A 144179-nucleotide genomic window follows, 5' to 3' on the forward strand; every position below is an offset into this window, starting at 1 on the left:
ATTTCTGTATTGCAGAGAATTAAATTTGGCAGAAATAGTCCCTGATTTAAACCCTGTTTTTCTCTGCCTCATCACTTTACACTCCACGTAGTAAAAGAATTGGCTTCACATTGTTCCCATACCACCAGTCCATCTGACTTATAATAGATCCAATCTGCGTTACATGGACAATCTGAGCCTTCCGCTCTGCTTCTCCATCACTGACAGCTGGAACTGGACTCGGGGTAAGTGCCAGTGCAATTTGTATCATGATCCATTTGGAGCATGTATTCTGTAAATTCACCACTGGTGCATCACTGCACAGTTACAAGACACAGGCCTGGTGTACATACACAAGTTACAGAGGTCTAATTAAAAACAAATTTAGTTAAACCAGTGCAAACTCTGTGTGGACACTCATATCAGTTTAAAGCCAGTTTATCTCAGTTGATCTGGCTTTGGTAAATTTGTGGACACCAGCTAAAACAATATAAGATAGCTTTAAGCAGAATTAAAAGTGGCCACACAGGGGTTTGCATCTTTTAACTAAACTGGTTTGAAAACACATCTTTAGTTAAACCAGTGCAGCTTTGTCTGCAGAGGGCCTGTAAAGATGGTTTGCTTCACTACTCATGCTGTCTATGCAGATTGGAGGCAGATTCTGCTGTGGTCATTATTTCTTTGATTCTGACTTTCGTGTTACTAGATTCAGTCTCTTCCTTCTCTATTGAGGAACCCAGTTTGGAGTCCCAGGGCCAGAGCTGGCACAGACACATCCGCAGAAGTTTGTGTGAGTTTCTGCCTTTTAGTGCTTCAGTAAAGTTGTAGGGGATCTAGATTCTAGAGTGGGATAGAGTGGGAAATGGGGCACATTCTCCTTCCGTTGTTTTTGTGACACTGCCTTCAGGCTGTGTGACCCCCTGCCTGCACTGCCTCCTGTTGCTCTTTTATTCAAGGGGAAAGTTGTAGTTTAGAGGCTGATTATTAGTTTTCTTTTCTCATCTCCCCAAGTCCCCCCTTAAATGAATCATCACCAGTTTTAGAAGAGGTTTTTGGTTTCTAAAGGGAGCATAACCTCTTCTCAGTCCCTGTCAGAGCCCTCTTCTCTTCACCGTCAGCCATTTTTTCCCCAACAAAACAAAGGGGAAGGGAAAAACATTTTTTTCCAGTGACACAACAAAGCACACAAAATTAAAATTAGGCAGTTTAGTGGATTTTCTGCAGCTAACCTTTGACATGTTTTTGCAAATTTCCCCAAAGTTTCCTATGAGATGTCCCCATTGAAACTTCAGCTCAGGAAAACTTGTCTCATGTGATGGTTATTTGCCCTTTTGCTTAACTTCTGTGTAATGCCTCTCAAGTTGCTTTAAGTGGCAAACACGCCTCTCTGATAATGGTGAAAGCTAGAGAAGTTACAGCAGGAGAAAATAATTCCTTTTTTACCTTTGGAATGGGGCGGCGGAACAGTGAGAATTCAAAATTTTCCAATTTGTACATAAACTTGAAAACATTTTGGGCCTGATTTTTGTTTACAGTGCTTCCTCCTTAGCACTGTAAAGGTGTATCAAAATGGGTGTAAATGTCATTTATTTACTAATGATTGACTAGAAGCCGAAAACAGTTGCCCAAATTCTGCTCTCTTCCATCCATGCAGCTCTTGTGCAAGTTGGTTGCCTTGCTTTGAGGAGGGAGTTCTGAGAAGTAATGATTTTTCTCCCCACAAATATACTCTCATTCCAGTAAATCTGCATCAGATTAATCATCTGGAATGTATTCTGAGGATTCATCGTGTTGCACTGGACTGAGTCTGCAGCTGGTACCAATCATAACCAATGCTTGGAGCTAAATCTGAAGACCACTCAGAAACTTCAGCGAGTGCAGCTGTCTGCCTCCTTAGTAGCACTTCTCACAGGGAGCATATTACACCTGTACTCCAGAGACTCCACTTGCTTCCAATTCACTTCCAGGTGTAATTCAAGATGGCATTTTTGATACATAAAGCCCTCATGGCTTAGGGCCTGTATTTCTTAGAGACTGCCTCTCTGTTTTAACATCATGTTTTAACCTGGCAGTTGAGATCAGCTAGGTTGCATGAGCTGTCAGTCTCTAGAATATCAGGTGTTCTCAGCGGATATACATACAGCGTGAGTAGCAGGAACAGAAGGGGTTCTAAGATGGGCAAGGAAAATAATTGGAGGTGGTGAAAAACTTCCAGAGAAACAGAGAATGAAATGATTGGAACTGGTTAATTTAGAGACAGGACAAATAAGAGAAGGTATAACACAGGTATACAAAATGATGGCACGGGGGAAGTAAATAAAGGTGTTCTTCTACATTCTTTATCATAACACAGGAACCAAGGGGATACTCAGTGACATTAAAAAGCAGCACATTTAAAACAATTAAAAAGAAATCATTTTTACATAATGCATAATTATCCTGAAGAATTCATTGCCACACGATATCACGGAGGGTCTCTAGATTTTTAAAAGGATTAAACTTAAATGTGTATAATAACATACATAATGATAGGAGATGTGAACATTTCTTTAGAACAGGACTAGACTCATGTTTGAAGGCACAAAGAGGCTTCTAACTTGATTAGGAAGAAACTTCCCCCATTGGCATGTTTTTCCATAACTGTTTGCTACAGGGTTTCTTGCACTTCCTCTGCAGCACGTGCTACTGGCCCCTGTCAGAGAAAGGATTCTGGACTAGACAGATCACTAGGTCTCATTCAATATGGTGATCCCTTTCTGCCTACGGTTCCTTAATTTTGGAACATGATGCCCACTTTGTTCCAGTAGCGTCTGAGTTGGTTGACCTAGCACAGTTTGTTTTTTTTATCCAGGCTATTTTCCATAATTAGTTAAGATGAGCTATTATCAGCAGGAGAAAAAAACTGAGCCCCTGCTATACCTGTGTTATATCTATCCTTGCAACAAAGCCCGTTGCCAACTCTGTCCACATATTTATTCAAGTGACACCATCATAGGACCTAATCACATTAGCCACGCCATCAGGGGCTCGTTCACCTGCACATCTACCAATGTGATATATGCCATCATGTGCCAGCAATGCCCCTCTGCCATGTGCATTGGCCAAACCAGACAGTCTGTACGCAAAAGGATAAATGGACACAAATCTGACATCAGGAATCATAACATTCAAAAACCGGTAGGAGAACACTTCAACCTCTCTGGCCACTCAGTAAAAGATTTAAGGGTGGCAATTTTGCAACAGAAAAGCTTCAAAAACAGACTCCAAGGAGAAACTGCTGAGCTTGAATTAATATGCAAACTAGATACCATTAACTTGGGTTTGAATAGAGACTGGGAGTGGCGGGGTCATTACACATATTGAATCTATTTCCCTATGTTAAGTATCCTCACACCTTCTTGTCAACTGTCTAAATGGGCCATCTTGATTATCGCTATAAAAGTTTTTTTCTGCTGCTGATAATAGCTCATCTTAACTAATTAGCCTCTCACAGTTTGTATGGCAACTTCTACCTTCTCTATATGTATATATATTTCTTCTTACTCTATGTTCCATTCTATGCATCCAATGAAGTGGGCTGTAGCTCACGAAAGCTTATGCTCTAATAAATTTGTTAGTCTCTAAGGTGCCACAAGTACTCCTGTTCTTTTTACCATGAGAGAGTTCTGTGCCTGCTGCTCCTTATTCTTCACCTCTCTCTGCTGCCCTTTTTCTCCTCCTAGCCTCTCACTGCCTTTCCCAGCCTGTCCCAGCGCACAGAGCTGTTTGTTATTTGTTTTATAATGCTACATACAAAATACAGTTTTAATTATAAACATAGAGAGAAGTGGGGAGGGAACTAATGAATACAGAGGAGGGAACCCCAAATGAGTAAACTCCACAGGCAGCACTGGATGTGTTTAATCTTTCCTGGCATTTCTACATATTCTGCTAGCAATTTGCTCAACAGAGTAGGAGGTTATTCTTTAACTCAATGAGGGAACATGCCTAGAGCAGAGCACAGAAGCCAGAATTTAGCCCATTTTGCTAAATGACTGGAGGCACAGAAAAATTTCCATATGAAGAGAGAATGAAAAGATTGGGACTGTTTCATTTAGAGAGAAGAGTAAGAGGCAACATGATGGTTGTTTTTCATCAACAAAATTGCTTCTCTTTTTTGTTGAAAGTACCAAAAAGTTGGAGACAAACCCAACAAATATTTTGCATTCTTGCAAAACCACAAAAGTGATTGTTTGCATAAGTTGCTGGTTTTCCCAGCAGCAATTTATATACTTTCTTACTGAGTCTCTTAGGATCCATATTGGTATAATTACATCTAGGGTGGATTTGGGAGGGCTACGAAAAAATATATAGCATAAATATGAAACATTTTGTAAGACAATGTTGCCAACATAGGAAATGTTGTAAACAGATTGTGGAGGGACTAGGAAAGAACATCATTTAATAAAGGAATTGGCTTAATATATATGGCATATAGAGCAGGGGTGGTGGCCATACTGGCTCACAAGCCTCATACAGCTCTTTTACAGTTAAAGTATGGCTTGCAGAGTCCCCCCGCCCCCGGACCCTCCATTCTTCACCTGCCAGACTTGGGGAGTGAGCTTGGGACCTCTGCCTTGCAGCGGTGTGGTGGGGTAGGGGCTTCTGCCCAGCAGGGTCTCAGGGCTTCAGCCCTATCTCTCGAACTACTGAAGATTGTCATATGTGGCTCGGAGGGTCAGTAAGTTTACTCTGGTATAGAGTGTGGTGAGTGGCTCCACTTAAATGTTTATTGACTGAGGCTAGCCCTTAGGGTTGTTAGAAACTGCCTGCTTTAAGCCATTGTCATTGACATGAACTGTAGTCAAGGGGTTTGCTTGCATGTATTTGCAGGTGTCCTGAGATTCAGACTGGTTGCAGGAACCTAAAGTATCCTCAAGAACTTAAGCCAAAAACAAAAAAACCCAACCAAAAAAACCCAACTCTTGTTTTGTATGATAGGTCAAAGAATTCAGCCTGTGCAACCTCTGAGGCCAGTTGCCATCAGTCAATATTCCACTTACATTTTCAGTCTTCCAATGACCTTCAACACACACACACACACACACTCTCATGCTTGCACTTTCACAGATGCTAGTGACCATCCCTTGCACCATTTCTTCACCTGGGTCTGATCACTGCCCTTTCTTATCCTACAAAAGTCTTCTGAGGCTTTATCTAAACTATGAGAGGTGTTGTTTGGGTTTTCTCAGATGAGTTACTCAACCAAGCTAGCGTAACTTGACTGAAAACTACTTAATACCAGTGTAGGCACAGTTTAATATCTTTAGTTTGATTCTAGCAGCTGGAGTTAGAGAGAAGGCAATGTTGCCAATTCATGATTTTATTGGGAGTGTCATGATATTTGCAAAAGAAAAGGAGTACTTGTGGCACCTTAGAGACTAACAAATTTATTATGCTCAAATAAATTTGTTAGTCTCTAAGGTGCCACAAGAACTCCTTTTCTTTTGCGAATACAGACTAACACGGCTGCTACTCTGAAACCTGTCATGCTATTTGGTGGTTTTCATGAAGTCCCAGGACTTGGAGTTACAAGGAGCTCAGTTTTTGTTTTGTTTTTTAAAAAGTACATTTATAGCTGTTGTGGTAGTGGGAAAAAAAAGCTTGAAAACGTGACTGAAGTGCACTCCAAAGGTTCAAAACCAGAAGGCAAATAATGAGAACTCTAAATTCCCCAAGTTTTTTATGAAATACGATTTTTAAGACAATCCCTTGAGTTTGTGGGACCTAACTTACGATTTTTGAATGCTTGCTGCTGGTAAAACTGCCTAGGGCACTTCTTTGGCTATAAATTCAACATGCTAAAATCAGAATTCAATCTGGGCTCAGGGGTGTTTGGGGGAGATGAGTCAAGTTCAACTAGCTCAATTGGAAACTGCACCTTTTCCCCAAGTGTAGACAAGATGTGAGTGGAAAAGGATGACACGCTCCAGCCACAGGATAGAAAGCTGCCTGTTCGACAGCTGCCAGCTCCACTATCACCGAGGCACCTGAGAGATGCCCCAAGCCCCTCAGCAGCTGTTGCTAGGGAAACATTTTAGGGAATCTTCCCCATGAATTCATAGTAATCTCCATTTCTCACATGTCAAGGCTAACGACGCACCTTTTGATTTCAAAAGGGATTTACTACCACAGAATTGTTCAAAGCTAGATTGTATTTGTCGGCATTTGAAGACTTTCAGTGCATTGGTTACCACTGCTCCCCTCGAGTGCAGAGAAAATGTAGATATATGAATATTTGGCAGAATTTACTCTGAAATATTTCAGCTTTTTCCTCGAAGTTTCTGTACAGGAATGAATATGGGGCTTGCTTTATGCCTGGATTAAGGCAGCAGACAATCCCTGGGGACAGAAAGTCTGTTCTAAGGTAGGCTGTGGCAGCACAAAATACCCACAATTCCCATCCCATCAATTCAGCACACACTCTAGACAGCCACAGCCCAAGTGCTCCTCTGAAGGTTGGTCACTACTTAAATGTGATCTTTGCTGACTGCACTGTTGAGGCAGAAACACGGTACATAAGCCACCTGCATTCAAGGCTTGAACATCTCCAACACACACAGCTCTGTGCCAGCTGGGGTGAATCTAACTTATAGGCATTTCCCTCATAGGCGCCGACTTCTACTGATGCCGGTGGGTGCTCGACCCCACTCTGCCCTTGGCCCTGCCCTGACTCCACCCCTGCCCTGCCCCTTCCCGCCCCCATTCCAACCCCTTCCCCAAAGTCCCCTCCCAACTCCACCCCCTCCCTGCCCCTATTCTGCCCCAGCCCCGCCTCTTCCCCGCCTCCTCCCCGAGCACGCCACGTTCCCGCTCCTCCCCCTCCCTCCCAGAGTTTGCTACAACTGTTTGGCGGCGGCAAGCGCTGGGACGTAGGCAGAGGGACGCAGTGCGCTCGGGGAGGAGGCGGAGGAGAAGGTGAGGTGGGGCAGAGTGGGGCAGGGAGCTTGGCTGCCAGTGGGTGCAGATCACCCACTAATTTTTCCCCATGGGTGCTCCAGCCCCCGAGCACCCACAGGTTGGCGCCTATGATTTCCCTAATTATTCTCTAACCAAGTCTAATAAAGTAGGATTGCCATAAATTTGAGTCATGCATTTGGAATCTAACCTGAAATCAGACCTGCGGCCTGATTCTCTGCTACTTTTCATCTCATGAAGTCATTTACCATTTACATATATGCCAATGGGTGCAGTTTTGGAGATACCAATGTCATGGAATAGGACACAAACATTTTTCTTAAAGTATTTGATGGAACATCAACAACCCAAAATGACTTCAATTCAGGGGTGATGTCTATTGCCCTGAAAAGCTACAGATATTTAGGATAGGATTCTATCTCAGGAAATACAGACCTCACTGAAGATGGACATAATTCTAAACTAAAAGCCTGTAGGCCAGAACTGAATTTAATAACAGATACAATCAAATTTAGAGCTTAAAAATTGAAAAGAGCTTTCAAGATTATTTTTTGGACCTAACAGCAAAGTCTCTCTATATTCTTTTGTAAAAGAATTCATTGAAACTTTCCTGGATTCGCATAACAAGTCAGTGGTGTCTTCTGGAAGACCTTTGTCACTGGGATTTCCTGAGATAGAAATGAGATCAGTGCAGATGATGTCACTGAAGAGAGATGAAACTCTGAATTTTGTATATAGTATTACATTGTTATGAGACACTTTCTACAAAACAAAGGGAGAAGCTATTTAGGAATCTATTTGGGATAGGTATGGAAGAATACTTAATAGGTCCTTTTTCAAATGATCCTGATCATTTTGGACACTAACTGAAACAGGGGAAATGGAGAAAACATTCATCCACTGCACTTTCTCCATCTAGGGAAAATGCAGCTCTCTCCTATGTTTTCTATCACGCTGTCTCGAGACAGACAATTTTTCATGCCTGCTGTGTCTGGTATGAACAAATCCACAAGTGGGGAGTTCCACTTTTTAGTCACTGTGTTCAGCCACATGCCCAGAATATATTTATCCTCCCATAGGATACAAGTTCTGGAGAGGGACTACCTAATTTTTCCTTTCCTGGAATGTGAAATGTTGCCAGGAACCACTGGTTCTGATATGAGAACACTAGCATTTGTGGGGCCAGATTTGAAAGGTAATTCCTTACATTTTCTTTTGGTATAAATCAGCTTCTAATACTATGTTGTCTGACAGAACTTGTTCATATTGACTCTATAGTGCCCAAGGTGCTGAGATACTATAGAGGGTTTTTTGGTCAACTATCAGTTCTAGCCTGTTTATTATTTTCCAACTAGTAGCTATCCAAAACTAAGCTCAAAAACACTTAGCTCTCAAAGGAAGTTGCCTGGCATTGAGTGGAAACACTTGTCTGCAAAATGTGGATGGAAGAAAATAAGTAAGTGGTTGTACTACCACAATTTTTACCAGCTGGTGAAATTGCCATAACGCTCAAATTCTAGAAGAGCCACTAACCTCAGTTTTACATCCCCGTTCTAGTTCATAGGTCTTTCTTTGTATCAGTAACAGATACTGAAGGGTGCTGTTGCTGCTAGATAATGTGGCAAAAAACAAATGCTAAGGAAGTTATCATATTGTTAGTTGCCTCAATTTTTGTTATAATTCTTCCTTTAATTAAAATTTTTCCCCCTCTTTGTGGCAATAATCTTGACAATCTGACTTCAAGGGCCTGATTTTGTTTTAAATCAAGAACATCAATATGCCCACCTTTTCCACTTGTAACTGACGCTATGGAATTACCACAACCATACGTGCACATTTTAAACATCCAAATTGCGACCTGTGGTTATTAGCTTGTGCGGTTACCTGATTTGTTTATGCACCTATAATAATTGTACCATCAGCACAGCCATACAGCTGCATGCACACATTGGTGTGTGCAATGGGGCATTTAATTTTTAAAAACGTTAGGACTTCTGCTTTCAGTATAAAATGTAGATACAATCTCTGTGCAGTGAGGATGGATTTTTTTCCCACTTAGTGTATCTGAAACCCTAAGGATGTTGACAGGTGGATTGTCTAATTCAAATGAAGTTTTATTGCTTCCTGAGAAGAAGCAGCAATTAGAATATCATCTAAGTAGATTAACACTCTGATCCCTAGGCTTCTTGGAATGCCTACTATTAGGTGTACAAGCACAGTAAATGTTTGTGATGCCAAAAACAGGCCCAATATTATTAACTTTCCATAGATATTAACTCCTCATCCAACTGAACCAAGGGAGTTTCCTCTAATTTTGCCATGTGATATTCTGAAGGAAGCATTACTTTGATCACTGTGTCACTATACCTCTCCTCTGTGAATTCCTACACTTTTTGAGAAGCTAATTGCAAGACATTTGGCTATAGAAACATGTTTAAAGATTCTAGATTTAATGCAGGTTAAAAACCATCTGAACATCTTAAGACTACAAAGAAACAATGTATCTGTAATGTCCCTCACAACAGAGAAGGAGATAGGACTTGATGCAGTAATAAATAGAAATGGGATTCTTTATTAAAGCCACTGGACACAGACAAGACTGTAGTTCTCTTTTCGTCTCCAGCTCCCAGACTAACTGAACACAGCCTATACTTCCTAGTGTTCCTGCACAAATTCTCCCTAATCTTCAGGCACTGGTGCGCCTCGTTCCCTCCTGTTCTCCGCCTGTGGCATGTAATAGCCCTGTTGCCTTCTTGTGGGTTGTAATATACTTTGCTCTAATTTCAGTTGTTGGGGTTAGTGTGTGGATGCTGGGTGGTGTTTGTAGCCTGTGATATACAGGAGGTCAGACTAGATAATCTGATGATCCCTTCTGGCCTTAAACTCTATGATTCTATGTCCTGGTCTATACTATCAGTTATGGAAGCGACTGCCGATAACATAAGCCAGTGGTTCTCAAATTTATTTTTTCACAGACCACTTGAAAATTGCAGAGGATCTTGGCCGACCAATTAATGATCTTTCCAAATGTTGTTTGTACCGTTAGCTAACTATTGTAAAGCGCTTTGGATAAAAGCACTATATAAAAAAAACCCTTAATAATAATTAACATTTTTTGTTCTACAAATAAAAGCACACAACTCATGTTTTAATATCAGTAGTCTTACATTTCTAATGCAATGGATGTGCCCTCTCTCCCCCGCCACAGCAGCCCCCGAGCTGGGGCTGGGAAGGAGGGGGGTCTCTCCCCCACCACAGCGCTGAGGCTGGGAAGGATGGCAATCTCTCCCCAGCAGCCACAGCCCCGGAGCTGGGGAAAGTCGCCTATTTCTCTGGCCACTGCAGGCTTGCACATCCCAAATTCCCCCATCCCCTCTTCTCATCCCACTGCCCCCTCCCACCTACTCCCTATTCCCCCCAAGGCCACCACCTCACCTTGCATATGCGTCTTCTCCAGGGTCCAGGCACCTAATTAGTGAAGCCACGCCTGCCCAGCTCCACTAATTAGGTGGGTGGCCCTTCATTTTCTCGTGTGCGGCCACCCAGACGTGCACCTTAGAGGGAACTATCCGCAGACCACCTGACTGGAGCTCTTGGACCACTGGTGATCCACAGACCACAGTTTGGAAACCTCTGACATAGGCCATAGAACTCCCCCAAAATAATTCCTGGTTGAACTAGAGTATATCCTTTAGAAAAAAATATCCATCACAACACTCAGTAAATTGCTCCAATTATTAATTACCTTTTCTGTTTAAAATGTATGCCTTATTTCCAGACTGAATTTGTCTAGTTTCAGCTTCCAGCTATTGGAACTTTTATTCCTTTGTCTGCTAGATGAAAGATCCTGTTAGCAAATATTTGTTCCTCATGTTGGTACTCAGACTGATCAAGTCATCCCTTAGCCTTTTCCGTGTTAAGCTAAATATATTGAGTTCTTTGAGCCTACCACTGTCAGGCAAGTTTTCCAATCCTTTTATCTTGTGGCTCTTTCCTGAGCCCCCTCCAATTTATCAACATCCTTCTTAAATTATGGACACCAGAACTGAACAGAGTATTCCAATAGCGGTGACACCAGTGCCAAATACAGACATAATATAATCTCTCTGCTCTACTCAGGATTCCCCTGTTTTAAGCATTCATTCTCCCAAATCTAAGATGATTCTCCCTTTCTTTCTGCATCTGGTGCACCAATCACTTTTTCAATACGTGCAAATCCAACTATACTGGAGAAGTGGTATGGAGGCTGTGTAGGTTTCTGGTATATATATATATAAAAGTATAAGAAGTGAGAAGTTGGTATTGCTGTCTTATTAATGCAGGGCTAATTTGAAGAAAGCCTATAATCATATAGAGGTCCCATATATAGTGAGTGGTATTGCATATGTAGTATGGCACAGTGCAATTAACATATATGTGCTTTATATTTCCTATGTTAAATATATACAGTGTGCAAGTAACATGTGTCCTGATTTTGAATGCAGGGTATTTGTAGAGTGGGGGCACATTTGCAGTACCTTAACTCTGTGTGTTTCTATAACTTCCAAATTCTATTTTTTAAGTTTTAACTTAAAAATGTCTGCTTTCCAATATTATAATGGGGTTTGGGTCCTTAAGGTTTTATTCTGCTAAATTATTGTTATATATTTACAACTTAATTACGATTTTATCAGGAACTGTGTATGTACATTATTCTAGTAATAACAATGATTCCTGGGGCATTGTGAATTTAACAAAACCTCTTGTAAATTAATGAATTGTAATATGTGGTCAAATTTATTTATGTCTACATGCAAGTTGAATAGTCAGCCACGAAGCAATCTTATTTGTGCATTCGAATGTGGGTTTTGCATGCTCAGAGAACATGCAAAACAGGAGGTGCAAATTTAAAGACCTGGTTGAAGTCACTTTGAAATTGTAATCCCTAATCACAATGGATTTGCAGGCCCTGTACATAAATTTCTAACAGCCAAGGTTTGGGTTATTGAGGGCTTTTTTTTAATGCTTCAAGAAAACATCATCATCATCTTGTTACCGCCCTGACAAGCCTAGGAAAACTATCATCTTCAATCTCAAACAACCAAAGTGAAATGTTCAAAATTGCTCTCTTAATTGTGGGAGCCTTAAATTTTCAATGTCCAACTTTCAGCAGTGAGACTTGAAACAATGGGAGCTTTACAGTTGATTTTAGGTTAGCCAGGATTTCATCCCCACTATCTGAAGCTGAGCACCCAAAAACTGATGTCCCACAATTAGAGAACACAGAAATACTAGCCAGCGGTTTCTGATTTGCACATTCCTCCCTCCTCCCATATTATTGTAGCACAGATCTGGAAATGTAGAAATGTTACATGCAAGATGCAGTCTTACTGTTGCATCTTTATTCAACATCAGCTTCCAGATGGGAACTATTTTTCATGGTTCATAAAGCCAAATCCAGCTGCTACATTTGGACCTACGTAAGGAATCCACATTTTATTGCCTTAGCAGTGCTTATAAAGCAATTGCTGTTGATTCTTTCACACTGGTGCACTTCACATTTCTCCATACATTTTAGGGATGTGAATTTTAAAAGCTGTATTTTTATAGGTGCTCACTTAGCTGTGCTCTGTAAGAGGATACTGCTTTTACAACATTTTCTAGATATCTGTCATAATTGAAAGAAAAGTGATCTTGGAAAAATGGTATTCAATATAGCAACCATATATTCAGTTACTTGCTAAGAGTGTTCAGGCAATTTCCTATGTAATCACAATAGATATTAAATACTTATGGAATCTCAGCTTCATTAACAGACAGGAAGTGCACAGGCAGTTTCCTTCCCTCTCCCCCTCCACTAATCTGACACTTTGATAGTCATGTGTTAGGAATAACCATGGCGTTTCTCCCAATGCATATTATTCCCACAGCAAAGAAAAATTAACCCTTGACAAGCCTTAAAAAAGACTGTAGTCCATGTGTTTGAACAGAAAATTTATTAGGAGTAAGTTTATATTACTGGAGTGACTAGACAACTCTAGCTGCAATTATATTCAGATATGATTCATTTGCATTTTAGGTGTATTGTCAAAGCAACTACTGGAGAGTCTATCAATTCCAGCGGAGAATTATCCATCCTGGCAAAATTACCCATCTTTGTGCTTTTGTCTTCAGCCATAGATTTCAAGTGTTCTGTAGTCACTCACTCACATATCTTAAGGATTTTATCTAAACTCAAACAAGCATGTGTCAGTCTATTTGCTGAAAGAAAACCACACAGAAAAAAGCAGAGGAGGTGCACAGAGAGTTAATGCAAGGGTATGAAGGGGAAGCAAGTTTGCTGTGAATTGGAAAGCACAAACTATAGTAATCCCCACCCTGCTGAGTGGCTTCCCCAGAGGTCTGATACAGTGCCAAAGCCTCTTACGCACACTGAGACAAAGCTTATTTCAAGCAGAATTCAGCTCCTGAAGCCACCATACTGCTGCCTGACAACCTCCAATTGCACTTCCTCTGTATTTGTGTTTCCTGCTGTTTATATTTACTTGCTCCCAAAAGCCACAACGGCTACACAGACAAATAGTTGCTATTGCGGTGTTTGGTGTCAAGGCAGGTAAAGTGCTTTGATTCCCTTTTCATTTTATGCATATTGTGCAAATAGGCTTTTAATACCTTTGAGAGATTAATTTGGTAATTATAAACCAGTTTAGAAACACATGCTAAACAATTGGTCACATAATCAGCATCCTTGTTTCAGAGCATTACTGGATCTGAGGGAAATGGTTTTCAAAAGTGTAATGACACGCAAGCAGTCCATTAATTACTTCAGTATTATTTCAGTAATTCAATAAAATATAAGCTTGAACCATTAATTCTTTTCATCTGTCAGACCTCTGTTCTCTTTGGATACATGCTCCTGTCTCTCTGGGTTTCATATTGTGGGCATATGAGTGATTTAGGTATCCAGATTTAGAGATCCTCTTTAATTGAACTCAATATACATATTTACAGGCCAGCTTTAAGAAGCTAAATGAAAAGCCATCATTGCTCCTATTTTACACGAGTGAAATCAGTGCGGTGCTAGTGTGAACCTGGTGCAAAGCATTGAGGAGTGAGGCCTCAAAACTTTTCTTCAGAGAAATCCTCAGTTTGGCCAGAAAAAGCCTATTATAACACATGGAGTTTATTGCAGATAGATTGAAAAAAAATATTTAAAGCTTAAATGAGATAAGATTGATAATTTTTTTAAAGCATCAGGTGATTTAGGAGCTTAAATCCCATTGAAAGTCAATCGGACTTAGGCTCCTAAGTACAGCTGGTCAAAAATTTTCAGACAATGTTTTTCCACTGGAAAATTCCATGCAATCGAAATTGAATCTTTCTGCGGAAACGTATCCGCAAACAACTGGGAAAAAATAGTTTCAATTTTCCATTTCAAAATGTTATCAAAATGGAACATTTTATTGCCACAGGTTTCAGAGTAGCAGCCGTGTTTTATTGCCACAGTTTTATTGCCACAGTTTCTGAATTTGTTGTGTTTTCATTCTGATTTGGAACAAAAACAGATTTTGAAAATGTCAGCATTTCCCACAGAATGGAAATTCTGAGTTTTGACCAACTCTAATTCTAAGTTTCTTGGATACTTTTGAAATTTTTACCCTCCACCCTGTCTCTGATGTAGTTTGACAAAACTGTTGGTGAAAAGCACACCGTCTCACAGAAAAAACCCTTTGGCTGTATTAGAGGGGCAAGAATTACCAAACATCCCCTCAGGTGTTTTGTGTTTGGGAACTACAGAGTGGGCAGGCTTCATATCCCCCCAAACCCTGGTCCTGTGGAAGGTTGACCCCTTCCTCTGCGGCAGCACAAATGCCAAATGCTCCCATCTGCTGCAAGAGAGCAAAGAAGTGCACAGGAGATAGCAGGCAGAGGAGCATGGGCGAATGCTATGCTCCCTTCTCTGTGAGCCAGCCAAAACTCCTCTGAATGACTGCCATGCAATTGAGGTTCTGAATGCTTTGGTGGTCATGGATGGTGGGCTACATTTGTAGAAGCCTGGAAGCAGGTAGTATGATTTTCTTAGCAGCCAATGGATTTACAAGCCAAAAGTCCACATGGATAATAATGCTACTCTCGATGTATTTATGCATTCTCTGTGGCTTCCCAAAGCTCTCAGACAGTGGGATAGTGGATAGCCACTGTGGAGAGGCTAATGATAGCACAGTGCCAATAAGGATAGGAGCCAGGATGCACTGGTATGGATACAGCTCATCTCAATGACTCCCTAGGACCTAGATGTATGGGATTTGATTTTCCTTTGAATCCAGAGGCTCTGTGCAGTCTCAGTGACAGTGTTTATTAGTTTATGTATTTACACAGCACCATAGGGATATATGATGCTTTGGAGACAAATGACAAATAGCATCGCTGTCCCAAGGGATTTTATAATTCCTATCCTGCAAAGGGATCAATCGAGATGGACCCTTTTGATGGTGTATGAGCAGGGGTGGCCAAACTTACTGACCTTCCGAGCCGCATACAACAATCTTCAGAAGTTTGAGATCCAGGGCGTGTCTGCCAGGGCTCAGGGCTTCAGCCCTGTGGTGGGGCTCAGGGCTTCTGCCCTGTAGAAGGTGCCTGCTCGGGCTCGGGGGCTTCAGCCCTGCAGGGAGGGAGGTCTCGGGACTCCAGAGGATGTGGTGCACCAGAGCTCTGAGGTGGCACTGAGCATTCTCTCTTGGATGCTTGGCTGCTGCTGGTTCTTGCTCATGTGTTCAGGGTCTAACTGATTGACATATGTGGATCAGGAAGAAAATTTCCCCCTGGGTCAGATTGCCAGTGACCTTGTGGGAAGCGTGGGACGTGGAGTTGCCTTCTTCTGCAGCATGTGGGTGCAGGTCACTTGCTTGGATTATCTGAATATAGCTCACTTCATCGTGTCCCTACCACTGTGGGGGGCCTCGGAAACTGGTGCACCTCGGTCCCTCCTATTTTCTCCCTGTGGCACATAACAGTCCAGTCTCCTGTGGGTTATAATTTCGGGTGCTGGATTTTGTGTGCAGGTGCGGGGGGGGTGGTGGTGGTGGCTTGTGAGGAGGTCAGATGAGACTATCCGGTTGCCCCTTCTGGCCTTAAACATTATGACAAACTATGTGCAACCTGATCTGGGAAAGATGGTATCAACCAGAAAAGAAGGGTGACAGAAGGTCATGGATCACACAACATCGGATACTGAATGTGCACATATTTTTGGCTCTCATTTCTATATTGTTACTTTACTTAGAAATAGATACTATTGATTCTTTTCTTTTAAAAATGTAATTCTCTTCACAGACTGGTGCTGAGCATTCAGTGTTTGAATTCTGCCTGAAAGAAACAGGTTTAGGAGAAGGATGTGGAGGAGATGAGAGAGCTTGCAAGACACATTTGTTCAGGGAGCTTATTGCTGCCATAGGGGCAGCATGGGAGAAAGCACAGACTCTCTTGTGGAAGAAACTGTGCAGGGAGAAAGCATGACAGCTAATGGAGTTCATAATACATGGGCTGTGAAGAGAAGTAACAGAGGCAAGAGATATGGGAGCATATGACACCCTTTGCCCTACTGTTCAGCCTGTTCAAACTCCTCCCCATGTTGGGAGATCCTGTCAGGGATTTTCTGGCATAAGGCTGCAGAGTTTTCTGACCATTTTCCGACCCCTCTTTTAGAGTAACTGGTGGGAAAGTGGAATGTAGGCCAAAGGCATTAATTAGCATCAACTAAGATTTTTTGGAGGGATACATTTTGCATTTCATTTGAACTTCATAGCATAATTAATGAAAATATAAATGTATTCATAACCTTGTAGTCAAACAAAGCTCTGACTTTCTTTTTGAAATCACCTATCCGTCTGTGTGGTTGCTAATTAGAGAAGCAGATTTCATAAAGAAAAGAATTAAGAAAAAAAATTCAGAAAGCAAAAACTTAACGTAGCCATGGGTCCTACATTTAAGGAACAGATAGATCCACAGAGATATAAACTGAAATGTATTTATTTGGAAATAAATTGCAGTACAGTAATTAATGTGACATGTACAATATTTTGTGCAATTACCATTACAAATTTTGATTATTGGCATTTAAAATGATGGCAATCTGACAGGCCTTATTAACATCTATTTTGCAGGCAAGTTCATTATTTCTTGAGCTTACATAGTTATTGGTTTAAGAAACTGTCAAAAGTTTGCTGGAAAAGAAAACTGCCAGGGAATTTCTGAAAGTTACTAGAGATGGGCTTCCAAGCCATCAGATAGGAGTCAAAAGGTCAAATTTCCAAGCTCACCAGTTCACGCTGTTCGGACCTAGGATCCCAGTTTGACCATTATAATGGCAGAAGCCAGCCATAAGTTTCAGCTGCAGATCTTGCATTTCTAGATGTTGGTTTAAGCAAACAATTAACATCTTATCATCCATCATGTCCACTATGTCACCTTTCTATCCCTCTTGCGTCACTTCATTGCGTCTCCATTGCAATGGTGATCAACATCAAACTTCTAATCCTTGCCTTCAGACCTTATATCATGCAATCTCTTACCTACATCTCAGGCCTGGTCTTCTTTGGGGTGTTCCCCCCTGCCCTCCTCCTCCTCCTTCTGCCTTTGCAGCCATCCTCGATGCCCCCAGTAATCTCCTTCTCTGTCACAGACATCTTCATACCTTTTGCCATGCCAACCCATATTCTCATAATGCCCTTCCTGGGAAATTGTTTTCTGGTAACATAATAAATAATCATAGTAATTAATATATTTTATGCTGCTCCTAGCCTCTGCTCCCTTTGTACCCTTGTCCACTATTCTTTCTCAGTTCAATACTGATAGGTAGCATGGAAACGGAGAAATCTGGAAGCAGTTGAAAATGGAAGAAAATCCTGCTTTGTGACAATGATCTTTATGCTCTGCCTCAATTCTCCTTTAATCTTGCTCAATCCGTGGTCTGCTGCTCCCTTTCCATGGCACTGTTACATTACTTTTTGAAAAGTTACATCAAATCTGAATTTGGTTCTTTAGTAGATTAATCCCAATAGAATGATAGCTCATAATCAAGAGCAATTAATGACTGCCAGCTCTACTGCCAAATGAGGCCCAGGGCCATTCATTCCAAAATGAACACAGGCAGGCACGCATGCATACACGCACACACAAAACGTAAATGACATTTATGGCTCCATTTTATTAGTTCCCTTCACAAATATAGAAAATTACCAAAAACGTACATTTTTGTTAACATTTTGAATGGAAGTATCACACTATTGAACAAAGGGGATGATAAAGGACAGCTGACTTGTGACTAATATGAGTTCCCTTTTGCTCACTGATTCTTGAAGAGATAACATAGAACCCATTATGAAATGATTATATTTTCCCCACTGCAACCCTTCTGCCCTGTCCCACTGTGCTATCCACACAAGATAACACAGCCCTGCAACCCTTCTGCATCTGCCTTGAGTATCTATCAATCAGGGCACAGTGGGTGGGAGCTGGGGAAAGGAAGAGAAACGGAAAGGAGTGAAGATAGGAAATAAAGACAGGTTTTCTCCTCAGCCTACACTCATTCCAATACTGACTCTCTCATTTCCTCCTTCTTCCACTTCAGTCTTTATTTTCCCTGTGCTCCAGATTCCTGTTATTTTATGTCCAATGTGATAATTGGAGGTGGACAACATGGCACATTTTGTGTAATTCTCCACCAAAGACCCTTGTATAGCAACAGAACATTGGAATGTTGGATTTGCTCCAGCAAATATTCCTAGAAGATCCTGATTCATTTCCTAGACATTCTTCTCTAATCATGCATACTTCATGGAGGATAGGTCCATTAATGGCTATTAGCCAAGGTGGTCAGGGATGCAAATCCATGCTCTGGGTGTCCCTAAACCTCTGACTGCCAGAAACTGGGACTGGATGACAGATGGATCATTTGAAAGTTGCTCAGTTCTGTTCATTCCTTTTGAAGCTTCTGGCACTAGCTACTGTTGTGGAAGACAGGATACTTGGCTAGATGGACCATTGGTCTGACGCAGTATGGCCATTCATATGTTATGTTCTTCTGGTGTAGCCATCAACTCTCTTAGCTTTCTCAAGCTGCACACACTTAACTTCCTAAATCTAAGAGCATTTGAGTTCTCACACATACTTTATGCTCCTCTCCATTTCTTAATCTTGTGGGAAAGTCCTTTTTTTTTGCAAGGAACTCAAAGTGCATGCTTCATATGTTCTGTTCCCCTCACTCAGGATCAGATTTCTCTTCCTGCCCAATAAAATTAATTCATTCATTACCTTAAAGTAAAGGAAACACTGAAAAATGTTTCCAGTGTGCCTTGTGTAGCAATAATGTGACAGTTTGCTTGACACCCCGCCCCCAAAATAAATGTTATGTCTTTCTATACGTGAAAGGTGCCATGATCTTATGGGGTGAGGATGTTGCTGGAAGCCAGGGGCACTTGATTATCTGATAGCTTTACATGCATAACACTCATTTGCTTGAAAAGGAGTTACACGTGCTCTTGCGTTACTGGGCCCTAGGACTTCTCATCACACCTCTGCTGCTGGCTCTGCTGCTGGCTGACTCTCCCCTATTAGCACCACAGTGCCTTAAGGGTTTGAAACACTGCTGCTTACTGGAGTGACACTGCAATGCTGGAGGCCAATGCTGTGGAACACTGTTGTATTTTTATGAGGGTGTTTATGCCTCACTGTCTGTAAAATGAGAATAATACATAACTAACAGCCACGTAAGTGTTAACTATTTACATTTTATTTTGCCTTCTGAAAACACACAGTGCTTTGAATGTGAAATGTTAATAAAACAAATGTTTCTCCTACCAGAGCTAAAATGGGATTTTTATGCTAAAAAAAGGTGCCCTTTGTTTTTATTTTAAAAAAATTGAAGTTTTCCAATGAACTCTAGAGATCAAGAATGTTAAGTTGAACCATGTAGGAGGTGTTCATGATGAGTGTGGATAGATGGAGGCATACATCTTTACAATAGATATCTTGAATGAAAACATTTTTCCACTCAAGGAAAAGATTATTGTCATAGAGTCTGTTGTATTAATAGCATAAACAAATGTCCACAATAGTCTTTTATTTTCTGCCTTAAAATAACTAAAGAAGGAGCCTTATGAAGCTTCTAGGGAGACAGACAAGTAGTGCAGAATAGCGTCTCTTTCCCGTCTCTGACTTATGTCACAATTCCTGTGGCCAAAATATGTTTGTTGCTAAGCAACTCTAGGTATATATCACACTCATCTGCTTCCATTTGGATTTAACATATGCATTTTCACTTTCATCTCTTACATTTGTTTGCCTTGGGTGCCAGAATGAATGGAAGCTGATATGCAAAAGAATTGAAAAGCACACAGAATGATTTACCAATGTGGATCATTGTTGTGCTGCGTAGTTCAATGGGAAACCTACTGCGTGCCATTCACCAGTGGTTGGGCCAATTTTTCCATTCAGGAACGATGCTGGTCACTGTATAGCTGCTATTGGTTCAGAAAGTGCAGCAATCTTTGGATGTCATTAAGTAATGTAGCATGTGGATGGTCTGATCAGTAATTATTGCACATGGAAGTCTTTATATGACGATAAGAGGTCTTTTATTGTGCTTGGATTTAGCATTTTGTGCATAAATTCACACTTGCCTACACCTCTCCCACTTGCTGGTGGGAAATTTTAAAAAGTCACCTTTTTCTTTTTGAATTGTGTGCAGATGATCCAAACCAGTGGCTCGCATCGCTTTGATTTTTCTATGACTTAGATCTAGAAAGAAATTAAAAGACAGGGTAAGAAAAAGGAGGTAGGATAAAAGAGTTCATTTATATTTTTAACACTCTGTAACAGAAGAAAACAAATATTTCAGTTTTAACAGCCACACCCGTCTGTTACTCAGTAATGGAATTATAAGAGAAAGCTATTCGTCATGTCTTTATGTTTATTCAGATTCTGTGCTCACTAATTAAATTACATGATCTGAGATGGAGTTTACCAAACCAGACTCCTTGCTGCAATGAAAAAGAACAGGATATCACTAGCTTCCTTTTGGTTTTAGTATTGTCTCTATTAATTACCATTTAAGAACAAGAAACACTGGAGGAATTCTCTCAGTATAGATGATTTGGGTTTTACTGTGCTGTACAGCTTAGTTTAATTTTGCACTGAAAACTTATTCTTCATAAATATAGGCCTAGGTTATTATCATGTATGATAAAACTCTTAAGCGAGGTTTGTTATTGTGTTTTCCCATTTTGCCTTCAGAAGCAGGATTGGAACCCTCACACATGATACCCAAACACATAGAAAAGAGACACTGCAGGTATTAAATCAGATTCAACTGTTAGTTACTTTGAGAGAAGCTGAAGTTTTTGAAATAAATATAAGCAAAAAAAATCATAAAACCTAAGAGAAAGCAACAGCACAATTTGCTCTCCTATTCTCACACAAATTAAAATGCAAAACAAAGGGGCCAAATTCTGTTCTTAGTTACAGCGTGTAAATCTATTGAAATCAACAGTAACTCTGAATGGATGTTGGTACAAAGAATTAGGGATGATTGGAATGGAGAGAAAACTAACTCTCTGTGGCATTGTCCCCCACAGAAGTCAAGATAATGATATCACTCAGCAATATTCTACTTGCTGTTCTGTTGTGCTGTATAAACCTTCTGCACCCCATGAGTCATGTTAGGGACAGGGGAGGAGCTAGCTAGAGCATCCCTCATGTACAAGCCAGGCAGTCATGATATCTAGGAAGGGCTTCGGGGACAAGGAGGCACTCTGTAGGTTTAAAGCCTTCATAGGTTGACTGAAATCCATGTGGATCTTGGGCGATTTGCAAATCTCAGGATGTGAAACCTCTGCCCATGTTCTGGGCAGAGGGAGTCATCAGGGCAGGCCTATCTGAACCCTATGAGGCAGTGAAGTGGTGAAAACTCTGAGCCTGAACTTGAGGCTCTGATTCTCATTTACACTAGGGCCCCTTTACACCACTCTGGTGCAAGGACTTATTTAAACCCATATTAAGATCTCGTTATACTGTCATGGTAGTGGAAATGGACCTTTGTGAAATGAAAATTAGGCCCCTGGATTTTTCCTTCACAGGAGCTGAGCTGGCCCCTAGCTTATAAAAAAAGAAAAAGCTTCATTTATAAAATTGTAATTTATTAAAAACAAGCCCACGCTATTTTAGAAGACTATATCAGGAGCTAGCTCCTGGTTGAAAAACACCATGTATTTGACTAATGTGCCTTTAGTAATCACTTCCACCAAAACCCTTTCAGTGCTGTTAATGTGGGGTAGACAGTAGGTCTAATGTAAGGGATAGATCCACAGTATTCACAATACACAGAGATTTGCCCTGATTTGTCATTTGTGCATGCAGGTCAGATTGTAGCCTAAAGCTACCAGAGATTTGCACTAAAACGCCTTCAAAATTTGGAGCACACTATACAGTTGAGGAGCTAACAGCAGCTTCTCTGTTTAACTTTTGACCTGTGAATATACTGCTAACGTCTAAGAAATTGCAATTATTTCTGATTCACTTTCCTGCTGCATTTGAGATTTCACATTTCAAAAAGAGGTGTGGCTTGTCCAAAATTAGGAGAGGATTTACCATAACACGTAAATTATTTTAATGCCATCTTCGGAAAGAGGCAGACTCAGAGTCGATGTATTAGCCTACAAGTTACTCTGGAGCTTAGCTAGAATTGATGCTCTTGAACCTCCTTAGAAGTGCCGTCAATAAGAAAGCTGAATACCTACTTTTTATGTAAATTCAATTTTTGTTTCAGTTGAACAATGTCTGAAGGTGGGACATTCAGCTGGTGCTCACAATGACAAACTTTCTAAGCCTATCATGCTTGGCCCAACACTGGAGTAATTACGTAATAAGGATTCTAAAGACGCAGTGAAAAATTAGTGAACGTAACGTTTCTCTTCCCTGAATTCTCCCATCTAGCAATACACCATCATTTTAATATTTAAGGGCATTAATACACAGCACTATTTTTTTCAGGGAAGCCATCATGAAATGTTCAGTTTAAAGGGCAAAGTCTGCCCTTTGGAGAATATTATAAAAAGCTGAAACTAACACACATGCATGCATTCAAGGGATTCAGACAAGTTCTGCCTTTGCAACTCCAGCTGAGGGGGGATGAACCTTTGTGGCCCTTCCAGGAAGCCTGTGAGTTTTGTTGCCAAGTTCAAACAACTCTAAAATACATAAGGAAATGAGATCCCATGGTATTTATATAAATTCCCATGTCAAACATAAATGTATAACTTTGGCCACAGTAATGAGATAACCACTTTTGCATTTGGGAAAGACTCATGAAAGTTGTTTGCCGAACAGTAGACAATCTGGCAAAAAGGTACATGAAATGTACACACTGAGATTTGTGCTTTTTTGTTATGTTATGTTATGTTATATCTTATCTTACATTTATTAAAAAAATATGGCAGTGTACATTTTGTAAGAGAATATTAATCAAATCTTCATTGTATATAGTGCAGTACTCAAAAGCAGATACCCAGAATAGAATTTGTACCACTTTTGGTTTAGCTTTAAAAAAATTCTCACCCAGCCTTTAGGAAAATATTCATGAGGCAAAATTGGCAATAGAAAAATAATTATTTGAAAAACATTATATGAGGTGAGTTGTTGCTTCCCTACTGGATGCCAGTTTAAATTGAGCTAATTTGTTTTACCAGTAGCTTAAGAAAACCCCAGCACAGCAGCATGACAATTATATCCAGGTGCAAGGACTTAATTCAACAAATTCTAGGTGGATCCTTCTAGTCTGCTCTGTGGGCCCCATCCTCAAACTGTAGCTAAGAACAGATGCCCTTGAAAAGACTCTGTAAACATGATCCATTCAGTCCTTGAATAATGAAGTTGAAATGTTTCCAGGGGGGAAAAAGTGATATTCTTACGTCCAGCATATCAATTCAAGCATGAATAAGAAACAAGAGCACTGGAAGTAAAAAGTAATCTAAAATCTAAGTAAAAGCACTTCACTATTCCTTTGTGTTATTTCCTATTCAAAGCATATATGTAAAAACTGTAGGTCAATGCTGCAAAATATTTGGATATGTTAAAATAAATCTCTAGGATTTTTTTTAATAACAGTGTAAAAATCAAATCAAACCAATGAACAATGTATTCTTCATTCTCGGGACATTTCAATAAGGATGGAGAGCAAATTGTTGCTATATTTTATCACTCTATATAATACAACTTAACAAAATACGGTAATATTTTTGAAGGCAGGAATTCAGAACTAACAGGCTTGATCTAAATATTGATTTAACATGAAAAGTTTAGACTTATTAGTTTTAAAAGAACCAAAAAACAAACAAAAAAAATACAACTTACAAGTTACAAGTACAGCAATTTTCAAGCTGTGTTTCTCAGACATGCAGAAGTGCTACAGGCATACTAAGGATGCAGTTCTACAGTCCTTACTATGGCAAAACTTTCACTGGGAAGTCTTGCCTGAGTAAAGACTGAAGAATCTGGCCAGATTCTTCAAGAACACATTATTTGCATTCAGTTATCACAGATGAATTAGAACTAATTTTTTTTAAATCTATATCTAAATGTTGGGATAAGAGGTGTATAATTTGAAAATTGCTGAAATACTAACAGATGTGCATATATTTTACTGATTTGGGCATAATTTATAGTTAATTAGATTAGCGAGGCCAATAGCTAATTTATATATGAGTTCATATGTGTGTTTGTGACTACAGAGGCAGATATACATACATATTATCTGCATAGACAGATAACTCAAAGATTTGTTTTTGTTATATTTTATACTAGGGACTTTTGGATAATTTTATTGCATTGCATTATTGCCAATGTAATTCTATATTAGAATGACTAAACAAAACACCACTGTAGATGATTTTTTTTTCTAGTTTTACAATCAAGAGTTTGCTAAATAGATCCCAAACAGCAACATTTTGTGTTATGATGAATTTCATCTTTAACTAACACTAATTAGAGGTGTACCAGATGACTCGGATTAAACTAGCGGGTAGTGCTTATTCAGATTTAATGTGAGCAATCTGGACATTTTGAAAAACAGCCAAGCTGGGCTCAAATAAAAACCTGCCAAAAATCCAAACTCTGAGTTCACCCAGGCATGTAAGGCTGGTTCCCATGAACATTAAAAATAAAATTAAAACCAGTTGGAAGTCTTGGTTTTCTTTAAACAGAATATCATCCCCACCCTCAAGAAATATTTTTGCCTAACACACGTTGCCTTTTTAAACCGCCTCTCTGCACTAGAACAAAGTAAGGAAGATGAACTAGAATGAGGTTTTATTTCTGTTCAGCGTATTGACTCCTATGTTCACTGGATACTGGTTTCTTGATTGGGGGGGGACGGGAGGGGAAGGGAGAAGGGAAAAGGGCAGGCAGCTGCCAATGGAAACATTTTCTAAATGGATATACATTTCATTACTCTTATCCAGGAATCAATAACAGGGTTTTTTCACTAGCTCTTAATTTAAAATATACTTTACAGAGGCATAGCTTATTCATCTGAATCTTTGAATTTCTGGTTTACGGTGAGTTTTAGGAGTTAAACACAGAGGGCCAAATTCACTGCTGCTTTAGAAAGTATAATTCCATTAGCGTAAATGGATTTATGGAAGCTTCCACCAGGTTTGAATTTTACTTTTCTAGTCTCAGATTTTTCTCTCAGTTTCATACCTATTGCTGAATTGAATTCATTGGATTCCTGGAGAGTTATACCAGTTTAAATAAGATCAGTGTTTGGCTCAGTGAGTGAGATGTTAGTTGTGTAACACATGCTACGGGATGAAAGCTAGGAATGGATCAATCAGTTCAGATAAACTGAGAACCAATCTAGGCCTTAGCTCAAAACTCAAATAAAATACAAGCCATAATTTTGAATTTGAAAATATTTGGTAGTCATTTCACACCTTTCATTTTTCACATTCCTCTGAAATTCTTGGGTTTGTTGGGGAGAAGTACCACCAAAGAATCATGGAAAGAGCTATAATCAAGCTATTACCAGCACTACTGAAGCCAGAAATCTGGAGAAATCCTTCTAGAGTACATATTTTCCCAAGACTGCCAGCTTGATTTCTCTCTTCATTGCAGAAGCATATGAATTTTGTGGATGCCTATCCAAATCACCAACCCTTTTAAGGTTTGCCAGTCGGGAGTGAAAATCTACCTCTGGGGTGTAATTTCTTAACAGGCAAATCTCCCATTGAAGTCGTGAGAGTTTGGCTTCCCTAAAGAGTATGAGATTGGGCCTGCAGTTATACCACTGATATCCATGTTATTACATTCGTTGGGGCTCCATGAGTATAAATAAGGCCAGAATTCAGTCCTTAGGGGCTGAGCCAAGTCCATATTGAAAGACTCGTCAATTTAAATAGGTTTTGGATCAGACCATTAGAATGTAATTTGATAATAATTCCTAAACATTAGTGATCGGCTCAGGGACCTGCTCTGCTTCCAGTGAAATTAATGACAAAACTCCAAGAGTGAAATCCTTCCACATGACTGGGATTCTACCCCTCATATTTTCAGTGGAATCATCAAACCCACAGTGGAGTGAAATGGAAAAATAAGTAAAAGGCATATTGTCAAGTTAAAAATGATTTATTTAAAAAAAATTGTCCTACCTATATTTCAAGGTAGCACATTGGATTATTAAAAGTCAAAGCATTTTAAAAAAAAAATCTAATGTCCAACTTGGACTTCACTCAATGTGGACAACAAAATCAGGTTAATCAATTTCACTGTCTATTCAATTTCAGTTTTGTCTATCATTAGATTCTGCTTCACTGTGCTTTCTGATTCTTATGTACTAACACCAGTGTTTTTTGGTTTTAAACTGAACTGTCTTCACTTGCATAGGAAAAAAAAAAAGAAAAATCATGGAAACTTGAGGCTTATTTTTACAAAATCTAAATTTTGGGTCAAATTTTGCCTCACAGTGTCCCTTTAAAATAAGAACAGTCAGCAATAAAGAGAAACATTAAAACATTAAAAAGTACACTCTCCAATTCTAGGCACCACATTTTAGGAAAGATGTGGACAAACTGGAGAGGGTCCAGAGGAGAGCAACAAAATGATCAAAGATTTAGAAACCCTGACTTTTGAGGAAACGTTAAAAAAAACTGGGCGTGCTAAGTCATGAGAAAAGATGACGGAGGCGGGGACCTGATAACAGTCTTCAAATATGTTAAGGGCTGCTGTAAAGAGGATGGTGATCAATTGTTCTCCATGGCCACTGAAGGTAGGACAAGTAATGGGCTTAATCTACAGCAAGGGAGATTTAAGGTAGATATTAAGAAAAACTTTCTAGCTGTAAGTGTATTTAAGTACTGGAATAAGCTTCCAAGGGACAACGTGGAATCCGCATCCTTGAAAGTTTTTATAAACAAGTTGGACAAACACCTGTCAGGGATGGTCTAGGTCACTTGGTCTTGCCATAGCACAGGGAGATTGACTTGACGATTTCTCGAGGTCCCTTCCAGTCCTACATATCTGTGATACTGTGATTAAAAAAACTTCAGATCTCTTCATGAATAAACAGAATAAATTGGTTATACACTCATTCTTTGGCAGCCTCTTGAAGAAATGTTCTGGAAATAAAAGTGAAATATGACTGCACCATTAGCATATAGTTGGGGAAAGAGCTTACAGTATGTTTTTCTGATGAATTGCTAAAATGATTTTATTATTGTTTAACAATACAGTTTAATTTTAGCTTCAAACACACTTTTTAATTTCTGATTTTTTCTTATATTTCACAATAGATAATTACTAGTGTAATCATTATTGGTCATTGGCCATTAATTTGCTTCAGAGTATGTACCTCAGTGGGCAATAATTACTGCACAGCCTTCAATAAGATATCATTAACAAAATGAGAAGACCAGAGAAAATATGTTAATTACTGTAAGTGCTCTATTGGTTTCTCTCTGGAATAAACAAGTCTAACAATTAAGATCACACATACTTTTTGCCAGACTATGTTCTGTAGTGCAAAAAGAAAAAACTCCAATGAAACATAACAAGAAGATAAAGACTTCTTGTTATTAATGGACACATTTTTCTCTTTAAACTTTGTTTCTCACAAAGAGACACCCTGAATCATCTGCTTATTTTATGGATGCATTCACAGTTAAACTATGAGCCAGATCTTCTGCTGGTGTAAAATAGCCTAGTTCCATTGATGTCAATGGAGTTACACATACATACACCAGCTCACAATCTGACCCTAAAAATGTTTGCCCCAGAACTGGGTGGGAATCTAAAATAACACTTCACTATAGAGGTGTTTTATCTGAAATTTTGTATTGTTTCTAAAAGAAAATATCTTCCACTAAGGGTAGTCAGGAAGAACCATGCCAACAGAGAGAGGGGGATATACAGAGTTGCCTTGACTTGTACAAATGTGCATGGAAAACAAAAGAGGCACAAATACCACCAAAGTGGATATGTAAGATTCATTTTCACCGATGTTCACCTACATGTTTCTAAAGTATTTACCCAGCTCTATGAGATATCACTGAGTAAATGAACTATACTGTAGTGTTTCCTATGCAGTAAAAATAGGTGCCACAAGGCTATCTGACTAGAGAATGTACCACGGTACGGTACATGCTGCTTTGTAGACCACTGTGACCTCCTTAATGTCCTTAACAAATCCATAGATTGGCTACTTAACTGTAACCAAAATAATATGAAGTAATAATTTTTGATCTAAGAATCCATCTCCAGTTCTCCTTCACAACTGAACAGATTAAGTACCATCCGCGGGTGTCCTTTCTGACATCTCCACACTTGAATGGATCATATTGACTAAACATGACAGACTAGACAAATTCTTAGCTTTTGAAATAACTTCAACTCAGTTTTTGAGCTCTCTGACAGCAGTCAAAATTCTATTATGATTTATGGTTTAATTTAACATACAAACCTCATTAAAATAACCATGATAGGGTTCAGACCTAATAACACAAATGCATTCTAACCATAGTCAGGACACAATTACCTTGGTATGCTATGCCTAGTCGGGATACAAATACTATTAGGTATACTGTAACTCAGCAGTACAGTACGTGAGAGGATTCCATAACTTGAGATGTGTGAATTTCAACATTTTTATTCACAAAATCTTCACTGACTTTCTCTTTCCCCCTTTCGGAATTTTCTTCCGATGGTTAGCTAGGATGCTTTTTTTTCTGTACCACTTCTACTGAAGTATCATTCTCTCTTCGTAAAGGACCAGCTGGGGTGCAGTACATGATATCTGAGCATAGTGAACAGATTGGTATTGCTGGCAAAAATGGTGAAAATACATTTGTTACCATTACAGTTACAAAAATAAAAACAGGGTACTTTTGCTCTTTCTGACCCACCTATCATGAAAGTGTAATACTTTTTTCCAAGTGAAATAATACATATTTTTCCACTTAGAAAGTCTGCCCAAAGCTTGGATGCAAAGTATATTATAAAAAATATAGTAGCATGGGGTCTTGAACACTTCTGGAGCCCCATCTTGCCCCTTCAGAGATACCAGCTTTGTGGTGCACTACTGAGACAATTTGTAATATCTACTGGCCAATGGCCTGGTTGGAATGGAGTCTTAGTGAACTGAAGCCCTCTTTGTAAAATTAATTGGAGATGCAGGTGGTACAATACACTACTGACCTGAAGGCAGATTTCTGAAAAGGCAAGGTAGGATCCTGTAAATACATATCCACCATTGCATACATTAGGATCCTGTAAATACATATCCACCATTGCACCATTACCTTTTTTCTAACATTTGCTTAGCAATCCGTTGGGGTTTCTTCATATGCATCTGATGAAAACATGATTTCTCCCCAGTTACTGTTTGCTAACAGGACCAATTCTCTGAGCATCATATTCCTAACAAGGGATGACCAAACAGACTTAGAAGACAAACTCCTCTTTCCTTCACTCTTCACCATCTAAATCTTCGTCCATTTTTATAAATTAACTAAAAGATTCTGGAATGTCCAAATGCTCAGGGAGAGATTTTGAATTGGTGTGACCCCATTGATGACAGGCTGCCTTAAACATGATTCGGACAGGGCAAACTAGCCAAAGAGTGCCACAAAAGGAATGAGAGGGAAGAGGATATGTTATCCACTCCTGGGGAAAAATGAAGACCAGAAATAGACTTTCCAGGCTGCTCCTTCAAGAAGTGTGAAGAGGAGTCCTCTGAGCCGTCCCTGAAAGGATGAAGAAAGACAGGGATGTAGGGGAGAGCCTGCTAAGTCTTTCTAAAAATATTGCAAGGTTGGGGGAGTGTTCCACACTGCCGCGGCCCCATCTAGTGTTGATCAAAAGTCATCAGGTTATAGGAAGTTTGGCCATCTGGAGCAGAGAGGGGTTTTGAAGAGGCAATATCATGTGGAGCTCTCTAAATTTCCATAATCAAACTTAAGCATCAGACCTTTGAAAGTTTAGATTATTATTGTGGTAAAGTTTAAGGACCCCACAAAGGGCTGGATACGCCATTTTAGTAGGCCCTGTAAAAATTCTTCATCAGTGCTTTGGAAAGAGTTGGAAAATTCCTTTAAAATTTCCCCTAAATACAACATATGCTTACTCTTCCCCCACCCCAGACACTGCATCATCTTCTTACACTGTTCCCACACGTCATCCCTCTTTGAGTCTCTTCAGTGTCTTCCACATCACCTTTTATATCGTATCATCCTCACCTTCAAGGCTCTGCACTACACAAGTCCTGCCTATGTCTCAACCTTCATAACCTCATAATCTGCATCGCCACTGGCTGTGCTCTCAGACTGCCCTCCCCAGTCCATTTTTCATACTCTTGTGCTATTTTTTAATGCTGCCACTTATACTGGGAAAAATCTCTTTCAACTCTTCAGCACTAAGAAGACTTTTTTCACTGATTTCTCTCTATAAAACATATTTCAACTTTGAAGTCTATCCATGCTTATTCAACTAAACACAAAGTGTGTAATGGATAAAGAGGAGGATACCACCCATTGGTCAACCGTACTTAATACCTGTTATTATGAATGAGAAACAGGAAATGATGGTAAAAAATACCCAGCACTTTACAATTAAAACTAGGGTTGAATTTTCTGACCTTTTGGTTGACCTTCAGATAAAGACAACCACTGACTGCCTCTGGAGAGGGGGCTGTTAACATAAATGAACAAAAACAGCGAGGAGTACTTGTGGCACTTTAGAGACTAACAAATTTATTTGGGCATAAGCTTTCGTGGGCTAAAACGCACTTCATCCGATGCATGGAGTGGAAAATACAGTAGGAAGATATATATACATGGTACATGAAAAGATGGGAGTTGGCATACCAATTCTAAAGAGACAATTCAATTAAAGTGGGCTATTATCAAAGGTGTATACAAAGAAAAGTTAATATGAATACTAGTCCAAAGAAACTTATGAAATGTTGAGAGGAAAGTGAAAATATTAAGACTGTAGATCTGTAGAGGCGAGGAAATTTAATTACACATAATAAACTGTAAAATGGTGGTTGTCCCAGGAATTAACATGCTCCCAAGACATTCTATCTCCACATCCATTATGGTCCTGTTGCAGAACATCATTTGCATTAGCTATGTGACTTCATGGCTAATATAGGAATACATGTACACACCTTAAATTTTTAAGTGGCTTCAAAAACTTCTAATATTATTGGGGGTGTTGAGAGAGAAGGGGTGACAGATACAGAATGGGGTTGCTGAGATACTGTGTTGTTAAGGCAAATGTAAGATTGTAACAGCATAAAGAGAGTCACAGCTTGTAAGATTATTCATTAAATTGACTTAAATGTACCTATAAGATTGTACCTTATTCAGCTAAACAGTTATCCAGAATTAGATCAGATACAATTTTACACTCTAATTTTAGTGATTCTCTCGATTTTCTAATAGTCTGTGTTTAGGATCATTCATTGTAGTTCATATGGGGTCGAGGTAGATGATCCTTTAACTTCTGAGGACAAGCTGAACTGAAGCAGGAGGCTCTGAGGTTATCATTCAAAGGCACACACAGGGAGTTCTCAAGCAACAAGCTGCTGCCAGCCCTCTGGCTGCAGTTAACCCAAAATACAAGAGCCCAAAGCCACAGATGATAGATCAGCCTTTGGGACAAGGTGAAAATTACATTTTACAAAAATCTGCCCCTCTAGGAATTTCCACCTTCTGGCGTTTCCTTTATTTACTCTACTTATTTAGAGTCTGTCTAACCTAATTCAGAAAATAGGTTATCATCAGTGATCATGTCTTTCCTCTGTGTTTTACGTATCAGAGGGGCAAATACCATCTCTGTCTGTTTTTGTACCTCAGACAGCATGCTCAAAGTGATCAATAAATACAAATAAACAATAAAATCCAGTGATAAATTAAAGCTGAAAAATTGGGAACAGATTTTATAAAATGATGGGATTTTGGCTAGCGTGCAGCAAACAGCACACACTTGGAACAACTCCTGTGTCAATGATTAACACTTCACTTAGCATCCTGAATAGACAGGGCATATGATAAGCAATAGGTGACCTTTATGAAAGTAGCAGATATATGATCTTTACAGATCTCAGGGAAAAAAAACCAGGACTGGTCAGATTTAAACTATGGCAATAATTTGAGTCAATAAATGGTCTGTGTTAGTAGCATGACTTGTTACAAAAATCCTCTGACTGATCTGACCATAACTTTAGACAAAATAAGATTCAAACACACTCCCAGGAATCAAATCTGTATACTTTCTTATTTGACAGTGATCCCATCCACATTTAAAAGCAGCTTGGAAAGCGATGGCTGGGTGGGAGGTGAACACATTCAGGGCTGCAGTGCAATGGGGATCACAACTATCAAGGATATTAAATGAAAGCTGTAGTAAATGTAAAGTATTGCACAAAATACATTGGATGCCCTACAAAATGCATAGGTGAGGTTTATGACCTAAGTATCCTTTGCTAGAGATGTGTAAAATATGGGAGTGACTTCTATTGTCCTCGATGCTCTGGGAATATGGAGCAACGCATAATTTCTGGAATAAGGTGCTAGGCAAGATTGTTGTTGCTCTAACCATAAGCATCCCATCCTCAGAAGCAGCATGCTTCTTGAAGGGCACTCACTGAAACCTAAGACATCCCCTCTGTGAATGGAGCATGGTAAACTACTGGATAATATTGAAACATTAACAGAGTAATACAGAACCAGCAAAGGAAGAATGAGTCGCATTAATAATCCAAATGGGGATGTACAATAGCCTAACATATAGACTGCAAGTCATGGATGCTATGCTTGGTGATATTTGGAAACCATTTCTAAAGTCCATTCGCAGCAATGCTAGTACCCAGCAATAATGAAGGGTAGATTCCATCTCACCTGATCATTCAGAACAAGATTCTGCTTTATCTTATTTTATATTAACACAGGACCTTTCATCCTGACAAACCCCATATCTCACAATCTAGTCCTATATGGCGCAGCACCACTGAGACGTAGGCAGCGGTCTGGCAGAAAACAACAGCCAACTGTTCATCAGCGGTGGAGGTCTCAAGGCACCGAAGCACATCCTTATTCTTACAAAAGTTGCTAACATGTCTTTAATGTCCATGCAGCTCAAGACCCTGTTTATAACAGTTTTACCCAAAAGCCTCAACATAGGTCTAGATCATGCTTTTAAGTGGGTAGCTCTGATTTGGTAATGGTGAGAAGGCTCAGGGACCAGTTGTGCCTGTAATGGTTTGGAAATTGAATTAATATGCTGCCTTTCAGCCTCAAGGGAAGGAATTCATCTTCCAAATTCTGGAGTGTATTGGGATGGAAGGTGTGGTACAAAAAGCAGGTATTAAGTATATCATAATTTCATAGATTTTAAAGCCAAGAAGGAGACAAAGTAGAACATCTAGTCTGATGTCTTGTATAACACAGGCCTCAGAATTGTATCTATAGACCCCTGCATTGAGCCCAATAACTTGTGTTTGACTAAAGAATATCTTTCAGCTCATCAGTTTCCCTTTTATAGCAGAACAGTGGGCTTGCCTACTGCAGTCTGAAAGGACTGTCAGCACAAGACAGGACACAGTTGCAAATTATTTGCCTTATTTCATTGCAAATAATAATACAGAAAAGTAAAAGATGTTCTGTGTCTGTAAGGCCCAAACAAATACAGCAGGGTTTCCCTCCACCAAAACTCAGAGTAATGGTATAATACATGGCTTGCTTCGGTCAAGCCTAAAACAAGGATTTAAAGTGAAGCTCACTCTCTCCAAACTTGTCTGCTTTGTGGTTCTTTCAACTACAGCTTTCTAAACAGCCCCCCTCCCTGAATCACTGCCACATCTAAAACTGCCCCACAGCACCTCCCTTTATAGAATGTTGGATGAATCAATTAAAGCCCCATAGCTGGCTACCCTGGAAATCCCTGCACTCAGCGCAAGCAACTGCAGTCCTTTTCCATGCAAGAAGGATAGGATTAGTCCTGGCCCTGCCATATACTGGACATACTTTTTATACTACCCATCACATGCACCATCATCATTAAACCAAGAGCTTAACATCTGAGTAAAATATCAAGATAAAAATTGCCCTGTGCTATGTCTGAAATATTCTGCTGTGAAGATTCTATTCTATTCTATTGATTTCCACTAAGTTTCTAAGTTTGATAAATAGATAACGTTATAAAAAGAAAATGCAATTAGTGTGTAGCCTTGATAGACACAGACTCACTGGTATCCAGGAGTTAATAGCAGTTTATGTTAAAACTAGAAATGTTACCATAATTATGAAAATGAATGTATAATTTATGCACAGAAGATGGAAAATATGCAAGGTGTGTACAGTATGTGATTATATTACATTTCCTTGTTTCTATTGATAGATGATAAATCTTTAGAATACGGTGAAACTATGCATTAGTCTACATTACTTTTGGATGGCCATGATTTCTGGAAAAGTTTTTTGTTGTTTTTAATTAAACTACTTTTTTACAGCAGCAGCCTTTCCCCTGCTTTATTATGCCAAGGAAGCATATGGAAATATAAACTCGGAGATGTTACTGATTTATTTTGATGTTGGAGCATTTTGCTCTTGTGTAAACATTTCTTGTGACATGAATATGGATAGTTTCAAATCTTAGAAGAGTTCATTACTAAAGGTAGCATATGTTTTTGACTCCTGAACCATGAGGGAAATGAGAACACCCAGCTTGCCAAACAGTAAATTGTAAACAGTTGGTACACCCCTAAGCAAAAGACTGAAATAATTACTGTATCTGTGTTTTAGAGTAGCCAGCTCATTTTTATGTCTCATTTTTGTTTGTTTGTTTGTTTTTTCATTTTGCTGATTTAATGCTTTTCTGCAAGGTTTGTAGATGTAGACTAAATATATCCTTTGGGCCTGCAGCATCATGATTCTAAGTGTACAGATGTCACTATGGATTCATGGATTCGGTGGTATCCTACCATCATGCATCAAAGTCTACACTAAAAGAGGCAATCAGCTATTTCGCGTTTTCAGTCCTATTCATAAAATATATACTACTTGGTATCCTTGGGTCCCATCTTGTGAAGTGCTAAGGCCCAAATCCTCAAAGGTATTTAGGCACCTGATTCCCATTGAAATCAATGGAAGTTAGGTGCCTAAATACCTTTGAGAATCTGGGCCTAAGTGTCTCCTGGGAAGTTCTTAGTGCCCCTTCACCTTCACATCTTCAACTCCCATTGGAGCTAAGGTCATTCATTACTGGATAACATGGAACTTGCAGGAACTGGGCCATAGCTGGATTGCATTCATATATGCATATATTTGAATATGTCTATTATTATGATCTCTTCCAAGATTTTCAAAGAAGCCTGAGGGATTTGGGCACAGATCTCAGTGAATTTCCCTAATGATATTTAGGTGCCTAAATCCCTTAGATTGATTTTGAAAATCCTAGCCATATATTGCAGATGGCCCTGATGCTAGGTGTACAAACACATGGCAAGAGAGAGTTTCTGCCCCAAAAAGTTTCAAGATAGAAGAATGGTGGGAGAGAAAAAGAGGCTATCCAAACACATACAACAGGTCAATAGTAGAGTTCGGATTTGATCCCACATCTCCAGTCGATTGTCCTAGCCACTGCATCACACTGCCTCTCTGTCAAGCTATTTGATTGTTCTTTGAGCACTGAATATGTAATCAAGTCACTGTATAAATGAAACAGAACACGTTTACACATATATGTTGGCCACAGATAGGCTTGAACTTAAGAAACCATTCACTTACCTATAATTCCCCAACATGTTATAAGCATATAGCAACATGTACATTTAAAACAAAACAAACAATACCCCTCCCAAAACAAGGCACTCGTCTACATACATTCCTTCTCCTGGGGTGAGGATGCGATAACAAACAGAGCATGACAGGTGTGAATCATGTCACTTAGTGTTCTACTGGAAGGCGCTCAGACACTATGGTGATGAGCATGGTACAAGAACCTATAGAAATAGAATAGAAAAGAACAGAATAGAAAACTTCACTTTTGAGGGCTTCCTCTGAATATTCCCTGAAGTTCTAACCAGTGAGGATTCCCCCTACCTTTTGTTTCACTATGAATATCATGTCCAAAAGAATCTCATGTGGTGTCATAATGAAACCAGATGAAACTTTATAGCAAATTTTATAGCTAATATATCTGTTCGTTTTCTCTGAAATTGGGCCAGAGTTTTCTAAACACTGGGGCCAGATTCAAATGAAAAGTTGTGACCCTTGGCAAACCTGCTCTGAAGTGATATCCAATATCATGTATGCAGCATATACCTTTCACACTACACTAGAAAGAATTCCTTTTGCCCTGTAAGAATTATTTTGTATATTTGGCCAAATTCATCTTTTGTGTAATCCAGGTGATGTAAAGGATGAAGTAATCATGTTACTGTGATTTTTATAAACAAATAATGGAGACACAGTCAATGAGAAATAAATAGGGTCCAGTACTTAGAAACCAAAACAAGACAAAAACTGCTTCCCATATAGACTCCTTTAAATCTGTTAACAAAAAATGTCAGGGATCAGGAAAATGAACGCAGCTCTGAACTGCAATATTTCGTGCTCTTTCAGTGACAGAAGGAACTACAGTACTACTGAAGAACAAGAAATTGATCAAGCGTCAACATGTTCATTCTTCTGACATATAAACAGTGTAACATAGCCCCTTTGGTCCACATTTGTTCCATGCAGTTATCTACTAGATACTAGTTATCTATCTAGAATTTACTCAAGCTTTAAGTGTCATTGTGTGGACTTATTTCAAAGAGTAGGAACAGAGTGATGACACAGAAGACAACTGTCATATTTTTTTCTCTCTCCCACATACACACATAACCAGAGTACCTCCACTTACTGTACTCCATCTTATCCTTTTAATTTGTAAAATGGGGAAAATGGGAAGATCAATTTTAAGAGAATTAAAGTAGGAGCAAAGACTCATAGGGTGAAGATTAATGGATTTTAAATGCTCTTAAGCATTGCAGGTTTGAAATGCCCCCTAAAGAACCAAAGCACGTGAGAATTACAATGCAGTTATCATTGTTCCTCAAATTTTAGCCTTTCAGATAGAGTTTGAATGTCAGTTCAGTCCAGTCAAATTGTAATGAATAGGCTTGGCTCTTCTCTGAATGATTGATGATATCTCCTTATCTGACCATGGAATCTTCTCTGTCTTTCTATTTTCCTTCTAGCTGATCTCCTTGCTGGTTTAGGTAACATCACTGTCTGTACTTCCTAAGATCCTCAGGCAAAAGGCCATTGGACTTGTTTCATCCCATCTGGTGTATGGAGGGTTTAAATTGCATTGCTACCCTCCTAACCACAAATGGTCCACTGAGACGTGCTGAACCTGAGGTGGGGAGTGACCCCTATGGGAGAGCTTGCAGTGTTTGCATTGCTGCCTTCCTCAGGGTGTTCCACCACGGGAGGGCAACTTTAAATTGTAGATGGAGTTCCACAGGCGTCTTATTAGTGACTCTGCCTGAAAGATGTGAGAAATCATCTCTGGTCTGCCTATCCATAATCTTCCCTGGCCAGCATCATTTACTTTTTGGGTTAGCAGAGGTCTAGCTGTGAGTGCCTCCTACAGAGTGAGGGTTGCATGCCCCTGCTTCACTACATCCCTTTCCAGGAGGATTTACTTCCTTTTGGAACCTGCAGTCTAGGTTAAGATGGGAAAGCTAGCTAGATCTTGCTCAAAGTCTTCAGCGCTCCTTTTTCCTGGTTTGAATTTTACCTCTCTAGCTGCTCCTCTTTTCATTTCAGGGAAGTGTTCATATCTTCCACTGGTCACTGTCATTATGAAATGTCCCTAAGTTTACTTAGTTCCTTCTCTATCAATCCATCTGATATGGCCCCTATTAACATAGTATCTGACCACCTCATACTCTATAAGGTGTTTATCCTCACAATATCCCTATGAGTTAGGGAAGTATTATTATCTCCTTTTTACAGGTGGGAAACTGAGGCCCCAAAATTTTAAGTGACTTACCCAAGGTCACGTAGGCAGTCTGTGGTGGAGGAGGCAATTGGACCTAGGTTTCCCAAGTCCCAAGCTTGTGCCCTAATCAAGGGACCATTTTTCTTTCATGATCTCTATAGTTCATAGTCACTCTTTCATTGTTCTACCCTACTGGAATTCTCTGCTTCCCTCTGAACCACTTCCTTTCTTCAAATCTCATCTTAAAACCTCTCTATTCCCTTTCCGTTTTCTCATTGTTATATGACTCATCTCCTTTCCATTCTTCCCCTTCATCCCCCAACCCCAGCCCCACACATAGGAACTAGGTTTCAGGAATAATTGTATCTATGCTTCTTGTGTATTTCTGATTTCTTTAGTTTTATGCTACTCCATCTTCATAGATTGTTTTCCCTTTTTGCTTCTTTGACAGTCACTGCAGCAATATGTGTAAAACATTCTCTCTTTTCTTTATCTCTCCCTGCAAAGCATTTTGTGCTACTTTTTATGAAGGATGACTTATACAAATCAATTAGATTCTATATTGTAAGGAGAATGAAGTGACTATAGCAGGCAGCTTTGGTGACATTGGAGGCATTATAAATAACAGGTTTCAGAGTAGCAGCCGTGTTAGTCGCAAAAACAAAAGGAGGACTTGTGGCACCTTAGAGACTAACCAATTTATGCTCAAATAAATTGGTTAGACTGTAAGGTGCCACAAGTCCTCCTTTTCTTATTATAAATAACAAAAGTCACTGTTTAACTACCCTTTTTTTAGAACTGGGCAGACAAACCCTCTGTTTTATTTGATATATAGGTTATAATTTATGGCTCCTCTTACGACTTAAAGTTGATTTGATTTGATACCTGTGTAGTAAAATTTGGGCTACCTTTGGGCTACCACTCAAAATAACTATTTACATAAAGGAAATCAGAGAGACAGAGATTACCTTAACTGTTCACTGTGGTACCAATCCATCTGTACTTTCTAGAAAGCTCAGCACTTTTCCTTCTGTTCTTCTGCTCATCTCACCTTAATATCTACATTATGCCTCCTCACATCCTCTCTTTAATATATGACTTCTTACATGTAGGTGCTCAGTTTCTTCAATGTCACTAACAGGAAAGGAAAATAATACTTAAATCTGTACCAGATGTATAGATTCCCCTTAGACAGAATGCACTGTAGATGTGCAAGCCTTCACTATAACATATTTTCATCTGCTTATGTGATGTACACATGTGGCAAGATAGTAAAGAGTTTGCTTGCAATGCTTCAAGCTAGCCATATATCTTTTTTCCCCATGTGGTGTTGTCTCGTATCTTAAGCATGTCAATATAATCTTTAATACCTATTTTACCCTTTTTGTAGTGCTCCTAATATAAATCTAAATGAGTGTTTATACCTACAGGAAAAGATGTTCCTCAGTATTATGAATCAGAAAATTAGACTGGAGAACACGTTATGAAATTCCAGCACTCTTAAAGTTGCAATGCACCTATTTTGTTTCTGAGGGAAGATGGGGTTTTGGCTCCCTATACTAGAATCTGGCTTTCATAACTGGTATCTAGTAATGACCCAGTCCTCCAGACTCCTACTCATGCAAATAATTATACTGAACAACTCTAAATCATGCCGCTTGAACATATCCCGGCACTGCATTCAACATGGAATGCTAGCAGTGCACAGAGAGTACTAGGGTGCATTCTGTTGTGAAGGAGCTACAATGCCTCTGGAGCTCCTAGGTACACAGAAGTGGCAAGTTTGCTAGTGTATTCCTTTCTGGTGTGCACCTTATTCTCCATCATGCAGCCAGCCAGCTCTGCTGGCCAGTACCTTGTGGGAGTTAGAGCCATGGCTCTGTCTACTTTATACCTCCCCCATCCATTATGTACCTGCTTTAGGACAATTATTATTAACGTTACTGTCCATGGTGATAGACAGCACAAGCACCTGCTTAATGTCATGGGAGTAACTCACACTTGCCTACATGCTCTTTGATGTTACACAATGCTGATAAAATGTGGTACCATCTAAATAAAGATCTGTGTTAACTAGCATCTTCCACATACAGGGATAAAACCCTCAAACACTGTAATTGTGGTCTGAAAGCTCTGTGTTCAGAGAGTGATCCTGGGATTTTCACTCCGCGGACTGGCAGGCAGGTCTTCGCAATATTGCAGATTTTCGGGACTGGCAATGTGAGTGCTTCAGCCTGTGCTATTACTTGGCCTCCGTTAGTAGTTTCTTATGGCTGATTCTCTTCTCAGTCACTGCAGCAACTCCCAGTTTCTGCTCTTATTTGCATCACAATAAATCTGGACTAACTTCCATGAAGTTAAGATAATTCCTTTGTATTCAAACATATGTGACAGAATAAAATGTGGCCCACTGGGCCCAGTACTGCATACCTTACTCAGGTCAAATGCCCACAGAAATCGATACGAAAAAGCTGAGTAAAGACCCCAAGGTTTGGTCATAGTTTTATACTTCCATACAGACACCCACTTGTATGGGTTGAACAGAAACAAAATCAAAGTACAAATATGTCTTTCAGGTAGCAACTTGAGTAACACTATAAAGACAATAACCAAAATGTTAAAAAAACTCCTACTGTTAGACGCCTAAGTCCATATTGAGGACCCCAATAAAAGCAGCCCGACTTTCAAGGGCGCCAATCTCCTACAGCTCCCCCACTGATGGTCCATGGGATTTGTGGGTGGTCAGCACTTATAAAAATTAAGCCATTCTATTTAGGAGACTAATTATCAGTGTAGCACTAATACCAATAGTTCTCCCTCCTTTCCTTGCACTCTTCTTGTGCCACAGGGGGATGGTTTTCATTTGTGATGCTAAGGAAAAGGGAAATAAGGAGGATCCAGTGGGCTTTGATTTTCTTGTTTGAGAGAGATAATGAAAGAAAGACAGAGACATTCTCCAAGTGATAATGATGATATGATTATTATTGTAGCACCCTAAGGTGCAGTCAGGATCACAGCCCCATTGTGTCAGGTGCTCTACACACAAAGAAGAGGCAGTTCTTGCCCCAACAAGATTGTGGGTATAAAATTATTTTAAAAAATGGCTGTCATAAGGGGGAATAAGATAAAACATACATGCAAGGAAGTTCAGGTGATGATAGGCTCACACCTCTGCCAAGAGATTGCAAATTGACACCTGCACCCAGGTTGACTTCAGTGTGGCTCTGCACAAACATCAGGGTCTGCCCTGATGGCCTTGTTGCAGGATCAGGGCCTGCTGATTCCTTTTTTTAGGTGTTTTATTTATTTATTTTTATTTAGTTCTTGCTTCCTTTTTACTACTTTCACTTTGTTCCTTTATATACCTTTATATTTAACCTAGCCATTTTCTATTTTTGTTTATAACTTAACACTACCTATTTTTATTTAACCTTCGCCTTTTTATTTTAAAAAAATATGTATTTAACTCTAACCATTTTCACTTTTAAACTGTTTTAAAACTTTGCCCTCATTTTTTGTGTTAAACCCTTTTAAATTATATAGTCTTGACCTTTTTAAAAAAAATTAACCCTTGTCTTTTACTTCTTTTAAACTACAGTCTTTTTCTCAATGTTAGAATAATTTTTTATGATGAACGCTTGTTTCCTCTCCCCCTACTAAATTTTCACGGTTACAGAATGAAGTTTCTCCTTCAAAGGACAATACAATGTCTTGATTACCATAATGTTGGCTAATTTGATCTTAAATTGACCCATTTAGCACTATGAATTCCCATAAAAGGCAATGCTGGAAAAGTGGTGTGAAAACAAACCATGTAATAATGATTAGATCTGCTACTGGCTGCCATACTTTAAGTGAAATGATGGCAATCATATGTTCAAAGCATGACAACTCAAGTGTGGCTACCGTACTTACTGTTTCAGTTTCTTATGTGATAGTATTTTTAAATATAGAAAATAACCTTTTCATGGCAACTTCAAAAACCATCAGTTGAAGAAATTAAATGCTTTATAGCCGCATATTTGAAAAGATGAAGATAATTAGTAGAGGATGACCAAAGATGATTGGAAAAATTCATCTACTTCTGAACACATAGAGACAGAGTTTTTCTGAGGGCTAGTCTATACTTGGATATTTATCAAAATAGCTGTTCCAGAATAATTTTTGGTATTGTTCCAGAATGTTTATTCTGGAATAACTATTCTAGAATAATTCTCCTATGGACAGTCTATTCTATCATCCAATCAAGTAGCAGAAACAATACCATCTGACTTCTGTGACCATTAGATTGAAATTTGTTTGCCTAAACTCTGTTTTAGAGTACAGTAGTATCTCCACGTATGTAAAACACAGCCCCTGCCCCAAACAGCATATATTCTAAAACCCTACAGATTGTTGCATGGAGGGAGCTGCTACACCCACACAGAGTGCTGTTGCAATAAAGGTATGTCTACACTACAAAATTAGGTCGATTCTATAGAAGTTGATGTTTACAAATCGATTTTATACAGTCAATTGTGTATGTCCCCACTAAGCGCATTTAGTTGGTGGAGTGCGTCCTCACTACTGTGGCTAGCATCGACTTACAAAGCGGCGCACTGTGGGTAGCTATCCCACAGTTCCCTCAGTCTCTGCTGCCCATTGGAATTCTGGGTTAAGCTCCCAGTGCTCGATGGGGCAAAAACATTGTTGTGGGTGGTTTGGGGTACGTGTCGTCAGTCTCCCCTCCCTCCGTGAAAGCAATGGCAGACAATCATTTCGCGCCTTTTTTCCTGGGTTACCCAGGCAGACGCCATATCACAGCAAGCATGGAGCCCGCTCAGTTCACTGTCACAACTGCTGTTGTGGGTAAGTCTACTGTGGGGGCTGCTGTGATCCAAGTAGCCAATGCAATCATTGACATTCTGTTATCAAGGGTAGTGACTCTGGGAAATGTGCAGGCCCTTTTAGATTTTATGTGCATCATATTCCTGTCCTTTGTCACTGGTGAAGAAGTCTTGCAGCCATACATTCCTGTCCGGTTGGCGCTGTAACACCACATAGCACTTCTGTGGTTGACACATATAATAGCTCCAGGGCTCTTGCTCTTTCGCCTTGGCCTACCAGGACCGCCAAGCATTCGACACAGAAGCACCAGCAGCAGTTGGCATTGCTACACAGCAGCAGTCCTTGCCTTCGCAGCAGACGGTGAAGTAGGACTGGTACCTGTCCTTGTCGTACATGTAGAAGAGCTCAAGGAATCGATCTCGGCAAGTCTGCCAAAGGCCCCCCTCAAACTGCGGGTGGAATGTGGCTGGGTTTTTTCTCCCACATGATAAACAACTGTCTTCAAGGCTCCTGTTGCTGTTTGTGACTTCAGAAACCATTTGCTCTCTGCTCTGGTCCTCCTCCACCCGCTCCTTGCTGTTTTTGCAGAAGTTAGTTTTTAGCCGCTTGGCCAGGGGTTCTTGGAACGTCTTCCCTGCCCGGCTCCTAGCAACCTCCAGGGGATGGTGTATGGCTCATCGATAGGAGACCAGCTTATTAGACGTGGAATGTTTGAAATGCTGCCTAAAAGCCATCAGACGCACCAGCTTGTCTGCTGAAACCTCAGAGAAATTCCCTTTCCCAAACCATTGCACCCTGCACATTCTGGAGATTGCCTGATGTTTGGATGTGACTCTGTAGGAGACGATGATTGCAGGCCACCAGGAGAAGCCCTTGATCTTCCCCCATACAAGCTCCCCAATTCCAAAATCTTTCCCATCCTGGTATTCCACCACTTCCCCTTCAACTCTGCTCTCCTGCTCCCCAGTGACGAGCTCGGGGGACACGTTCTGGTCCTCCTGAGTGCTGCTGGCAGATGTGGTACTGCTGCTCTGGGAGGACTCACTGGAATCCTCCTCAGTGAGGTCGATCAGGGGTACCTGGACAGACATGGCCATCCTCCTCTTAGAGCACCAAATGGGAGCCAAAGACTCCAGATCATTCTCTTCTTTAAGTTCGTCTCATGGAGAGTCAGTCCTGCCTGGCATATCATGCGAGCTGGAGACTTCTGCCTCAGGCTGCTCTCCCAACCAGCAGCACCACGCGGTTGCACCTACCCCTGCCTACCTCTTGCTCCCATGGCTCATGAAGCCTGGACAGTAATAAGGAGCAGTTCAACTATAGGCTGAGCAAGTGCACAATGGTGGTAGAATGTGCCTTTGGACATTTAAAAGCTCGCTGGTGCTGTTGGTCAGACCTCAGTGCAACCAACATTCCCATTGTTAATGCTGCTTGCTGTGTGCTCCATAGTATCTGTGAGAGTACGGGGGAGACGTTTATGGAGGAGTGGGAGGTTGAGGCAAATAGTCTGGCGTCCGATTTTGAGCAGCCAGACACCAGGGTGATTAGAAGAGCACAGCAAGGCTCACTGTGCATCAGACAGGCTTTGAAAACCAGTTTCATGACTGGCCAGGCTTCGGTGTGACAGTTGTGTGTGTTTCTCCTTGATTCAAACACGCCCCCTTTGTTGATTTTAATTCCCTGTAAACCAACCACCCTCCCCCTTTTGAAATAAAGTAACTATTGTTTTGAAACCATGCATTCTTTCTTTATTAATTAAAAAAAATGAGATAATGGACAAGGTAGCCCGGGTGGGGTGGGGGAGGAGGGAAGGACAAGGCCACATTGCTTATTGTAGCCACACTAAAAATCAAACTGTTTGAATGACAGCCTTCTGTTGCTTGGGCCATCCTTTGGAGTGGAGTAGCTGGGTGCCCGGAGCCTCCCCAGCAGCGTTCTTGGGCGTCTGGGTGAGGAGGCAATGGAACATGGGGAGGAGGGGAGGAGGTTATACAGTGGATGCAGCGGGGGTCTGTGCTCTTGTTGGCTTTCCTGCAGCTCTAACAGATGCTTCATTATGTCTGTTTGCTCCCCCATTTGCCTCAGCATCGCATCCTGCCTCCACTATTCACGCTCACTTAATTCTTTCCTGGCCTCTGTCACTGAATGCCTCCATGCATTAAGCTGTGCCCTATCAGTGCTGGAGGACTGTACGAGCTCAGAAAACATGTCATCGCAAGTGTGTTTTTTGCACCTTCTAATCTGTGATAACCTCAGGGACAGAGATGATAGGGGGAGCGTAGAAACATTCTATGCTCTACGATTCTGGGGGGACTGCATGGTCACCTGTGCTGCTGAGTGCTGCTGAGTTTGCCATGCTGACCAAACAGGAAATGAAATTCAAAAGTTCCCAGGGCTTTTCCTGTGTACCTGGCTAGTGGATTGGAGTTCAAAGTGCTGTCCAGAGCAGTCACAATGGAGCACTCTGGGATAGCTCCGGAGGCCAATACTGTCGATTTGCGTCTGCACCACCCCAAATTCAACCCAGCAAGGTCGATTTTAGCACTACTCCCCTCATCGGGGAGGAGTACAGAAGTCGATTTTAAGAGCCCTTTCGGTCGATGGAATGGGGTTGGTTGTGTGGACACAGTCATTTTTAAATCAACCTAACATGGCTAAATTCAACCTAACCCTGTAGTGTAGACCAGGGCTAAGTGAAACTCCACGTGGGCTCAGCAGTCAGCTCGTGTGCAAGGAATTGCAGGATTGGGGCTTAAGATATCTCAGGAAATCTGCATTTACATAAATACATTTTCAAGTTTGTGCCAGCTATTTCAGTGTTGTACTATTTCTAAAGAATATATACTTATAAATACCACGGTCAAAATAGAAAGCTATTGAAGAGGGGATGTAAAACACAGATGATATACTCAGTTTTAAGTATTATTAGAACTTGGCAGGATTTTATTTCATTGAATCAATTAATTAAACATTTTTGCTCTTTTGGCTAAGGCTATGCTTAGTACTACCTTAATGTTTCATGCATCCAGTATCAGAGGACTATATCTACTTACGAAGTAGAAAGGCCCACAATGACCGAGTAGACCTTGTCCACCTCTACCACGATGCTATGAACTAAACATTGTTTTAGTAGTGAACATTCTTATTGGTTTCACACAAAAATCTCAGAATAGTGCAGGATTCAGCCATGCAGCTCTCATTAAAACCAAGAGCAGCTGTGAGGCTAAATCCTGTGTGACTCTGAAAAGCTGGAGATAAATGTTGACCAGTTGCCTTTCCTTGCAGTCTTTTTTACTAGCTGGTCTAATGTATGATAGCCTGATATGTTTAACCAGGATGTATGAGGTGTTTTATTTTGTTGTGGTGTTTTAAGCCAAAAACCTATGCTTACTTTGTTCAAAAACAGCACTATAATATCAGCCCAGATTATTGCCTAAGAATCTATACACATAAGGGACCCTCTGCAGACACACCTCACCCAGCCCATGTGGAGAGGGATGTCAGCCACAGCCCATCGCCTCAGCGCCATAACTGTCTTCAGGCCCTGTGGATAGCCCTCAACAGAGCTGAGGATCTCCACATGCAGAGAAAGTGAGCAACTGGAGGTGGGAGGTTATGTGAAAAGTCTGAGGCTATGGTAACTTTTAAGCCAGTGATTCCTATACCCCAAGCCCACTTAAGGAACATCCTTTATGGGGTAGAACTCCCTGCTTTCACTTGGTGCACTATTTTAGTGCACTATCCTATTATCACTAAAGGCTAAAATCCCTGGCTTAGTTAATAAGTGAAAATAAATTTGATTTCATTAAAGTCCCCATTATCCTCACTGAATAATCATGAGACCAAGTAGACAACTATGGAAAGAGATCCAGGACTAGAAGAGAAGGGTGTTAGAGGTGATAATTTTTGGCAATGACAATGTCCACCAAGATCCTGCAAATACATATACACATGCTTAACAGTTACATACACCTTTAATGCTACACATGTGAGTAGTCAGATTAACTTCAATAACATTGGCTAAGAGTGCTGGTGTACGGCAATATTATTAGTCCCTCAGTACTAAGCACTCACTTCTAAAGAAGCAACAAAAGAATATTGGACAAATCAGCCCCTTAATGTATATGCATAGCTCTCCATTTAAGTCATACATGCGCATCCAAGAATTTGGGATACAGCTATATTTGGAATTACATTTTTAAAATGTTGTGACTATGGCATCAAACAGTGTACTTCATTTATTTTGGATGCATTTTGTTCAGGTTATTTGTATTTTACTTGAATATAGACATTTCACACTCTGTAACCCACATCATTTTCTATGCCCTTTACTGGCCATTTTTCCCCACTGTGTGAGTCTGTAAATTGAGAGGTTATAAAACAGTTAATTCTATTTAATTTTAAGCCATCATCAAGAAGGATAAACTGTCTTTCTATGTTTTATTAGTAAAATACATTATCTCATAATGGATGCATGAGCTATGCATGATTCAGTAGTGTTCAGATAACCTGTGACATTTTCCAAATGTCCAGGAAAACATATTGATTGGCTAATCAATGGTTTACAGTATGACCATTGTTTATGTTTATTTGTGTAAATCCAATGGAATTATATTGTGGCTTATTTGAGTCAATTATTTCAAATATTTTACATAGAAAGACCTCAGCAGCAGATAAAAGGAATCATATTTTATTTCCACATAACATAGTCCAATAATCAGTTTGTATCCATGCATACTGTTTGCATCAATGATGAATATTTAAATATAATTTTCCATTTGTAGTTTCCAGTTTAATATTGTCATGTCTATCACATCTTCACTCTTCAATACTATGATTGTTTCAAGTAATGGCAAGCTCTTTAGTCATGTACATTTGTACATGTGAGACTCAACTTTATGTTTTATCATAATGCTAAAATATATATATCAAACCTTTGCATATTAGATTTATTAGCAACCCAGTCTCTTCAACCAGGGTGTGCTCAGCATTGCCTGATGTCCTATTTCATTGCCCAAGAGTTCCTCCTGGACTATCAGCTAGTTTTACTGAGTGAGGGCGTGCGCAAGACCCATGTTGTGGGAATAAAAGGGATGAAGTTGCTGAATTTAACAGGAGAATTTGACCTGCCTCCAATGTCTGAAAAAGTTTGAAGACCCCCTCCCCTATGCCAAATGTATGCAACTTCCCTTCTAGAGTTGAGAAAAGAGGTATAATAGAACTGGTAATAGCTCACCTTACCTGATCACTCTTGTTATAGTGTGTACGGTAACACCCATTGTTTCATGTTCTCTGTGTGTATAAATCTCCCCACTGTATTTTCCACTGAATGCATCCGATGAAGTGAGCTGTACCTCACGAAAGCTTATGCTCAAATAAATTTGTTAGTCTCTGAGGTGCCACAAGTACTCCTGTTCCTTTTGCGAATACAGACTAACACGCTTGCTGCTCTGCAACCTGTCAGAAAATTCAGAGTAACTATGTTTTAGAATATTTTATTTTCAACCCATGAGTAGTACTTGATATCCCAAAAGCATTCCTCAGTGAATATGAAATTATGGGAAATCACTATATTAGCTATTTTTACATGCATTTTTCTATTGTTCTTATCTTTTTTATAACTATAAAGAGACAATAGTAGTGCATGCACTGTTAATATTAGCATGTCCGATGTATCCCTTCTATTCCTTTCATCAACAAAAAATAGCATTTCACATGTACTAACTTATGTCTCAGTCCTCTGAATACTTATGCATGTGCTTAACATTAAGCATGACTGGTCCCTTGAAAGTTTGTGGACTGGGGCATTATTCAGTACAGAAATGACATACATTTAAGGGACATCACTGCTGTGGGAAAATGATTTTATAGCTATTTTTCTAGTATACATTTAATTCTTTTAATGCTAAAATGAACTGCTTTATGTCATCTGCAGTATACCTGGGAAAGCGTAGCTATGCCATAGATTTTCTTTCGATCTGGTGAATATTTTCTGTGTTTTGTGAATTTCCTGGAATACCTCAATGATTTAAATTAGGCTTTTTTTCTTCTAACATAACTAACTAGAACTATAGCATGTTAAATGCAGTAAAAATAGATCAGCCTGGTTTACAGTTAAAAATCATTTATATTTAATATTAGTATTTCTATAGTAGGTTGCTGGAGGAATAATAAAATGGTAGATTGTTACTGCTTTAGAAAGGGGGATTTTTATTTAAGCAAATCATGTCAGTGTCTGAAGCCTACTGGATTATCTTCTAACATATGGTAAGTGTTGGTTATGTGGTGTGCTGGCTTGCATTTCATTGTTGGAAAAGCATAGAAAACTGATTTTAGTATGCCTTTGCTCTTAGCAGCAGGGTATAATCATTTTTAAAAGAAATTATGGAATCAAGCATTAGCATACTGTGTAAATTTAGGATTTATGGAAGGATGTCATATATCACACACATATATTGCTTTTGGATGCATTAGGAAATCTTCGGTAACACATGTCACTGTTTTGTAGTAGTGTAAAATGGTAACTAGTCAAAAAAATGGAAATACTAGAATTATTTTCTAGATTTTTACACTGTTAAATATTTAGTAAATATATTGAAATTTTAAATTATTTATTTGGTAACCGTTGAACACTTAAGAATTCTCTTCTTCTAAAACACCAATTATTATTATCCCTGATAATATTAGCTAATCCCCAGGTATTTAACACCTTAACACTTGCCATTTTTCTAGGATTTCAGTCATGTGACGGGAGGGTAGGAAGTGCTGTGCAAGGGATAATGGAGGGTTTCTGACAGAGAGGGAAGAAGTCAATTGGAACTCTTGGGAAGAACTAGTCCTGAACTGATCCCCTTTCTTTCAGTCCCCCATCTTTCCTGAATTACTTTCCTAATGGCTTCCTTCCCATGCTTCCAGTTCCTGACAAATCTAGGCATGGTGGGAATGTGCAAAGGTGAGACAAATCAGGTGTCTTCCCTTCCCCTTGAGATTTTGCATTGGCTTCTGGTCTCCTTCAACACCTCTTACAAAATACTGACATGTTGGATCTCTTAAACCTTCAACTACTAACTACTCCTGGAAGCAACTGCCATGGCCAGAGGCAGTTTCAATTATTTGAAATTGTAATGTGCCATGTCAGAATCAGCAATCACATCAACTAGCTTGCGTAGTTTGAAATGACAAAGGTAAACACTGAAAAGTAAAACCCTTTCTGATGACTCACACCCTATATGGCTCTAGCCTACCACATTTACACTGATTGTAACTCCAATCTATAGACATCCTCTCAGCAGTGACTGGGAGCGTTACAAATTAAAACTGTTATTAGAATCTGGGCATTCAAAACCCTTGGACATTCTCTTGCTTCTTGAAACAAGGGGCACTTTTTATTTCCTGGATATGCTCTTGAAAACAATAGTTAGAAGAACAACAAAAAAAACCCAGCGTATGAAAGAGATGTTTGCAATATCTGTTCTCTTGATACCCATACAGTATCTCTTCTGTTACTTCACAGGCAGTTATTTGTATCTTTTCAATAGAAGCAAATGTCTAGGAACTTGGATCAGTTCACAGATAAGTCATCAGTTTACAAATGTGACAAATATGACAAGAAATATGCAAGAAATATGACAAAAGGCAATGCTGAGGAAATTTCCCACTGTGCTAGAGGGGGCAGAGTGTTACACATCTCCCTTTGGCTATTACCCCAGCCTCACTTCTCTTCACCTTTTATTGACCCCTTCCTTGCCTCTGTCCATGCCAGCATCATGTAACACAAACAGCCCTCCACTGGGGAATCAGAAGACAAAAATTAGTCCTCGTACTACCAAATTTGAATAGTAGTTTCCAACGATTAATCCGTGGATAGATGAAAATCCAGGTTAACAGGCTCTAACCCTAGGGATCATTGTTTAATGGGCAATTCTGTAACATATATCTGATATTTGCCCCAGACACAAATGTAGACATTTATTCTAATGATTATTTAGAATTCCCCACTGAGTTACGTCTTCTAGAACAGTGTTTTTTAAACTGGTGTCTTCAGGACAACGGTCCTGTGGAGGGACTTCTATTACAGGTGTTAGATCAAGCCTGGAACTTCTTGCTGGTTATTTCCCAGGACTCTTCTTCGAGAGGCTTTTTGACTAGCTACATTCAATTATCTCTACCTCTCTACAGCCTATGTCACTGCTTTGTGTCTTTCTTTGTCCAGTGTTTTGTGGGTGTAAATTCATCTGTGCTCAATTCTGTGGACAACTCCAACATTGGAGAAACAGTTATCTCATGGAAGGGAAGAATCAAAGTGACCCAGAGGGATCAGAGAGCTGGGAAATACTATCAATAGGAAAAGAAACAATACTAATAAATGTTGAGTTCTACAAACAAAGAGAGCAAATACCCAGGACAACAGAAACACAAAATGGGGGTGTGCAACCAACATAGTCATACCCTTTACAGAAAAGTGAGTTTGTTTTCATTTTGTCTCTTTAATATGCTCCTCATATTACATTTTCACATAACCAAGCACTATAGCAGTCATGGGAGAGGTGTGGAATCTTGACTGGGGAGTCAGGAGGGGAAACGGCCCATGAAAGGACTTTGATCTTATGTTACCATAACATAAAAAAGCTAAGGATCAGAGGGGTAGCCGTGTTAGTCTAGATCTGTAAAAGTGGCAAAGAGTCCTGTGGCACCTTATAGACTAACAGACGTATTGGAGCATATACGTCTGTTAGTCTATACGGTGCCACAGGACTCTTTGCCGCTTTTATAAAAAAGCTAAAGAACCATTGTTTTAACATGAAGTGTCAGGACCCTGGAATTTTTACTGACTACAGAATATTCTTTAGATCTGACATGGTTTGCTGTTCGGGGAAAACATCCTTTGGATTCCTGTGGCCGTCTCCTGCCTCAGGTCATGAGGGTGTGGTGTTCATAAGAAGGAGCTTTCTTTCTCCCCATTCCCCCACTTTTCTGGCTCCTCACTCACACTCACATGGTCAGTTCTGCACGACCAGGAATAGACTGACACATCTGCCACTTTTCTGATCTATTAAATCATTCTGAAAATGCATTTGTATCTAATTAGAGTTCATTTTTGGCTGTCTTCCATGCTTCCTTTGGTTTATTTCCATATAGTGAGATTTCAGGGTTGTTTGTTACTGCTTATATCTCATGTCCTGACTAGACAGCCACATTATGTTCCTCAAGTATCCCTGTTAATAACTGTGGTTTGACCCATGAACTTAATTTGCTGACAAATTTATCTTGGGATAGTGGATAGCCCTTCCCGGTGAATGGGTTATATGACTAAAAATGGAGTGTAGAATAATTGTTTCCCAGCTGCTCAAGAGGTAAGGCACTTGTTTACAAAAAGCCAGACAGCGTAAACTTGATCATGGACCTAGGCTGGCCTGATTCCATGTAAAACAGACCTCTTAATTTTAGAGAGGGCACAGAAAAGCCATGCCCCTTGGTTGGGTTTGTATTTCCAGTGTCACCAAGGTGCTTCATCAAATATTATTCATCAAGGGGGGCATTTGAACATCTGTGTAGGGACCATTTAGTTTATAGATAGGCCAGATCCACAGAGTTTGAATACAGTTCTACACTTTCACAAAGTTTGAGGGTATTCTGATCTGGGGTTTTGAGTTAAGTCCATTTCTAATTTAGTTTAGTTCATGGAGCAAGAACCATCTTCCTGTACTAGCTAACTGTCTCTTATTATTCCAGCATTTCTTTTACTATTAGTCATTTCTCAACCTCTCATTCTCCATGTGACAATGTCACTTCAGGCATATGCAGAAACCTTGAAACTGAAAATCATCTGGTTTCACAATATTAAACAATGTTAAGAAACAAATGGAAATTAAATAGGGTAACAAGATAGTCACATATATATTGTCCAATAATTTATATTGCAATTTAAATCCTTCTTCTGTTAAATTATTTAAATCATTAAATATATTATATCCATTTGGACAACATAGTTGCTTTGGAAATTATTAGTACCACTTGCGTGAAACATTCCTTTGTATAATTAGAGTTTTTAATATGATTTCTGGTATGCTGTATAAACGAATAATACCTTATCAGCTATGGCGAATTATCATTTTAACTCAGGATTATGAAAGCATGTAAAATTATGCATGTTCAACAATGAAAGTTCCAGGAATAGGCATTACATTTACAACTCATTAAGAGTTAATGACTGTTACGTCCTGAGATTTTATGGAAAACTGGGATATTATGATCCCAAGCTTCCTTTGAAAGTTCATAAATGATTTTATTTTAGAATTAACTGAACAAAATAGCTTTTGACTTTATGAAGCTACCAGCATTGTTGGCATTCCAATGTTATGAGTCCTACAGCTGGATTAGATCAATTAGCCCACAAACAGAACATTAAACAAGCTTTTGCTAATATTAGTTCACACAGTTGAATTCTGTTACAAAATAAATATTCGAAGGGCAAACAGCAACACATTTTCAATTTCCTTGTAGATATTGAGTCTGAAGCTGGAATTTGAAGCATAAAACATTTAATAGTGTAACCAGCTCATCCTGCTCATTTTCCTGAAGCTCTATTAACAGTTTATTTTTCCTTTCTCATATCCTTTCCTAGTTATGATTTGTTTAACTTCAGTTATATCATATACAACAACACTGCACAGAGCTGTGGTGGAATGGGGGAGGATGACAGATATTTTGTAACGTTAAAATAATTGTAGTTGTATTAAAATCATGACAGGTAGCTTATGTATTAGCAATTTTTAAAATGTTGCACTTTAAATGATATTAAACATGATAATGCTGCAAACCCACATTTGCACCCCAAGTTATTATTGTCTTGGTTTACAGACAAGCACATGGAGCCAGCCAACTGATGGTTGCACAAGGGAGTGAGAGAGGGCATGGATCCTCTACCCTATGCTTGTTCACCCTGTACAGGGCCCAAGCACAATGGATGAGATCTAGCTTCTCTTAAAATACATGAGAAAATTACCACTAACTTAAGAGGGAGCAAAATTGGGCCCAATGGGAGCCATTAAGCTGAAGTCCAACAACTTTTCAGGGCTAAATCTACAGACAGCATGAGAAGAGGTGAGGGGATTGCATGACCACAATTTGGCCCATACACTCCTAAGACCTTCATATTCATCCTCTGCCCAAACCAATTGACACCGATTGTTTGAACGGGGACTGCATGATTGAGGCCTTTAATATTACCTTTTACTTTACAACAGGAAACTGGAGCAATACAGAGTTTTTCAGGATGCCCTTTTCCCCCTTCAATATTAATGTCCTGACTTACATTTCAGTTACTTTTAATCAGACTTACTATGGTTGAGATGCAAAATGTTGTCTTTGTCCTTAAGACCATGACAGAGAATATTATCTGCATTCAGATGCCTACTGGTTTGTGGTATTTCAATAATAAAACAGCAGGACTGAAGGCTCATGATGAGAAATCTGACTAATTACCTGTTAGATGATAGATGGTTGTAACTCGGCAGTGCCAGTCACTGAAAACAAAACACTTCTAGATATCAATCAGCTTCCTGACAAATTCAATTTCCATCACATTCAGTGGACAATAAATGTGAATTTTACCTCTGCAGCTACATAGCTTTGACTTTTAACTTTCAAATATGCATAATGATATTTTAATAAAGTAGAGATTTTTTAAAGTAAATTACTATTTAAATACCTGACATATTCATATTTCAAGCTTAAAGCTGGTGGAAATAATTAACATTGCAAATCTGTCTTGTGTTCTACTGCAGAGGGCAAGGTATAGCAGTTTTTCTGTTTTCTCAGTATATTTTCATTTAAGGCAAATTATTCACAACAACTTTAATGGATATATTCACTCTCTCCAATTTCTTTTTTATTTTGTTGTAAATGAGTTGGGTTCACATTCTGTATCTGATTCAAAAGGCAAAATGTCCAATTAACACCATCACATACCAGCATGTGGGCAGAGTTAAAACAAAGAGGGACTGAAGCATGGAAATAGAGCATGGGCTTGAAAAAACACCTCTCCTCTTTTTTTCTTTTTCTTTTTCTTTTCTTTTTTCTTTTATTCTTTTAAGGACTGGTTGCATTGTCAGGCTTGTCCAGCTGAAAACAAAGTGCCTGATTCTCATCCCATTTGCACTGGTGTGACTCAGGAGAAGCCAATGAAATTAAACCAGTGTAAAACATAGGTAAGTGAGATCTGAACCATGCCCTACAGGTCACCATTTTGTTGCATTAGGGACAGTAAAATGAAAGTTCTGGGAGGGAAAAAACTTTGTTTAATATCCACCCAAACTTTTTTTTATAATTATATGTATTATAGTAGCACCTTGTGGCTCCAGTCATGGCCCCATTGTACTTGACACTGTACATGCACATAAAAACAAAACAGTCCCTGCCCCAAAGACCTTACACTCTTTGCATGTGGAGAGAGACACGTGGGTGGACAAAGCAGACAAATGGGTGGACAAGGTACAAGTGAAATAATTATGTTTGGTGTAATGAGTACCAGTGTCAAAACATCGACAGTGAAGTGCAAGCAAAGCTTGGTCTCAGTCTATGGTTGCAGTGTTGTATATCTGTTATTCTCTTTTACGATGTACCACATATATATTCCATGCATATAAATGTCACATATACGTATTTTTAAAAAATCTAGACTGTGGCCCTGATGTGGCAGATATTCCTAGCTGATCAAGTGTGATCCGAAGGGGAGCTGTATTAGGTGACCAACCTACTCAGCTGTGTATGAGCTGTGGGAAGCTTTGTCCTATGCAAATAAGATAATTCTCAAGTGAGTAGCATCAGGGACCTGCTTGTTTCTAAGCATATTGAGGGGAAAGATAGAAGCAGTGGTGTGAGAGTTTGGGGAGGGTTCCCAGCAGCAGGGGGACACACTTGGCATTTATTTATTTCCAAAGCAACTCTTACCCTTTTCATTTCTCCACTGCTGGAAATCAGCCTCATGCCTTACCCTGAACTCCCCACATGACTTTCATCTCTGCTTCTGGTTCTCCAGCCAACTCTTGGGCTATGAATGAGCAAGTGGTGGGTCAACCACTGGACCATCTGACTGCAGAGTCAGAGTGGGCAGTAGTGTTAAATCAGGCCATTGGCACTTGGCAGACAAGTAGGAAATTGGAAGGAATCAACCCATGGGCAGAAGTCAGGTTTGGATTCAGGAAGATGAGCCCCAGAAGTTGTGGGAAGAGAATTATTTGGTGCATTAAGAGTTAAAATAAGTAACATTCACTTAGTAAGTCCTAGCCATTTTACCTAGCCTTTACCAATTAAGACTCTAATTGGGTCATACGCATGTCAGGGTCCAAATTAGCTTGTTGAACCATAATCAGAGCATGATTAGCCAGATTTAAGAGTGGGCCACCAGCAACAATCAGCCCTAAGCCCTGATCCCACCCACATTGTATTCAGTGGCAAAACTTCCATAGACATCAGTGGTGCAGGAGCAGGGGCCCTAATGCATAGCACACCCAACAGATTAGGGCCCGTGGAGCATAACTAAACACAACTTGCTGACTTCCTATAATGTTGCATGCTACCAACATGTATGGATCGCTTTTGGCTGCCTGATGTTAAGTTTGGTGTAAATGATTTTGCAATAGGAGTTATAGACAATTTGCCCTTCAAACCACATCTTTATCTATATCTGCAGCCTAACATTTTGCAAGTAGATGTTCTTTTCCAATTTCTTTTCTGTCTTTTCTGAATTTTCAAGGACCATTTCTACTTTCCTTTGAGAAAGATCCGTTATTAGAAATACAAGAGCTTGTCTCTTTTGCGTATACTTTCTTGCTACTACACTAGAAGGCATCAATCTATGCAGGAAATGAGGGGTTTAGTACATCAATGAAATGGGAGATCCCCAAGTAAAGATTATTAAAGACTAGGTCACTACATACTACAGATATCCCTTAAAAAATAACAGTGGTTCAATTAACGAAATGTTTCCTTTTCTAGTATCATTACTAAACTTTATTAGATGCTTATTTCTAATTTTCATTCTTCTTGTTAGGCACTTTTTTATTAAAAACATTCTTGACTGAACTGTGCCATTAAAATTGCTGCATGCAAAAGGTCAGTACTTCTAGGCTTTTTTTAAGGGAGCATAACATTAAAGGATTCAAAAGAAAGTATGTCCCTTTAAAAGGCCAAAAGGTCATTTATCATTTTAAATGGAGTGACAACACACTAAGGATATATTCTTCCATTGCTTTGCAGATTGAATTTCCATTGATTTCACTAAGAGGTCTACGTGTGAAACAGCTGTAGAATCATGAATCAGACCCTACATGGCAAGCAAAGACGTTCTGTTTTTACAGAATGTGCCATACCAATGCAGCTGTTATTTAATTACAGTTTTACAAGAACAGTAAATAAAAAGCCAAATGTCCTTTATTTTCAATAAATGAAACACACTTAAGACTCTAATTGAATAAAATGTCATTTCCAATATATTTTCATGTGATATGGTTGCAAATGTCCAATTTTTAGCCTCAGTGCACAAAAATGATAAGGTCAGAACCTGAAACATGGTGAAGTTATTGGCCCTGTTCTATGCTACCTTGTAAAAACGTCTTCCACATGATATATGCTCTATCGTGCAAGAAGAATTAGTTACCAAATTATGTAAATTACTAAAAAAGTTTGTAGATGATAAAATGGTGGCAGCTTTAATGGTAGCCATTGGTTTCTTTGGCCATTGATTGTGCCATCACTGTGCACTCAAAGCTCCCATTGACTTCATGAGGAGAAGACATGAGTCCTTAAATTGTGACCAAATCAGATTTTCATGTTAAAAGAGACTATATATTCCAATTTTACTTGGAGAATCACAGTTTTTTATATGAGGTCTCAGTTTCCCAAGAATTTCTTCTGGTACTCTGGACATCTGCTTTTTCATTTCATCAGTCTAAACATTGGGCTTTTTATAATATGGGATGGTAGACAAATTTGCTTTGTGTTTAACAAGAACAAATAGCACAGTGGAACATTGGTCAGTCTCATGAAAAGTGTTGCAAGTAAAGAGAAAAAAAGTTCAATAAACATAGGCACTATCAATATTGTTCTTTTGCTTAAAATGAATATTAATGACAATTGTTCAGTGTTTCATGATATACTAATTCAGAGCATTATCTTCCACTTCGAGAAATATTCATGTGTCAAAGAGAAAATCTTCCATTTTGAGAAATATTCATGTGTCACTGTAGAGCTGGAAGCAGAAGGTAGCAGCTCTAGCACACATTACAAATAACTATTCAAATATTTTATGACCCTGCAAGTTGTTGCACATAAGTGTTTTCTTAATTTGAAAATATGGTCAACTTCTTACATGTACTCATGGCCTGGAAAAATTTATGACCCATAGTTAGGTACAAAAAGGTGTAATTCATTCCTCTTCACAGGCCCAGCACAAGGCCTATGTAATGTCTAAGCCCCCCTTAGAGCTCAAGTTAGGACTTATCATGTAATGGCTAAAGCACATTTGAAATATACAGTTAACCTCAATCAGCTCACCCAACTTGTCCCTACCTATGCTGACAGCAAAGTCGTGTTTAACACCATGTTTAAAGAAATCTCTGTAACTGTTTATTGCAATGCTTGATAGCAACAACTACTACGTTAAATATTGCTGTTTCTCTCCCCACAATTACTTTTTCCTTTTCTATTTTTTACATTCCACCAGGACCAGTAGGCTGCTTCCCTTTAAACAAGGATCAAGTCAATAAACTAGGAGAGGTCCTGCACTTCTCCCTCCAATGTTAGCAGAGACATATTAGTTCTATGATCATAGAATCATAGAATATCAGGGTTGGAAGGGACCTCAGGAGGTCATCTAGTCCAACCCCCTGCTCAAAGAAGGACCAATCCCCAACTAAATCATCCCAGCAAGGGCTTTGTAAAGCCTGACCTTAAAAAATTCTAAGGAAGGAAATTCCACCGCCTCCCTAGGTAACGCATTCCAGTGCTTCACCACCCTCCTAGTGAAAAAGTTTTTCCTAATATCCAAACTAAACCTTCCCCACTGCAACTTGAGACCATTACTCCTCGTTCTGTCATCTGCTACCACTGAGAACAGTCTAGATCCATCCTCTTTGGAACCCCCTTTCAGGTAGTTGAAAGCAGCTATCAAATCCCCCCTCATTCTTCTCTTCCGCAGACTAAACAATCCCAGTTCCCTCAGCCTCTCCTCATAAGTCATGTGTTCCAGTCCCCTAATCATTTTTTTTGCCCTCCACTGGACGTTTTCCAATTTTTCCACATCTTTCTTGTGGTGTGGGGCCCAAAACTGGACACAGTACTCCAGATGAGGCCTCACCAATGTCGAATAGAGGGGAACGATCACGTCCCTTGATCTGCTGGCAATACCCCTACTTATACAGCCCAAAATGCCATTGGCCTTCTTCGCAACAAGGGCACACTGTTGACTCATATCCAGCTTCTCGTCCACTGTAACCCCTAGGTCCTTTTCTGAAGAACTGCTGCCTAGCCATTCGGTCCCTAGTCTGTAGCGGTGCATGGGATTCTTCCTTCCTAAGTGCAGGACTCTGCACTTGTCCTTGTTGAACCTCATCAGATTTCTTTTGGCCCAATCCTCTAATTTGTCTAGGTCCCTCTGTATCCTATCCCTACCCTCCAGCATATCTACCTCTCCTCCCAGTTTAGTGTCATCTGCAAACTTGCTGAGAGTGCAATCCAGGCCATCCTCCAGATCATTAATTAAGATATTGAATAAAAACGGCCCCAGGACCGACCCCTGGTGCACTCCACTTGATACCGGCTGCCAACTAGACATGGAGCCATTGATCACTACTCGTTGAGCCCGACAATCTAGCCAGCTTTCTATCCACCTTATAGTCCATTCATCCAGCCCATACTTCTTTAACTTGCTGGCAAGAATATTGTGGGAAACTGTGTCAAAAGCTTTGCTAAAGTCAAGGAACAACACGTCCACTGCTTTCCCCTCATCCATAGAGCCAGTTGTCTCGTCATAGAAGGCAATTATATTAGTCAGGCATGACTTGCCCTTGGTGAATCCATGCTGACTGTTCCTGATCACTTTCCTCTCCTCTAAGTGCTTCAGAATTGATTCCTTGAGGACCTGCTCCATGATTTTTCCAGGGACTGAGGTGAGGCTGACTGGCCTGTAGTTCCCAGGATCCTCCTTCTTCCCTTTTTTAAAAATGGGCACTACATTAGCCTTTTTCCAGTTGTCTGGGACCTCCCCCGATCGCCATGAGTTTTCAAAGATAATGGCCAATGGCTCTGCAATCACATCCACTAACTCCTTTAGCACTCTCGGATGCAGCGCATCTGTCCCCATGGACTTGTGCTCATCCAGCTTTTCTAAATAGTCCCGAACCACTTCTTTCTCTACAGAGGGCTGGTCACCTCCTCCCCAAGCTGTCCTGCCCAGTGCAGTAGTCTGGGAGCTGACCTTTTTCGTGAAGACAGAGGCAAAAAAAGCATTGAGTACATTAGCTTTTTCCACATCCTCTGTCACTAGGTTGCCTCCCTCATTCAGTAAGGGGCCCACACTTTCCTTGACTTTCTTCTTGTTGCTAACATACCTGAAGAAACCCTTCTTGTTACTCTTAACATCTCTTGCTTGCTGCAACTCCAGGTGTGATTTGGCCTTCCTGATTTCACTCCTGCATGCCCGAGCAATATTTTTATACTCTTCCCTGGTCATTTGTCCAATCTTCCACTTCTTGTAAGCTTCTTTTTTGTGTTTAAGATCACCAAGGATTTCACTGTTAAGCCAAGCTGGTCGCCTGACATATTTACTGTTCTTTCTACGCACCTCAATAAGGATTCTTTAAAATACAGCCAGCTCTCCTGGACTCCTTTCCCCCTCATGTTATTCTCCCAGGGGATCCTACCCATCAGTTCCCTGAGGGACTCAAAGTCTGCTTTTCTGAAGCCCAGGGTCCGTATTCTGCTGCTCTCCTTTCTTCCTTGTGTCAGGATCCTGAACTCGACCATCTCATGGTCACTGCCTCCCAGGTTCCCATCCACTTTTGCTTCCCCTACTAATTCTTCCCGGTTTGTGAGCAACAGTTCAAGAAGAGCTCTGCCCCTAGTTGGTTGCTCCAGCACTTGCACCAGGAAATTGTCCCCTACACTTTCCAAAAACTTTCTGGATTGTCTGTGCACCGCTGTATTGCTCTCCCAGCAGATATCAGGGTGATTGAAGTCTCCCATGAGAACTAGGGCCTGAGATCTAGTAACTTCCATTAGTTGCCAGAAGAAAGCCTCATTCACCTCATCCCCCTGGTCTGGTGGTCTGTAGCAGACTCCCACCACGACATCATCCTTGTTGCTCACACTTCTAAACTTAATCCAGAGACTCTCAGGTTTTTCTGCAGTTTCATACCAGAGCTCTGAGCAATCATACTGCTCTCTTACATACAATGCAACTCCCCCACCTTTTCTGCCCTGCCTGTCCTTCCTGAAGAGTTTATATCCGTCCATGACAGTACTCCAGTCATGTGAGTTATCCCACCAAGTCTCTGTTATTCCAATCACATCATAATTCCTTGACTGTGCCAGGACTTCCAGTTCTCCCTGCTTGTTTCCCAGGCTTCTTGCATTTGTGTGTGATCACTTCAATCTACACCAACCTGAGAATCAAAAATTCAAAGTCCATTTCTAAACCTCATTTTCCTGTCTATTCTAAATTGTGGCCACTATGTCATTAAGAAACCTATAATTACCTTAATTATAATCCATTATCTCAAGTTGCCAGTACATCTCATATTATCAGGATTAGTCCAATAAAAAGGAAAATCTCTGGTTTACTGCATATTTAAAGGACACAACTTTGTAAAGAATTATGCACTGTGGCCTTACATTGTGAATTAAGGTAGGAGAACATTATAAAGGTTGTCTGTTCATTTTATATTATAATATATTAAATACTATTAGAATACTTTGCACCGATGAACTAAGGATTTCAATGTGCTTTCCACACATTAGTTTGTCCTCACAACATCTTTGCCAAATTGGTTATTATCCTCATCATCCCCATAAGGAAACTAAGAAACAGAAAAATTAGGGACCCAAATCTGTATGAGGTTGAGCACCCTCAATTGACAGTTGAGGATGCTCACAACATCTCAGAAGGTGCTCAGCAGCTAGCAGAATGAGGCCATATTGCCTTGCTCAAGCTCAGATAGGAAGTCTATAACAGAACAGAGCGTAGAATTTAGATCTTCTGACTCCTGCTCCTGAGAGGATAATCCAACCCCTCCATTATCTTGTATAATAATGAGCTCAGTGAATGTCCTCCAGAGCCACATATATTTTTTTTCCAGAAAGTCCTTCGGCGTATCCTCCCAGATCTGTAGATACAACAAATCCTGATCAGTTTTATTGACAGTTTTCCAGGACTGATGTAAATATGATAAACTCTAAGATCCTACTGCACCATAGAAAATATTAATAAGTACTGCATGTGTCTCATGCATTTAATATGCTCTAGACTAGCTAAATGATACATGTTTATTGTGGTGGAGTAAATTTTTTTATAAAATGTAAACTTTACAAGCCATCAGACTAGGTAGTAATAAGTGGGAGAAGAGGGAAAGACATAAAGGTGAGCATTGCACACTGGTTATATATATTTTCAGTGAACTTTTAACTAAATCCTTGGGGAGTGATGGGGAGGGGTGAGTAACCAGAAGGCTGTTTTCCTCTATATCACAAGATCAAATCCAGGCTAGAGGTGACAAAAAGTTATCATCTGATGGCTCTTTGTTGGCATGCTTGAAATGCATGGTGGCTCCTGTCCAAGTGGACAAGTAGACATCACCTGTGGAAAAGTAGACCTCACCAACTCCATCAAAACAATGAGCACTAGTTGGTAGCTTGGTTGGAAGCTTTAACAGAGAAACCAGTGACCTGAGCATGTGAATTGAACTACCATCCCTAAAAGAGGACTTCTAGTTCAGGGCTAAGACTAGCAGAGTGGAGAAGCTCTCACTGTCTGAGCTGTTATGTATATAAGGCCTGATACAAAGTCAATCCGAAGACCCAGTGTCCTCAATGGGCTTTGAATAAGACACTTACAGAGTGCACAAGAAACCTGATAAGTGTCACTGTATTCATCCACAAACTCAATAACTTTCCCCAAAAAAACAAACAAAACCTGCAGTCTCACTCTCTTCTCACAAAGGATTTAATATCAGAGTACTACAATGAAGGTCTCATGTTACTAAAATGTAATTACTTTAAAAAAATATTCTACAGCATATTTGCTAGCACGCTATGAATTATTAACACAAATAATTAAAACTAACATATGGTTGTAAAAATAAATTAAAGTACATTTTGTTATGCAGATTTTTATGGTGTTCACTTGATTACTCACTAATTTGCAAAATGTGGTAATCTGTAATAGGCATCCCAGTTATTAGTGAAATCATACTATACTGTAGTCTCCAGTGCTGACAAACTCATGTGTTCCACCAGCAATAAGTACCCCTTTAAAAAAAATCAGAAAAAATAAAGGGCCTGATTCTCATTTGCACCAAGACCCATTTACACCATTCTTGCAGTTCAAAGGGGCTCAAAGTTGGTGTAAAATGGCCTTTACACTCCTGAGATCCCATAAATGGGCCTTACTATAAATGAGAAACAGGCCCAGATCACTGAAGGATTTTTAGCAGCTATTTTATATTTTAGTATCTTGCATTAAAGTCAGTGGGAGTATTTAAAAAAAGAAAAAAACAGGCTATTTATTCAGGTACCTAGGTGAGTATCTAAGAGCCTAAACTTTGGCTCCCATTTTTGAAAATCTTGGCTACTGTGTATATGCAATCATAGTAAACTGGAACAGATGTAAGGGTTATCAATAAATAGTTGTCACGTCCTCTTGAGTTAAGATCAGGAGATTGCGAATGATTCACTTACATGAAAGACAAAGAACGCTGCTAAACAAAATATCATGTCTAAAAAATACTCATTTTAGTCATTTAATAAATATATTTACATTTTTTTAAATCCTAAAATATTTATGATAGACTATAACAGCTGCCAAGTCCAAAGTTTCTGTCAACAACTCTGCAAATTCTCTGTCCCTTGAAATAGAGTTTTGTTTTGTAGATCTTATCTTTTTAATTAATATGATACAAGCAAATACTTACAAACAACAGCTTAGACCCACACTGAGGATTGATCTCTACCCAACAAAGAATGAAAAGTTCACCTTTAAGTCACCTGTTGAGCTCAGGTACCAAAGAGGAATCACTTCTTTTTCATCAACTCTAGAATAGTCTATGTGCACTCGCGGGCTTGATCCAAACCCCATTAAAGTCTGTGGAAAGGCTTTATAGTCCCCATGTAAGCTGCAACGCCCAGGCGCTGTAGAGTATGTTATATACAATATATCACCATTCCCCTTAATTATGAGGATTTTAGTCAGATGCATGACATAAATGGGCCTATCCTGCAAGGGGAGTTTTTCCAGTGTAAAGGAAGCAGCATCTGGCCTTTTATGTAATCCTTTACGTGTGGAAATTTATTTTGGGGTGAAGAAATAATACATGTATTATGGGACATTCAAACAGTTGCTGAGTAAAATTATTGATTGTCAATGCGGTGCTGAGATACTAATTTATAGAATTAACTAATAAGACGGCGTCATGTATAATTGTATTCATTTGGTCATTGCCTTTCATAAATCTCTACAAATTTACATCACCATGTGTTGGAGCAAAACTAGCTAATATTTATAATGTTTCATTATTTTGGACTACTTGGAATAAAATCTATAGACTTATATAAAATCCAGCTCGATATGTCAGGAATACAGAGTCCACTTGCAGAATTTATAGTAGGACACAAAACGCAAGCAGGCACAATACAAAACAGTAATTGCAAGCTACAAACAGCTGTATGGCATTTATTCAAAATACTTTTACATTTAGCACACTTATCATGTGGAACTTGGAACTAGATCGGTGTTTGGGGATGGCAGATATGAAATTATGTTTCTTTACTAGAATTTCAGGAATGTATACAGGACTGAATTATGAAATCCTTGCTCTGCCCTTATACAGGTAAAAATATTATTGAAATCTAATATCAGAGTACTACAATGAAGGTCTGAGGAAGGACTTCAGAAGTTTGTCTATAGATAATATATCTAAAAGTTATATTTAGAAAAGACAGTGAACCAGTCAAACTGTCATTGAATAGCTTTCATACCAGAAATGAGTTGTTTACAACATTTTAGTACAGTTGTGTTTGCCTCTCAGTATTTTGTAGTGTACTACCAGGAACACAAAGATCATGTATACTTATGACTATTGTTATAAGTTAGAATCCAAATAGTGGGCTAACAGTGAAACACTTTCCTTATAATTGGTGTGACTTTTTTTTAATATGTGTCCAAGCTTTCTAAAGAGTCAGTGGAAGTTTTGCCAGAGTTTGGAATGAGGGATATGGCCCTCACCATGTGACTACTAAAAACACTGTACAATATTGTGTTGTTATGGTTTTAAAATTCAATGTTCTACTGGACTTCTTAAATATATAGTGGAACCTAATTGTATCGAATACGTAAAAAATGAATCTCCATTTATAGAGGAGTAGGTTAAAAGTCTTAAATACTTTCAATATACACTGCATATGAAAATTAAAATTCCAGTTATGGTGAACTTCTACATATAGTGAAGTTCTTCTGTTAAAACAAAAATGAACCAAAATGGGCACTAATGTACTGCAGATAATAAATATCATCAGTATGAGAACTATCATGGAAAAACAGAGTCTGATCCTGCTCTCACTGAAATCTTCCAATGACTCCAATGGGAACAGGATCAGCTCCATACCCAGCACACCCCAATAGAAATATTCAAATTACTATAAAAGTTTTATTGAATGTGACATCTCATAACACAAAGCACCAACTGCACAAACGGTTCCCAATATTATCAGGGAATTATTTCATTCTATTTGGAAAAGACATACATAAAGGAATGTTTTTCTCACATGTGCTAATCCTTGGCAAATATGAAAGGTGTGGAAATCTGGTCAATTTTCAACTTGTAGTCATATGGCTGACCGGGGCATCATACTGGAAATGACTGTTAGTTGGCTGCCACTTTTTATTTAGTATATATTCAAAGACACCTTTTGTGAGCCAAAGATATATATTTTTTGCAAGATGAATCAATAAACTTAAAACCATTACAAGAAATTAACCTATTTTAAGTAGCATGGAAATAATGTTATGTAAGTAGAAAAAAAACAAAAAAACAAAACAGACAAAAATGCTGTATCTGTGCAGTTAATTGTCCTGGGTCTGTAATTTACTATTCATGTAGGGCTTGATCCAGCTCCCACTGAAGTCAACAGAAGTCTCCCCACTGATTTCAATGGGAGCTGGATCAAGCTCTTATTTCAGAGTTCATGCATTTTACTAGCTTAATACAGTTACATGCTTTGCAAATCTTTTTTCCATTGCTGCTCATGGAGACATTCAACAATTTGCTGAGAAGAATAATTATGTGAGAAAGCACAAACCACATTACATAAACATTAAATATACCCTTGTGACTACCACAAATATTTGAAAAAAATATAGTCCAACTCTGGAAAGACAGATTTCTTTTTGTTTCAAAATTTAAACTAAGCATTGCAAGCAAATTAATTGGATAGGTTCTGAATTATAATACCAGTGATATTCAGCATAGTAAAAGTTTTACAAGCAGACTGTTGTGAATAAAAATAAATAACCAAGTCCAGACTGATTTTATGACTGCCAGTAAAAGCATTTTAAGTATATAACAATGCTTTACTCACACGAAAGGTGATCCCTTTTGTTTAAATTGAGACACTAGAATGATATAGGTAATAGTTTGTATTGTAACTCTCTGCGCTAAACCCAAAATGCCAGTCTAAAACCTTCAGTCTTTTGAATACTTTAGTTTTCCACAAACTGTAAGTTCAAGACAAGGATACACAATTTAGCATGATTAATTAAATAAATATTATGTAGATACAAATAGCATCTTAAATTATATGATGTACATAATATGGAGTGTTTATAAATTACTGGTATAACATTTTGTATGTGATGCCTATATCTGACTGGTACAGTAGAGTTGGTGGAAACATATTGATATGCAATCCTTATATCATGTATGATTGGCTTTAACATATTTATTAAATGATAATTCTTTTAAATAATAAATGGAACTACACCTGCTCTGTTAAGACTGTTCCAAAATGTGCAATATTTTTTTCATCTAAAAGCCCACCCTTCCTTACGCAGCTTAGTGCCTGATCCTTGTACTTAGGCCATTCAAATGTCAAACAAAACATGGTATTTTAAAGCAGAATACTTCTTGTTACACAGAAAACCTCTGTCCAGACACATGTTCTACTTCCCTGGCTTGTAAATATGAATTATGAATCAAGTGTATTTCTAATATGTGACCAGTTTGAGATTACCACTGGACAACAATCTCTGAGGGGGTTCAGTCACCAGGCTCATTCCATTTGTTTCTGTGAACAGTGAATGTTCGCAAAATCTACTCGAAATAAGATGAAGGAGGAGATATACCGAAATGTTTGTGTGTTTTTTCTCAAATCAGAAGTGAATATCCATATGCTTCTGCTGTTGTTGGAAATCTCGGCCTTACACCATCATAGTTTAAATTTTCTGACTGGATGTTAAACCTCTGAAATGTCATTCATTTGCCCTAGAAAGTGCAGATTTGAATACATGTTCACTTCTGCACAAACTTGAAGAACTTTATGAATAAAATGAACTATTCCCATAGTTTCTGAACCCTGGTCTTGCATTTAGGTAGTGACTTTTGAAGGTATAGCTCAATACTGAACTGATGAGGAAAAAAAGCTGACAGCAAGGCATGGTTTTGCATTTCTGTCAGTTTTATTTGGAATTATATCCAGCTTGGGAAAAGCAGCCAGCTACCCTTCAAATTAATGGTCAGATGATTTAGATTTATTAAATGTATAGCTGGAATCTTGTTTGTAAAATACATGTAAATAAGGAAAGGGGTGTGTGGGTTTGCCTATATTTTGCTAATGTGCACATTTTTCAAAGTTAATATTATTCATTCAGGACCAATAATTTACTAACAAAGTTATGATCTTAAAGCAAATTTGGCTACAACTCCAAATGGAATAACTATATTTAAATAAGAGGTCAAATTCTGTTCCCATTTAACTCAGTGGCCAAACTCTCATTGGCTTCAGCAGAGACAGACTAGCTATAGACGTTTTGCCTCAGTGACAAGTGCAGAATTGGGCCCATTTCTCAACCTGCTCTGGACACCTTTCCTCCATACTGCGAAGAGGGGTTGTCTGCTTATATTTATTTAGTCAGTGTACTACAGGACGGCGCACCTTAACAAATGCACCGCTCTCTATGAGCTGGGTAGCACATGTTCAACAAATGATTTATTAAAAAATGAACTGTTGTTTTCCCTTCCTTCTGACAGCAAATTTTAAAAAACCAACAAAAAACCGTCTCCAAAGTTGCCCGTGCCTTGTCATCTGAGTAAAGTCGTGCACAACTTCACAAGATAAACTTTGACAAGCTCATAAAGCCGTGTGGAGTTTCGTTCTCCTTTTAACGCAGGACTTTAACTTGGCTGTAATGTATGCTTCATCCCCCAGACAGTTGGGAGATTGAGATTACTATAGCATGTCAAAGAATTTCATTTAAACCCCTTTAAGTAATACCAATGTTGGTATGTATATAGACACGCATACATAATTCATGTATGTATGTCTATATAAAATATTTAGTAATAAATAGATTGACACCCCCACAAAAAAATTCAGGCGCAGGATACGTCTTGAATAGCGTTTGGATATTTTCCCCTGATGGTGCAGCGCCTTTCTGTTGGCTCGTTTATTAAGAGAGTTACACATTTTGCAATTAGGGAAATGTTAAAATAAGAAGAAATCACATCAAAGATACACAGTTGGATTTTGCGGAGCGAAAGTAAAAGCACATCACTCCCATTCTGCTCTTATCTTAAACCATGTTCAGATTCCATCTGTATTTTTAAAAGTGTAACCCTATTTGTTACCCCTTGTAAGTCTTTGGAGTTTTGCATTTAATGTACACAGCGCGTAACACTTCCAGCATTGCTAGAGAGTAAGAAAATAACACCACTTGTTAGCGTAACTGGGACACTAGTTTCACACACTTATTCACTGCAAGGGCTTCTAAGAACGGAATTCATTAGAATGCAATTATTGCACGTATTTATAACCAGCACGAAGTGACAACGTGAAAGCTTTTCGAGAACCGTAAAGTGCCATGAACTTGAAGGTGCTAAACAACTACAAGGATCGGCTTCTCCATTGTGATTCTCAGTCCCCTTTCCTCCTGCTGCTCTTCTCTCCTGAACTTTGTAAAACTTTCAGACCTACAGGGATAACTGTTTCTCTGTCAGTGGAATCACGAGGCTGGGTATCAGTTTACTCAGATAACGATAGGATCTAATTTATCCAATCCCCATTTACAACCCGTTTCCTACTAAGGTATGTCAGCCAAAGGGCAGCTATCCTCAGCAATTAATGTTCATTTTCTTAATTTAAAGAGAGAGGGAGTAATTCAAATCCAACCTCATCTGAGTAATGGTGAATTGTATTAGGTCAGGGCTGTGCGTCGTGCTTTTAAAAAGAATTGACAAATGAATGTATAGGTGGCATTTTTGCTGTATCTGAATGATTTTAAAAGACAGATTTTTTTAAAAAGCGCAGGTTTTTCTTTTTTTGCAAAAATGGTTTTGATTCCTCGGCTACCTGGACAGAGTGGCATCAGGGTGTGCTGTAGCTCAGGAAGGCTTATGCTCAAATAAATTGGTTAGTCCCTAAGGTGCCACAAGTCCTCCTTCTCTTTTTGCGAATACAGACTAACACGGCTGTTACTCTGAAACCTATCAGGGTGTGTGTAACACTTAGGAGCCCTCATTGAACAAATCAACCCCGAATCATTATTGGATGTTCAAAAGTCCCCGTGCGGCAGCTGCCTACTTTGTGTCGCTTGTTATGGTCTGATGTGTACTGAAAATTTAAAGATCAGACTCAAAACACAGCCTGGCTCCCCCCATAACAAAAAGTTGCTTTGCAGACGGCAGGGAATGGTATTAGTGCCATGGCTACTGCCTACGCCAGCGATGATTATTTGGTCTGTTTGCTCCCATTCAGAGTTAATACACGACAATAGTTTTACTCTGTGCTGCTTGACGTGAAACCACTGGGGCCGGGCAATTCTGCTCAAAACAAATAAAACGTCCACACACACACACACGGAACAGCGAGCCGAGCTGTGCGAGTTTGCAATGGAGAAAAGCATCACTTACCAGGGCTGGATTCTAGGGCTCGGCAAACGCTGCCAGGAGGGATGAGAAGTGAAAAACTGAAAGGAAACGCAAAAGGCCGAAAGTTGGAAGAGGGGATTTCGGGCGGGTTGGGTGGGGGTGGGGGGGAACGGTGAGTAGAGTCAGGGGGAAGCGCGAGCACAGCGCTCCTTGCTCTCCCTGGCCGCCACCAAAACAAAGATCCGGGAGCAAGGCTCTGCCAGATCTACACACACAGATCAACGGAGGGCCAAACCGCAGCGGCTCACTCACTCCAGCTAGCGGAAAGGGTTAACTCTCCCGCGGGTCAGGCTAGCCCCTGCCAAAGTTATTTTGTAAACAAATACGCCTGAAGGTAAAGGTTCGGGCGCCTTGCAAATAGCGAAGGGGCGAATGATTGAAAGTGGAATTTAGCATGCAAAATAATAGTCATTAATAAAAATATCGTTCCACTTGTCTGCATGTGGAAGCCACTTTCTCCCTGCTTCTGCCCTAAAATCGGGCGAATATTTTACTCTTCCCGACTTGGCCAGTCTGTTTCTGAAAAACGTGACTGTCTGAGACCAGGCGGAGTTTGGGATTAACAGGAAATACCCAGTCTAAATCAACTCGAGATGTGAATGAGGAAAGAGACAAAACTGCAATAGTCTTTACAAAGCACAAACATGGAGACCCAAGATTAAGAGGAGCTCAACAGTTTTCTTCAGAGTTAAATTAACCCGAAGTGTTTTCCTAGACATCTAACAATCATGTGACTCAGGTGTGTGGGCGTTCATTCGTGTATTTCCTCTTAAACGTCATTACAGCCCTTCGTGCCATTAAAAATACCAGTGGTAGCTAGGTTTTGCTGCAAGAAGCCTGATTTGAAAATTATCTTCGAGCTAAATTCTGCCCTCGGTGAGATTCCCCACCGAAATCAATGCTATTGCATGGGTGTAACCTGAGGACGGGATTTGGCCCTTAATGTGCATTAAAATTAATACAATTAATTAAGTTCTTCCGCCTTATTTAGCACCTTGTAGGTGTCTGGTTTGAATGGCTGAGTCTCAGAATATATCTTAGAATATGTGGTGGGGGAAACAGAGCGAGAGAGACAGAGTCTTCAGGCAGTGGATTGTCACTGGATAATTTCAACACAATCTTGCTCCACCCATAATAGCCATTTTGCTAACTTTGACATTGGATGCCACTAGCTGGATTTGCCTCTTCGCACTTGAAGACTGAAGACGGAGAACAGTCGTTTAATGAGAAATCTGTGTCAAGGCACAGGTGTACCTGAAGGCTCTACTGTATGATATTTGTGGGTTGTTTCCTACAGAAATCATTTCTTACAGACACAGAGCATTTCGAAAAATCTCATTAGTAATGTTAAACTAGCATATTTATGTTAACCTGGTATGTAACTTTGCTATCACACAAAAGGCTTAAAATCACTTTGTGTACATGAACAAGGAATTGTCATAAATAAAACAAAAAACCCTTCAAATGGAATAAATAGTAAAGCTATTTAGCTTACGTTTGTTCCTGTAATATATAACGTGATGTCGATATATCAGCAATACAATTTGATGGATCATACCGAGTAATGAGATTTTACAAACAGAAGAGATTCAGGAATCCAGTACAATAACCCTCCTGTCTTCCCACTAGAATATACATTTCTAGTCGATCCGCCAGTTACATTTTGCCACATAGTACCATGAAAAGCAACTTAGCCAGCACACATCTGATCTGAAAATTATTATTTATTATTAATTATTATTATCATTATTATTATCATTGAAGGATCCGGTGATTTGCTAAAGTAGCCGTTAAATCAAATATGTTGTATTAGTCCAGCATGCCTTAGGGGAAGAGGAGAGAATATCCTTGTGAGCAGACAGACAGATGCATGGAGCACAGAGGTGGAGTCTCTAAGAAAAGGAAATCAAATGCCATTAAATATGGAAGAAAGTGAATGGGATTTTCAGTTCGGTTTCTGAATAAAAAATAATACCCGGTATGCTCGATGGGAAATAAAACAGAACAATATCCAAGCCTTTTCAGTTAGAGAAAGAAGGACTTTTACATAAATAATTATAAGTAACTAATCAAATTATTGTTCAGCGCAGTTACAGCAGTGCTGCTGCAGCCAGACAGTGCTTATTAGAAACTCTGTTGCTGCACAAAATGATTGGGCTTGCTACATTGTCTGTTTATCCCTGTGTCTAATAGTCAAGGTTTATGATCCTACTATGCCTTATATTATGATCTTACTTAAACCATCGCTGCCTGAAAACAAACACGTGCATATTCCCTATCAAACTATTTTGGGAGCAAAGCCAGCGGTTTCAGATGATTTAGGCTCTGTGTGGTTACCTTCTCTAGACAGTTAGGAGGTGGTGAGAGTCATAAATATTCAACAGCACGTGGAGCCAGAGTGCCCAAGCAAGCCCTGAGAGCGCGCATGCGCAGCAGTCCACATCTCAAGCCAAGCACTGTGTGTACTTAAAAAGAGAGCAGCCTGTTTCATGTGTGGTATTAGCAACTCTTTCAGAAACATTGGCAGCCTGATGCAGCAGGCACATACACAGAGTAATCTAAATAGGAGAGTTTCTTGTTTTCTAGGAAACATCCTTAGTGAAGTAATATCCATTACCTATCTCCAAATTCCCAGAGCCTTCCTCCTGAAAGAGGCAATATCGAAAAGGAAACACATGTTCTTGCAGTTAGGAAAAAAATGTTTGTTATTTCACTCTCTGCCTTCTGAGTTTTAAATAGGACTTGGAATAGGAGAAAGATCCAAAAATTGGCTTCAAGTCTTAACATGTGATAATACGGGACTTCCAGGTTTTGCTAAAAAATTTGTATGAAAATCCCTACACACACACACACACCCCGAAATGCATATGGGTATATGTGTATTTCTGATAATGTGGTCTGTTTTGATCGCTATAAAGATAAGTGTGCGTGTGTGTGTGTGTAATGTGAGGTACCCAAATACACTCGCATATGCATATACGGAAAATTGTGTGTGTATGTATATTATACACACACACACACACAAGACGAGAGGCAGTATGGTCGTATATATCTCAAAGGTAGTTAATTTGATTTATTATTCTTAAAAATCCTGTCTCCAGTACGGGCGTCATCTGGAAACTTCATGCTATTTTATACTATCATTCTAAAGCCGAAATAAATGTTAGGAATTGATGACAGCTTCCAGCTGCATGGAAAAAATAGCCCCCTGGTTTCAAATGATCGTGTTTCTTGTTATCGAAGATGAACCAAATCTTCTTAATAGAGTTTAGCAGGGGAAAAAACAAAACAAAAACGGTTGGCTGTATTTTGTATATAGTACATACTACGGTTACAATACACTTGGGATAGAATAGAATACACACTAGTGTATCCTCTTTACTATTTCTTGTCCACAATTAGTAGCTCATTAGATAATTTCATTCTATATATGTGTACACACACACACACACACACATAATTTGCCTATAGAGAAAAAGAGCCCTACCTAAACACACGTGTGCAGGTATCCTAATATAGACACAACTAAATATTTAAAAAAAATAAAAATAAAACTACTAATGGAAGTGCTAATTGTAGTGAGCGTATATGTATATATAACTACGTGTGTGGACAGAGACAGAGAGACAGAGAACATATATAGTGTGTGTATATATACACACACCCACAGTATAGAACTACTGTAATTTTAGTCACATATACAATTTTGTATGTATATGTGTATACACAGACACATACACAAAATATAGATAAATCTAGCTATATAAAATAGTGCATCCAATGTCTGCATGGAATCAGAACTGATCAATCTTCAGTTACGTTTTCTAAATAAGACTTTTCTCTGCCTATTTAAAAATCTTTGTAAATGTCAATATTTCTAAGTATACGTTTTGTATGCAACTACATCTGGAAAGTTTTCCGGGCATTTTAATACTTGTTTCATTCATTCATCAGTATTTCACAACAATATCTTCCTGTTTTTTAATACAAATGTTACAATGTCCTCTCTAAATACCTTGTTAAAATATTTGTGATTGGTTAATTAATACAGCAGGATCGATAACGTATTCTAAAGATTAAGTATACTGCAAACGCGTCCGTGTCACGCACATGTAAACCCGTACATATACAAAAGTGTTATATCTAAACGTGTGTTTATATGTGTATACACGCATATGATATAATTATATATACATATATGTTTCTCTGATTGTTTACTCACGAGTAGCCACCAGTGAAATACACGTCGAGCCACGTAGACCAGAGGCACTTGCATTACTATCAGCAATCTGTTATACAGGGATTTTAATTTTTTCAGTGCTGCCTCTTGAAAATTTTATATTTAACCTGTATTATAGTTATTTTGCTAGTTTAATAGCAATTGGACTGATCAGACTGGCGGCCTATATTCCTTCTCATTATTTTTATAGGGACTATTCTACACAACGAATATATACGTTCATTTTAAGAAGGGTTTTTTGAACTGTTAAGAAGTATTCTTTTTAATGAACAGGTAATTTTTAGAGGCAAAAACTTACCAAGTTGTGACAATTTGCTAATCTGACCAGCAAATCAACAAACAAAAGAAGTCCAATTGCATATCCATCAGTAGTGTGCCTACTAATTTGACTTACAGTTAAAGCAAAAAACGATAAGCAGACAAGGCCAATTCAAAGCTTATATCTTTATTTCGGATATGTATTTATTTACCTCTTCTTAATGCTGGCCTCGGCTTTTTAAAAATGCAAATGATCATTCACAAGCGATTAAAGCGATTGGAAAGACGATTCTTTAAGAAAGATGGAAACTACTGATTATTGTTATGTAATTACGTATGTGTGTGCATGTTAACACAAACACATACATATCTGGTGTGTGTGTGTATATGTACATATAGATATATCACAAAAACAGAATCATGTGTGTGTACACACACACACATTCACCTTTGACAAATCTTGTTGGGTTGTGGGATATCTTCAAATGTTTCATATTGACACGATAGAACTTTTCGATAACTTGTAGCATGCTAAATGCTCTAACAGGGTAAAGCAGCGGTGATCGTCTGAGCTACAGCATACTGGCTAAATCAAAATACACAACTACACACGAAATAAGTCATTTTCAGCACAGTCTTCCGTTTCTGCTAAATAGAGTCTAACAATATATTTCGCTACTAACATTCATGTATTTCGAAACCTAATAGCCCATGAAGAAAAGTATGAAAAATACATCTCAAGAAGCAGACATTAAAGGTACGAACAAAATAATAGAGTACATTTAAGTTTGAAAGGCTATTGTATGCAACCTCTATCCTTAACATTACTCTTTTCAATGATCGTGGCAAGCTGTTAATTTCTACTCTGAAGTTGTTTTAGTTGCTAGCTAACTCAAGTTAAACATCCGATACAATAATCACTATCTTTGCAACATATCTCTGTACCATGTGATTTCAAAACGCTATTCCTTGTCTCGATAGCCAAGGAGAACGTTGCAATTATGAAGTAGATTTGAATTCAGTATTAACAATTTTATGTTTAGGAATATTCCCTAATTCAAACCATATATGGCATAGCGATCATTCATTATTTCATGTCACTGTGTTTAAAAAAGCATTACAAATATACAATAACAAAATTAAATCTCGATGTTTTGCGATCTCAGTAAGAAAGCGTAAAAGAATAATCGTTAACCATGTGTTCAGATATATGTAAGTAATACGTCTGTATTAAGTGACCACTAGGGACTAAATATGCAAGCTCAAACAAACTTGCAATATTAATCTTTTAGACTAAATATCCCTACCTGAATTATGTTTCTTCTCCAATTTGTGAGGGTAGTGATTTGCATTTCCCCATATATTTCTAAACCCACCTGTATTATTTCAAAACTCATTCCCCATTACACGGATGGAAAAATTAAACTTCAAACATTCCCAGGATATAATATTTTAGATACATTAAACATTTTTCCCGTTATTTTGTCTTATTAAATACAGGTCTTCAAGTTGCTACAGTTTCTGTTTAGGTCCAAGTGGTCTTGAACTTCTTTAAATCTCGCATACCCCTGCAAGGTGGCGCTCTTTTCATTGAAAGCTGATATTAGACTTATAATAAGAATAACATTTTGGACAAAGTAAAGTTAAACTATAACAGTTCTCACAGTTCCTTTAGAGGTAATGAGTCTGTGCAGAACTAGCCGAAGATTTCTTTCTTTCTTTTGACCGATTAAGGGTTATTTTTGTGATAAGTCACAAATAGCGATATAAAAATATTAAGGGGACATGAAAATACTTTAAAAATCTATCAGTAATATGCTATGGATAGTTTACGGATACAATAAAAGAAATGTGAATGCTTTAATATGAACACATACTTCCATCTCTCTCTCCCCCCCCCCCCCCCCCCCCCCACTTCTAGCAGTTAATATGCCTATTGACTTACTATACACATAATATTTCTTTAAAGAAGCTGTTAAAGTGTCATCTTGGTCTACTGGAAGGTCAGTTTGTGCAATTCACTCTATGACATATCACAAGCACTCGCAGCTTTAGCCAAGCTCATGATTTGTGTTGTCTGTTGATATGTTGTCTGCTTAATGGGGCGATCATGCAAGCTACAACAAGGAACAAAGCCCAACAGTTCCAACAACCGTAGCTAAGTTAGTGGAAGCAGTACAGCTTGCAAATCTATCAAACTAAACTGCAAGAAAGACAATCTGATTTAGAGAAAAGGCGTTCTGCTACAGTCATTAAGCACAAGTAATTTAGATTTTTTATATTGTCTTCTCATTTACAAATTTACTGTATCAACGCCAGCCAATGGAACGAATTTCTTAAGTAAATGAGAAATAAATAAAAGAGATAGAAAGATAATCAAATTACATAAAATAATTCTTACCCCCTAGATTTATTTTTTAGAAAGCTATTAACACTGGCAAAATTATAGTAATAATAATAACAGAGCATAAGAAGTAATTGATTTAAATTAGCATCACGTTTTAAGGAATATCAGTAAAAACGTCTTTATGAACCTAGTGTTACATTTCTAGGAGGGGAAAGGCCCTTGGAAAGCCATGAATCTACACCATGAGAATTAGTTATGGTCACAAATGCTTGAAATTAAAATAGCAACTAAAATAATCCTCTTTTAAATCTCCTAATATGTGTTATCCGAATTAATTTAATTTAGGGACATAGTACATCCAGATTCATTTGTAATGTTGTAGTATGGAAAGGAACTTCCTTGTACAATTCATCCACATTAATATGTATGTAGCATATGCAATCTATTTCTGTTATTTTTATGGTTGTTATTCTATGTCTGCAAAGGTCATTTAAATTATACTGCGGCCGAAAATTTGTTTCATAAATTTTGATATAAATACTAATTACACACTATACTAATGCCAGCAGGGATCCTTTCATTTATCACATTTATATCACCGTCGCTGCTTTACTGATGACATAATGGAAAGCAGTGAAAAAAACTGGTATAGTTTTATTCTAATATATTAAAGCTAGCTGAAGTTGCAGCAGGTTGACTGAGTGAATAAGAATTCCTACCACAATTCATGGGATTTAAGAATCTTTAATAAGGTACGAAATGTTACCAAACAGTTCTGTAAACTAAATTTTACATACCAATTCTTCTAGCCATAAATATTGAATATCTGTAACATGTATAACCGGACCTTTACATGCGGATAAATATGGAAATTAGGATTTATATACATTATGTTACTGTATTTTGCCAAAAGCAACGGACAGATATAGTTTATATCTTTTTAATATCACTTTACATAAACAAATGTAACAGTTTGACACGTAGATCCAGGCTTTCACTATACGAATTTCTTGACAGGACATTGTAACAACATTTTACTGCACTACTTAGACTGGACTTTGGGACGAAATGTTTGCACTTTATACAAAAAAGCACATTAATACCAATAATATTCTGTTAGATCGACGTTTAGACTGTAATAATACAAAGTAATTCACATTTTGGTACACATTTACTAGAACATTCTTGCCATTCAGTACAAATAGTTGAATTTCTACCTCCTCCCTCTTCCCGCCCCCACCTCCCCCACCCTCCGTCTCACCCACCCTCGCCCCCCCTCACATATATGCAAAGACCACAGTTCCACATATCCCCTTATTCAACTTGCGATATGACTATTTACAAAATCAAACAGTACATTTTAAGCTAATAATTCTGTATTTACACTTAAAAAAAAAAGCCGCTGCCCAAGGAGACATGCAGTTTGAGACCTCTAATCAGTGGTTCCAGTCCAGCCCTACACATTTGGCATTTGGCCTGGTAACCTTGTCCTCTCATGCATTCTACTAACCCCTTTGCCTACCAAGCCTTTGAACAAAACAAAACAAAACAAAACAGAAAATGATTCTTCATTTTATTCGGTCCTGGGTCTACTGGCAGCTTTTGATTTATTTATGTATTTATTTTGCTTTCGAAGTGTTCATTAATTTTGCAGTCTTTTAAATAGGGTTTTTGTTTGTTTGTTGTTTGTTTTTGTTTTAAACGTACCATTCGTTAAAATTTGATGTAAGCGTGCTGTGGCTGGACGTGTGATGGGCTGCTGAAGAGGAGGGGGATAAGGAGCTTGTGGTCTGGTTTTCTGTAGATGGAGACACGATTGTTGGGGGCGTTGAGGATTCATAGCCTGAGCTGGCGGCGGGAGAAGGCTGGGACCCCTGGGAGGATGACTCATGGACCTGCAAAATAAATACGTACATAAATAGATAACAAAGGGGATTTTTTTTAAGTGTAGTTATTAGTTCGACAATAATATCGAACTCTAGAACCCATTCGCCCCTCTGACCCTCCTCCCTCCACACAGGGAACCCCTGAGCTGAATTCACAAGTTAGCCTTGAAACCCTACAGATCGTATTTTTTAAGACGAAGTCTGAGGAGAAACATTGCATTGCTCATAACGCAGGTTGCTGGTATCATAGAAACACACAGGACTCGAGCTCTATGCCTAAACAGTCCGTGTTCAAATATCTTGCCAGGCACTAGCCTGTAAGGCAAATGCGGTCCTAGGACACAAAAGGAAGGGGACCTGCTAGATCTGGCTTTAAAAGAAACCATGAGTTTCCCCTGCTTGTGTCCCTTCTATCTGCCCATCACTGAGACCTTTATTGAAAGTCTGCACTAAAGCAATGCACCCAGAAAAGCCCTAACCGGGTTACTCCACTGTAAGACGCTTATAACGTAAATAACTGAGATCATGTACAGTCAGCAGTGAAGCGCTATCTGCCCTTGAGCAAAATAAACAGTGGTTGTTTAAACCTTTCTGTAGTAAAAACATTACTGGCCAGGTTGCCCTTGTCTTTTCCAATTTCCTGTCCACAGATCACTTTAAAATATGCTTCTTTGCAACAACACCGCCACATAGATAGTCAACACATTTCACGTTGTAAGTCTCCCATCCTGTTTAAGCAGAAGCGTTGTAAATCGGCAATAAAACGTCAGAGATACAGGCGAGGTAAGATCACGTAAAATAATGCAACATCAATTTACCTTCATGTGTTTTCTGAGGGAACTTGGGTGAGTGTAGGACTTATCGCACATTTTGCAAAGATAGGGTTTGTCAGAAGTATGCACGTGCATATGCTTTTTGCGGTCGCTGCTATTTGCAAAGCGCCTGTCACAGCCCTCGAATTCACACTTAAATGGTTTTTCACCTATTACAGAAAAAATGATCTGATTAGAGACCCTGTATTTTCTATGATTAATCAGTATTAATTATTATTATTAAATTACCAGACCGAAGGATCGCGGTAAACTGAATGACTTGTAACTTTCCAACTTTAAAAATGCTGCATCTCAGAGCCCTGTTCTCTTTCATTTTTAAACAATCGTTCACTCGCTGTACAAGGCATATTTTTAAAGAGTTTTCATTTCAAACTATTTCAATTATTTCTCGGAGAGCTTCACTTTCACTTCTCAGCTCCTGGCATATCTGGCTCGTTATAATCCTGGCAGCAACACATCAGTCGTTATAGTACTTATACACAAGCCTTGGTGCCTAGTTTCTGCTTTTACGGCTCATTCCCGTGATATTTTACCTACCCACCGCATACTCAGCCCCTGTATTTTCGTACAATCTTGGATATTATTACGACGGGTGCTTGTGATTCTTACATTGGCTACCAACATCGTCTTGAACAATTCACTAAAATCACGCTTCATATTATTTCAGAAAATGTACAACAGTAAAAGCAGGAAGAGGTGCATATATATTTATTTATATACGTATTGGGGTTAGAGGCGTTCTTACTGATCCCAGCTGGTTTCTAATACTACAATACTAGATTAACACCTTAGGTTCAGTTTACTTAATATTACTCCATGTAATTAAATATTTACAAATACATGAATTACAAAGAGGAGACGGATTGGCTGACTGTATGTTTAGCACAATTTCTCATTGTAATACAGTCAAATCTGCCGACTACCAATTAATTAAAACCTATAAATTTAACAAGTCAGGTTGCTGCTATTTTTCTTTCACTACTGTATTTCTGCAGCAAATGAGCTCTCTCTTTCTCTCTTTCATAAAGGTTAGGAGGAAATAATTTTGTTAATGAGCTGATTTTGAAATTAACCTCTCACGCTGCCTCTTTTAAAAAGTAATATCGTACATTTTACATACAATTTTTCAGAAAACAAGTCACCATATCCAATGTTTTCCTCTTCCCTCCCCCATCCACACCACCATTTATTTTACTGGAAAAGCTTGACTCTTTTATTTGCAGAAAGAAATCTAGAGAGAAGGTTACTGTACTGTACCTGTGTGAGTTCTTTTGTGTATTTTGAGATTTTCTGATCTGGCAAACACTTTCCCACAGCCTGGGAAAGGGCAGGGGAAGGGTTTTTCACCTGTGTGGACTCTGATGTGATTTACAAGTTTATATTTGGCCTTGAAAGGTTTCCCCTCTCTTGGACACTCTTCCCAGAAACATATGTGATTGGACTGCTCGGGTCCTCCAACGTGCTCCACTGTGACATGAGTCACCAGCTCGTGCATTGTGCTGAAAGTTTTGTTGCAGGACTTTTTGGGGTTTGACAATTGCTCGGGCTCAATCCACTTACAGATGAGTTCCTGCTTGATGGGCTGCCTCATGTAGCGAAAGAAGGCCCCTGCCCCATGGTGGGCTGCCATGTTCATGTTCATGTGGCCGTAGCCGTGGAGCTGAGTGGATGCATAGTGCTCGGACCGGGGGCTAGTGACCTGGCCGTACTGATCTGGCCTCCCGTACATGTCTCCGGAGAAGCCCAGGCGCATCTGCCCGTTCACCACGTTGGGAGAAGCGTGGCTCGCGGCTTGCTCGTGAAGCCCCGGGAAAAGTATGTGTCCTGCGGCATCAGTGTGTCCGTGGGGTCCGGCGAAGCTGCCCGCGGCCGAAGCGAAGAGGCTGTGCTGGGCGCTGGCCGCCGCCGCCTCGCCAAAGCCCCGGTTGCGGAAGAGAAAGTCCCGGGTGGAGTTGAAGGCTGCGCTGGAGTAGGAGCTGACATGGGTCGGGTGGTGGTGATGCCCCAGCGCCGCCGCCGCGTAGCCGGGTGCCTGCGAGGTGAAGGCGGTCTGGCCGGCCGAGGCCAGCTCGTGTGTGCTGGGGTTAATTTTAAAGGCGCCCATGCCGTCCGCGAAGGGGTTGATCCCCAGCCCCACTTCTCTGTCCGTTACATCGCCCGCGGAGTGGTGGCGAGAGGATCCGAAGGTAGTGACTCCTATAGCGGGATACTGCGGTCCAGCATCCAGAAGCATCTTCCCACTCTCAGTGCAGCAACCCGGGGAAAGGAAAGGAAAAAAAAGAAAAAGAAAAAAAGGGGAAAAAAACAAAACAAAAACACGGAGGAGCAGCCGCAGCAAAACCACCCTCTCTGGAAAGTCAGCGACAATCACCACCAACGCAACCACATCAAAACCACCCCCGTCGGCATCAGCGCCCCGAAAGGAAACAAAAAGTGGGGCGATCTCGCAGTTGCAAATAAGCAAGAAAGCTAGAATAAGACAGGCATGCACAAAAAACCCCACTGTCTCTCTGATGAGACTTTTCGGGGAGGTTTGAAGTGGGGAGGGAGGCCAGGGGGTAAAAAATAAACTGGCTGCAAGTAACAGTAATGGAGAGAGACCAACACACACGGCAAAAACAAAAACAAAAACAAAACAAAAAATCAACTCCCTTCAGTTATTTTTTAGCTATAGGAATGTTGCAAAGTGGCCGAGAGATTTTTCTCTTCTCTTCGAGCTCCCCACACTCTCGCCTTCTCCCTCTTTCTTTCTCTCTCCTTTTTTTTTTTCGCCCCCTTTTTTTTCCCGCTTTGCAAAAAAAAAAAAGGCGCAAATCATGCACAATATTGTCTTTTGCGGTTTATCTTCCTGGGGAGAAACTTTCACCTCCTCAGCCGGGCGGTGAACGCGAGACTGATAGCGGCAATCATTCCTGCAGATAAATGAATTGAAAAGACGACACCGTCCCCCCCCTTGATGAATGGGAGAAGGGGAGGAGCGACGTCAAGGCGGACGTGGGAGATCATTGGTGCCTGGCGACTCCCCCCTTCCCTTGCAACTCCCCCCTTCTTCTCCAACTAAGGGCGCGCAAAGCCTCTGCTCTCCCCTGATTGGTTCGCCCGGCTCATCAATCCCAGGTATTGTGAAGCGCTTTGACATCCCTTTTGACAAACAGGGTTTCCAGGAGTAGCAACTTTTTGTGTGTTTTTGTTTTGTTTTGTTTTTTATCAAGCCCAATATTTTTTGCACACAAATATTTCAAACGTGATCTTTGTGTATGGGTGCTAAAATAATCCTAGCCTTGATTATTGTCCTTCTTCTTGCTGCTGTTTTTTCCCTTGCTCTCCTCCATAATAACGCTAATGATGATCACAATGATTTCCTGATTTTTTTTTAACAGCACTGAACAACTTTTTAGGGTTTGAAAAGGGAAGCCCTTTTGTGACTTGTTTCTTTTGAAGTTGTGTTTTCTCCTTGTTTGTAACTGAAGCTCTCCAGAGTTTGTGCCGATTGCATTCGATTTTATTTTTAAACAACAGGCGTGATTTCTCTGGGTAAAAGCCCATCAGTTTTCTGAAACAACTCTTGTTTTCTGCACCCATCAGAACGCAGGTGGGTGAGAACTCTTAACTTTCTACTTTTTATTGTTGTCCCCCCCCCCCCTTATTTGTTATTCTTTCCTTTTTTTCCCCCCGCGGGATCTCTTTCATTCAGGTAAAACTGTAAATTTCCCAAAGCTACATTGTTTCTTCTGTGCTGCATGAAGCTCTCGGAGACTTCTTTTTTAATTTATTTAAAATCCTCGATAGATAGGAGCAATGTAAATTTTCTGACATTCAAACCTTTTCTAGTTCACAAATCAGTCACCCTTGTCATAGTTATTGAAATTCCTCAACTTGCCACACCAGGACGGTGGAAAAAGCAGGCGGTGTCTTTGTTGCTGACCAGGCTTTTGATCGCCAGAGAAAATTTACTTACCTTCAGATGAGTGAGCAGAAAAAGAAATAACACTCCCTTTGATTTAGTTAGGAAAATGCAGACATTTGGATTCAGTGCAAACATACAACACTTGGTTGTTTTCTAGATGCAACCCTCGATTAACCTGTCTTTCCCCAGCTCAAAGTCTATTGAAAAACTGCGAATAGTTCCTTTTTGTTCTTGCTACAAAGAGTCATTGACTATATATTAAAATGATTGTTGAAACGTATAAGTATGGTACTTAAAAGGAGAAAATCTTTGTGACTCAATCAATTAAGCTAAGCAACATTTGTACATTATTTTAAACGGTGCTCGGGCATAAAATATCAGATTTCATTTTACGGAGAAGATATATATATATTATATATATTTAATGTATATATATATTTAAAATGGCAGATTATTTATTTACTCAGTCGCCTGCATATTCATTAGATCTAATTATTTCTAGTAACGAAAACACAAAAAGCTAGCTGAGAGTCGGAATCCTTCAATTTACCCTTTGTTCAGTACTTCATTTGGCTTATTCGGAGCTAAATCTGAGCCCCTCAAACTCTTATTCCTGAACAAAGAAACTTCTAACTCTTCAGCTGAAATATAAAGGCGTTAGGAAGCAATCACCACCGCAGGTACTGGTGAAACGGATAAAAATAGATATCGCATGCATATTTCTCAGCGCTGCACATTTAAAGCAATAAAAACTGAGAAGTGTTTTTTTAAAAAGCAACTTTGAAACGCAGTGCTAAATACATCGCTGTACATTAGAAATATATGTAGTTTGCGGAGATTCAGTCAATGAAGATGATTTTCAGTGCACTTTTACCCGGTAATTACTTTTGGATCTAGCACGTCTGAATAATTCCTTTTATTAGCTGGAGCTGTGTTTTTGCCCTTATTTTGTGAAATAAATGTGAAGAAATTACATTTACGATGACTTATAGCAACAGGTCTAAACCAATTGTGTGTGTGTGTGTGTGTGTGTCTCTCTGTGTGTGTGTTCTTATATCTTTAGATGTATGTTATATTACCATGTATGTCTTCTGCTAAAAACACCTGCATACACTACAAGGTTCTCTGCTGGGTATAGTCCATAATGTGAAATCTACAAGGCAGTGACACTCGGAGAGCAATCAACTAGATTGTCCATTCTTTAGACTACCTCCAAATTGCAAAGAAAACCAAATAATCTCAAGTCATTATAAAATATAACAGGAAGGCTGACAAGGGGATATTTTTAGGAACCTTGTCTAAATATACAGAGTGAGAGTGAATGTTTAAAAAAAAAAGTTGTGGGTTGTAGAAGTTATCAAGTGGGATTTGCGGCGTGCTCTCTGCAGGAAACGAAAGCTGCTCCAGTTCAAAGCCACATGCACCAACGTGACATATAAGCCATTAAAATATCCTCCTGACGGCTCATTTCTGTTTCATCATACATTCCCTAACTGCTTCCAGAAAGCAAGAAAAGAAGAAATGAAGGATGACCGCTTCGCTGGAACCGCCAAAGAGGTGCTGTTTTGTTGTCTCTCTTTTCCACCCCCACCCCTTTTTGTCAGCCCAGAAATGATGTGCAGAAATGAGGGAATCTCTTCAACAGGTGGAGTGGGGTAAGTGAATTCGGGGGGAGGCACGGGCGGGCAAGGAAAGTTCTTGGCACCCACTCACCCACAAGGGAACGGGCTAGACACCCACTCACCATCAGGGGCTTGGCAACCTCTCGCTCGCATGGGAAGTGGTTTGGCACCCACTCAGAAAAGGGACTGGCGCCCATTCACCCACTGAGGAAGTGGCTTGGCATCTACTCACCCACGTGGGAAAAGGCTTGACATACCTCGGCAAGGGGAAATAGCCTGGTACCGACTGGGACTGGGAAGGGGGCTTGATACCCACTTACCACTGGGCTAAGGGCAAGAGGCTTCTTCCCCCTCACAGGGCTGGATAGGGGACTTCTCTGCACAGTACAAAGGGGCTTCTTCTCCCCATAAGCTGGGATCCAGAGGCGCCGGGAAAGGGGCTTTTTCGCAACCACTGGGCGAGGAGGAAGGGGGCTTCTCTGCTTCAGCTCGGACAGAAGAAGGTGATTCTCCGACCCCACAGAAACCCAACTTCCGAGGAGGCAGAGAGGGGAAGGATTCTACGCACCCAACGGGACAGGAGAAAGTAGCTTCCTCCGCCTGCCCTCCCCTCCCCCTCGGCGGGGATGGCGAAGGGATTTCTCCCCCCTCACTTGGACAGGAGGGAAAGGAGATTCTCTGCACCCACTGCTGAGGCGCAGGAGACCGAGCCGGGCAAGCCTAGGGGAGAGGGATAGATAGATCAGCCCAAGGGAGAAGGCTGCTTGCTAAGGACAGTGGCCGCCGGGCAGCCACAAACAGCAGAATACTCGCTGCTTGGAAGGGCTGGGACTACACATTTCCAGGCGGATGCACTCGGGGGCTGCCCGATTGTAAGCCCTGGATGGAGGGCAGCGGGGGGATTTGCTCCTTTCCCAGAGAGCAGCTGAGCTTTGCCTGGGGCTGCAGTAAAAAAGAAAATATTTGCAGGAGGGAGGTACGGCAAGAGGAAGTCAGATTCTCCTCCTGGGTTTGACCGTTGAACATTCATTGCTATGGTGCTGCTTTTCTGTCGCAGTTTCTTTCCTTTCTGAGCAGTGAAAGGGTTAACTGTCTCCTGGAAAAGGTCTAGTGGACAAGTTACTAGACTTCCGAGCTTTGACAATAGAAACCCCTAATTGAGAGCCTTCCTTGGGGAGGGCTCCCATCCCGGGTCCTCGCTGACTGACCTGTTTGTTTTGCTTGGACTGCCAAAGTGCAGCCTTCTAGTAACATTTCTCTTCCAAATCAACTCAAATCAAAAGAAACGCCTGCAGATTCCCCGTGTTACCCACCCGCGCGCAAGGCGAGTGGTTTGGTAACTGATTGATGAGAAACGTTAGGGGTTTCGTGAATTAAAGGAAACTGGCAAGTTTGCGGAGAGGTGGTTCCTGCAAACTCCCTCGCATTCAACTGTAAAACAAGTCCCCCTTGAGGTCTGACAATGCCTCCAAACCGCGATAGACGTTAGGCGTTAATTTTCTTGCCCAGTGTTGGAAATGTAGTTAATCAGTTTGCGTAAGTGGTGAAGGCTAAAGCTCTTGAAGTCGCCGACTTTGGAACTACCCTAGAGTTTGACCTCTGACCTGCGACCGACAACATGTGCCAGACTCAGAGCATCCAGCACAATGCGTGGTTTCAGTGTCTAACCTGGGGCAGGACAAATAGACAAATGTTTGCTGTTTCTTCTCTTTCCTCTCATTTTAATGATTAATCATATCTGATCGCCCTTCCCCCGGCTTTAATTCCATCTTTTGTTTTTAATTATCCACCCTGACTGTTCTTTCCACCCCTTGTTTTCCAGAATAGCTTGAATACCCATGAAATATGCTCAGGGCCAAACCCCAGAGGAGAATCTCTCCTCCTTGGGCGATTCTATTTGAACAGTTTAGGCTTGTTGCTATCCAGAATCATTCATATTAACTTATTTAAAAAGAACAAGCTTCACTGACATCTTGAAGGCAAACATTAAATCTTCATCCCATTTCCTTGAACAGGTGGGGTAAGTAAAGATTTCCATGGATGGTAAATGGGGATGGAAAGACATATTTTTGCATCTGATAGTATTTGCCGGGTGTGTATTAAGACTGTAATAATTCCAGAGCTGTGTGTGCTGTGGGCCGCTGAGCCTCCATCTAGTTTTGATAAAACTACCGGTGTAGTAGCCCGCTGAATCAGAGCCATGTTTCAAACAATACTTGCTTACAGACTAACTAGTTTTAATATGGAAGTGTCCGGTCAGCACCTTTGATCCGTATGAGAAGTCAACGTTTTCTAGCGGTCAAATAACACACATACACTACACATTTCACTACAGATATAAGCACCAATTGCTATTCAGTAAATTAACAGCCTCAGAGAAGAACATAAATATTGTTAAAATTTTGTAAGCAGAAAAGGCATAGGGTGAGCACCTAATAGAATAGGCATGATTAACAGTTAGCCTTAACTTATGTCCTCTTGATGACTGTTAACTAGGAAGAATACATTTGAATCTATAGTTATAAAAAGGTTAGTATTATTCATCATAAATAATGGGACAGTCTTGCTTTCTTTACACAGACAGAGGGACTACTCGCGTGAGAAAGGTGGGAAAAATTAGAAGCCAGTGTTTTTAACTAAGATTTATTTTCAAACAAAATGTCATATGGAGACCATTCAAATACTAAATACAACACTTCATTTTTTTGCTCAGGTTTCAACAAGTTAAACTCTTTTTTCCCCTGCCTATTTGACTTTTAAATTATCCCAACATTTCCAATCTTATGTCTTTACCAGTAAAGAACATGTTTTAAAAGTTCTCTCGGTAAAAGAGCAGCCTTTATTGATCTATTTTAATAATCTTGTGTGAAAGTTTGGAAGTTTTATGTTAAAGCTCCTGGATAGGTTTTATGGTTATCTTTATTCCCACACTAATTTTCATCCCAGTGGTAAAAAAGCTGAAGAGGAAGTAAAATTATTTTTTAAAAGATTGTGAATGTCCATTATAGCCCCATGAGCAACCGTAATTAATGAGATCCGTTATTTCTATTAGCATTGCTTTTTTTATACTTCCATCCTGGTATACTAAAGGAAAGCTCATATGATCGAAGTGATTTCAGATTCCTACTTCCTACTTCGTTGATAAATCATAAAGTACCTTTAAATTCAAACTTGCATTTAAATGTTTAAAATCCTGATTCAAATATTGCACCAAAAATCAAGTAAGCATTCCATATTATTCGTACTTCTCACTGAGAGATTAAATAGGTACAAAGTTGTCTAAAAGTTAGGGCGTGAGCAGCGACAGTAGTTTGTTTTGCACAGAGAGAAGGAGTAGAAAATTATATACAGTGAAAAGTATCAAATTTGTAATATTAATCTATATTGATACAAGTAAAAAAGGAGACAACAACTTGGGCAGGAGTCTTGCAAACACGACGAAATTTTCAGAAGTGAAAAGTACAGAATATATTCAAGTAGGTAGTAACTCGCCTTAAAAATACACTGTCAGAAGGTGAATGCCAGATCAAAGCAGAGTTGAAAAGATGTCCTTTCATAGATTTTTAAAAATCAACCATAGAAACTTCATAATGACAGGTTTCAGAGTAACAGCCGTGTTAGTCTGTATTCGCAAAAAGAAAAGGAGTACTTGTGGCACCTTAGAGACTAACTAATTTATTTGAGCATAAGCTTTCGTGAGCTACAGCTCACTTCATCGGATGCATACTGTGGAAACTGTGCAGTATCCACAGTATGCACCCGATGAAGTGAGCTGTAGCTCACGAAAGCTTATGCTCAAATAAATTAGTTAGTCTCTAAGGTGCCACAAGTACTCCTTTTCTTTTCATAGAAACTTCATTACTCTATAAAACGTGCGAGCATTTTGGGGAAGCCTCCATTTTTACCTCTGCAATATCTGAAGGGTCAAAGAAAGGTTGAGTTCCATGAGTATTAGATGCCCTTTTCTTTTTAAAAGTTTCTTTTTACATGATTCTTGAATCATATACCCAGATAGTCATTTTATAACACATATAAATGTTTTTACTTGTAACTTTTCTCCCCTCTCGCCGAACAGGAACAAAGTCAGGAAATGAGACACAAGACTTCTCTGGTAATGAGGAAAAGAAAACGACTTTACAGAAACATCCTGGAAAAGTCAAGTAAGTCAAAATATGCCTTTTTTTGCAGTTCAAAGGAGACAATTTTTTTTCAGCTTAGTGTTTAAGGTACTAGCATAAACACAAATCAGTGACACAACGCCCCACCAGCGGCTGCCTAATCCTGCTCAATGCCTATTCATTTGGAGGTTCTAGAATTAATATTTGACGACTCTCTCATTGAAACAACAACCCCTGACCCTATGTGATTGCACTGTCACATTATTCTATGACATATTCATCTTGAATTCATTTACGGACGATTTGATTGGAATGAGGTTTGACATGTATTGGATCCTATTAAAGAAGAAGACTTTGATCTTGTTGATGGGGTTTACATGATATGTATCATCTTTACTAGGGATAGCAGGCTTTCCCAATGTGGTGGCTACCAAGCTTTCAGGAGTTAGTGACTGACATCTTATCTGACAGGAATACCTTAATCTTGAGGTATTGAATGATATATTCTATTTAAACTAAGCATATGATTTGGTTTATCTTGGGTACCTCTAGTTTCTAAAATGTGGGAAACACACACACTTACGACCAAAGTGCCTTCACTTACCCCTTTGGCTTCTGGATTTTCCATACACTCTAGAACATCCTGAAGCAAATTGATCTGACTAAAAGAAAAGAAAAATGAATTAGTAACACAGGAGGAATATATTCGGATTTCATGAAATGTTCTCTTTCCCCTTTGAAAATTTCCCTTAGCAACTTCTCTCTAAACAATATCTCTTGATAGCATTTTGACAGTGTATCCAAATATTATTTTGCTGCAGTTATGTGTATCCCTTCCATCAGCTCTTAGTTTTAATGATTATTATTTCAACTCCGTCTTAAGACTCAGCATACTTATGACATTTGTAGCCTCAAATCCGATCTTAATAATCAAGGAATAAGTTAACATAATTCTTCAGTAAATTCTTCTAGTTGTTCTTGACCTTTCTATTTCCATAGTAGATATTACAATTAGGATTTTCAAATCGGGATTAATCCTTATTTTCACAGATAAAGCCTGAGCTTTAAAATCTCAAGGTAAAAAATTAATGACGTTAAATCGAAGTTTTAGCTAATAGTACCCATTTCAGAAAGGTTGCCATATAACAGACAGTAAGATATATTCCATGGAACTAACTGAAAAGTTTCAGGTACCTCAACAGTAGATTGTCTAGAGAAGTTTTGGTGACCTAACAAAAAACTAAAGGACAGAATCTGCTCAGTTACGGCCGTACAAACACCATTAAAGAGGACAGTAGAAAGCCAACGCGGTTAGTACTGGTGTATGTGAGAGCAGAATTTGGCCTCAAGGTAGAGAGTATATTACAAATGTCCACTCTCTGTATGTGGTAAAGCTGACATACACGTCAAGAAGAGTGTTTGGCATTTATCATGAATAACTCTACATTTACTAGAAAATGCCTTATTATGAATATATATTTATACTGAAATAAAACTAAAATAGAGCAGTTAGATTGTAGCAATTTAGTGGGGGGGGGGATGGTGTGTGGGGGGGGGGGAGGGGTTGTTCATTCTCTTGATTGCACGAAACATGGAAGCTAAACTAAACCCTGAGAGAGAAATTCAGTAAACCAAAGTTTGGGGGATAATTAGGCTTTCAAATCGTCACCATATCTGATTTTGCTAAAGGTGGCGAGGGACAGGCACAGATGGGAGAAACACACAAAATACTACACACATTCACTTTTTATGTGTGTGAAATTATTTTTATATTTGTACAGCTATAGAAGAAAAAAATAGTGCTTTGTTCAACTTTTGCAGCTGATTCCCAATATACTATACTCAATATGTAGTATAGATGTCTTTCCCTCAAGCTGTGCTCCAGTTTATTTATTTAGGCTCTTATCTGTGTTAACCAAGCATCATTCCTACTGCCTACTCTGTGATAGGGGAAGCTTTTGACATATGTGCTGGAACTAGGGGTGCTGCCGCACCCGGCCCTGGCTTAAAGTGGTTTCCTATATATATATATATGCATTTACCCATTCGTTCAATGGCTCTCAGCACTACCCCCACTATAAAAATTGTTCCAGCACCCCTAGCTTCTTGTGTCTCCTGACCTACTGGCCTGGTTTCACAGTTTATTCATTTAATTACTGTAATGCAAATCAAATGTTGATTCTCTGATTTTATTAGGGAAAGAATCCGTGAACACCTTATTTCAACATGTACCCTTTATATAGCATTCTACCACAACCAGGCAGTATTCACCAAGGGATACACAGTAACCGCTTAGATGTATGGGGGAACTGATTAATCAGTCGACAAGTCACTGATTCCTGGTGCTGCCACGTCTGAAGCTCCAAATTTTATCTCTTGAACACCCTTTGTGGCATTGGCCCTCGGGTGATGGGACAAGAAGAACAATGGAGTTCTTCACATGCCAGTTCCCTATAACATCAACAACCCTCCAATAACACTGCCTGATGTTTGGGTTCCGTATGCCGTCTTGCGATATCTCCGTTCCACGACATAAAACAGTATTGTGCAATTATTTAAAAAAGGAGGACTTGTGGCACCTTAGAGACTAACAAATTTATTTGAGCATAAGCTTTAAGTGAGCTACAGCTCACTTAAAGCTTATGCTCAAATAAATTTGTTAGTCTCTAAGGTGCCACAAGTCCTCCTTTTCTTTTTGAGAATACAGACTAACACGGCTGCTACTCTGAAACCTGTGCAATTATTGTTATCCTTGCAGACTCCTTGTACCGAGTCCATGAACTCCACTATTAGTAGAGAAGAGGAATTCCCCTGCAATTGCCATGTTGGTTTCAAAATCTAAATTGGTAGAGTAACCCTGCAAACCTAATGTGGCAAGGGAATATAGGAGACTTCATATATTTGAGGCATAGCCCATACAGTATGGATTATCTGGTAAAACATGGCTCATATTGCAGACGGGATTAACGACACCTAAGTAATCAGTTGAGTGAGTAGTGGTCAGACGAGGTCAAGCTGCCAAAGGCCTGCATTAACAAGCACTCAAGTTTTCAAAACATTCTGCAAGAGCTGTGTAATTTTGCCGATTTTGGCCAGGTCCTCCTCCTCTTTTCTAATCTCTCCGCCTTCCCTTAGTCATGTGCGCGGCTCCCCCCTCCCCCCCGTTCTCCTCCACACACACTAGTAGAACTCCCAAGGTACACAACAAATTATAGGAGTGAAAATACTAACTTCACCTAATATAATGAGAGAGACACCGAGTGGCACTTTTTTTCCATTCGATTCATGAAGAAGAAGAAGAAGAAGAAGAAGAAGAAGGGAAAAAAAGGACTTCAGGATTTAAGTAAGGGCCGAACAGAGCCAACAGTGTTTGACAGGAAACCATCACAATATTTTAAAATAGCCTAGGCAAACTGGTGATAACATTTTTTAATTGATAAACTGTTCCAGATGTTTTCTCCCTTGACTGAGAAGTGTCAGAATTGATGGATAACAAGTATGTAGAGATGAAGTGTTTTAAGGAGGTATGAGGAAACAGCTATATTTGGAAGTCACACTCTCAGTATATTTGTAAGTAGCAGATTAATAATTCCTAACCGTTATCTCTTCTGTGCACTCCTATTGAGATGGGCAGGAATAGGAATGTCAAATGCATTACTTAGTGCAAACAGACTTGAAAGTTAAGATGTTGTGGCACTAACTGCTGGTGTGTGGTTTAAAATGCCTGAGTAAACATGTTATGTAAGGATGGATAACTAATTGTATCATGTGTCATTTTTCATCATCTCAAGTCAAAAATATGTACACAATAATGTAAATACAACTATCTAGCTAAATATTAGCTTTGTGTTATAGAAAAAAGAGTCAAAGCCAGGCTCATTCCAAAAATATGTAACCGTAGCCAACGCTCGCTATGCAAAGCAGTAATAAAAATGTCCTATACATAATTACGTATGTCCTACACTTTAAACTTATGATTACAAGTCATTGGCGAGTTGCCTGTGTTATGAGAATAGCGCGGTTTAGGTATTAACATGCCAGCCGTTATCTTGGTTTAGTACTTAACATAAAGATGATCGTTTACAGACGTAGTTAGCAATTGTTAAACTTGTATGGAAATGCAAAATTATGCGTCTTAAATTGGAAATTGCATTGGGGGTTTCTAACTCCAGATGTAGAGTGAATATTATAAAGTGTCCATAGACAAGGTAATAGGAAGTCAATAAATAAAAATTGTAACAATGTGCAAATATATATTCATTTGTTGTTTTATTTTTAAAAAGTCTTTCTGTTATTGAGCGAATACTATTTATGACTATTGAATTCTGTGATGACCTTATAGGAAGATATTTATTGTTATGTTTTTCTTTCCCAAAACTGACGCCCTGTTTCCACTATCTTTTTCCAGGATTTTTTTTTTAACTCACAATACTCCTCTTTAAAAAATTAAGTAGAGGCTTTCTCCTGTGCTGAAGCTCTAAGCTTTACTAAATCTATAAGGCCTCAGTGCATAAAGCTAGAAACCCTAGACTATACTTTCATCACTAACAATGTAAATCCTACAGGCAATGTATTTTCTTTCTTCTAAGGAGTATAAAAATTGGAGAGTACTTTATATGTATTTAAGGACTTTTGTTAAAATCGAGGTATGGTGGTTAGATTGCACAATTCTGCAAGTGGAAAGAGAGAGAGAGAAAGAAAGAGGGAGATCATTCCCTTTTCTGGGTTAAATACTGTTTCATTCTTAATGTAATGATTTATCATATTACTGAAGCAGCCATTACCAAAAAACTGTTGACATTTAAATATGTGGTGTGGGATTCCTCCAAGAATCCTTTCTAAGATTTGGTATAAAGATATAATACTCCTAGAACTAGCCAAAATGTGTAATCTTAGGAAGTAAGACTGTAGTGTCGGTTAACTACTATTTCTCAAGTAGAAAGACCAGTTATCTGTGCTGTCAACAAGTGTCGGAAACCTAAAGAGTTGCCCAGCTCTGCTTCCCATGATGTGTTCTGTATGCAGAACTCGTCCCCTCGCATTGTCCTCCTTTCAGTTTGAGAAAAGGCCCTTGAAATGCTCGTACATGGGAAAGATTTGTGTGTGCTATAAATAAACAGGAGTCAAAATGATGGGGGGGGGGGGGAATCCTAGCGAAGCATCAGAGCTGAATCTGAGCATTAAGTTTCATCAATAAAAACTTGCTCCCACAAAGGATGCTACTCAAGGGAGACTGAAGCAGCCCCATGCTTCCCTTCTTCCTTCAGGAATGACCTTCAGGCAGGAGATGGAGACTTCAGTAGGATTTCACAAACCAAGACAAAAGTGCAGCCCCGCTCTTTATTCAAAACTCGAGACAGTGACCTGGCGTTGGGTGGCTGGGGGGGGAGAGGGAGGGTGGATGGTACAGGCTCAGGACCTGTCTCCCCCGCCCTATTTCCCCGGGCTTTTTGTGTGGCCGGAGCACGGAAGTTAGGGGAAGCCCCAGCCCATCTTTGTTGCTGCGAAGAGTTGCGAGCTGCACTTTAAGTCACCCTGAGATTTAACAAAGCACCGGGCGCGCGAGCGGCCAATCAGGCGACTTGTTCCGAAGGCAGCCGCGGCTTGCCAGCGCTACGTGCGGCTGGCGGGGCTCGGGGGAGAGCGCGGGCGGTGGGGGGAGGCAAGGTCCGGGCGAGCGGCGGAGCTAGCCAAGGAAGCAGACGGGTTTCGGAGTGCAGAGGCTTCCGGCGGCCGAGCGGCGCTGTCGGCCTCCCCGGGGCGAAGGGCAGAGCGCGGGGAGGAGGAAGCAGGGAGCGGGCACCCCGGGCGCGATCGGCAGCGCGGCTGGAGCTGCTTCCCCTTGGACTGGCTCCTCCTTCGGCTACCGCCGCTCATTGCCGCTAAGCGCCAGCGAGGAGCCCGGGCTGGGCCGGGAGGTTGCCTCGCCGGCCGGCCCTGCCCTGCGCTCTGCGTGAAACGCAACTAGAAAACAAAATGCGGGGAGCCAGCGCCGGGCATTGCTCGCTCGCGAGGCGCATGGCGGGGGGGAGGCTTTTAGCGGAGAAGGGGGCGCCCCCAGGCTGGAGCCTGCGTAGCTCCCTCCAGCCCCTCCCCCCTCCCCACACTACTCCTGATAAAGCTTTTCAGTCTGAAGCAGGACCCGTCATCGCTGACGTCAGCGAGCAGGCTGTGGCCAATCAGAGCACGCGGTGATTGTTTCGCTCTCTGGGCTGGCGGCGAGTCCATGAATTTCTATTCAGCAGCCTCCCAGCGTCCTGCTGCTGCCTCTCAAGCGTATAGGATTCCACGTAGGCATTAAGAGGGAGGAGAGGGGATGGGGCGGGGGGGGGGGGGGGCGGGAAGAGCAGGAAAACAAAAAAACAAAAACAAAAACCAGACCAGCCCCGGCCCCCTTCCTCCCCCTCAAAAAAACTTTGGAGAAAAAAAAAAAGTTTCGCCTCTCTCTGTCTCTGTCTCTCTCCTCCCCGCTGTCAGGTGACTTTTTAGAATTAGAAGCTAATGAGCGTGGATGCTTTGGGGAGCCCAGTGATGGACCCTGCTGCACTCTCCAAACGGAACACGGCGCTGAGATTAGTAGACTTGGCAGGGGCTCATCACCACCATCATCATCTCCACCCCCCTCAGAGCATGACAGGCTTCCCGGGCTTCGCCGGGCATCCCCACTCAGTGGCTCCCACGCACCCTGGGGAGTACGCCGCGGAATCCCGCCTAGGGCCGAGTCCATTCCGGCCTGAACACATGGGGCACCACCACCACCACCACCATCATCATCATCATCCTCCTCATCACCCTGCGGCCCTTAAACTCAGCCCTGCCCCTCATCCTCATCCTCACCACCAGTACCACCACCACCACCACCACCATCATATGGCAGGCCAAGCTGAGGTGGTCTCTAGTCAAACAGGAACGTTTGGCCCGGCGCAGGCAACAGCAGTCCCTTACCCAGTGTCTCGCACAGCCCAGGCTATTCCAGCAGGTAGGGACTTCTTAATACGCAGAGATCTGACAGCTCCAGTCATGCCAGGGCTAACTGAGCAACACACTGCTGCAAGTTCTCACCACGGAATGTTTGTCTCAACAACAGGTAGCTACCCCGGACACCATGGTCACCACCACTCAGAAGCTGGGAATCATTCTCTGTTCTCTGGACTCCATGAGCAGCCTCCCCATGCAACTCCAGGTGGCCATCTAAACGGACAGATAAGACTGGGGTTACCTGGAGAAATGTACGCCAGGTCTGAACATTTCACTCAAGTACCAGCCTCCAGGACCGATCCTTTTGCTGCTTCCTCGCTTCATAGCTACGGTGGCATGAATCTGAACGTGAATCTGGCTCCACACCACGGCCCTGGTGCTTTCTTTCGTTACATGAGGCAGCCCATCAAACAGGAACTCATCTGTAAATGGATTGAGTTGGACCAGACTCCCAAAAAATTATGCTCGAAAACTTTCACCACAATGCACGAGCTGGTGACTCATGTCACAGTGGAGCATGTTGGAGGACCCGAGCAGTCCAATCACATATGTTTCTGGGAAGAGTGTCCAAGAGAGGGGAAACCTTTCAAAGCCAAATATAAACTTGTAAATCACATCAGAGTCCACACAGGTGAAAAACCCTTCCCCTGTCCTTTCCCAGGCTGTGGGAAAGTGTTTGCTAGATCAGAAAATCTCAAAATACACAAAAGAACTCACACAGGTCAGTATTGAAAGCTATCATTAATTTCTTTATTTTGTTCAGCGTCCTCTTTAAGTAGTGTTTCGTTATGGAGAATGAATGCACACCAAATAATTATTTTAATTACATTCTTAGATTTGTTTGCTTTTTTCTTCATTTGCAAAAATGAATAAATCTCAGAATTTGTGTATAGAAATTCTAAAGCTTATATAGACTGATACAATGTTTGTTCATCTATATTTTTATAAATACTGAGAGATATGAATACTCCACGTCTATTCACACAGGCTGGGAATTTTTTTTCTCTGGCAGTTTAAAGTAGTTGGGGGCAATGAAATAATTGTGCAAGCTCACAAATTAAAAGTGAACAATAGAAATTACAGCTTGTCTAGTCAGTTTTGACTGATGTCGGTGAGATGCTGCTGCCTCTAACATTGTGAGAATAACACAGCTGCAACCTTTTCGTTCAACAGTTTTGTTTTGGTCAGAGGGAGTTTTTAATGTTTGATCTGAGTAACAGTGACATTTGTAATGACCATTACCATCTAACGTCTCTGTGTATTTGCAAATGTGGGGAGCTGTAAATTTTTATTCTAGGGAGGAAAAATAGCATTATTTCGGCCTGTACATTTTGAAATGTCATTCGCAGAACTATTAAGTGAAATTAGGACATGTGTCAGAAACATCTGTTAGTCCTAGTTCACAGAAAGGAAAGTAACTTGATGGAAGATTTTGCAAAGCGACGTTTGAACTCTTCCGGCCAGAAAGGCATCTATAATTAATGAAATTGCACGTAGGAAGTTTTCACACTTACAGAAGCAGCCTGTGAAGTTGTATTAATTAGTTTAGCAGCCGGTGTTTGTAGTCTCTGGCGCTGGCTTTTTTCTGAAGAAGAAGATAAGAAATAAGCCCTTTTCGGAAAATTAAATCCGTTCCAGTATAGGGTTTTCCATCTTCCACCCCCTCCTGTACAGCCTTATGCACTGCTAGGGAAACTACATAATCCTATTGTAAGATCTGTTTACAGCCAAACGATTTTTTTCGCCCTCCAGTTCATAAAACTCCCCCTCCCCCACGGTCGGTATTTGCCTTGACCCTGGTGCAGTTGCATTTTTGTGCTATAGCTCAACAAGGTACACTATGCGTGAGAAATATACTAATTTTGTATCAATGTATTCTAAATATAGCGCAGTAATTTTACAGTAGCCATCACTAGTAACATAGTATTTTTCCACCGCTCATTTTAAATATATATTCCAACGTTTTATTAGTCTAATAGTCTTTCGATAATTCATTTTTTTAAGTAAAGAAGACCCCACATAATTTAAATAATACCCTGAGCCATCTTCTTGTTAGTTCAGAACAGGTAGAACCATTAAATGGGATAGCTCATCCCTTAATGACAGTGTTTTTCTTAAGTAAACAAACTTTTACTGCTCTTTAACGGCCTCACTGTTTGAAGTCTGTGAAGCAGAAAATGGTTAAATTCTTAGGGAAATTGACCTACATCAGAGAAGCAGGTTCAGGGTATCCTAGGTTCAGGGAATCGTAGATTTGGGTTTATTAAACGTAATTTCGTACGTACATACTTTTCACTTTAACTTTCCCAATGACTAATTGCTGCATTCTGAAAAATCCTGCAGGGCCTTTACGATTCAGTCGTTTCTATCCAACACCCAGAAGTTGTCAAAAACAAAATGTTTCTGAAACTGTAATAGAACTTTGTACAAATTATTCATGAAGACAGTTCTGAATTCAACAGGAAAATAATTGCCTTCTCAAATATTAATGACTGCATTTCCCTGAGTCTGGGAAACTGGGTGGATTTCTTGCGATTTGGGGATTTTCACGATTAAATTATATTTATTATCTAATTTATAATAACAGGGAACAGGTAGAGATGGGAGGAATTCATTTTCCTGTCCTTTAAGCTGGCCAGGAACACTAGTGAAAAGTGGGAGGTTGGAAACTCTATTCCCAGCGACACACAAGCATTTTAACTTTTAATTGATAGAGCTACTAGTCACAATTTTATGCTACTCCCCTCCCCCGTGAGGATTTTGTAAATACCTTAATCCACTCTCAGAGTTGGGGGATTATATCAAAATCTCCAAGAAGCTGAATGTCACTGAACAGTTTTGCACAGCTACAAGTGTGGTTTTAAAATGGCGGTCTAGACTCTTGGCTTCTCGATAGCCTTTATAACTTTTTACATGTAGCCTTCCAAATGCAGGACGTTTAAAAATGGCCTTTTCCTGAAGTATAAATGTTTACACATAGAAAAAACCTTCTCTTTAGAAGGGAACACTTAAAAATATTTGCATTGCTGCTAGTTACTGAGGCATTCAAAGAATGCAAACCAGACAGATGAGAAAACGTTGCCCTTTTCAATCTCTGAGTTGATGATACCTGATTGTATGAAGAGGCTTTTTAATTACTATATCAGAGAGGTTAAGCGAAGTTAAACATTTTTCAACACTTGAAAAATGAGGAAGCAGCCCAATTTTACCTGGATGTAACTCACTTTGCACATTCACGATGTTTATGAGGATGGCTTTCCCTGGGGTCTCCTAACTTACTGCTTGCTTGTATTACACTAATATCCTTGATTTGTTGTCGCAGCTCAAGATGCTGAAGGTCAAACTGTTTCCTTACGTGAAACTGTAGTTGGAATATATACATATATGTAGAGCGAGAAAATATTTTGTTGCAGCGCCTGAGTTGCACCATTTCGTCAGTGATCATGTTTTTTAGAACTTGTGTATAATTATGCCAGATATTTACTAGTTTGCAATTCAAATGTTAGTGCTACCGTATGTGAGAGATCGTCCTTGATTATTGCTTTTAAAGTCACTGAAAGAAACTTACTTTAAATATGGAGCTTTCCTCCGCCCACTCTTATAAAGTGCAATTGCATTAAATATTTACAATGCTGATATTTAATGTATTAAAGGACGATTTTGTGTCAAAAATGGAATATAATAAAGGTTGCGTCATTCATAAATTAGTAATTACAACGTGCAAAAATATTGATACATGCTAAATCCTCTTGACCAAGTACGCCATGATGGTGTGCACAGTGGCTTTGTTTGAGCATCCAATCCAAATAAATTCAGAGTTATATTTTGGGGCTTCTTTTGCAAGCTAATGTAATTTACTGTTATTTTTTTAAAAAAACCCACCAATATTCCCATACCTCTGATAATAGAAAGTTCGTGCTTCTTTTGCGTACATGTTTTGCAGTTGTGTATTATCAGGTAGAATAATCTGTGGGGAAGTAATATAATTTAATGCTGAAACTGTCTTTGGCGCATTTCCTTGAAAGCACGCCTCATATATCATACACTATTCTTTGTATAGAAAACCCTAGGTTAACCTCTCGCAGTACTCAACCAGCAAGATTGTTTTTCTAAACACGTATATGTTTCTGATATTGCCATCAGATTTAATCCTGATTTAAATTTCCTCCATTATTGCATGTTTGTACGGTGAAAGAGTTTTACCCTAACAACAGCAACTGGCACTGGCCTAGTCATTTTAACATTGAAGCTACATCATATTGGCTCTCACAGTCAGCCTGCTTTTAAGACGGCTCTGTTCTTTAAACCTGGCAAGATAACATGCAGTAAAAAAAAAAATCAATCTATATTCATAAACGCTACCTATGATCGTAGTCAATATAAAAATATACTGTAGCAGCTGGGATTTAGTAAGGCCATGAGCAAAATATCCACGTGCACCTCTGGGAGTGTGAGAAATGAACTTCATGTAATTTCTGGCCACTCCCGTGCACAACACTGAATTGTGACAGACAGAGCACACATTGTTTACATGTAGCCTGCAACTGCACTTGGGCTGTACCTTCCCCGACTTCTTTGTGGTTTGCACAAATCCCACTTTAACAAACAATTTAGACTAAGGGGAAAGGAGAACTGTGAATTGGTGTTTCAGTGAAAATGGTGTGTGTGTGTGTGTGTGTGTGTGTTATGTGTGCGTGCGAAAAAGAATGGAATCTTGAAAAAATAATGTAAGGTTCAGGTTTAAAAATATTTGCACCTATGCTAAATTCTATTCGAATATATTCCTCAGATCATTTTTTAAAGCACACCTCTTTATCTGTCTGTACAATGAAATGGGAGATTAGTGTAGAGGGGCTATTTGGAAGGTTTAAATCACAGGAGCATGCTGAGGGATTTCATGTTTTAAAACCCTAAGGAACCCCCTTTCTCCTCCCCCAACACTACCACCCATTTTACTAATGTATGTACTCGTTAATTGCATTCTTTCAGGAGAAAAACCATTCAAATGTGAATTCGAAGGCTGTGACAGACGATTTGCCAACAGCAGTGACAGGAAGAAGCACTCTCACGTGCACACCAGCGACAAACCCTACAACTGCAAAGTGAGAGGCTGCGACAAGTCCTACACCCACCCCAGTTCCTTGAGGAAACACATGAAAGTGCACTGCAAATCCCCTCCTCCGAGTTCAGGCTACGAGTCCTCCACACCTTCCCTGGTGTCTCCCTCCTCGGACTCCGGCCGGGACCCTCCTGCTTCCTGTTCTCACGCAGAGCCAGTAGCATCGTCGCAAACTGCAGCTAACCTGAGCGAATGGTACGTGTGTCAGAGCTCGGGGGGCAGTGGCATCCCAACTCCTCCCAGTAACTCTCCGTCACCTAACCCAGGAGAGGCTTCTTACACGAACTGTGAGCCCAGGCCCAGTTATTAGAAATAAAACAATAAACAGATCGCTCACACGGTCTGCAGTCTGGATCTCATCGAATGGTCTCCTCTTGTTACTCTGCTACCTTTGCGATGCAGAAACACTGTACCAAGACAAGACTGCCACAGTAGAGGGAACAATCTTATGCGAGGGGATCATAGATAATGTGCGCACCACACATGGGGAATAAAAAGAGATAGAGGCGCTGTCCTGGCATATGGCCTCTGAAGAGAAGATACCTTGTAAAATAAATTAAACAGGTCTTTGTTACAAACTGTATTTATGGTACTAAGCACACGCGAAGGCAACTTCAGTTCGTCCTCATTACTTTTTGCATCCTTTTACACACTCCTCTGGTCGTCTGGTTCTAATATGTTTACAAACTCATCGATTTTCAACATCTTGTGTATTAACGAACCAAAGTGTTTTAATTCGGATTTCTAGCTGTACAGGTTTTATTGTCGATGGTATCTTGTGATAGAGGTTTACTGACAGTTTTGTTAGCCCCCTATTCTCTCTCTCTCTCTCTCTTTCTCTCTCTCTCTCTCTCTCTGTGTAAACACACACCCCACTATTATTTGTTACCGAATTGTATGAAATCGATCAATTCAATTATTTGATTAAGTAACCAATTCAGCGGACTTTTCTGTAAAGAATCTCAATACTTTTTCCTGGTGCAGGAAAATATTCCCACTCCCAGTTGTCACTAATTATAATAATAATAATAAAATGGGCCAAGGGTGGCTTAATGATTAATTGTCCATTTTAGTTTACACTAGACATGACTTTTAATACATAAACATATTTCCCTCTCTCCCCACCCCTTGAAAGTGTCATTCCTGTTGAATTGTGGGGTTTTGTGTTTTCTTGGGAGGACGAAAATCCGTGTTCTTGCGCGGGGGGTGGGGGTGAACTGTTATGCGTGACGTCATTGTGCTGAATCCAGAGGAGCTGGGACTGTCCAAAAGGACTTGTGAGTTGTCAATTTCTCTGAATGAATCATGTAAAATCAGTGCTGGTCTTGTCTAGAACGCACAACATTTGTCTTGTAATCATCATCATCATCATCATAATAAATTTTGTAAAAACAAAATAAAATGGTTTTAGAATGTTCATCGTATCTAAGAACCTAAAACTATAATCTCCCCGAACCTACATGAGTCACTCCTAGGGATAAAAACAACACTGATTTTTTTGGCACTAAGTAACTTGAAACTGCCTACAGGTACAATTTTAATTCATTCATTCATTATGTTTAAAAATACCACATAGCGTAGGCAAATAAACAATACGATTTCCCGAAAGTGGTTTCTATGACGTACTAAATGCAGACAGAGTGGCGGATCTAATCATTCTTTTTCAAATTTTGCGCAAAACCCCCTAGGAGCTGTTGAGTCAGGTAACGGGTTAGTGTTACGTGGCCCCACGGAGAAAAAAAAAATCTGGACAGTTCTGAAAGGGATCAACAACCTAATCATCATCCTTCTGGGGCGTCTTTATTTTCTTCCAAAGCCACTAACGTCTACGTATTTGAACCTACACAACTTTGTTCGGATGCTGCTTGTTAATTTAGCAAGCATTGCAAACAATGGAAACACGATAAGTGAATACCTATACACATATACCTAATGCTTTAGGTAGGCAAATTAAAAAATAAACTATTGTAGTTATCAACAATATAAACTGTAAAACGATTGTTCCCAACTGACTATTCAAACCATGAAACGTATACCGTGGAAATTAAAAGGTATGGAAGCCATCTGCGAAAGGAGAGGGTGTTTCCATCTTGTCTTGAGATCTGTTTATTTCTTTATTTCTTTATTTACATAAGTGTTTGGATGTGAAGGCTAATCACCTTTAATTTTTCATTTGCTTGTTACAGATGTCTACCCCGTTGCTCTCAAGGTAATCTAGACAGACGCAGCTGAAAGCCTGAATCTTATGCCTTAGACATCAAAGAAAGCTCGCACAAAGAAGTATTTCTTCGCAAGGGTGAATCTTCATGGTAAGTTAGGATTTCTATGGCAATAGGCAAGTCATACTTAAATAGTGAAAGGCAAAGTCTGGAGCCCGTCCAGACTTTTCATTAAGGACATAATATTTACGTCTAACAGGCCCTTTTTCTTGTGTATATAAGTATATATTTTTGTTTGACGCGAACTAAATCATTTTCATTTAATTTCCGGTAAACAAAACCCACGCGAATGGGCACTTGTTCCAGATCATAATAAAAATGGATAAGAATGTCAGGAAGAAAAGGCCCGCTTGAACCGTCGCGTCAGCTCACTTTTGTTTCTGCTTTCTGCCTTGGTCAGAGAATGCGTTTGGGATTTGATGGCGAGTTTCTAAAGGCAAGGAAATGGTTTTTAAGGGGGAAAAGAAAAGGAGAAAGGTCTAATCAAGCTCGGGTTGTTCAAAGGGTCTGATTTTGGGGTTGAAAGTGTGAGTTTTATGGTGCATCAACATGCCACGTTAGGATCGCTATGGTAATGAGGAGAGCAATAGCAAGCGGCCTTCAAAGGAGGCACACTCCATTTGAGACAGTCTATTAAGATACATTTGCACTGACCTTTGGTTTCATGCTAGCTTAATACAGTCAATCTGCTCTTCGTCAGAAATATACTTCCTCCGCCTAATACACTTTAACAGACTGTTTTTGTTTACTTTCACCCTAAGGTGGGGTTTGGTATGGCATTTTTGCACTGAAGTTATTATACCAAAAGGAGGGACTGCCAATAAAGGGCATGTACATATTCTGGGTTAGTGCTAACTCTCTTCAGAACATGAGCATTTCTAACCAGCTGACATATTTTTTTTCAGAACCCAAACGATCAAACATCCCCATTCAAAAATGTCTCTAGTGTGAAAAGAATACATTGTGTGTCCTCCTTCCCCACCCTTCTCCAGTCCCCAGACAGTGAAGTTAGGATGGGAAAGTAAAGGGACACTTGGGGTTTCTTAGTCTAATGGTGTAAGGTGTATCTAGGAAGGTAAATAAGAACATTTGGATCATCTCAATATTCCCTGAAAAATAAATAGGGAATAGGCCTGACTAGAAGCTGTTGTGGAGGAAGTCCCAGCCCAAGGGGACACGGATAGTGGCAGGTTTGGAAAGTGGTAAGTGCTTGAAGGGATGAAGAACTTGACATCCGCATGGCTGAGGCCATGGCCGATGGGTTATGGTCCCGGGAAAGTTAGAAGTCCTGTTCCAGTAATTGTCTTGTTGTTTATTTTATCCAAGTACCCTAGTGAATAGGGGAAAAATAAACACGACGAAAAAATTCAAACAGTTGAGTCGTCTTTAGTGCCAGCCCTTGTGGTTGAATAAAAAGGATGGTCCAATTTCTATTGAGCTGAGAAATCTTTGAAGTGGGAGTTATTATCTGAGAAATTCCTGCTTGTCGTCCTAACAACGCTGATGAAACGTAAAAGGTTCTTTGTCAGCGATTTGTTCTCCTTTCTGTCAAACTCACCCTGCCCGTTAGCTTTAAACCGTTTCTAAAGAGATAGAATCGAACTTTTAAAGATAACTCTAGGAGCAGGGAGGATACAGAAAATGGCAAACTATATCATCATATGTATATGCATACAGACGTATGTATGTGTATGTGTCTATGTGTATCTCTATCTGTGTATAGATATAGATATATATATATATAGGTGTATGTATGTCCTGACTGCTCTATAGTTCTCAGTTTTAAACGATGTCCATTTCTGCATTTTATCTCCTGAACTTTTCTGTCCAATAAATTATTCCTACACATTTGCTGCACGGAATGCAATTCTTGTGAAAAAGCAGAAATGCAGTGTTTCATTAACACTACTATGTAAGCAGCAAGCGTTTTCTTTCCCGTATAATGAATGCAACAGCATACACTTAAGAGTAAAGGCTTTGAACTAATTTTAACATTCGGGATACCTATTAAGCATGTATATACTGCAATGTACCGAAATTGTTACGCATTAAAACCGATGGCTTCCATATGTTTCCATGTTTTATTGTCAGTAAGTGTAAAGACAGTCAAACTGCATCTCTTTGTATCTTCATTTTATAAACATTACAGTGTGCGATTATATAATGACCTGCTCAAGGTTTATTTAGGAGTTTTAAATTTTCAGATCATTAAATACTTTTTTTTTGTAAAAAGAATCCCCTGAAGTTGTAAGTCATCAGTGTACTTTTATTTTAGCTGCTACAGAATTCTGTGAGCCCAATCCTGTAATTCTAATAATTCCCACTGATTTCAATGGGAGTTTGCCTAAGTAAAGACTGAGTAAAACTGCAGTGAAGATCCTCTCTTTTATATGTTTAAGGGAAAATATAATGATCACAAATGTATCGTAAAATGTAACTCGTCAAAACAATTAAAATGTTGGAATATTATATATCTTTCCAGACTCTTTATCATCTATGTTTGCCTTTCAGCACACGTTTAGTGCTGAAGTAATTTTGTTTTATGTGTTTGAAAATATTATTTTAAATTTGTTAAGTAATTGAATTATTTTTACAGACAATGTTTATAAAAGTATCAATTCTGTCATTTTTTTACAAAGAACATTTTAAGTACATATTTGTATCCGTTATACTGCGTCATTTATAAAAGACACTATGAATGCATCTTTTTTTCCTTTCTATTATGAATTTGGGTTAAATAGTAATTGCAGACATCCTACTAAATTAGTATATAATCGATCAGCGACGCCTAGTTTCTGTTGGTTTCTAATATAGCTTCATGCTAATTATTTTAGTTTTAATGGAAATTATATTGGTTAGTTTTTATAAAAACTCTTTGACTAGACTCCCAAGATAGTATTCTTTACACCTGAAACTTCAAGACTAGCTATAATAAATTGTACTTTAAATATTGACAGAGGGTCAGAGGGAAAATTCAAAAACTTGTGTCATTGAGTTCCTTATAATTAAACTCCTCTTCTTTTCTTTATCTCCGCTGATTATCATTACAACTGCACATAGACTCCTTCAAAATGATTTCTTAATTTTGGATTTCATTAATATGCTTGAAAATAACAAATAGTTACTAATTAGGGCCCTACCACAAAAAATGCTGTTTCTAACTATCGATGATGAATGCATTCTTTTATTCAGAGAAATCCCTGCACAACATGGAATCAATGTTACACATGCACTTTTTATAAGCTTCCTCAAGAGTATGTGGATCACTTTTTACTGAGTTGAAATTAGTTAATCATTTAAAATAATTTAAAGGTAAGTTGTTTTGATATTCATATCCCATAAACTGCATTTCGTACGTTGCAGAGTTTAGCACCTCTTGAGGATTCTCGGAGTTTTTTAAACTTGACATTTTAAATCTTATTCTTCCAGTTATGAATGATGCATCACTCCTATGCGAATACTGTAGCTGTCCTCGTGCCGCTTATTGAGTGTTGCGCATGCGCATTGGCTTATCTTTTAACCAAAACTTTAAAGTTGCCTAACACAGAGATGACATACAGTTGGCTTTTTGTGGCAGGAATGTTGTCAATAAAGAATACCTTTGAATATGAAGAAAGAAAGAAAGAAAGAAAGAAAGAAAGAAAGAAAGAAAGAAAGAAAGAAAGAAAGAAAAAGAAAGAGAAAGAAAGAAAGAAAGAAAAAGAAAATTTACTGATTTTAAAAGATGACAAAATTGGCACAAAAAGAAAAAAGAGGGCTAACAGTACATGCTAATTAAAGTATACAATTCTGTGGGCTATAATGATTGAGGGAAGACATGTAGTTATTACACTTGACTGTAGTCAACAAGGGATGGAATGTCCCCTTAGACAACATGGTGAGAGACGTGTGGGCATTATTAGTGGTCCTTTTATAGACATTGCCTTTTCTTTCTCAGTGCTGACAAACCATTTTGGAGGGATTCATCCCCTGTTGCTTCCTATCATCGATCCCCATGCAAGCTCCTGCATTGTGCAAGTGCATTAATTAAAGACCATTCATTTAACAAAAGAACGTTTGTGTGTCGAGGAAATGAAGATTAGAAATATGAATCAGTAAACTAAATAAACTAAGACCACAGTTTCCACACCTATATCACTTAGATGAAGGGACATGAAAACTAGGCTCTGCATACTGTTAAATACACTTCATTTAACCCCACGGAGCTGTCCATAAATATTGGTTTGCTGATCATTTTGCCTCTTTGGAACATCGCACTTAAATGTATTACAATTAAAAAGATGTTTTTTAAGTGTATTTATAACTGTTAGGTTTACGCATCAAATTACTTAACCCTCAGCTCACAGGTATCCAGTCAAGCATTTAAGTGAAGCCTTTATGCCTGCCTCTTACATGTCTATCGTTTCTCAATGCTGCTAGCCTATGAAGAATAGTTTAGACATGACAGATATGTCAGTACTTTCCCTACTGACACAGTACCATCTTTGGACAGCATTTTGTAAAGCGATCGCTGTTGCATGATTGCCCACTACGTTATACAGAAGTAGGTGTCTGAAACATATCAAATCTATATGCATTACACATACGTTATTCTTTGAACGTATGTCAGTGCAGCAAATGCCATGAATACCACATGGCCGGAAGACCACTTTCACTCTGATCCATTCTCGTTATATTTTGTAAGCTGAAAAAAAATCAACATGGTTCAGCAAAACGCGTGGTAGGCTGCGAAGCGGATCACGACAGAAGTCTGAAGTGTTGTGAGAACATAAAATAAAAATTATGAGAAATCGATTATTATGTTGCTGTGGGAAGGGAGTCGGGTTCCCAATATCTCCCACATGACTTGTGAAGAGGCACCAGCTTTACTGAACCTCTGGGCCATAAGTTGGTTTATTTGCACCCTACAACTTTTTTAGGATGTTGCACGCTGAATAGTATACCTGGGGTACAAATTAAAGTGCATTAAAATAAATGAACAAGAAAGAAGACTATATATTTCTAAAGTCTAAACATATTTAAAGACCCAACAAAAGCACATTGTTCTCATGATGATAATGGGGCCTGTTAACCAATTAAAGCTTTTAGTCAAAAGTCCCAGTTTCTATAGTTGAATGAAACTTTAGTAGTTTTTTCTTGTGGATGGTTTAAAAGCTTTGCGGAATTAAACTAGAAGGACAATATTCACAGTAATAACAACACGTTACCTAACGAGTGTATGCATTATGGCAACAGTTTATGGAAACAGTTTTGGTGCGTGACTGAATTGTTTCAACCTCTTAGACGCTTAAAGCTAAATCTGTGTCAGGAAGTGATCTTGCACCTCTTGTTTGTATTAGCCAGCAATATTTATCTACTGTAAATTTGGAGTAAGCTATTGGAAAAGTAAATATTAGCTTCAGACAGGTTTTACTTTAATTGGGACAATCCTCATTACTCGTATTAAAATACATTTCTAGTGTATTTCCTCTTTTTATGAAGCAACATTTTTAGTAAAAATGTACCAACTTCAGGTTATTTTAATGCAACTATTACCAATAAGATTGTGCCATTATTAAGATTATCACATTATTGTTTTGGACCATTTTATTTCTAATGTGCACTGTACATTGACTCTAAAATTTATAATTATGGAGTATGGGCTTAGCAAAGCTAAAAAAGTGTGATCAGTCTAGTAACATATAAAAACTGAATCCATCATATATGCTTCGCTAGGTAAACATTTGTTTCTAAAATAAGCCATGTAAGAATTTAGCATAATCTCTAAACAACAATTTCCGTGTATGTAGTAATTAATGGTTAACAACACATCCTGATTATATTCCAACATTCCACTGACGTTTGACTGCCTTTCTAGGTGCCAGTCCTTATAAAATGACAAACTATAAATCCGATTTTATATACCTGACAGCTCTGACAGGTTAAAAGCAATGTTTGTGAAAGTCAAAATACTTTACAACTTTTGATCAGTCATACAGTTTCAGTATTTGTTTGAACTATATGTTTCTATGTTCCCTATAAAGGCATTAGAGAAGAAATGAAAACTCTCTGTATTAAAACATCTAGCTTCTTAACGTGTTTTTTGTTAGCTTTTATCAAAAATGTTGCTTTTCGTTAATTTTTTAAAGATAGAGTGACCCACTTGAATTGTGTTATATCATGTAATTATGGGAAGGCTTGAGTACTGAAGTGTTGAATAAAATGGTTAAATCTGGAGTTTCACAAAGGAAATTTTTGTTCTCTACATCTGAGGCTATTTCAGTCTTTTTCAAATAGTTGGTAAAATTGAGGCTCACTAGCAAAAATTGCTGAAAAAACATTAGGTACGAAAAGAACCAAGAGTCAGTTGATTTTTATTGTCCAAAAAACAGGAGAACTTAAAAAAAATGTTGTAGAAATACAGAGACTCCTTTAAGTGTGAAATATCATTTCATTGTAAATAGTCAAAAAAGAGTCGGTAATCCAACTTCCGGAAACTGTTCTGAATTATTTCAGCAGACTCTTTTAAAAGGGGATTAGCAGGGCTTTAGGGGCAAAATCCTTCTGTTTTATTCAATCTCTGATTTTATGTTATAATTACTAGATGTAAAGACTCTTGAATTAGTATGCAGCAGTCGTCCAGACATTATGCAGGTGCTATTCTAATCATTCAGCTTTTTAATTAAGGAACGAGGTAAGAAAACAGAATCATAAAAACACTTTTGTGAGAGCTGAGAAAATTGTGAGCGACTGCATGAATAAAGCCTTTATACCTTATCCTGACAGGTCAGACACCAATTGCCTGACTTACGACCTTTTCTTCATGAAACAATGGTTAACAGCTTTCTCACCTTGTTCCCATTATAGCCTTTATTCTTATATAGAATTTATGGAAATGCCCATAAAATGCTTATATTAAAAGGGGGGCGGGGAAGGTATTGCAATTATTATTGATACGTACCCTATTAAACAATACTTTATCTCTGATAGTTCTGAAATGGGTGTTCAGCATATTTGTATACCAAAGGGTCACACTCATTCATGAAATTTTTGGCAGATCATAAGATTTTAATGTTTAAAATTAATACCTACAAGAAGAAAAACTTTGTGGAATAACAACCCAGCAAGGCTAACTGGCTGCTAGACTAAGAGGCAAATCCAAACCACCAATATATATAACAACACTTGATGTCACAATAAAAACTTAGACCTTTTGTGGTTTTTCGGGGTTTTCTTTTGTTTGTTTTTTTTAATTTATTTTCTTCCCTCCTCCCCCTCTCTGGCACAGAGTTTGCTGCATCACGTGTATTAACATATGAATGAAACAAACAGAGCCAATGAATTTAAGGTAATACCTATGCACTGTTCTTGCCTGATTATCTTTTTATGGAAAGTTGCATTAACTAATGACATTTACATAAATATGAATAATTGTTAAGTTGGAGTGGAAGGATTCTTTTCTTAAGAGTCTGGATTTCAATCCAAATCCTTGCTAGCACCAACCTTCCTGACAGATTACACTGTGTGCAGATAGGGAGAAGGAGAAAGGGTGTGTGTGTGCCACATTTATAGTGTTTTCTTTATTCAAATGTGAAACTTTTCTCTTATGTCCCTCTTTTATCTTCCCTCCAGACCTCCAGTTCTGAGCAGAGTTCAGTGGCTGTAAATGATAGGTTCCCAAAGAATCAATCCTCACTCCTCTAGTACTTTGCAGAGAACAATGCAAGTATTAGGATATCAGCAGCACTCGAAATGATCACGCGTTAAATTATTTTGCTTTCACGGATGAGGAGGCTTTTTTCCAATGTAAATCAAGCGCTTTAGTTATTAAGTCTGAACACTAATCTCCAACAACCTTTACATAATGTGGCAGAATGTGCCACACCACTTCGCACCTGCACTCTGAATAGAGGCGCCTTTTCAATGTAAGACACGCTTGTTGCCCTTCTGTTCCAAAGGAGTTGTCTGAATAAGTCAAGCTTTTTGAATACCCATACTCGCTTCTCTTCCTCCTTTGATCACGGAAAATGTCTTCTAATTTGTCCTTTTTCATTGTAACAACGTTTTCAAGTCTCTTTTTATTTTCCAAACCACATATTTATAAAGAACATAAATCGCCCAAGAAAACAAAAGTTCCTTCCTAGCCAACTGGCCAAGTAGCCCATGATCACTTTGTTCTTCAGAAAAAGTTCTTGCGAAGACTGTTGCTTCTTGAGTTTGTTCTAAACAAATGCTTAACTTTTTGACATAATACTCGGAGATAAACATATTTGCTTCGATTAAAAATAAGGCCATTTGTATTTGACTTTTGTAGGTGTTCCCTGCTCTCAACAGACGTCTTTGGGGAGCTGTGTTTAAATATTTGTGCATCAGCAATAAATGGGGTATAAAATGTGTCAATCTTGTACATATTAGGCATACACGGTATTTTAACCTACCTGTTATAACTGCGGGAACGTCAGGCTTTTTTGTGTTCATAAGTCACATCAGGGCAAAACCTATTTTATAGAGTGGTGTTTTTTGTTGGAATTAATTAATATCGGAGCAGTCTCTATTAATGGCCTTCGAATATAATTAACTCTATTTTGTAAAAGTTGATGGGAAGCAGAACCTCACAATTTCTAAAATTCCCGCAGATTTTCTAGAACCCCATATTTTTCCACGTAGGAGTTGGACATTGCTCTGTTATTGAACTAAGAATGGGAAGGGGGCCTGAGGGATAGGCGGGGTTAATTTCTGGACCTTAACAATATTTTTTATTGCACGTTTGTTCTTTCTTTATTGCTACAGCAAACCACAGCTTCAGCCTTGTGCAATTTAAACTTGAACACGTGCAGTGTGTTCTGTATCTGATATACCACAGTCAAACATTCCCAAGGAAAGATGATGCATTTTATCTGTCTGCCTCATAAAAAGCAATGGTTTAACAGAACTCACATTAAACTGACTTTGTATGATATACCTTAGAGGGTGAGCTAGAAGTTTTTCACTCCTAATTCTAACATGTGAGTTGCAGGGAGAGTATTAGTGCATCTATCGATTATTATTAATTAGCACATTAATCAACTTTTTAATCCTAGCCAACAGCTGCCATCGCATTTCTGATAGAACTATAATCCCAAGTAAATTTAGGCATATTTGCAGCCAGCGCATCATAATACCATTTCCCCCCTTTCTGATGGGTTTTCTCAAACACCAAGAGGTTATCTTATTACATTACCGTGGGCTCAGGGTAACAAACTAACAAAATCTTCTAATACAGTTTAAAACACTTTGATGTCTTGCCAAGAACACACTTCCTTCAAGAGACAAGTCAACATTTGTTTTTCACATTAAATGGCGTTTAGTTGCCACTGAAAAAATGATGCTAAAGGACCACTTTTTAATTCAATGTGTAACAACCGCGGGGGTCTAAGAGAAAATAACGGCGAAAGCTATAGACACAAATAACTAAATTACCAAAACGTTAGTATATCTCCTAGGTTCATTAATATGTAACAGACTCCCCAGTTAATCTCCAAAAGCCAGTGTTCCCCCTCTAAAATAGCACTCTGGGACGAATTGTACAGCAGATCAATCACTGCTAATGCAGTAAGGTTTACTGCAAGGAGGGGGGAAGCTATTTACACCTTCAAATAGAAGCTTTTGAGATTTAAGAGTAAGGGTCATACATCACCAAGAATAAATGATTATGAATTGGTAAACGCGCCCTGCAGCCATTAGCTATGCGACACGATTTATCATTTCTCTGTGTTTTTCTTTTTAAAATCATCTGGCTATTTGGAAAGAAAAGCATCACACACACACACACACACACACAGACACCCCAACCCCAAAACACCGCGGGAAAGTTTGTTTTTGCATATACTATAAGTCATCAAAACATGGCTCTTCAGATATAAACGGGGTCACTTATGAATTGCTTAACAGAAAACAATGGAGCCCTTTCATTGTCCCCATTTATTACTAATCGATTGGTTTGCCCACTAGAGTTGACACATCAGAAGCATTTTTTTAACCTTAATTAGACGTTACTAACTTGTGAATTTCAGAAACTATCAATTGTCATGACAATGAATTTTTTCTTCCTTGCCTCCCCTTTTCTTCTTTCATCACTTTCGTAGGACTTTAAAGTAAATGCAACTTTTTGCCACTTTTCAACTGTTGACAGCTGTAAACCCACAAATTCACAAATGTGCCATTGAAGGACTGCACCCAAAAAGACCTTTACGTGATAATATGAGAATATGTGTGTGTAATATGAGAGAATACACATTACATACGAATTCCATTACAGGAAAAGGTGAGGGCTCACTCCAGGCTGTGATTGAAAATAATGCACTGTTTATCAGGCTATAGAAAACGACCCAATTTTGTGATGAGATTTGTGAGGTTTGTTTGTTTATTGAAATGACTTCAAAATGTTAAGGAAACCTAAGGTAAAGTTTCTTCTAGGAGGTCCTCAAGGCGGTGGGGGTGTTGTTCATCAAATAAAGTAAATAAATAAATATTGGTCTGAATGCAACCATATATTTTTCAGAGGATGGACCAGTCAGTGATACAACTGTCCCTCTGTATAAATACTGTCAAGTCCTGGCCTTCCTACAGCAGCATCGACCCTTCCGAATTTTGGGCTACAGAAAAACAACTAACCTCAACTGGAATTTGTTTAGGGTCGGGTTGCTAAAATAACTGAAAGTACATGCCAGCTTCATCTTTTCCCCGATATGCTCCAGTTTCCCAGAGGAGCGGAGTGTATGTGCATTGGGACCATTCCAGCTTTCTTCATTTCTAATATTTATATTGCCATAAGGAAAAGTGTACAACAGTGAGGTAAAAGTGGAATCACCTGCTGACTATTCCTTTGAAATATCAATTCACGAAAAATGGACAAGAAATGTCAATAGTTTTTTTCCCCCCTCCTGGAATTCTGAAGTTGGATGGCAGTTTAGCAGTGCAAACATGCAGACATACTTCGTTGGAAGGCAGCCCTTATAAACTTTGAAATCACTTCAGTTATTAAAGTTTTTATAAGACCTCTGGGAGAAAGACGTGCTAGATATTTACAGTTAGAAGGACTCAGAGGTAAAATATAAGGTTCCTTAAACTGCTACATACTGCTATCCCATAAATCGGATTTCAATTGTGACAAGTGCCTGTTTTCTTAGGGTAAGAGATTTAATATGTCTGGTGAAAAGGGTCTGTGGCAGTAAGTCTCACAGTAGGTAATCAACTCTGCCAGGGGTCTTTCAGTGAAACTTCTAACACGCACTACTGAAATATTTGCAAGATTTTGGAATAAAACAACCTTATAGATCTGAGAAATAGTTGAGATTTCTGTCTTATTTTACAAGCTTGTTATAGCTGCATTTGTCAAAAGGGCACTCTTTATGCAAATAGAAGGGGAAAAAAAACCCACGTAAGATGTTCTGTGGAATGCTGGAATCTTTTACAAAACTTAGCTTCATAAATTATTGTTTATTGGATGTCTTTGAATATACGACATAGTTTCATGCGATATGTTTTTAAATCTTTACTGATAATGTTACAATTTCTTGTTCAAGGTTTTGGGGAAAAAAGCCAAACCTGGAGCCATAACGTTTGTTGGAAGAAAATATTAATCCTTAATCCCGATATTTCGATGTTTCTGTGTCTTCTGTTGTTTTTAATGATAACGAGTGAAAATCTATTGTTTGCTAAACTGTAAAATAACGATGATATAAGTATCACACAGATAATTTAACAGGCCAAATCAGAAAAAATATATACTACTTTCACGATTAATGAATATTACTGCATTCTGGCTGAAGGCCCAATTCTACTCCTCTTGAAATCAATGGCAAAACTCCCATTGACTTCAATGGGGCAGGATAAGCCTTTAATTGCAGAGGGGGAGGGGTAGAGTGTGGAAATATCACTAATATTTTTCATGAATTAATAGAAAGAGCGAAAGGGTGGTGGTAGGATCATCCAGTCCTTGCTCAAGCACAATTCCCATTGAAATTTCCACTTCTCATCCCTAATACACATACACAGGCCCTGTCAACACGAGGGAACATTTTTACTGGGAATAATGCCCAAGTAAGGACTACGGGGTCCACATTCTTCCTCCTCCCCCATTAATACAGTAATGTTTACAGTCTTTCTCAGAGGGACAGAGGGAGTGAACTAACTGGGTCAAGTCCTGCTTCCCTAACTCACTTCAGTGGTCCCGCTGAAGTCATGCAGGGTAAGTTGTGGCCCACAAAATGTGATTTATATTAAAAATTGATTACAAAAAGCCTCTCCTCTTAAAAAAATACCCAACCTGCCTGTAGTGTTCAGGAAAAACCGCTATTAGCTGATTTCAGTCATCTGGAAAAGACGAAATTGTTTCCTTGGATATATAATGCCGCACTTCCAGTCCGAAGTAGTGTAACATTTCCTCTTTATTACATCATTCTGCATTTCATTTCTATGCTTTTATATTTTACTGCTGCTCCTTTTCCCTGTAAAATATTCTTTTCGAAATAATTTTTTCCTGTGCGAGCCACAGAAAGTCTCTGAAGATCCATAATGCTATTATTTATCTGACTTTTTGTGCCTCCAAGTGCTGTATACATTATATAATTGCTTTAAAATGTTTTCATAAATTACTTTCAGAAATGTGTCATAGTAAATTACCTTTGTAATAAAATGTAAAAAATGCAAATGGCTGTTGTCTTTATTACGTTTTAAACCATTGGTTTATCTGCACTATTTCACTTGTCAGTTGCACAATATGTTGTATTAAGGGAAAGCACAGTTTGATAACAGATAGATGGAACCTCGTGTGTAATCTAGCAGGCACGTACAGTTTGGGTCATTTCCTCATCTCCCGCAGAAAAGACATTATCCCTCTCATATTTACATACTTTTCAATATTTGTCAAACAATCATAAATTATAAATTAATGAAATGTTCGACAGTCTTCAGAGATCAGACTAATGAAGACATTTACCTTTTTGGTGATTTGGAGTCTCATCTTTGTAAGTTTAATGACATTTAGACTCTCACGGTTTATTAGGCTTTATTAGATTTGTCCTTCACTCCTGCTGTCATTCAGATGTCTCTGCATAAACATCACCTGCTTCAGGTACAAGAACAAATCGACTTTTTTTTCCAGGACACTTTAAACAGGAACACTATCATCTCTACATTTTAAGAGTGAACGTAGTGTTCTGTTGAAAAGCTGACTGGGACATATTTTTTTATTGATTTATTTCATGATCTCTACCCTAAAAGGGCTTTAAAACATTTTACCTGGGCAGCCATTGTCATGCATGATTTACAGTTATTGCAATGTGATTTATAACTACAATCTACTCTAATAAATAGAACTATCCGACTTGTTGAGGGTTTTGGAAAATCACTCCCAGAAAACATTATTCAGCTAAGTTTTTAAATAACCTTCTGAACTACGGAAACCACAATGATTCCACTTCTAATAGACTCCGAGACGGGCAAATAAGTAGAACTCACCCAAACTTAGTTGACCTTATTTAATCTCTTGCTGCTCCTATATTAACCAAGGACCTGGTGAAAAGATTTAGAATAATTTCATTTAATGGGCTTAGCATGAGAAAATGGTGCTCTTTAAACTAGATGGATTTTGATTCTCTAAAACGTTAGCATTACTGCAGAAGCTTCTGAGCATAAGACCTTAACAAGCTTCCCTATGTAAACGTTTAATGCACTTGAATACATTCTGATGGATGACTACCTATCTTTCCAATAAAATTATGGATGACAAATTACGTTCACTGCAGAAGTTTCACTTGATCATCAAGGTCTACCTTTGGCTTCCGATGCAAACAGTAAATCATACCTAACAGAGGCAAACTTTGTGAGCCAGCACGGTGGGAGAGTCGGTTCTGGCGCCATCTTACTTTTAACAAAGACATTGAACTCGCCAACGAGTCCGGTCAGAGTTGTCGTAATCGAGTTTTGTAATTTCTATTACTCAGTTTGCAAATTTCAGGAGCATGTGTCTGGACATCATATCCACTCCAGGATTCCACCCACCAGGGAGATCAAGGGGGCCTTCTTGGACCCAGACACTTCTCCTTCGTGTGATGCCCAGATCTCAGTTCATTGACTGGGTTGAAATCCAGTGAACACCTCCCCCATTCAATTATTAATTCCGTATTGGTCTTCAAGTGACCCATATCTTCCTGCGTGGACATACGTTGTATCAAAAATAGTGAGCGGGATCAAATCCACTCCCTCAAGCAGAGTTGACAGCTCTGCAGATCGAAGATGGGGTGAGAGTTTAATGGCATCAGGGAACTCCAAACCCTCAGTCTGGGGAATGGACTGTGTGTTAGCCACTGCGCTTTATGAAACGTACATCCGGTATAAACCTCGACCCATTGAAGTACACACTAAGAATCTATAAAACTGTTTGCAGAGACTTCCAAATATTTCCAAACAACGCTTTTTAAAAACACAATGGAGAGTTATTAAAGCGCTTGTTGGTAAAGTGAGCATGTGTTCTGCAATCATCAAAAATTGATATGTACCGTCAGTAAAGTAATTATGCACCATCCTGAGGATACAAGAACAGTACATTGTTAATCCACTTGCACACCCGTTGACTTGCAGCATCAGGCTGCAAATAGCTTAATTAAGTCATACACGTGGAATATAACCATATTGTTACATTGCATTATGCACACTATATCTCAATTTATTGGGACAATTAATGCTAGTAATAGACCTCGGGCAAAAAATATTAACTGCAGAGCACTAAAGTTGCATGTTACTGACATTTGCAGTATAGGGAATAAAAACTACAAGTCACAGCTTCCACATAGCTGGAGCGGAGCTTGGATCCCCCGCCGCCCCCCAGCCCCATAAGTCTCTCGCAGGCACTATGTAATCTTTGGTGAAAAGATCATTACAATGGACACTACCTATTACAGTCCTGACTAAAGAAAAACTCCTCTAGGGAGTTTTGACTCCTTAAGGATTATAGGATCGGGCCCAATATTATGGTGAGTCCTTAGCACTAGAGATCACAAAAAAGATATCTGAGCACTTTTAAGATTGGTGACATGTGCTAAATGAGCGAGGATATTTTTAACATACTTTTAAACAAAGAAGACAAATATTGATCAAGGATTATTATTTTACATTCTATTATTTTACATAAGCGTGAATTTGATCAAATTTTGTTTGCCTTTGTTCCCATGTAAGCAGACGTCCCCAAAAAGGTGTAGATTAACAAATTTGATAGTGTAACCATACTGAAGTTGTAACTATACTGTAACTCCTGAACCTTAAGGTACCTAAAGACATCTAAGAAAACGACTTTAAATATAAATAACACATTATGTGCAACCCTAAAATAACATATACGTCTGACTTACTGTAGAAGTTGAAAAAGCCTTGTTGATATTGTCGGTTAGAAGATACTCTTTTTAAAAGTAACAGGAAAAATGAAGGAATTATATACAAAACCATGATTTTGAGAAGGACCAGTAACTTGTGCCTTTAAGATATCAATAATTCCTTCGAACCACAATGAAAATAATTCCTTATTCTGCAATCCTTTGGTTGCTACTTGGATAAGACTCCTCCTGACTATAAAGAGAACTTCGACTGAGCGAGCAATTCAGATTTCAATCCAGTATTGGCACTTTGCTTTTACACAGCACCTCTCAAGACAGGATCTCAAAGAGCTATGCACAAGTTGGTAGCATTATTAGCCCACTGTTCTAGATCATTAAACGGGGACACAGCGAAATTAGGTGACTTGACCAAGGTAATATGCGGCTGAGTGTGGGGTGGAACCTCCTCTCCTTACTTCCACTCCATTACTAGACTATTGTACTTATCGTTTGCATAAGAAAGTCGCAGTTTTACTTAATAAATGTGCATACGTATCTATGTCTGGGAGTCTGTAATAGTTGTGTGTATGTGTGTGTGTGTGTGTGTTAGGATTTTATTCACCTGGAGGGCTCTCTATATATACACATTTTCTAGAATGCCATTCAGAATTAAACAGATATTATTTTCGGGAAGACAGCTATTCATTTGGATTTATTTAACTACCTGTCCGAAGTTTTCTAAACTTCTCGCGATCTGAGCTAACTGATGTTTCCTGAGAACCTGAAAATGGACCTCTCTGTTCACTCCAATTAATTTTTGTTAAATATAATCGGCTTTTGGAAAACATAGTCCATTAGCAAAGGAAAGTGAATTCCCAGCATCGTTGCGTCTCTGGTTATACTGATTCCCCAAACATTTCCGGACTAGGCTGTCCAATAGGTAACGAAGTTTACACTGAATTTCTTACCAACAGATCATTAAATAAGGTACAGCTGCAGAATGAAGAAAAACAATGATTAGACTCAGCATCGGGCTGTAAAGGAAGAAAACGTGTTTGTAGAAGCATCCAGATATACTTAACATTAATCACAGCGAACGTGCATGCTCATTATTCCGAATGGCAGCTTGTTTCCAGGATTTCACCTGGCGGCTGGGCTAGGTGTGCTCCAAAGGGACAGGACGTTCTGATTACACCGGAGCTGAGTTTTCACATTTTGTTCCTTCCCGCCAGACACTTTTATTCACTCTGAGTTCCAAACTTTTTCTAGTAAAACACCCGCAAGAATAATCATTGCACAGTGATTCCTCTTTCAGACCATCATAATCACTTTCATCATTATTTAGAACAACTGTTAAGGAGCAAGTCCCCCCTAGTCCGGGTATTAGCCATTAGGAACGCGCAAAGTGAGTTCCTTCTTCCTCACGTATTGATTGTGTGACAGTGAGCAACTGACACCCACCCCTTCCCATTAACTTATCCCAATCTTTCAAACGCGACCGCCGATATTTCTTACTCTTTTTCGTTTCATGGTTTTCAAAGTTAAGTGAATGTAAGATTAAAACTATTACTAGAAGAGGAGAAGATCCGATTTCATGGAAATAGTCAAACTATCCAGCTTCACTTTTCTCTTTCAATAATATCTACCTGACTGATATGGATCACTTTAATGAATAACTAAGAAAACTGAAAGTCTTTATTTTTTTGAAGGAAAACATTGTGTGCATCACACACACACACACCAACAGACATCTCAGATAAAAGATAACAAACCAACAAAACATGGATTGAACGAAAATGCAAAGACGTGTTGCAAATTTTGTCGGGGTGGGGCAAGCATCCTTTAGGGGGCATTAATGGGGAGATGGAGATATTGTCAAGAAATCAAATCACATGATTTTCTTTATGGAACACAAACCCTCTGCGTTACCATTTAAAATGACTGCACTGTCCTTTATGCTGCCAAACAGGATCTGCAGGAATTAGGTTAGAAGTGGTGAAAACACTGTATTCGTCTAGACACAGGTGACTATAACTTGAATGTAGTTAAGAAATGGAACATTTGTTGTAACATGTCCTACTAGACAGGCTGGGGTTATTATAGTTGCATGTTAGACACCGTTTTACTTGTGTCGTTTGTGAACTATTTATTCAGCTAAACACTACAGCGTGGCACTTAGTGTGATTGGCAGAGTATTCTCAACAGAAACCTCAGGGGCGTTAGGTGCCTCGCCACAGGCTTAGCTAAATCTGACCTATCGATGCCGAGACCTTGACCTTGGGTGAGAAGTGTTTCATATCTTCACCTAGCTCTGAGCTGTCCTTCCCGGTGGCTAAACGGGTCAGATTGTGCCAAATTACCAGCAACAATTGAGTGGAGATTCGCAGACTCACTCAGTGTAGAATCACTGGAAGAAGAGGGCAGAGGTGAAGGTCATTAGCCTTCCCTACCACGTTACCCTGCTGCAGGTTTCCTTAGTTTCCCCTTATTATGAACCACTATTAATTGTTTTCAGTAACATGAATACATTTATTATAGACACGAGGTAAAGAAATCACAAAGAAAGACAGAATTGTGAACAACTTTGTTTTATTCTTGCATTGTTAGTTGTGTAGTCAATTACTCTCCTATCTCTCCAAAAAACAACGCCTGGATGCAGGCATTTCCAGGAGACGAAGGGCATCAAAAGCTTCATTCTGTTATCAAAGCAGGTGACACAATCTTAAAATACAAGGGGACAAAACTCCGCCGTCACTTACAGTCAGTACAACTTGAAGTCAATCATGAACTTGCGGTTCCACTGAAATCAGTGGGGTTCCACTGTAAAGGAGGGCAGGATTTGATTTTTACATTTTGATTCTGAAGGAGTGTTTATTTAAAAAAAATAAATCAAGGAGTGATAACAGATTCTCTGAGCCATTTTCTTGTGTATCTAGAGAATTATAGAAGGATAAGAAGTTGGTACAAGGAAGTTCTGAGATTCCGCTTAGTGCAGCTCTCTCAACTTTTCATCTTTATTAATGATCAAGAAAGCTCTTTCTATCGAAGTGAAGGTGAATGGATGGTAAATTAAAAGCAACACCTTGCAACAAACAAACAAACACACAAAACCCAAGAGACTTTTTACAAAGTCATAGATTCTCCAGGTCTGGTAGGAAATAAGTTGATATTGCTAGCTTAAACTCCCTCCCCCCAAAGAAGCAAAACACCTCAACTGGGGAAAAATAAAGATAGATCGGGATTAATGCAGCTAAGAAGCTCAACTGGCGTAATTCTACATCTTGGTTTTGAAAACGGGGAGCGTCAATCTACCTTTGGCCATCTGGCTGTTTTAAGCTTTGCCCCCATGCTGTATGATTTTAGCTTAAAATCTCTTCCGTTGCAGCTCCGCTTTTATTGAATTCATCAAAAGCAAACTTTCCCTGAGTTTTTTTTAAGACGGGCTAAAATAATAAGTCGACCACTGTGACATTCTCTGGGCTTAGGCCATTTTTCATAACGCAGCTGATACGCTTTTGTGCGGCTAAGGCGACTAAACAGATGAATAACGAGAACAGTCTCTCGAAAACGAAAGCTTCCAGCTTTTCTCATCTTTAAAAAGTTAACTGAAATGAGAGGTGCATATAAAAAACACCACACCAAGGATCAGGGGAACACTTTTATACCTCTGAATGCTTTTTACACACACACACACACACACACACACACGCACGCACACACACACAAAACTTTAAAGCTTGTGAAACTGCCCAGGTGGTGTTTAAAGGGCCGTAGTCAGTGAGTTGTAAAGAAATAGGAGACATTTGAGGCAGATTATACTTTTTAAAAGATATGAAAATCTCTCGCCCTTTGTTTTTTCTTTTCTTTTTTCTTGTTACTGTATCCACCGTGTTGACTGTAGCGTCTTGAAGGAGCAAATTTTTACAGTACTCAGGAAGAATCGCACCAAATGTAATGCTTTGGCAGGCTGAGGTAAGTTTACTTTTTAAACGCGTTTTATGGTTGTGTGCCTGGGCGCTAGCTGAAAGTCTACACTGCAAACAAATTATATCTAAGGAGTTTTAATTTAGTTTCAGACAGAACAAACTAATTCCATGCTTAAAATTATGTTTCTAACCGAATTGTTGTTGCTCTTGTGTATGGAATTGTATTTAAAAAAATCAAGATTATTTACACTCGAAATTAATGCACCAGTGACTCCCTAGAAGATGGGATTGTAATGTTGTGTGATATATACTGTATATCACAAAGCAACAAATAATGACTTCCACTAGCCTTCGGGAGGGTTAATAATCATTTTAGCTGGAGTAATTTTTGCAGACTCACTGCCAAGATGATGATGATTATTATTGCACGTGCAAACACCATACCTGACGCTGCTTAAGATCACAACTGTGAAACTCGGGTTTATTATGAAAACTACTGTACGTGTTGCCTATATGGAAGCACAGCCATTGGTTCAAACAAATGACTATTGATTCAAAGTGCGAGCCCTCGAGGCTGAACTGAGGAGACAGGAATGGTTTAAGAGAGAGAGGGAGAGGGAGGGAGACTTGTGTGTTGTTAGTTTGACAACCATCACCAATACTTGGATACATCTGCATTTCCTTGCATGGGGGTATGATTTTCCATATCAAAATCACGAGGGTCGCTGGAAAATGATGTAGGCAGATTAGCCTCAAATAACCATGTCAGTATTCCACATTTCAAATATCGATTTATAGTCTTGAAAGAACGTGGAGAGTAATGGGTACAAAAGGCAAGACACTCAGTCTCTCTCTCTCGCTCACGCTCACGCTCACACACACACACACACACGCGTGCAATACTGAGTCAAATTGCACATTCCTGTTACTATTCTGCGGCTGCATAATTTCATTCGGACGTAGTAATATTAGTGCCCCACGCATTTAACACCCGGTAGTGGCCGGTTTAGAAGCAAAGGAAAAGAAAAGAAATATACCATTATGTTGCAAGGTCCTTTCTAGTAAAGAGTAAAGTGTAGCGCACACGTGACATTCTAAACTCCTCAACACAGGACTCCACTCCTGGAGGAACTTTTTGTTGCAAACTGTAGTTCGGTCGAACTTCGTGGAATTTATCACAGGCGACCTCACGGATAATAATGCCCTTCTCAATGGTCTGGTCTGCGGTACGAGCATAAAATGCAACTTTTGCCCCATTGGTTAGCTAGGTGAATTAGCACACACTGCAACTGAACAGTACTTGACCTTTGCCTTTATGTTTGCTCAAATGTTTGCCTAAAACACAATCAGCCTTGACAAGAGAGCATGCTACCGTGTGACACTGCCTATTCAATAGATAGATGTTCCCTGCCACACACAACCCAGTTCAGCATTTTAAATAGCTTAGGTATTTGTAAAAGCCGTATAAATTAATGTCTGATGATTGCTAGTTGCTGGTTAAAGAGACGACCGTTTAACATGTAGAATACAGACGGGTTTTTTTTAAAAAAAAAATCTACGAAAAGGTCAGAAAACAAATCTTGTGGTCAAGGCAATCAACAGATTCTTACTCTATCGTGTAGAGAATGTGACTGTTTTAACTGCAACATTAGTTTACTTTTAGTACAGAAATATTCAAAGGACTGAGGTAAAATACGCTCCAAATATTGATGATTGTAAGCATAAATAAACTGCAAATACATTATGTGGGAATGCAATCGTGCACATGAGAAATACATCGGCAACACAGATCATACGCTGTGTGCTATGTATTTGAAAATTATTTCGACCTATGTACTTCTGTTAATTCTGCATGCTTTGAACCTTTTTTTACCTAAAAGGGAAGAAACAACATAAAAGCTAAAAATGTTGCCGTTGGAATCGGCATTTTCTATTTGAATTTTATCACTGGAGGCCAAAGTTCAAGGCATCCACCTTAAGTTTGAAAAAGATGACGCTTCTTGTGGATCTGGGCTAGAGTGGTAGGAGTGCGTGTTACGACTCTTTAAAATTAGAATACTGTCGAGGTGATGTCCAGACCCTTAGAACTCCCCACCAGATGTAAATACGATTAGGTCGGAGGCGGGGGGTGGGAATTGGGGCGGGGGGGGACTAGCCGCAGAAAATACTCATTGTTGATATTTATCAGACAGAGCGTCATTCATTAATAAAGTGCCACCTGAGGTGTACGCTTTTGTCTGAAAGACTGCCTTATTATTTGGAGGAGTGGGATAAAGCTGTCCTCTGGACTAGAGTATTGTCGCAGCTGCATTTTACAAAGTGCGTTAATGTCTGAATTCTTGCTTGTACTTCCAGTCTATGACATACAGTGCTGGCCAATATGAACAGCACAAAACATATTGCAAACAGTTGCTGTACATTGACTTGCCACTTACCAGCTTCATTTACAAACATTTTGATAGATTTTCAAGAATGTTCAACTTTTTGGAACATGCTGCATAGTGAATATGGTTTGTTTTGCTGCTACATGTTCGTTAGGAACATTTTTAAAAGTTCAGCTTATTAAAAATACTGTAAGCCCCATTTTTGATCTATCATTAATTTAGCAGTTAAAACAAAATGAGATGCAGAAGTGGGCATTATAACTTTGAAACAAGCCATACTTGCAAAAGTATGGTTACAAAACACAGGAACGAAGTTTTCAGCTGGTACTGGTTGTCAGTATTATAATTCGTATGTAACTATTTTTTATCAACAAGTATGTATGATCTCCTTTACTGAAATATAGTAATGCTATTTGAAAAAAAAATTCATCGGGGTGCAGGAGCAGTCATTTGTAAGCAAAAAAAATAAAAAAAAAATCAAAATCTATTTAGATAGATTGCATCACCTCAGTTATATTCACACGGATGTCTCTAGAGTGCATGCTCCAATCCCGAAAAATATTTTTGCTCTTGAGGCGTACCTACATTCAATACTGAAGGCTATAACTATTAAGGACTCTCTTTATCTTGAAGATAAGGACTAATACTAAGTTTCTGTCGAATGTTCTGCTTGCTAATACTCCAACTTCATCTGGAGGAAGCAACCTTCCCTATAGGCTGAAATGGTACTTAGGTTATTTGCTTCTATGTGGCTGTTTTTGATGTGGACACATGTTCACTTAGGCTTATAGGTCAGTAGTGACCTCGAATAACATAACGTGTATCCCTAAAGGAGGAAAGAGTGAATTTTAAAGCCAGTTGATACACACATAGAAGGTGTAATAAAGAAATGTTGTAGTGGAAACCGTTCATCCTCTGAATTCAAGTAGACCAAAATAAACAAAATAATAACAATAATAATAATTAATAATAAAAATAGAACAGTTATTAGGAAAAGTGTCTTGGTTAAGAAACAAATCAGCCAGGAAATGAGTTAAAACATATATAATTACATGATGGGCAACTACCCAGATTTGTTTCGGATTAGCTCTTTTTGTAGAATTGTATCTGAAAGAAAAACTATTCATTAGAGTGAACCTTTTATTGGAAGGTGAGTCATTTACGAGCAACACAGGTATGCAAAGTGTTATCTAAGATTTTTATTTTATATTAGAATCAGTCTGAACAGGGATTTGATGGTTAAAGCACAGACGGATGGTTCTGTAAACTTAGGGGCAAATTATTATTTTAAAATAACTGCATTTGATACCCAAGAATCAACTAAAGGTTTATTTCAGCAATAGATGTTTATATTCTTTTGGGCCTAGAAAAATAACTACAGCTTTTTTACACGGCATGAAAACGAATTCTGAAGATAAGACTAGTATGAAATAAACACCTGGCCTATCCCATAAATAATAGATGGTTTTGTCTAGCGATAGCTGGGGATTCGTTTATATTATGCCATATATTTATGGGACAGGACAGGTGTTTATTTCATAGTAGTCTTATCATCTTCGGAATTAATTTTTTTTATCTTGAACCATTCATTTCACCTGATAAAACTGAGTTACATCATGCATACTTCTCACAAACACTGCTTTATTAGGTAATAAAGATAGTTAATCCACTATTTTTGGCTAGAAAATTAAATATCAAAGATAATTTTCTAGCCATTTTGATAAGGTAAGGTTTATTTCTTGGCCAGCAACACTAAACAATTTGTCAGTTCTTCAAATAGTGCATTCTACCTAACAAACAAGTGTTTTTGAGAAGTGTGCCTAGTGTTATCCAGTTTTAGCGGATGAAATAAATGTTCAAAATGTTTTTGTTTTTAGCTATTCATCTCTTAAAGAATGAATTTGCTGTCTACAGGTCACATTAGTATCAGAAAAGACCAAATATATGTCTCTTCAGTATTAGTTATGATGTGCAGGTAACTCTAATTAGAATAAGACACTAATTATAATTAGTTGCTATTGTACAGGAAGTTTTCATTAGAACGGTTCCTTTTTGGTTCTTTGACCACACAGTTGAACTAGGATTTTCGACGCCTATTACTTATACAGTCAAGCCTATAATTACCTGCTGATTTCTTTTTGGTAGTTAAAGAGAGTTTGTAATGTTTGGGAAATATTGTCCAGTCGCTATGTCCCCGAAGTTGTCTTGGAAGCTTGACTATACTTTGTCCAGTCTGTAAGTAATAAATGAAGTTTGCAAACTAGATACATAGGGATCCCCCACCCTCTGTCTAGACAAGAAAAACTGAGATGTGGAGGTGTTTAAGTTTCCTTCTCAACACCCTTTACACTACAGCTGGTGAAATAAACTGAATGCCAAAATGGATGGATAAATGAAGCGTGGATGAGAACAAAGCAAGTGTTCTAAAAATAATGCAAAGAGAAATCTGTGGTATATTTTAGTATAACCTGTCAGTGAATCCACCAGTTACAACGGCTCTTCTTTCTTCCAGTTTGTTGGGTCTGTGTGCGTATGAAACACACACAACGGGACACAATAGCTCTGACTCACCACCCCGCAATATTTTCTTTAGCAATACCATGTGATGAAAACGTTTCAGGGTCATCAGGAAATGTTTTGGTGATATTGAAATATTCCCTATTTGATGCAATTTGCCTATATTTCAGTGGTATGATGGGACACAGTATTAAGTAATGATGTCACCTGGATGAGTGAAAAACATGGTGTCTTTATTATGGCCACTCGTCATCTGTAGTCATGTCGTCTACCTATACAACCTGTATCCTGACCATTGGCGAGAAGATGAAATGTCTTTTGATGACAAGTTATCTAAAGCTATATTTATAGCCAGATGGATTTGCTATGGTCAGCCTCATTATACAGATAAAATATGCACCAAGAACATTTCAGCTCACTGTTTTCAGTTCATGCTGGTACCGTGGCAGGCTGCTGATTGTGTCCTGGTGCAGCATTCATTCCCCCCACCCTCTCTGGGCCCCGGGGCTACTCGCCCTGCCATGTTTGTTCACAAGGTGCAGAGCTGAAGTTCTAATTACGTCCCTGGCCTCTCACGTGCCTTGTATTGGTTCTTCCTCTGTTGCTAGGACTGTTTTAGTGGGAATCCCTGTACCATCGCAAATGCCAGGAGATTAGCACCATTGTTTCTGATTGCTGCGGGGGAGGGAGTGGGGGAGGAGGAGGAGAGAGGCGTATTTTACCTTCAGCTGGGGATAACTGGGGGTGAGGAGTGGGGGCAGCCCCCCCCCCCCAAATTCTCAAGGAGCTGCTGCTTCTCTAGGCACTTCGGTGCCTTTCCAGGCACGGAGCCGCTGCGGCTTTGCAAACGCTGGCATTAAAACTACGTATAGGGACCGAGTGTCTGTAAGGGGAGCGTTGAAAGGCCCCGAGCCCCAGACCCCGCAGCCCCACGCTCAGACCTGTGCGGGCGTTTGACACTTGAAACCTCCCACAATGGCGAACCCTCCCCCCACCCCGGCCCAACAATTACTCTTGGAAATCCAGCAGTCCAGGGCGGGGAAGCCCAGCCGCCCGAGGGGAAAGGGAGGAGGAGGGGGCTTTACCCTGTGCACTGGTCCTGCTTCCCTGCCCTCATCCCACTGGGGAGCGCTTGCAGGGGGGACCAGGGTTCCTGGGGCTGGGCTGGGGGGCAGGAGAGAAGTCTGTGCAGTAGCCAGTGCCCTGGAAATCTGCTGGCTCCCCCGCCCTCGGGGCATGTTGCCAGGGTTACCGCAGGGCTCCCTCTGCTGCCCGCCAAGCCCAGGCCACCGGGAAGATGATGATCGGAGAGGCCCTGTCCTCCGGGCCAGCGAGGCACACGCAGCCCCGAGGCTTCGCTCCCAAACACAAGGCCGTTCAGAAAAGATCTGATCTTGCTCCCTTTGGTGCCAGTGGCAAAACTCCCATTGGCTTCGGGGTGAGGAGCGGAGGGTGCAGGCAGAATCGGGTCCAAAGCAGCCCCAGCACCTAAAGCTCAACACCGCAGAGAGTGGGATCCCGGGAAGGGGAGGCACCACGGGTGGATTTTGCTGGGTCACGTGTAGAACGGAGACTGAGATTGATGCACAAGGATACTCTAAACAGATCCCTTCAGAGACAGTCAGGCCTCCCCCGGCTACTTGTGTGCCCAGAACCACAAAGGCTCGGGCCCTCTCTCGTGTTTTGATCGTTTAAACAGGTTATTATGTTCTCAAGTATAAAGCCATTTCAGGTTGCAATTTCTCATAGCTGCAGAGTGCAGACCCTCGCTTTGTCTGGCCAAAGCCGAGGCTGGCTTCCTCTAATGTTGGTCAAACCGCCTGGGCCTTTGGCTTGAGAATATGCTGTGAAAAAGGTCTGACTATCGCCCTGACATCGCAGGTATTGTGAACCACTCGTTTGGCGTTTCACACACACAAAGAGGGGAGTTTTCAGGCGGTCTTCATGTGGGTCAGGAGCTGGGGTTGGGAGCGTCCTGAGCCGGCTGCAGCGACTCCCGCAAACAGCACAAACCATGCGCAGGAGGCCCCTGCAGCAGCTACACGGAGGAAGAATGTATTTAACTCCGTTCACAAACGAATGGCATTTACCCAGAATAAGCAGAGCAAACCTGGCTAATTGATCCAACACACCTATTAACATCCTGCTTGGGTTTTAACAAGACATTTTAAAATACTTTATTTTACTGCACGGCAACATAAAGACAGCATAGACATAAAAGTACTTAGTAATATATATAAAAAGAAAAGGAGTACTTGTGGCACCTTAGAGAGTAACAAATTTATTTGAGCATAAGCTTTCCTGAGCTACATCCAATGAAGTGAGCTGTAGCTCACAAAAGCTTGTGCTCCAATACATTTGTTAGTGTCTAAGGTGCCACAAGTCTTCTTTTTCTTTTTGCGGATATAGACTAACACGGCTGCTACTCTGAAACCAGTAATATATATGCATTTCTTGTACATCACTTCTGCAAAGGTTTTCCCAGTATATTATTTCTTTTCCCACAGGAATGTATTCATAAGCACAGAAAGTTAGAAACCAGTTTTCATAGGACAAAAGTAATGAGAGATCAAATTAGGACCCGTTTCCACATGGCTAAGGGTCCAAAGTCATTTTAATCAATGGATAAAGAGTTTGCCAGTCGTCTTTGATGTTTATGACATTTTAATGAAAAGGAAATAATACATTGCAATGCTAGCAATACATAAGGTTAAATAGGGTTTAAATTGGCTGAAATTAGTAATCACAATATAAGAAATTAGTAATTACAATAACAAGGATCTTGTTAATTTTCAAGACGATCTTATTCTTCAGTGTATAAAGCAAGGGGAAAGGGCCTAAATGGTTTCATGTTTCTGGAGAAAACCAAGAGTGATCCAGAGCTCCCAGTTCCCCAGCTGGGGTTGCTTCACCTCTGTCCCTCATTTGGCATGGCCTCTTGTCCCTTCAGAAGAAAAGAGATGTAAAATATTTATGTGCACATTTTTTATTGACACTCCAACTTTTTTTGTTTTATTGACCACACTTCAAAGACCCCCAAAGCCAATAAATCTATATTTTAAGAGCTCATATAGCTCAGAACATCATGCTTTCAAAGCTAAACTAGATTCCTGGAACTTCTGTTTATGGTTATTCATGTGAAGATTACACAGATTTATCATTAGAAAAGCTCATAAATCTGCCTCACACATTACAAATACCCAGAAAATATGTCTCTCACATGAATGCCATTATTTCTACCGATATATACATTTAGTTCAGTTCAGCTATATTATTATGATTAATAATAACTAATAAGCCCGTCTCCCCCCTTCCTATCTCTTGGAGCTGGATGGTGTCCACTTCAACGCCATCTAGCGGCCGACTCGGCCTTGCACGTCTGCTGGCCTCACCGGCCACGTGAGTTTGGCAATGAAGGGAGTGATGGGACAATAAAGAGGATAAACGCTGGGCAACCCTGCCCTTCATTCGTGGCTGCCTTGGGGAGGAGGAGGAGGAGGAGAAAGGGAGGGGGGCGTTTGGCACACGCCACGCCCGGGGTCGGTGGGGCGAGGGAGAGCCCACGCTAGGATAACTACTCTACCTCTTTACCCCAAGACACGAACACAGAGACCAACATTATAACAGTCTCTCTTGTGCATCAACACACACACACACACACACACACACTCACAAATAGACCAACACTCTAACAGCCTCTCTTGTGCATCAACACAAAAGCCCCCTTTCTCCCCAGACTTTGTTCTTTTGATTTTTTAATAGATCAAAGGCCGGCGAGAGAAAAAAAAAATTGGCAGGCGAAAATAGCCATTGTTCTAGTGACAGGACGAGGGTCCCGACAGGAGAATGCTCGCTCCATCGGAAGTGGCGGCGTGGCAAAGGGAGAACCCTCACTTTTCAAGCCCCTTGCAAGGCATTGTCTTCGGGCCTGGCGCTGCTGCCATACAGTAGGGTCCCCATGGCAACGCAACCTGCTGCTGCTAGCTGCTAGCTGCTGCCCCTCTCCCAAAGTTGAAGGCGCTGAAAGGCAGCTGAAGTGACTGGGTTTAAAGAGCAACAGAATAAACAATATTTTGATTCATTGGGAGAAGAGAGAGAGGCTACAGCCCCCCCCCCCTTCCGCCCCCCAGCCCCAGCCCCAGCCCCATGAATGCTGGCATTGTCCATGCTTTTCTGAATCTGATTTACCATATCATAACCCCTAGGAAGAAGAAAACATCAATATCCCGAAGGAATGGAGATGTTTCTATGGAAAACCTAGGAATTTTAGTCCATAACAGATCTGGTGTAAAAATCAAAGAGATCAAAGGCAGCGCTCCCAGGAGTATAGATGCGTCTCTGAATTAAAGATGGACGATGCAGACTACAAAGTACTTTTTTTCCCCCCCTTCTTTATTCAGGGCCTCTGTTTCCATTTCAAGGGAGGCGCTGTCCCAACATCATATCTAAGCGAGGCAATCAACGTGAACAATGCCTGCAAAGGGTGATAAAAGCCAGAGAAAACAATCATAACAACAATCCAGGGCTGCTTTCCCCCCACAAACCTGACTTCAATAATTAATGAAGAATAATAGTAATAATCCTATTAATATGAATAATTAATATTAATTGATAAAATGCATGCTAAGCCCAGTAAATTTTCCATGGGTTGCCTTCTATTCCCAACCACAAGCTGGCACTGCCTTGCAGCCCCTAGAATCTAACCCACGGGCTGTCAGTGTCTGGCTACCCCACTGATCCAAACCACGGGCTGGCATTGCCTGGTTCCCCTTCTGATCCAAACCACGGGCTGGCAGTGCCTGGCTCCCCTTCTGATCCAAACCACGGGCTGGCAGTGCCTGGCTCCCCTTCTGATCCAAACCACGGGCTGGCAGTGCCTGGCTGACCCTCAGTGGTAAGGAATGTTTGGAACCATGGCTAACACCAAGGAAGGCCAGGGGACATACAGCCCTTCTCTGCCCTTCCAAGGCTGGACCATGCTAGGACTAGGCAATACATTTTTTATTGTGCCTGCAAGGGAGGGACTGCAGCTGGGGGAGGCAGGGAGGAGGTAGGCTACGGCTTTCCTACTCGGCCAGTCCCTAGGCAGACGCTGGTGGCTAACGCCCTGGTGGATTGGGAGTTGCACTCCGCTGCTTTCAGACCGTCCTTTGGAGGAACCTTAGGTCTGGCATGAGCCTTCTTGGATCTATCTGACCACTTCCGGGGGAGGGGGAAAGAGAAGGAACTCGGATCCCCTTCTTTGGACTTTTTGGACCATCGACTCTCCATTTCATTGGAGATTGGCAGCTATGGATCCCCGTTTGTGATAGTCCATGGTGGCTGTGCGTGGCTGCGCAATCTGTTTTTCTAAATTAGATGCACTGTTTATCGACTCAACAGGGTGATGGCTGGCTTCCTTCGGTTGGCACCAACCTAGGTAGTTAATAAACAAACAAAGAAAAGCACACTGTAAAACAGGACTAAAATGCTCACCCCTTACCTGTAAACAGTCACACCCCCCCACACACAAATACACATTTGCCCGGGCACAATATATAGCATATTCTCTATGTCTATGCCTGTATCTATAGATAATCGATCTGCACAATGTATCCAGATCCCTTGTTAATTCCTTCAGGATCCCCTCCTCCCCCGCCCCACAGTGTGGTAACGATCACATTAAGACAAACAATTGTCGAAGGTGAAATCTTCCTTTTCCGTGCCAAATCCATTCTTGACGGGACAAGGAGGCATGTGCACAGACTGCTGAAAGAAACCGGTTGTTTGGCAGTGGAACGGAAGAAGATGAATATTACTGAAGTCAATTAAGTTGTTTGGAAACACATGCAGAAAAAGTGCTGGGGCCAATGTTTATGAAGAAAGCCAATTAAAATGGGTTGATAAGCATATGTATTAGCAACAAGTGTAGCACAGAGGTCAGAAGCAACCCTAAGTAAACAGAGTTGACAGAAGAGTGAATCTTTTGTTGAGGGTGTGCAGCTGTCCAGCCTCCTATTGTCCAAGCTAAGACTGGGTGCAAGCTCCCTGCTGCCCCCTCACCAACTCAATGCACAAAAACAGATTGGGATGTTCTGCATGCATAGGCAACATTGCAGTCCCAGTCTTCCCTTTTCTATTTCTTCTTTAAGAGACCGGGCTCTCCAGACATTTTTTCCTGCCAGTAACAAAGCAGGGCTGTAAAACAGTTCAGAATAAGGGGGAGAAAGAGGAGAAAAGAGTCCCCAAAGGGGGGGGGGAGAGCCATGTCACGGGACAAAAGAATAGGAAGTTGAAAATAGAAATAAAACTGAAAGCAAGAATTATCTTGTTAAACAGAGGTGCTTTTTGTCCCGAGTTGTCTTTGTGAAAGTTTTTAAAGTATCATGACGCGGAGCAAGTGTGTAAGTCCCCACACATACTTCAGTCAAAGATTCATGAGCTTCCGAGAACCTTGATGACTTATTTATGGGTCAGAAAATTCTTACAGCTTACACACATTTAAAGAAATAAAGAAAAGGGTAGCGAGAGCCCCTAGTAAATGGTTTCAAATGCGGGGACAATTCTCTGGTCTTAAGTAAGGCAAAAATTCCAGGCAAAAAAAGTACCAAGAGCTAACCAGACTTTTTTTGTATCTCAACAGTAAACTTGGGATATGTTATGTTTTGTTCGTTGCGGTTTGATGGAAAATTCAGACCTCCCCCCTTCTTAAAGCGAAGGAAACAAGGCCGGCAACACTGTGTTAAGTAAAAGAAAACATCTTTTTAGGCAGGATTCCTAGGTCTAAGATCGCTTTGCTAGGTATCAGTCCTAGAATTAGAGCAGCTTGGTTGAGATTTAGAGAAAACAGTCACTCGATCTGTATATGGATTAGCCTGTAACTTTGTCTTCAGGGAATCAGGGACTGCTTAATCAAAAACAACCCTTATCTCCTTCCCACCTCATTCGTAAGGAAGTTATGCCAATTTCGAGAGGAATCCTGCACTTCTTACTCAGTCAAAGCTCCCATTGTGTGAGTTTCCCCTTCATAAGGGTTGCAGGTTCGGATCGTCAGTGAAATAAACAAAAAGCTGCACATAAATAAAAATGCCTTGCTGTTCAAGCTATTGTGTCCGATGTACAAACACAAAAAGAAAGGAAACTCCTCTCCAAAAATGTTTGGAATAAAACTATAAAGAATCCTTTGCATATAAATTGGGTTAAGTTGGTGGAAAATTACATACCTTAAGAGAATGAACTATGTAAACCTCTCCTTATTATCTAACCTGTCTACCTATCTATCGAATTGTGTTCAATCACTAACTCAGGTTTTACATTATATCGCGGTAGCTAATTAAATACCAACCCTTTCTTATATTTAAAATGCAGCTGACTATTAATGCAATACATCATCACTGTTACTGTTCACTGCTGTTCAGCTCTGCACCTATCTTTTTCCATTCAGCCCCTTTATGAAGTGTGTTTATGGTGGGGGCGGGGGGCGGGGGAGAGGGACAGAGGGGAAAAACAAAACAAACAACCGAGAGAGGTAAAGAATATCACCTAAAAACACACTGCTGAAGTTTAATGAGAAACTTTCTTAGGTTCCAACTTTTGTTATTTCCGAGTTTACAGGAAAATGTAATGGAAGACACTAACATATCATCAATATATTATGAAGCTTCTTTTTAAAAGACAACGAATGTCCTGTAATATTGTTTACATTGTCAAAAATATTTCCAGTGTAACTTTTAAATCAGTGGATTAGTCTCAAGAGAGACTGATTCCTGCCTGTCTGTCTCTCTGTTTTGCCTCCAATCTCTTGTTTATCAAAGTTGCGGTTTTGGGGAGAAACATGTTAATGTCATTTTTTATTGTTATCAATAGAACATGAATCTCCGAATACACTGACACAGAATCTTTTAAACAATCTGCAAATCAGAGGGGAAAAATCAAAATAGCCTGCCATTGGAGTTGTTGTTTTTCCTTTGAAGTAGACCCCAAGCATAAACTTTTCTGATCTGTTTATGCTGTTGAAGTCAAGTGAGCGATTGAGCTTTAAAAATCGGGCAAATAATAATAGAAAAATTACGTCTCACATGTGGCCTTATTAGAACTGTCTTGTTTCACCATCGAAAATAAAGTGTAGGATATCTAACTCATGTTTCCTTTTCTAAAATTAATCTTGCTGGTTAATTCTTTGTCAGCTTTCCGTTTCAAATTCCTCACTGTAATAATTTAAGAAGAATATTTGTTTTAAATACATTATTTCATCATCTGAGAAAAGATTAATAGAGTTGTATTGTCGCATTATTTCATAAACGTCTTTTAAAACACGTGGCTGTTTATAACTGTTTTAAAAACAATCCTTGACAAATGTTTTAAACATGATCCCTTACAGTCTTATTTCTTGTTACAAGGGTGGATACAGATATCCAGTAAATGCGCTTTGTTTTCCAAAGTTGTTAATTAGATAGTGTGAAAATATGTACAGGAGTTTCTTTTATTACTTCCACCTTTGCCTAAATAACATAAAACAAATCTTTCTTTACTTCTTGTGTTTTCTGTGATGGAATTCAGACCCAAAAGTACCAGTACCTTTGTTATTGTGCAGAATTAACAGTGCATTTAAGTGCATTAACAGTGCATCTAGATTGCATTTAAGACCAATGGGCTTTCTTGTGCCATGTACATTTCACCTTGAGCACACGCTTTCCTGGCTGTGACCCTAAACTTTAAGGTGATAGTTTTGACCCAATCTTCATCTTTAATAGATAAATGTAAGGAATCATGGATAGTTTACAAATCCGACATGCCTGCAAATAAACAACGCAGTTTCAATGAAACCAGATGCTAGTGTCTGAACTGATGCTGGCAGTTTGTAGATTCTATACCCATTAAAGCATCGACTTAATTAACTTTTTTTAAGAAGAATGATGTTGCTTTTATTCTCATGAATTGATGGCGAGTCAGAGCAAATAGGTACATTCACCACATACGTTCCAGAAGTTTGTCTGAAAATTAGAAAACATTTTCCTTCCATGAATTATTACAGTGCATGGCTTCGGGTAGGAAACACTATAAAGCGAGTGCCCACATTCAACAATAATACGATCTCAGACTTGCAATTTCCCATTCAGTGATAACTTTTACAACGCTGCCACTTTAAGTTATATTTTCATTTTTAAAATCACTTTCTATTAAATAACTTCTACAAAACAGTGGGACTAACCAGACCGGGCATATGTTGCAAACCCTTCAAAACGAGTGAGATTGCTAAAACCTGACTCATTCACACACTTTCAGAAAAAACTTTCCTGGAGAACATGAAAGCACTGATGACATTACTATTCCTTCACCCAGAACGTTAAACTGGTGGCTGATAGGCTGCATGCCTTATAGGAAAAAGAAATACACTTAAGAGGAAATTGGAACAAAGGCGTTTCTGCTGAATTCTGTGTCGTCTGATTTTTGGGTCAGATATAAACAACCGGATTTGATTTTACTCGTCTTTATAAGGAACACTTGAAAAAGAAACTGAGTCAGGGTGAAAGCGCATGTATTCAGCAAGCGATTCTTGACAGGCCCTTCTTTAAAAATAACCCCAGAAAAGTAAACTCCGCTAAGTAGAAAATACAGGTAGAATTAATCTCTGCTTTTAGGTGTTCTGCAGTGTGACAGCATTCGAGCGAGTTAAGGAATATTGATTTGTTTGGCAAACTAGGAATAATTATTGCCACTGAGTTCCAGCCAAATTTAATCCTTCAGCTACAGCAGGACCCTACATACCGGGGGAGTTTCAAAGGTTGCCTTTCTTTGTGGATTTCCGTAGGCTCTGGTCAATGTCTGGCTGCAATGAAATAGTAATTCCATCTGTTTATACAGAGATCTCGCGGCAAGATTTCCTACTTCAACACGAACTCAGTTCTGAGCGCTACAAAGTGTTGTTACAAGAACGAACCGAACCCAACACTTTTGCCAAGCCCTTTAGGGGAGGAATGGCAGATTAAATTACAAGCGATATCCCGAGCCAGGGTTCCTCTTATTATTGTTTATCACAAAAGGAAGGGTTCGTTTTCAGCAGATTTTTGAAAAAAAGGGGTGGAGGGAAAGTTGCTGCATAGGACATTTTAGTTTTGGATAGCTGTGTGCAACAGCGCCTGAGCAGCGGGAATGAATGCACACCAATTCATTTTTTATTATTCCTAGTCTTAATCCCATGATTATCATTACCCCTGCCTCCTTTCCCCTGCGTGTCCTCATTCAATTAATAATAATAATAATAGAAAAAGAGAGACAGCGTGCCAGACGCTCTCTAAAAGTTGAACGTGCCTCTGGGTTTGTATTAGGAAGGAACTTTTGCCTTCTGTTGCTAGCCTGACTTCTGACTGACAAGCTCAGCTTCAGAGTGATCCTCTTACAGTGGCCGCTGCTTCTGAGAAAAAGGGTCTATCCCCTTCAAGGCTATTTCTCTAGAGCTTCCCAGCCAGTCTCACTCAGGGACATATAGTAATGACAGTGCCATTGAGGGCAAGGTCCAGCGTCATAAGGGGGGGACTCTTTAGCACACGTCTGGGGCTTTTAGAGAGTGCCAAGGAGCAGGTTCAACTAGCTTTGTGGAAGAAAGATTTCATCGTGAGGTGGAAGGATTTTCTGCCCTCTTTAGGCAGGTGCTCAGAAATATGTGGACTGGAGTGATATTTTCCAAGCTGTCAGAAATTCAGATGCTCAATTATTGGAAGTTAATTTTGATGAAAGCCAAGTACCTCGCCCCTTAGATTGCTTTGCAAACAACCTCCAGTATTCTTCCCCTCACCCCCCGCCCTAGAGGAATACAGGTGTCGGTAATAGAAAGAAATCACTTCATTTCCAAGGGTAATATTTACAATACCCAAGTGTTGTTAATATTTTAATTACAAATGAAAAAAACAACCACCACCACCACCACCAACCAAACCGAAGAGAAGATGCAGCTTCCAGGAACAATGTACGTGTATTTCAAAGAAATCAGCTACCCAGAGCCAATCAATATTCAGACACTCCAGGCTATGGGGCTAGGTGAAAACAAAGCCTTTTGCAGCCGGGTAGCGCTAATATACAGCACCTGAAGTAAGTCACCGCTGGGGAGCTCTGCTAGACGCTCTTAATTAACCTACTTTTCAGCTGAGTTGATGTCAACTTTTTTTTGTAAGGGAGGAGAGGGGCGCACTTTTTCTTGGAATTCATCTTTGCCAATTTAAGGCCCTTTAAAGCTTCCTATCTGAGCAGGACGCCCTCAGACATTAATAGCGCTGATTAGACGCGCTTGAACTGCAGCACTGATGGCCTTTGGAACTCCGAGAGATCTAGGGCAGGCGAGTTCCGGGGGGGGGGCAATAGGGAAGGTAATACTTGCATGAGGAGGGACTAGATAAAAGAGAGAAGGTTTCCATATGTTTCCCGGGCTGGAATTCGATCCATTTCTCCAAAAGGGCCGCGGCTCTCATCAGTTAAGGGAACCGTGGCGCATCAACAGCTAAAAGGCAGTTTACACAAGATTTTACTTTTAAAATGGATCAACAAATGCTACCTTTTGAAGAACACAGGCGCTTGTCCCCTGACATAACTGAGTCATTCCCCGGCCCCTTTCTCCCAAACTTCAAGTTCAAGAAATCCCCCATAGTCTAAACTGTCAGAGGAGAAAGGGAGTCCTTTATGAGCCTGTTTGATATTTATATGTAAATAGGCTGGCATTTGAATCTACAAATACATGGAAAACCAAGGCGAATTATTATTATTAAAAGATCTCTAAAGGTCCTTAAATTTACCATTTCAGAAACAGAGGTCCGATGATATTTGCTTATTGGGTAGCTGGTCAACTAGACGTGTCTCATCTCATCCCTACACCACCCAGCTTCCCTGAAACCCAAAATAACAAAAGGCTATCTAAAATCTCGGCTGGCGTGAATCAATTTAGCATCATTGATTTTTAAATAGAGCTCTACCAATTTACACCTGCTGAGGATCTGGTACCTAGCTATGTATTTAGGAACCTGAGGCTGTATTCATCCTACATACAAAAAACTGGTAGCATCAAATGGGACTTTCGAGAACTCAAGGCTTGCAGGATGAGGCTGTGGATGCAGATATATAGACAATAGAGGTGTTAAATGTAGTGTTTATGTAATTCAAGTTCGGTGATTCAAACACACAAAAATCAGTATGTTCAAAACGTGAAGGGACCCAGTCCTGCATCTAAGTCAAGGTCAAAGCTCCTATTGATTTCTGTGGGAGTAGGCAAGGCTCAAGGATTCTAATACATTTGCTCAATTTGGATATACCATATACTTTGATAAATATGTAATGTGACAAATAGGAAAGGACAAGCACAATCAAGTTATATAGAAAACACTATGTATGTTCCATAGTGGCAGAGTTAAGAACAGCAGAGAGAACCTAAACTCGAACCCTGATGGAAGAATGCCTTAAAAATATGTCCTTAGTTCAGGAGATGTTTGATAAGGCATTCTTAACCCAAGCAACTTTAAATAGGGAGGTGGGGGACTTAACTGGAGCAACTTCCTTGACAGAGGATTTTTTTCTGCACATTTTTCTAAATCACTGTAGGGTGAGGACACCTCACAAGACAAGCTCTGACCAGCCAGTGAAAATATGCTCCTTTTAAGCCTCCATAAACTTTAAAAATAGGGAAACAATTTCCTTAAGACAGGAGTCTCTTCCCCCACCCCATATTCATAGTACAAGGCACTTGGGCCCAGCTACTCAAAGGTATTTGGGTGCCTACCCTATTGAAATCAAAGCAGTAAAGCATTTAAGCACATGATTAAATTTAAAAACTCCCTTCAACACCTATGTAACAAACTCAGAGTGACTGAACAGCAGTTTATTCACCTTTGAGCTGGGAGCCAGCATACATGGAACATTTAAGCTACAAAATAATGTAATTGGGGGAAATTATAAATGAGGACTGGAAGAAGAGCTGGTTATAACGGAAACCAGAACATAACTATACAGTGTTCGTCCTTGGAATTTAGTTGTCACAGAAAACTTTTGTCTCACATAAAATAAAAATTATCAGACAAATTTGCCCCACAATATAAAGCCCTTATTCATATACTAACTTTTCTGTTTCTCATATGACTCTGAAGGCACTATCTATAGTGGTGGGCACGCTGTTGGGTGAGGGGCTCCTATTCCTTCTCTCCTTTGATTTGGGCTTATTCTTCCTTTTCTAGACATGCTTATGGAAATAATTTGCTAACATATTGTACAATTTAAAGCTAGTGCCATTTGTTTTTAAGCAGCATTCTCAGTTGAAGTTGTTGTGGGGTTCTGCTTAGGAACTAATAGCAGGATATGGACAAAGCCCTACATATTCTATGGGCTGTTGCTGGTGGAATTTGCCATGGACTTACTCTCTTCTTTTGTTGCAGAGTTTTGCTTCAGCATTTCTGCTTTCATTTAAAACACAAATTACAATTTTATCCCTCAGAATTACTGAGGTCACTTTGAAAATATGAATTGTGTGTAACTGATGCACTGATGCCTTCCTGAGTTTGTAATGTGACTGAAACAACAGCTGAAGGTGTGAACTGTCCCATGCACCTTAATGGATTCTATCTCTGAAACCTACAGATGACAATATACAGCTTATTGAAAACCAGAAGAGGGGGACCAGAGCAAAGTACTTTAAATTTATTATCAAAATAAATAACAGACAGGCTACTGGTCTGTCTGTTGCCCATTTTCAGATTTAATGAAATAAAACTAAAAACACTGAGGTTTTTATCTGAAACTGCCACAGATGTCCCACCAGAATGCAGCAGGATCTAGGGACCTTGCTGCAGATTGTAGGTACTGTCTGCTGCAGAGTACACAGGGCCTTGTGAACAAACTTTTACCTGCAACTCCCTTCTAAAGGCTTGTATTGTATATGCTTAAAGAAGATAAATACTGGTATGTGAGTGATACAGCAATTACCATGACAGACACTCATTTTTACTGAATAAGTCATATAAAATTGAGTTAAATCAAGTGTAAACAGCTAGAGCAGAGCTTACAGCTGCTCTTTGGTGCACTAACATTCTTGAAAAATGTGTTTTGGTTTGTGTTTCTTGAATGAACATTTTGCTTGGAGGAGTAGGGCATGTCTGCTTTTCATCTCATCCGTTCTCTTTGGTATATGAAGCCCATGAGGCACAATGACAGCATAATTATTTGAATATGGGGGAAAAGTCTTTTAGCAGACTCTGAGGTTTCCTCTTCATATGTATATATATATTTAACGTATGCGCTCCTTTGATGGCTAAAGTTTATGGAAAACTTATTTAATTGGTATGTAACTAATTCATGGCTAAGGCTCACCACATTTACATCATTACCACTGATCTGGAGTATGTGGGGTGACAGTTTTCTTTTCATGTCCCACCAATTTATTAAAATATTGTTTCTTGTGATTCATGAAATCTCCTGTCTTTCTTTCTGTGCAACATACTTGGAATTGGATTTTATTTGCACAGATAATCATGGAAAGTGAATGCTAAGCTGGCATGCTCAAGTACAACTCAGGGAGAGCCAATGTTAAAGTAATATATGTGATTATTAGTCCTGGAAATGGCTTTTGTATATATGGAACACCTCATATCAAGAGGAAAGTGCTCCCCAAACTCTGGGCTAGACCCCTGACATACAAGCAATTGACTGAATTAGAAAACTATCTGACCACACTTTTCACAGCTAGGATGTTTCAAATTTAGTTTATGTGACTGTGAAAGGAGAAAAATTACATTTAAACTCCACACACAGCCCACAAATCTTAAAGAAGCCTATTGTTTTTTAAATGGTTTTGGCAAGGCATGCATAGCCCAGAAAGAGGAAGATTTACATTTTCTAGGTTGTAAGCTTTTTGGGGTCAGGGACCATCTTTTTGTTCTATGTTTGCACCCTGGGGCCCTTTGGTACAACCACAATAGAAATAAAAATATCAATAATTTCCCAATCCTGCTAATCTGTTACCTCTCCTGGGGACACTAAAAGACCCAATGACTCCTTTAGGCCCTCCTACTGATTGTAAGGGTTACCCAGTCAGGGGTAAGAAAGAACACCAAATAACTTAGGTGACCAGTCAATATTAGTCAATATAGCATAAATTTCAACTATCAAATACTGAATACTCATGGGGAACTCTCTGCTGTTAAGCCATAGAGAGAGAAAAAGTTACAAATACCCTTCAAATACAAAGTAAATTCATGGATATCATGATCTACCTTCAGACAATCTGTGAGCAGGAAGACTGGCTAAATTAATTGAGTAATTTATTTCCTGAGAATTATTTGTTCAGCTCTGTATGCAGCATGATTGCAGCTGTGAAGGAATGCAGAACTAGACTCATGTCATGGCAAGGAACTGTGACTCTTTCTTTGGGTACTGGGATGTTTGAGTGCTGGGTAGTGTAAGTGCTGGGAGATGGTGAGGTTGTTGAGGATGGGAAAAAAACTGTGGCTTATACGTACTGGTGGGTCCTGGGTAGTGTGAGCACTTGGTGGTGGTATCAGGGCTGGGTTGAAGTGCTGATGGGGCAGTAATGCTTGATTATGAAAGGCTCATATTGGTAGGGCTCATATTGGTCATGGGGCTGGGGTAGGGCTATTGCCCACATGATGCTGGACTTAGAGGAAGTGCAACAGGTATCCAATTCCACAGCTTATTCAGGTGCTGTTTCACCTTGAGCTGAGAGCTCTGTGCACAGTGAGGCACTGAAGAGATCCTCTGAGTGGGTAGGGGAAAAATAGAGGCACCAGCAACAGGAAAGCATGAACTGTTCCTTCTCTGCTCTGCTCTGCTCTCA

General features: G+C 39.7%; 2 protein-coding genes, 2 long non-coding RNA genes and 1 pseudogene across 12 annotated transcripts; 1 reads left to right on the plus strand and 4 right to left on the minus strand.

Annotated features, from left to right (window-relative positions):
- Nucleotides 1-16971: 16971 nt before the first annotated feature.
- On the minus strand, nt 16972-39600 carry LOC119567107. The gene is made up of 3 exons (XR_005226871.2): nt 39423-39600; nt 36345-36463; nt 16972-20712 (listed from the first exon to the last, which is right to left on the minus strand). It is a non-coding gene; the product is annotated as an uncharacterized LOC119567107 (long non-coding RNA).
- A 3800-nt stretch (nt 39601-43400) lies between these two features.
- LOC102930764 lies at nt 43401-46810 on the minus strand (annotated as a pseudogene).
- Nucleotides 46811-78264: 31454 nt separating this feature from the next.
- Nucleotides 78265-83183, minus strand: ZIC1 (Zic family member 1). The gene is made up of 3 exons (XM_007055006.4): nt 81513-83183; nt 80241-80404; nt 78265-79431 (listed from the first exon to the last, which is right to left on the minus strand). Exons 1-3 carry the CDS (start codon nt 82486-82488, stop codon nt 79234-79236), a joined length of 1338 nt encoding a protein of 445 aa, XP_007055068.2. The 5' UTR covers nt 82489-83183; the 3' UTR covers nt 78265-79233.
- Nucleotides 83160-108871, plus strand: ZIC4 (Zic family member 4). 7 transcript variants are annotated; one of them, XM_043522686.1, is made up of 5 exons: nt 83160-83847; nt 85666-85719; nt 89860-89944; nt 96990-97601; nt 101870-103556. In XM_043522686.1, the coding sequence occupies exons 2-5, from the start codon at nt 85684-85686 to the stop codon at nt 102307-102309; spliced, it is 1173 nt and encodes a 390-aa protein (XP_043378621.1). In that variant the 5' UTR covers nt 83160-83847; nt 85666-85683; the 3' UTR covers nt 102310-103556. The 7 variants fall into 7 exon arrangements, 6 of the variants coding, with proteins under 6 accessions (XP_043378621.1, XP_027673201.1, XP_027673198.1 ...); XM_027817400.3 differs by lacking the exons at nt 83160-83847; nt 85666-85719 and adding an exon at nt 86842-87804; XR_006283862.1 differs by lacking the exons at nt 83160-83847; nt 85666-85719; nt 89860-89944 and adding exons at nt 104186-104308; nt 107648-108871 and having other exon boundaries at nt 95582-97601; nt 101870-102194.
- A 22201-nt stretch (nt 108872-131072) lies between these two features.
- Nucleotides 131073-138352, minus strand: LOC122461576. Of its 3 annotated transcripts, XR_006283541.1 has the most exons (4): nt 138122-138352; nt 132563-133789; nt 132269-132414; nt 131073-131318 (listed from the first exon to the last, which is right to left on the minus strand). It is a non-coding gene; the product is annotated as an uncharacterized LOC122461576 (long non-coding RNA). The 3 variants fall into 3 exon arrangements; XR_006283542.1 differs by lacking the exon at nt 132269-132414; XR_006283540.1 differs by having other exon boundaries at nt 131073-132414.
- Nucleotides 138353-144179: the final 5827 nt, after the last annotated feature.

Source organism: Chelonia mydas, chromosome 9, assembly GCF_015237465.2.
Source record: "Chelonia mydas isolate rCheMyd1 chromosome 9, rCheMyd1.pri.v2, whole genome shotgun sequence".
Classification (NCBI taxonomy): Eukaryota; Metazoa; Chordata; order Testudines; family Cheloniidae; genus Chelonia; species Chelonia mydas.

What these genes read in the sequence shown, in the direction of transcription:
- ZIC1 (XM_007055006.4), bottom strand. Translation starts at nt 82,488, where the DNA reads ATGCTTCTGGATGCTGGACCGCAGTATCCCGCTATAGGAGTCACTACC. An exon ending in ACACAAAAGAACTCACACAG is followed by an intron (nt 80,405 to 81,512) that starts GTACAGTACAGT and finishes TTTCTGTAATAG; the next exon opens with GTGAAAAACCATTTAAGTGT. An exon ending in CCCTCAGAAAACACATGAAG is followed by an intron (nt 79,432 to 80,240) that starts GTAAATTGATGT and finishes TTTATTTTGCAG; the next exon opens with GTCCATGAGTCATCCTCCCA.
- ZIC4 (XM_027817396.3), top strand. Translation starts at nt 96,404, where the DNA reads ATGAGCGTGGATGCTTTGGGGAGCCCAGTGATGGACCCTGCTGCACTC. An exon ending in ACACAAAAGAACTCACACAG is followed by an intron (nt 97,602 to 101,869) that starts GTCAGTATTGAA and finishes GCATTCTTTCAG; the next exon opens with GAGAAAAACCATTCAAATGT.